Here is a 144,179-nt window from a genome sequence, read left to right as displayed (position 1 = left end):
GGGCCTGCGTCAATGATTCAAAGCCTTTACAAGTATGCGAAACTGCCAGGATTAAGCTCTTCAGGAAGCTTTCCCAGTCCGAGGATAAAAATTCAATCAATCAATCAACAGTTTGTTAAATTACCGTAACTACAAACAAGTAGGCCTACTCCTACTGGTACCACACCAAGTAGGCTAACACAAAAAATGGTTTAATTGCTTTTCGTGATGAGCTACCGTAACGCATCAAGAGTGTTTCCCTCAAGACCATCAACAGTTTTAATAACCCTCCAAGGTCGATCAACGTAGAAACTATCTTTTTTGTCTTTTTTTTTACTCATATAAATTGTTAAAAAAAAATTCACTAGCCTTTTTTTTTCTCATCTTTCTGCATTTGTAAAAACTTTATTAAGGTGTTGCAACCATATGCCATAACTGATTGTCCTGCTTTGGCATCATGCACCGTGTAGTGTATAGCGTCCGTGCACCGTATAGCGTCCGTTTTTTGTCGCTTCTACCTTTTTCTAGACCCCTGCTATGTTTGACATATATTGTTTTTTGTTGTGACGGTCAGAAATAAAAACAAACTGAACTGATGTCCACTGCATTTTCATGAAAACCTGGAATACTTAAGTTGCCAGGATTACCAGATATTAAAGCCTAAACATGCATATTTTTGAAAATTGGCATCTTTAATTCTTTATACCAAATTGGTAACCCTGTCTGACCGAAGGCCTCCAAAAACGCTGCTCCTCAATGAAATAACTACTAATTAGGTAAAAATCTGAAACATGATACAATTTTTGCATGAAAAGTTATAATATATTTAAAAAAAAAGTAGCCCAATTGGGCGCCAGCCAAAAAAGCGCGCCCAACGCGAATTTTTGGCGCCTGGAGAAATCAAAAGTAGCCCAATCGGGCGTAAAAGCGCCCAATCTGGCAACCCTATGGCTAATTCTTACCGTAGGCGTAATATTCACATCACACGTCCACCAACGAGATGTGTTATATCTCGTTGCGTCCACTCGAGCATGACGGATACTTTTCTTTCACCTCTTTTAAAACAAGATTAAAACCTCTTTCACCTCTAGAAAAACAATAATACAAATTAGATTTGTAATTGCGTATATAACTTGATAACTTATTCGGAAGGATATCAGTTCGATACTGCCTGAAAGCGCTATTTTTTTAAAACCAAATTCTAATTCAAAGCCAGAGAGTTGAACTTTATTTGAACTTTTTTTTAAAAGTCGGTTGCAAGATTTTTGCTCTCCAAGTCGAAGTCTTAAAACTGGATCTTTGCAAATTTATGACTTGGAGATAAACTAAATTTAAGGAAATACAAAAAATTACGATTTCGTCTTCTTCAAAAATTTAAAATTTGCAAAGGAATCACATAGTTGAGTTTCGAAAAAATGTGGAAAAAAAGAGAAGAGATCGTAATTTTTGCTTGCTTCTTGAAATTTTGTGTTTAAGCCTACGTTATCTTAAATATACTTTTTTGGTGCGTAGGCTAAGTTGAAGCGCGGGAACGTTTTAACGTTTTTTTCTCTTGTATTTTAAATGGCAAAATCGTCATTTTCGTAAGGTGGCAATTGACTGGTAGACCACCATATGGTCGTCTCGTTGTCTCCCTGTCGGCATGGGAACTTGTGTAACTTTTGCATTGTGTACTTTTGTAACATTGTAACTTTTGCATTGCGTTGCATTGTATAGCCAGTGGCTCCGAGAGGGGGGGAAGTCGGGCCAGTTTCCCCCCTGGGCCCTAGCAAAACATTGTAAAGGAAAAACGAGTAGTTTTTTGTTTTTGAACTTTTGAGGGGGGCCCATTTTTAGTACTAAAGTAAAGATTTCCCAACTAAATAATCAACAAATTCTTAAATGAAGTGCGTAGTTCCAAGTATTTCTCAATCATTGTAGGCTAAATGTCACTCTCGATGCTTCTCATCAAGAACAAATCATTTTCGTGTTAAGGTAGGCGATGTTGAACAGCTTCAAGACGTAAAATCTGAAGCTGAAATGATTTCTGTAGCTATCACTGAAAGGTTTCGATTGTATTGATAGTTTCAACTTGAAAACTGGTGCTGTTTTAGCTAAGCGGGAACTACTTTTGCTTGACAACTGAAACTTAACTTCAAAATCTGCGTTGGCCAGGCATAGGATGTTGTATCCAACATAAGTTATCTGGGAAAGTTAAGGGTATCAGTCCAAGCACGATTAAAGAAAGTAGGCTAAATCCTGTATACATTTTGTTTATGGTTCATCATCATCATCAGTCATCATCTCCGCCTGCAGCAGATTGCGCATCAACATGAGTTATTTGCTTCTAAAAGTGGCGATTTTGAGCCAGCTCGCCCATTGTCGCCAAGTTGAGTCCGGTCCATTGGATGTTGTCTTGCCATCGTTTTGGTTGTCTGCCACGTTTTCTTTTTCCTTTTACGTTTCCTTCTGTGCAAACTTTGCTGCTTCCGAATTGTGATCTTTTAGTGTGGCCGAACAGTTTAAAAATGTTTGATTTTATTTTTGCTGCAATTGGATGTAATTTTGTCATACGGTAGTTAAAAGATCTTCTGTTTTTGTGTGGTCAAGTAGCCTTTTGTTGGTCATGCTTCTCATGGTGTGATTTTGGAAGGTAGTTAGTTTTTTCTTTATTTGAGTTTTTTGTTTATGGATGTTGTTGCTTAGGCTAAATCTAGTTGGAATTCATAATGTTGCCTACAGACAGCGTTGTTCAAATGTCTTATCATTTTTGGAGTAATTGATTATCTGTAAGCTTGTGGCATCTTTAAAGTTATAGCCCAGTCAGAGGAAAAATTCTGAAAAATCTAAAGAAAGCTGTCCTATCATCTTGCAAAGAAAATTGACTTCGAGAGGGTAATCAAGGCGTGGTGCAGTCAAACCCAATGCTTTACATTACCCTTTTGAAATTGAAGTTCTAAAGACGTTTCTTAAATGCATCAAGTTGGAACCAACAAGAGCTTGATCGGAAGCTGAGTCAATGCTGAAGTAGCCTACAACTAGCAGTTTTAAATTTGTGACTGCTTTGCATTATGTGGATTACGGTCTTAAACAAGATTCACTGATGAATTTAATGAAATTAAAGGAAGATGTAATCTAAGTAAGAGAAAGCTGAAAAGAGTAGGCTAGGCCTACTACTCGCAAGCTTAAGTTGCAGTGGCAATTATAAATTTAAAAGAAAAGGATTTTCTTTTCCTGAGGACAGAACGCTTTTATAACTCTACTTAACTAGCTGAATCATTGGATGGAAATGTATTCTACCGTACATTGCAAAGGATTCGATAGTTGTTGGAATTGACAAATGTATCAACAAACTCAAACTTATCGTCGATGAGTTTGAAGTTCCATGAAAATTTCATCGTATGTCTGCTGTGCAGTTGCGGGCATGTGGACAAATTTAAACCATTTGTAGGCTACAACAATGACATTTTTCAAGACATTTTGGATGAGTTGGTACTTTTGACAGAAAGCCACACAGCAAACTTCAGTTGCAAACCAGAACGAACCACCCCATAATCTCTACACAAGGAATCATTGATTGCAACTTTCGAAAGGTTTTTCCAAATAGGCTACAGGTAGTTTTGCTATGATTTTTTTGTGTTCCGATAGCTAGCCTACCTCCAACGGTTGCGCTTTGAGAACATGGTTTTAGCAATTACTGAAATTTGTAAAGAATTGTTTGCGCTCCAGTAGGCCTATGACTCAAAACCGATTGAAAAGCCTAACTAATAACTACATGTTGTGCATCATTTCAGACGTCGCAAAATTTTATCATTTGATGCTATGATCCGTAATTTTGCATTGCAAAAAGTCCAGAAAGGGTTGAATTAAATCAAGGATGTCCAAAGTCCGGCCGGCGCGCCAACTCCGGCCCACGAGACGTTTTTGTATGGCCCGCGCCTGTTGTTGTACAATGTGTTATTTTTGGCCTGCAGACACACAAAAATCATATAAATTCAACTTGCAGTGTTCCGAAAAATTATTGTGGCTGTTGGCCTGCGAACACTTATTATCAAATCTGGCTCGCATTGGAAAAAGTTCGGACACTCCTGAATTAAATGCTTGGTTGAACTATTTTCGTTGCCCGTAGGCCTATTGTGTGCTTACAAAGCTTTCTAGACAAAATAGTTTGCCTCAATGGCATTTTTGCTGCAAGTGTAATCCAGTGATTATTGATGATTTTTACATTGAACGAAGTTCTTTTCATGCTGAGGAAAGTGGGCTAATTTCAGCTTAACACGAACATGCAACGCAAGATACAAATTAGTTGTATATTTGCTAAAAAAATATTATGGGGCCCATTTTTCATATTGTTTCCCGACCAGTGCTGACTTCTCTTGGAGGCCCTGTATAGCCAGAGATGTAGGCTACGTATACGCCGCACACTTGCGGCGTAGAATTTTTGTTTGCGCTAACGCTTGCGGCCACATTTTTTTTTGGAGAGTTGTCGCTTGAGGCTACGCCATAAAGTTTTCGCAGTTTTTTAGCGCATAGCGTCAACGCATACTTTTTAATATCTTAGTTGTTGTTTGCATTTTTTTTTATCAAACTTTCCAAATTTTGAATAAGTTGAAAGAATATTTTCGATAGGCAAAGACATAACTTATTGAAACCAAAACGCAGCAAAATGCCAGATTAACACTTTCAGATGCTTGTGTTTCTTCGTGGAAATTCAATTACATTTGCATTTGCAGCAGTGGCCGAGTGGTTAGCACGCTGGGCTCGCAGTCGAGAGCCTGCATGTTCGACTCCAGCCACCCGCACTGGCTGTTGTTTCTCTGGGCAAGAAACTTTACGATAATTGCCTCTACCCAGTGATCGATTTCGAGTAATGGGTAGTACCAAATTTAAGTCATAAGTAGAGTAGACAACCGGAAACAGACATTGCAGTCGGCTGCAGCGTGGGTCAGGTGTACGTCGGAAGGCGTACACCGATGCATAGCGCTCAAGTCCGCTTTCCCGCAATGCAGGATAAAGATAATAAAACAAACAAAAACAAACAAACAATATAAAACTTGTTTGTTTCGAGTAGTTTATACCGTGTGAATGTTTGGCACCTAGCAAACAAAATGAGTTTACGCTAGTGTATGCGCTGACGCCGCCAACTTTTTTTACAAGTTACGTTGACGCATACGGCGTATGGTTTTCCGAACGTTTGCGTTTACGCTGACGGCGTCAATATTATTTGTATGCGCGTACATCACTGGGGATAGCATATTAGGGGAAAGGTGTGTATTTTGAACCCCTTAAAGAAAAATAAGCACAACTCAGCCAACTTCCGGTCAATGTGTATTATTTTTCACCCAGATACAGTCTAGGTAGGCTACTTGCAAACCAGTGTAGAAAATATAAACCATGTACAATAAAAAAATACAGAATAATTAAGCAATAAAAAATGTTCAAAAATGGTCCAAATTACACATATGGTGTGTATTTTGGACCATTGGGGTGTGTATTTTGGATCATTGGAGTAGGCCTATGTAATTTTAACCGAAGTTGCTTGAGGTCTTCGCAATGAAGTTTCTGGATGGCGGTTCAAAAATCCCCTCAGCCAATCTTTTCCAGCCAGACTCTTTTCACTGTTGAAGCTGGTATTTATACTATTGGCAGACGCAACGCAGGGGCGCCGGAACGGTTTTTAACTGGGGGGCAGGATTATAAAAAAAGGGCACTTATGTTGCTGAAAGGCCAATTTTTTTAAGATAAGATATAGCAATAATGCTCATCATCGAGTAATGATACAAGTGTCCGGTATACAAAGAACAATGGCACGGGAGGGCGTCATGTTATGTTATGATGATGTAGGCTAATTAGTAGGGCGATTTTTTTGTCACTAAAGTTACTTTTTTTTAGTTGTGCCAATTAACAAAAAAAATGTGGAACCAAAATTTCATGGTTGTGGGGTCAATATTTAAAAAGTTATAAAGTTACCAAAAGTCACTTTTTGTGCTTTTTGGTTACTTTTCATTTGTTAGGTGTAGTCCAGTGTAGTCCAAGAACATCGTGAATCTGGGGTAGTAAAAGGATAGACCCTCGGCCCCTGTTACGGCCAATCTCTGTACAAATCAAACGTCATATAAAACCGTTCAAGTCTACTGAATATTACGTCATGGAAGTTGCTAGAAAATGTGCCAAAATTGCACCATCGTTCATAGACTTGTGTCAAACTTGTTTGGACTTGTTTGGGCCTGTTTAAACAGGAAATATTACATCAGCTTTAAACACCTGTTGGAATGACTTCATAATTGTCTTTCATTTATTGCGTCACAGTTACTTTCTACGTGAATTTGAGATATTGATATCTATTCTGGTCATTCGTAAAATGATTGTTTGAAAGTTGGCCGCACATTTAACTGTTGGCTTAGTGCTTGCTAGCTGGACAAAAGTTCCGTCTTTTATCCAAGTAATCTGTTCTGTAGTGACAGTTTTCAGTGGTGTACGCGTTGCACCCCCTCGTTTTTGGTAGCCGTGGGCTAATTTTTACAGAAATACACTGTTTGAAAAGAAGTTCAAGTGTGTGTTTCTTCGGTCATTATATGCAGACGAAAGGATCCGGGAACTTTAAGTTACAATTTTCCCACGAAGAAATTATGGTTTACCGCTGTGACCATAAAAAATAAAAGACGAAGTTGGTTAGTTGGTAGGCTAAGAAGCACTTAGAAGCAAAGAAATAATAAAAGAAGATCTTATTGGTTGGTAGTCTAAAGAAGTAAAGAAAAGTAAAGACATTTCTTCTCAGTTTGGTACAGAAGAAAAATAACTTTGACATTTATTGGCAAGAAAGAAGATTAAAGGCAATCCATCTGTGCTTGAAGATTCAAGTGGAAGAATCCAAGCAAGTTTTGTGGACGTTTGGACTTCACATACTCGTACAGCTACGGTATCGTGCATTTAAATTCTTTTTTGTATTTTTTACGGTCTTTGCAGTTAAGTTTTTTATAACTACTGTAATTTGTGTGTTTGTGTAACTTAATTTTTTAATTGTTAAATTTAGCCCTAACATTTAATATGTCTACACTCGGTGGCGACAGGGACTCGACCGCCGTCGACTCGACTGAGTTTAAGCCTGATGATGTTCTTTGCGGTCGGGCAGGCCATTCTGGGGAGGGACCCATTAACGATGAGGCTAAGTCAGTTCGAGAGGCCCGGCATCTTAGACGGGATATTTTGACTCAAATTGGGAAACTTTCTGTAGCCCTAGGTTCTTTGAGTGATAAGCAGGAACTGTTAATTTTTAGATCTAAGTTATCTACTTTAGAAGAGGAATTACGGCATTTCCATGCTCTTTTGAGTAAAATTGTTAACTCTGCAATCTTGGCAGAACTTCGTGATAGGGTAGATCCCGAATTTAACTCGTTAAAAAATAACTTCGAACAAAAAGAAAGTGAGTTGTCAGATAGGTTGGATGCTGACATACATCCTGAGGATAGCGCCTCAAATGTAAGCACTAGGATGTCTGAGAGCTCGTCACGGATAGTTGCACAAATTAACCTACAGTTAAGACGAGAGGAGCTCCAGATCCAAGCTGAGGCCGAAGCAAGAGCTGCTGAGGCCATCGCAAGAGCTGAAGCCATACGAGCAGAGGCTGCCGCAAGAGCTGAGGCCATACGAGCTGAGGCCATACGAGCTGAGGCCATACGAGCTGAGGCTGCCGCGAGAGCTGAGGCCGACGCGAGAGCTGCTGAGGCCGAAGCGAGAGCTGCTGAGGCCGCCGCGAGAGCCGAAGCTAGAGCTGCTGAGTTCGCACTCAAAGACGCTCAGTTGAGGGCCGAACAACGTAAAGAGGTAGTTTTAGCTGAATGTCGTTCTGAGTTGGGCTCCCGGCGTAGCTCTAGGAAGGGCTCTTCTAGGCATTCCAGAAGTGAACATCAATCACAGTTTAATTTACCTAACCTTTTCCACACGCCTGTTCAATCCGTAAGTGGACCTGTACAATCCACATGTTTTCCAGCTGTTTCAGGAGGTCTCGGGGCCGCGGCTAAGGATCTTCCGAAGGCTGTAGAGCCAAGGTCTGCAAATTACAACCGAACTCCTCCCCCAGAGCGTACAGGTCACGGGGCCGCCATTAGCAGTAATGCTTTGCCCCCTTCACAGTTTTCAGCGCCGCTAGTTTTTGATCGCCCAGCTACACGTAATTTGGGTGGTTGTGAGAGGCGTATCGTGTCTCCTGATTTTAACGTATGTGAGGATCGTGATCGGGCTGTGCATGTGACTGAGCCCACTCAGCCCATTAAGGGATATAGCTTGTCTTCTCCCGCTAAATCGAGTTCTCAACAGCAGGATTGCTTTTTTGAATACCAAAATAGTAGGACGTTCTTCGATAAGGCGGCCTTGATTGGTTACGATGGTAATAATATGCCATTTGTCTTCTTTAAAAATCGTGTTATGGCCTTGATGGCAGCTTCGCCCTTTAAGGGAACTCGTTTGACTTTGTTGCAAGCAGCTTGTGTTAGAACAGCTGCACAAACGATTGCTAATTTGGTTTCTGACACTCCTGGCTTGTCAGAGGAAGACAGGATAGAAATGTCGTTAGCTCGCTTGTCCCAACGTTTTGGAGTTCGTGGAGGTCTTTTCGCAGAACCAGAAATTAGAAAGTATCGCTATGGTAGCAAATTGACTTCTATCTCTTCCAGTGATTTGAAAGAGTTTAAAGATGAATTGTCGCAGTGTTTGCTTTACGCGAAAGCTTATGGTCAGCGTGATAAATTAGAAGGACGTTTTGTTTTGGATTTGGCTAAGCGACTCCCGTTTGACGCTAAGCAGCGTTATCTTGACTTTTTAGGTGATCAGTATGGTAGCACTGAGGAACCTACCTTTCAGAGTTTGTTTGATTTTGTAGTACGGGAGGAAACGCGCAAGTCGACTGATTTTAGCATTATGCTAATGGGCGATTCTGGTGAGTCGCAGCATTTTAAAAAGTTTGGCAAAGGAAAATTGCCTTCATGTCCGGTTAGGCAGACGTCGGTAAAACCCCATGATAATGTGATTTCAGGGAGTTCGCAGTACTCGACTGCTGTTGGCGCACCGCGCGGTGGTGAGGCTAGACGAAAAGACCTGCCGGCATGTATTTGTTGTTCATCACGTGGTCAAGTTGAATATCATTTTTTGTCTAATTGTAAAGAATTTTTGCGCTTGACACCTAAAGATCGGAGAGATGTCATTGTGAAAGCTGGCAAATGCTTGAATTGTTTGCGCCAGCATATGGTTAGAGACTGTAATCATGCAAACAACTGTCGTAAGTGTGGACCTACCAACGATAGGAAACACTATTTTCTTCTGCATGATTTTTATGTGACGTCACGTGATTCTCTGGATTTGGTCGGTAAAGATGAGGCTGGTGCCAGAGTTCCTGTGCGTAATGTTAAGATTGGAAATGTTAAAGCAGCCTTTAACCGCGTTACTGCTGCTCGTGTTTTGAATCCAATGACTGGCAAATCGAAGTTGGTGTATTGTCAGCATGATCCTGGTTCGCAGTTGACCTTTGTTTCGAGTGACTTGGTGTGCGAACTTGGTCTTAAACCGTATGATAAAGCGTCGTTTAAAATGGATACTCTGGCTGGTCAGAAACCTACTTGTGCTGAACTTGTTAAACGCAACATTCAGTCGTTAGAGACGAATGAACTGTTTTGTGATATAACCTCGGTGGTTAACCCAGCTTGGGCTGACGATGTTAAAACTTTACCCCATAAACAAGATTTAAGTGGTTTCCGTCATTTTCATGACGTGAATATGTTTCATTTGAATGATTGTAGTACTGTAGATGTACTGATTGGCAACGACAACGCTTATTTGATGTGGGCAAAAGAAGAGCGTGTTGGTGACAATCGTAGTGAACCGCATGCTTTGCTCACTCCTCTCGGTTGGTTGGCTTGTGGTGGTAAGTCACCCTTAGTTGAAAGCGTTGCTAAAGTGTGCAGAGTGCAGACGTCTTCAGAGTCGGATGTCATCTCTGGCTTTCAGCGTAAAATTGAGTCTCGTGATATGGAAATAGCAGACCTGAATAAAGTCATTCAGGATTTGACTTTGCAAAATGAAACCTGTGAATTGTCTCGCAATGATATTTTGGCTAGAGAACTTGTCGAACCGAATATTGAGTTGAAAGATGGTCGATTTGAGATACCTGTTCCGTTGAAGGAAGATATTGATCTACCTAACAATTTTGTGTTGGCGTCAGATAGAGCTGCTGCTTTAAGAAAGAAAGCTTTAAAACAACCTGAACTTCGTGATTTCCTTACTGACACCATGAAAGATCTTAAATCTAATGGCTATATTGAGCGTACTGGTGAAGCAGGAAATGTCAAGGGATTTGAATGGTATTTACCATACTTTGTGACGTCACAATTAAAAAAGCGCATTGTTTACGATGGCAAGTCTGAATTTCGAGGAACTTGTGTTAATGATGTAATGTTTTCGGGTCCTGACTTGTTAAACCCTCTGGTAGATGTCTTGGCTAGATTTCGGCTTGGTAGATTTGGTCTCATGGCTGATGTGACTAAATGCTTCTTTCAAATAAAGTTACCTGAGTCGCAAAGGGATTTGTTTCGTATATTGTGGTTTGAAGATGATGACCTCGAAAATGGTAGGATGGTACCATTTCGTTTTTGTGTACACCCTTGGGGAATAAAGAGTAGCCCGTATATCGCTTGCTTGGCTATAAAGAAAATGATCGAGCAGAATCCCAGCAGTGCTGGTGAATTGACTCTCTGCAATATTGCAAATAATATGTACATGGATGATTTTATATTTTCGGCTGATAGCTTAGAGGAAGCTCAGCAAATCACTCATGAATCAATTGCTTTGTTTGATAGCCGTGGGTTTAAACTTGTTAAGTGGAGTGCTAACAAGGAGGCTATGATTGTCTTGTCAAATTTGGATAATGAGATGCTTTCACCTTTGATTCGTGACATTGACTTTCAGACTGAAAATATGACTTTGCCATCAGCGAAGACATTGGGTTGTGTGTGGCAAACCGAGTCTGACGAGATGCGTATCGCATGTTCCTTAAAGCCCTTAGCTAAACACACGCGCCGAAGTATGCTCAGTCAGCTTGGACAAAATTTTGATCCGCTAGGCTTTGGAGCGCCATTTTTTCTAAAAGCACGCCTTATACTTCAGCAATTGGCGATAGACAAGTTTGATTGGGACACCGAGGTCCCTGATAGCTTTGTTAAAGAGTGGGAGTCGTGGCTTCGCTCTTTGGACCTGCTTAAGGATTTTTCGTTACCGAGATGGTATTTTGCAAACTCTGGTGTGTGCAGTCCTGATGATATTGTTTCATATCAATTGCATGGGTTTAGTGATGCTTCGAATCAAGCTTTCTCTTCTGTTGTTTACTTACGTAGACTGGTTAACAGAGTTCCGAGTGTGTCTTTCGTTCTGGGTAAATCTACCATTGTTGTAAAAAATCAGTTTTCTTGGCCGATAGCTAGGAAAGAGCTTGTTGCCGCTTTAAATACAGCAAGACTCGTGAAGCAGGCCTACGAGGCATTGAAGATGCCCGACTGCAGTAAGTATTTTTGGTGTGATTCTCGGACTGTGTTGCAGTGGGTTAAGAACCCTGATTTACGTTTGAATAAGTTTATTACGCGTCGAGTTGAGCATATTTTATTGTTGTCTGGAGCCCAGGATTGGCGTTTTTGCCCTACCGATATGAACCCAGCTGATGTTGGCACAAGGCCAAATCTTATTACAAAGAAAGAGTTTCGAGAGTTGTGGTTAAATGGTTCTAGTCTTCTCTATCAGTGTGAAGAAATTCCATCTGTAGAAAACCCCACTCCAGTACCTGTCCATAGCCTATATCTTCGTGACGAAGAGGGGTCGCTTGACGTTGGACAGGGTGGTCTTCACAGATTGATCGAGGCCGCACCTTCTTTGTATGTTATGAAAAAGAGAATCGCTTATTTGGTTGCTTTTGTTGAATTTTTGTGCTGTAAAACGAAAAAGCGTAGCTTTATGAAGCCAAAACTGGACGCCTCTTATCTTAATAGAGCCTTAGACTTAACTGTGAAGTTTGTTCAGAAAAGCGTGTATGGCGATGTGTTACATTTAATGACCAAACGATCGCCGGATGCACTTGAGGAAGTGATAAAGCGGGGTAGTGTTGGCGCTTCGCAACGTGAGAAGAAACGCTTGAAAGAATTGCGTTCACTTAAAAAGTACAGACCTTGTGTAGATGATGCTGGTGTAATCCGCATTGAAGGGCGCTTAAGTAATTCTCCCGAGATTTCTCTAGAAGCAAAGCATCCGATTGTTTTGCCTTCGAAGCACCCCTTCACTAGGCTTGTTGTACTGTCGCATCATAATCGAAATGCGCACTGTGGAGTACAGCACACTTTGTTGTCTACGCGACAGAAGTTTTGGATCGCTAATGGTAATGCTTCCGTGAAGAGGTATCTTAATGATTGTGGTGTATGTGCGATTGAGAAAGCTCGGCCTATAAGGCAGCTCATGTCTGATTTACCTTTGTCTCGCACAACTGCCCATAGGAAACCCTTTTTTGATTGTGGCTTGGACTATCTTGGACCATTGACCTTTGTTGAAGGTAGGAGTCACAAAAAAGCTTGGGGACTCTTATTCACATGTATGGCATCTCGCGCTATTCATGTTGAGCTGGTTACGTCATTGTCGCTGAGTGATTTTTTACTTGCCTTTACAAGGTTTACAGATTTACGTGGGCAGGTTAATGCTATCTATTCCGATAATGGAAGTACCTTTCAGGCAGCATCTAAGAAGTTACCCGAGTTGATAGAATCAGCTGAATTTCACAACGCCCTGAGACAGAGAGAGATAAACTGGGAATTTATACCTCCGTATGCTCCGGCGCAAGGTGGCGCCTGGGAGGCAATGGTTAAACAATTTAAAATTGCATTTTTTCACATTTTGGACTCTTCAATACGTAAGCCCAGTTTTATTGAACTGCTTACGTACACAGGTAGTGCCGTTCGGATCGTGAACGAACGCCCTTTGGTACCTTTGAGTGACGACCCTAGGGATTTTACTGTCATCACCCCTGCCTCACTTTTGACCCCATACTTAGACCCATACTGTGCTGTTGGGCAACCACATGATCGTGACCAATTAAGAAGGGATTATCGGTTCAATTTGTCACTTTCTCAGCAGTTTTGGAGTAAATGGATCGATTTTTACTTGCCAGGTCTTCAGGGCCGGAAAAAATGGCTAAAAATGGCCGAGAATTTGGAGCCTGGTCAACTTGTAGTGGTAGGTTCTCTCCAAGACATTGGTAAACGTGGGAAGTATCAACTTGGGAGGGTGCATGAGGTAGTTCCACAAATTAGGAAAGGGAAGCCTGTGGTTCGTAGAGCCAAAGTTGCCGTCTGCAACTATGATGAGAGTACGGGGAAAGTAAAAGTAGACTACGTGTTGAGGGATATTTCGTGCCTCGCCCCCGTAAAGAACACCTAAGTGTTAGGGTTTGAGCCTGGTTTTGTCTGCGGTGGCCGATACTTGTCTGAGCCCGGAACAGTCGGTTATTATCGCAACTATTGTATATAGCGTCATTTAGCGTGTACCTATGGTACCAATTTCATGTATCGTCGTGTTTATTCTTATTGCTGTTCATTCTTTGCATGCCCTTTGTATTTGCGTATTAACTTAAACGTGAGTGATTCAAAAAATTTGTGTATCGTGTGTTTTATTCATTGGCTCACGATTGTCCTTCAATTCTTTTTTAGTTATGCCATGTTAGACTGCCATAACTAGGGGCCGCTATGTTACGGCCAATCTCTGTACAAATCAAACGTCATATAAAACCGTTCAAGTCTACTGAATATTACGTCATGGAAGTTGCTAGAAAATGTGCCAAAATTGCACCATCGTTCATAGACTTGTGTCAAACTTGTTTGGACTTGTTTGGGCCTGTTTAAACAGGAAATATTACATCAGCTTTAAACACCTGTTGGAATGACTTCATAATTGTCTTTCATTTATTGCGTCACAGTTACTTTCTACGTGAATTTGAGATATTGATATCTATTCTGGTCATTCGTAAAATGATTGTTTGAAAGTTGGCCGCACATTTAACTGTTGGCTTAGTGCTTGCTAGCTGGACAAAAGTTCCGTCTTTTATCCAAGTAATCTGTTCTGTAGTGACAGTTTTCAGTGGTGTACGCGTTGCACCCCCTCGTTTTTGGTAGCCGTGGGCTAATTTTTACAGAAATACACTGTTTGAAAAGAAGTTCAAGTGTGTGTTTCTTCGGTCATTATATGCAGACGAAAGGATCCGGGAACTTTAAGTTACAATTTTCCCACGAAGAAATTATGGTTTACCGCTGTGACCAGCCCCAGAGGCTCACACGACGATGATGATTTGTTAGGTCACTTTATTTTGCATACTTTTTTGCCTAATTCCCCTATTTATTTATCTTTTCTTGCTACTGGAGAGATGAATTTACATTCTATGTCAAGACTTTTAATATATCTTCTACTATGGTACGGATTTTAGGTTTGCACGAACCCATGCTTGTTTGTATCGCGTGTAACCTATTCCCAAAAACTCGTAAATGTGAAGTAATTTTTATCGATGAAACAAATTGTGCTACCGGTACTGTAGCTTATATTTAACCACTTGTTTTCTCTGTAACAGCTAAAGTGTTTGATCGACAGAAACTTCCTGCCAGAGAATATAAAGCATTACATAAGTTATGTGTAATTTGAATGTGTAATTATGATTTGAGTACAAATTGAAACTAATTTAGATGTTTTTTATGTTGAATTGCTGCCATTTTTTCGCTTTCTAGTTTTTGTTGAATAAAGTTACTTTTTGGTTACTTTTTCGCAAAATTAAAGTCCCTTTTTTGAGTTTCTTAGGTTACAAAAAAATCGCCCTACTAATTAGTAATTACCTAGTGTAATACAGAATTTTGTGTCGTGAATATTATTTTGAGGCGGAAATGAAAGATTATAATTAGGCTAAAAGCTAATAGCTGAAATTGTTATATCGTATTGCAAAATGTGCAGTAGCTTACATGACCTGCAAAGGGCACCATTGCCCCCCCTGCGCCCCCATCCACAGAAAAATTGAGGGCAGGGGGGCATCCGCCCCCCTGCCCCCCCGCTTCCGGCGCCCCTGACGCAACGTCATATGCAAGCTTTCTTAAGCAGGGTTGTTGGTATTTTACCCGACCCAAGAAAACCCGGGTGTTTTTTTTTTCAAAAAACCCACTTAAAACAACCCAAAAAAAACAAAAAAAAAACCAGAGCATCATATTTGTCCAATTTTTATCAGAAAATTGAAAAAATGAATCAAAGTACTACCAGGTAGGCTATATACTTAAAACAAACTTCAAATTAGGACTTAAGGATGTGATTGTGAAGGAAATTTCCAAGGATAAATTGAAAACACAGTGGATATTTCTGTACACAAAAATCAAGTAATGCCACTTTGTACCAGTGGCGTACCGTAACCACTTTGACAGGGTGTTCAGTGACGGCAAAGCAACAGCGGGGTGTCTGGGGGGCCTCCCCCAGAAAAATTTTAAAAATAAAATTGAATTTGTTGCGTTCTGAGAGCATTTTCAGCACAAATTCTGAAGATGAACAGAACTGACAAAAATAAATGTTACTTTGATGTCCTTTACAAACATACCTTAGACTGACGTATACTAGGATGCGTTGCGTTACGTCAAGACCCATCCAAATGTCTGCGACAAACCGCACGTCACCGCAGACAAGACGCACGCAGTCTAAGCGCTCCAATACACTCGCGTGGAATGTATCGAGCGATGCGATTTGTCGCAGTAAAAACGCATGTAGTCTAAACGCAGCTTTAGCCACTAGCCAATTTTTTTATTATCAGTACCGGTACTGTATCATTTTGTTCATTGACTTCACATTTTAATATATATATTATATACCGTACCGGTGGTACACCCAAGACGAAACGAACATAGGCAATAATTAATGTGAGACAAACAAGGAGACACAGAAAGCGACTTTGAGTCAGCTGGCACCTGCTACATAATTAAGGTGTTTCAGCAATAAGGTACAATACCAGCAACATACAAGCACTCTAATTACAAAACGATTAGATGTGTTGTTTTAGAATGCTGCATCAATGATATTGGCTGTTGCCATAAGCTTTGTTGCAGATTCAGACAAGCTAGTCCTAATTTACTGGCACTTTGTGCATTAAAAACATTTTATCTTATCTTGTTTCTAACTCTGATCACCTCAAACTCTAATCCAACAAGCTAAAACTTGCTATTGCCTGGGATTTTCTCAATGACGCGCCAAGGTGTTCAGATCAGCGAGTGAACAGCCTGGCTGAACTAAAACCATTGCTGTTTTCGCTGCCTTGTGACGTCATTTTTCTTAATTGTTTATTTTAAATAGCACTCGCCAAGCTGTCAGTGCACGGTAGCCACTTTAACAAGTCGAAATTCTGCCACTGCGAATGACTACAATGCAACCGCCAACCAATCAGAACATGTTATAAGAGGCTACCGTCCAATTGTGACCCTTCTAGCACTCATCCCGAGAGTTAACGCTTATTTTGAACTTTATATGGTAATTACAGAAGAAAAAGAGCAATAGCAGTGGTGGGAATCGAACCCGCGTCAATGAAATGACTACTTTCTAGCCCTAACCCTAACCCCTAAGCCAACCAGCTGACAAAAAATCCATCACTTAATTTGCTTTCTATCATCTTCTTTTCGCCATTTTTTACGTCACTTAAACCAACGAGATATAACACAATGAGTGGAAACTCACTCTTCTCTTAGTGTTTCTCTTTTATCTCTCTCGTTTCTCTACGTCGTTCGTTTCATGGTTCACTGCTTGCACATGGAAGGCTACAGACTGCGACCGTACGGGTGTACGGCGTGCTAAGAATGCACTAAAGCAAGGCTAAAGTGACGGCGAATACCACGAAGCAATTGGACTGTTCCGACCATAGTATTATTGTTAGGTGTTTGAAAGTTTATTTTCGTTACCGCTTGTCTTTTCAGATTATTGTGTGAAATTTTGAAGTAGGTTAATCAGGATGTTACAGGTCAATAAGCAGGGTAAATACATAGGCTCTTGCTAACAACAATATTAAATTAGTATAGGGTAGCAAAGGTCTACGAAATACGATACAAAACGACTGACTGTAGGCTATATGGTTATCAAAGTTTATCTTATCCAGCTATAAACAACCAACAGGGCTAGAAGAAGTTTGGCTTTTTATAACGGTGCAATGGAAAACAGTTCTGATAATTTAACCGTCGAGTATCTTGTGGAAATAATCGAAGATGAAGAATTTTAAAGTATTCCCATGTCAACGAGCGCGTCTACAGTGCAACGTGAATTTGGGTAAGAAAGCGTTTCAAAGGACCTCGCACCTCTAATTAAATTGTGCAGTTGTGTGTTGAAAGCTGAATAAAATTGTTTGGATATATTATCCGGTATTTTTGCAGATGTCACTTATGTCCGAAAACTTACAAAACCCACGGGGGATTGCGTTTTCATGTCAAGTCAAAGCACGCTGGAAACACATGTAATTACACCAGAAAAGGTATGGTACTACAGTTCCGCATATTACCTGCCTGTAGACCGGCAAGACAACTTTATAGCCTGAATCGTCCATTTACACATTGTTTCTACGTCTGGCGACGACGGATCAACGTTAAAATCTGACTGCAGTCAGCCACTTGTGTGTAACAATTGCTGTGGTAGGCATATCTAGTCTGCCAAATTAAAACATATCGCAAATATTGCATCTATTCAACACCTCATGGAACGTCATTTTTCATAAGGTACTTTTCATGGAGTAGCCGCTTTTAGCAAGCGCCGAATTAGTGTTGTGGGCAATACCAGTGATTTTACATCAAGGCTACTGTGCAACAAACTTTACTCAGTCGAATTTTGTTAGGGCTGCACTAGAGTTTAATTTTAGGCTTCTGACAATAACATAATGTTAAATAATAGGTTGAAAATAGCCTAACATGTGGATAGCACCTTACCCATGGTACAAAACTATATTACTAATTAGCCAAGCACCTTAGGCGGTGAGATAGCTCAGTGGTAGAGCTCAACGCACATAAAATCGAAGGAACATCCCATCTAAAACTCTTGTGATGTCCGTTTAAACTACTGCGCAAGTGTCTGTAGTGAAGCGTGACGGCCGACACGTAAAACGGAGCAAAAAGAGGAGTTTCCACTCATTGTGTTATATCTCGTTGCTTAAACCGTAGCTTATGATTGATTGGCGGTTTCATTTTAGTCAAGTTTAGTGGCAGAATTTCGACTTGTTAAAGTGGCTACCTCAGTGCACGGTAAGCACTTTAATAGCAAAGTTTCAGTAATTGTCAAGAAAACCTGGAGCCAATCAGAAGCTACGTTGTCTGTGACGTAAGAACGCAAAAAACGACAAAATTTCAGCACCCTGTCGAGAGGTATGCAAATACAGACATATTGTCTACTATCAACGGTGAAACTGCGCATGATATTGTGGTTGCAGACTGTTTTTAACTAATGTAGGATGTTAGTTACAGTTAGTTTGATCTACAAATTTCTGAGGCTTAGGTTAGCATGACTACAAGGAGTTAAAAGAAGATGTGAGTTTTCAAATTACTAAGGATTTGATTAGTTTATAGTTTGAAGTAGTGGTCTTTAAAGTTCAGAAGTTTCAATGTACCAAGTATATAGGCTACAGCAGCTTAATAATTGAAGGGTTTAATTACTAAATATTTGTGGAAGCTTTAAGCTGAAGTAGGCTTGAAATTAGTACCGTAATTGGCAGATGCTACTTAGCCAGCATCATTTCCAAAAACATTGATTGATCGACTAATTCAGTTGACAGTTATTTAAAAAAAAGTCTATAAAGTTGTTTTATTTAGTGATACAACAAAACGGTGATAGGTTTCAATCTGTGATACTCAAAATAGCCACTCCCAAAAATAATTTATAAACAAAGAGCATAATTATTAGCAAGACAAATTTGAGTACCGGTAAGTATGTAGGTTCAGTAATTTAAAGCAACAATGTCACAAAGGTTAAGTCCTGAGATTTAACTTAAAACTAGTTAGGCTGAAGGAAGATACAGCAGAATCAGATACCGTAACTTGTTCCATATTTGGAGAACCTGGTTTGTGACATATAATCTTAATTGGTTATGTTATTGACTGGAAATTTGAATCAAACCCCACTGGGAAATGTTTTCCTAGCAGCCTCCACCCTCTACACAGTTATAAACAGTATTTAGGCCACAGCCACCAGTGCTTCCACTTTGAAGGATTTTATCCCGAAATCGGGATTTTTCAACGCTTCGAAGGATAAAAAAAGGAAATGAAGATAGGAAGGATTTTTTAAGGATTTTTAACAACTTTACAAGGAAATTTGTCTTAAAAAGGGAATTGTTGTTTTTAGCAATTTTAAAGTAAATTTTATTAATATTTCCTTTCAAAAGTTCTAAAAACGACTGGAATAGCGATGATCAGCTGGTTTCCGTCGTCACTGGACATCCGGAACATCTGGGTCAAGCTCAACAGAATCCGAACCGGAGTCGGTCGCTTCCATGCCAACATGCACAAGTGAGGTCTGGCTCCCTCATCGGCCTGCGAATGCGGCGCGGAGGAACAGACTGCTGACCATGTCTTTCTCAAATGTCCCATCTACAAGGCACCAAATGGAACGCATGGTATAGCAACGCTGGACGAAGCTACACTCACCTGGCTCTCCACCACCTGCCCTGAAATTTGATCTAGTCTCAAACGAAAGAAGAAGAAGGCAGCCGTTTTGTAGCAAGAATTTACATCGACAAGAATTGAAAGGTAAAAACGATGCAAAATTATACATTTTTGCTACCTGGGTAGTCTTGGCCTGGTTTTATCCTCTGCTGAGAGTAAAAAAGAAACACAAATGATAAATATTGGAGAAATTGAGTCTCCTTCACAACTTAAGAATCGAACAACGCAAATCTGCTGAAAGAAAACGTTTTGTTTGAGTGAAAGAATCACTGTAAGCAAACAATGTCAAAAGGTGCACGCATGAAGTCATGGGAGTGTGAGGTATCAAAAATTTGAACAGGTTATTTTTCTACTTCAATGTGATGTTAGTTACTACTTTAAAAAATCTATATATCTGGTTCTGCAGAAAATCCGCAGCAAAGGCCTTTTTTTACATGTTTAGTATTGGCCACAGCATCGGCCAAATTTTGCCGATACCGATACTCAAAAAATAGCCGATATCACCGATACCGATATATCGGTACATCTCTACAAAAGGGTATAGCCTATGCACTTGTATGTAAAAATTTACCATTGTATGAGTTCCTTCTTGTGTATTTGTAGAATCAAATATAGACATCACTACCTTGGCAACTGACAGACATCCTCAGATAACCAAAATCATGAAAGAGGAATATCCGCAGATATCACAGATATCGCAGTATGATATTTGGCACATGGCTAAGAGTATGTCTAAACATCTCAGCAAGGCAACCAAAAGAGCAGAATGTCATGATCTCAGTCCCAGTCTGCACATGGCAGTGGCAATTTAGAAGGGGACGAGTTTTCCAATTGAAAAGAAAGCAAGCAGCAAGATGTTAGAATATCATGAAAGTAAAGAACATCGACAACCGATGGAAATTTTCTTTTTTTCTGGATTTCTTGGGGTGTTCAGTGAACACCCTGAATATATGCCACTGCTTTGTACTACACTAAAACTCATTTATGCAAGAAGGCCTCATAGTTAAACAGCCCTAGTGCATTATTTCATTGAGTTATGCCAGCATGTACTGTGAGTGAGAGGCACTTCATTGGTAAAAAGTAGTATTTGAGGTGAAATAAGCATGAATCTACCTTTTTTGCATCTTTTTTAAATAAAACCCAAAAAAACCCGGGTTTTTTAAAAAAAAATCATGCGGGTTGGGCCTTTTTAAAAAAACCCGGGTTTTTCTCAACCCTGTTCTTAAGTCTATGGCCTTAAACCATAAAATCTTGACTCCATTTCCAAAACATGTTTGACCAGTAAGTTGATTTTCAATATTTTCGGGAAGATCAAGTTGTCGACCAATGGTTTTCTGACTCTTGTGTAGCATATATATTGGTAGCTTATAATTGACATGTCTTAACAATGTAGCTTTGGGAATTTTGAGCTGACGCGATGTTGCATAGGTGAGATGACTAGTCCAAATTGCACACAGTAATGCACTGTTAAAAATTACCAACTATGACCTCCATACTTGGTTACAAGTCTTGTAATTGAGCACAACATCTCCTTATAGGTTAAAGATAATACCAACATCATATCAGACTCAAACGTCATGGCAATGACATCTGAGCGCTAAGCAACCAACTTCCCAAAATAACATAAGCATACCCAAAACCACAAATTCCAATCTCCCAACCACGTTTCTAAACCAAATGAGCTGAGTTTTTCACATCCGGGCTATTGTTATTTTTTCTTTCAAGCTGTTCCAAAATATTGACAAAACGATTTTTATTTTTTTGAGTTAAGGGACTATTCCAAATTACAGTACACACTGGTCCAAGTTACACCACTTTCCCCTACTTGCATAGGCTATTTCAAATAGCAATAGCCTATATTTAGGCTAGTTGTGTTCCTGTTGCTGACAGATATACCATTGATTGAAGAGAGAAAAACTTTTTATTTCGTCTGTTGCGAGAAAAGCACGGTACAATTACACACGATATGAATAAAGTAGGTGGACGTCGAATTGTCCTGTGTATCCGCCCATACCTAGGTACATGTAACAGCTACAGCAACATCCCGAGTAGCCTACAAGCAAAGTGGGCTAGTGGAGATGATCTGAGAATGGTGCCTTAGTTTTCTGCGAGTATGAGTTTATTGCAAAGAAAACAAACAAACTTCCAGATCGAAAGCGTTGTAGCCAAATAATGCCTTGATTACAAATAGAACGAATTGAACTGATTCGGAACATAAAAACTAAACTATAACCAAACTGACACGGTGACTTCCAAGAAAAGAATCCGTGGTGAACTGGCGCACCACCCAATTGACTGACAAAAACCATATAGCCTACTGACTTTTGTTCACTAGACGGTTAATTTAAGGGAAGCTCAGTGTGATTAGAATGCTCCAAGCAATGCAGCATGTGGCAGATGCACAACGCTAAAAAGACGTAGCCTACCGTAGTCTAGCCTATGTGTAAACTATCAAACTGCCGATTGCAAGAGAACGCACAATTAGCCTACTGTTAGCGTTTCAAGTTCCTAATATAACGGCACAAGTTCTTAAAGAAACGCCCAAATTCCAGTCAGCGTTTTAAATTCCTAACAAACACAGGTTTCACAACGACAATAAGACGCAAGGAAACATAGCAAAAGCCGCAGGCGCTACATTAGCCTACTTGATATTCGCGGGCACTGACATAACGAGGCAATTAAATTGTGCAATATTCTGAAAGAATCATTGTAAGCAACACGTAGGCTAATCGTTTTATAGTGGAAGATCTAAACTTGTTCCACAAATAGAAAGAGCTGGTGAGCATTTAGAAAAATGAGATTTGCATTGTTTGCAGCACAGTATTGAGAGCGTATCTGCTTTGAAATATCATCTTCAGTGACGACCGGTGAGGGAAAGCAAGGAAAGCAGTGCTTACCTGAGCGAAAACTATGCAAAATATAATGACTGAATTCTAGGTTTAACTTCTAATTATTTTTATCAAGTCTATTTTAACTTGAAAATTACTGTGTTCGTGACTAGAATTACTCGTAACGCTTGTGAGTAGTCTAAGTCCTCACCAAACCGCATGTCTTGCCTATAAATGCCAATTAACGCAAACGCTTTTGTCAGAAACCATCACTGAAGCTCCAGGGAAATCAACTTTCAAAGTTGCTTTCCCAGGTTCAAAAATGTCAAAAAACGCCTTCGTTTTATCCAATCCTCAATCGTTTTGCAAAACGTCACCAGCTGCTTAACCAATCAGATGTGTTATGGTTATGGTATGGTTAGTTGTGCTTTCCCAGTGACGTCATGCGTATCCCATAGCGGCTGCTTTTGGTTTCAGACGAAAGGAATACAACCTCTACGCATGAGTGATTTGCGCGCTTGTAACTATAGGCTACTGAGTACGCTGAAAATAAAGCTGGTTCTCTTACCAAAAAAAACATAGATTCTACAATAAAACATGCAATTCCAAAGGGTACATTAACCAACCAGTAGGCTACTAAAACAGCACAAGTGTTTTTTAAATTCTTTTGGGTCAATAGACTGACATCACAAGTTCAGAGCAAATTTACTTGTGTTCTTCAAGAATGGACTAGCTTAATTTATAGGCTAATTATTTGTTCTTTACTAGTGCACCAGTCAATGCATGTCTTAAATGCTTACAGATGACATTGACAATCAGTTTTTGTGCTCAGTCTAAAAACGCAGCCAACATTCTAGACTAGTCCCAGTTTGATTGATTGATTAAATCTTTATCCTCGGACTGGGAAAGTCCGAAGATTTTGTTTTGGAAATGCTCTCAGAGCGCACCAAATTGGAAGAGTTTTTCAAAATTTTCTGGATGAGGCACCCCAGACCCCCCGCTGGAAGTGTTGCCTTCGGCAACACGCCTTCGGGCTTCGCCCGACGGTTACGCCCTTCGTGCCTACTACCTTGCTGCAGCATATTTCCAAGTTGCTTTCCCAATGGTTTAAGCCACCGAACGTCACTGATCATCTTCATCTGTGAACTCTCAATTAATACACCCAGGTATTTTACAGAGTCTGTGAACACAATTTCAGATTTAGCTGCATGTAAGTTACCAGAGGACCACGTGAAAGATAAAAGTTTTTGGGGGAGAATAACATACGGTACCAAATGACTTTTTAGAATTGAAAGTAATTTCATGTTCAACAGCATACTTAGTTGTGGCAAACATCTAACAAATTTTGTAAGCCACACAAACTAGGCGAGATGCAGCAAATGTCATCAGCAAACATAATATCAAGAGTTGCCGACATAGCAACCAACTTTTGTTTTATTCAGCTCATAAGAAAGCTGATAGCTAGTTCCGCCCCGATAGCTCAGTTGGTTAGCGCGTCACTTCTGGAACGAAGAAGCTTTAAGATCAAGCGGCGCTGGTTCGATTCTCGGGGTGTGCGCTTGAGCAACGCACGTTAAGAACTGCTCTCCATTCAGCGGCATCTAATGGATGGAATAATTCCCCGGCAACAAGACTTCAACAATCGGAAACTTCACTCTGTCAATCTCGGTGACAGGCCTGCGTCATTGATTTAAAGCCTCCACAAGTATGCGAAACTGCCAGGATCAAGCTCCGCAAGAAGCTTTTTCCGTCCGAGGATAAAGATTCAATCAATCAATATAGGCCACGGCAAAAAGATAGGGGTTACAAATGTAGTGTTCTTGTAAAAAGTGTGCTTTTTTGCACCTACTGTTCTGCATTTTATGCTTCTCCCCTTTGGTGTAATTATTCAGTATCAGCTATTAATCGTCTGAAAGTTGCAAAAAACAACTCGTTCAGAATTCTGTTCAAATTGCCTAAAATTTGCAGCATTAGTCACATCCAAGTAAACCACAACGTGAACACTTTTTATGCCCTGCTACGGAAGAGCATTGCTAGCTTTGTAGATCGGTGTTGCAGCTCTTCTAACTCCTATATCAAAGCGTTAATGACCTCTGAGTGTTTCGCTCGTTCAATGTATTTACAACATTATAACCGTACAATGCTTGTTGTTTGATTTTCAATTATTTTATTTGTATGTGTGTGCTGGCGTGTTTCTATGGACCTCTATCTTCTGGTCTGAACCAAATAAATAAATAAATAACACCCCACCTTGTCTGACTCCATTGGACACAATAAAGGATTGGGACAGGGGACCTCCCTACCTCACTTGCATGGTTTGTTTACTATATCAGTATTCCAATAAGCGAACAAAATACATAGGCACGTTACGTGTGATAACGTTTTAAACAATAAATGATGATTGGCTTTGTAAAAGGCTTTTGAAGCATCCAAAAGACAGAATATACGGGAGCGTCTGTCATGACTGATACAAGAGGACACTGCTTTGTTTTAATAAAAAAACATTTACGTCAGCAGGGCCTCCGAGAGAGATCAGGACTAGTCGAAAAACAATACGTAAAACGGGCCCCAAAATTTTTTTTCATTAAAATAAAAGCGACAAATTTGTTATCATGCGTTGCATCATATGTTTTAAGCTGAACTTGGCCTACTTTTCTCAGCGTGAAATTAAACTCCTTTTAAGTTTAGATTTTAGCAACGTATCAACAGGAAAAAAACTTCTTTCAATACGAAAATCAACAAAAATCGCTCGACTACACTTGCAGCAAAATTGCTCAGGTTGTTCACTATTTTGTCAAGAAAAAATTGTAGTTTGCACATCTCATATGCGGTGCCTTTGGCACATTCTACCAGTGTTTAAAAATGTCGTAGCCTACTGCTCCATATCCGACACTGATTTTGGTGACTGGGCAATTCTTGACCGGGTGATCGACGCCCCATCATGGGGCGCCGGAACGACTGTTTACTGGGAGGGGGGCAGGGTTATGAAAAAAAGGCGTTTTTGTAGCTGAAAGGCCATTTTTTAAGTTTTAAGATACAGCGATAATGCTCATCTATCAGCTCATTATCAAGTAATGATATAATAAGTGTCCGGTATATAAAGAACAATGGCACGGAAGGGCATCATGCTATGTTATAATGATGTAACCTACTGTGATACAGACTTTGGTGTCGTGAGTATTATTTTGAGGCAATAATGAAAGATTACAATTACTGAATTAGGCTAAATAAAGCGAATAGCAGAAACTGCTAAATTGCAAAATGTGCGATAGCTTACATGACTTTAAAAGGGAACCATTGCCCCCTCTGCCCCCCACCTGCAGAAAAATTGAGGGCAGGGGGGCATCCGCTTCCAGCGGTATCCCATGTATAATGGATTCGCAGTGTGGGTGTAGCGGACGCTGTAGTCAACACGCACGCTCATATACAGCCGTCAGAGAGGCGGCGACATTCCTGGGCATAACTGGCGAGGAATGACCGGGACACGAAGTCGTCTTCTCTACTGCCTTGTGTTGTTTATCGACTGAACTTCACTGAGTAACGCTTGATCACAAGTAGAGTTCTTCACGACTGCGTTGTTTATTAACTTGACTTCTAACTTCCGAAGAACAGAATCCAAACACACCAAAAATGAAAACACCGATCGACTAATAACTCCACCACCAAAACTTAGTTCAGCATACTGTCGTTCTACATTACATAACTTAATTACAAAAGAAAGAACTTTAACTTCGGAATTGAAGAACTTCGTTTTCACTTTCATTTACATTTGCATCTTGATTACAAATAGAATTTTACATATTACATCAGGAATCATAGTTTCAGTTTCTTAAAAAGAACTCTGGTTTTGATTGGAAAGGCGCAGCCACAAGCATTGCAAACTCTACACGCGACCATTATAACGCAACACAACGGTATGATATGTATCTACCTATCTACGTGATAGGTATCTACGTGTCGATGAAGTAGGCCTACAGTAGGAGTGCGATTCAGGCATAATGCGAAATTTGATTACAAGACTGCATTCCGAGAGCACGCGGTACTTGTTAATTGGAAGAGAAGGTTCCAGAATCCGACTTGACGTCAGTGAAGTGAAGCGCGTTACGTCAGAGAAAATGCTCTCTAGCGCCACATGGGCATCCAGGACTGCTGAAAGACGTCCTAGATGAGAAGGTGTTATGTGTAGCGGGTGTGGTGTAGTCCAAACCATCCACTCATAACCTAGCAGTCGGTGTGGCGACGACACACCTAGCTCTGGACATAATGATAGACTAGCAAGGGATGATCGAAGCACGAGATCTTTAAGCTTCATATACGAGGTACGTTTATCTCAGTAGTATCAAAGCACAACTTCAGGTAGAAAAGCAAAGTATTGCACCTTTTTTCTGTTTTCGCGGTGATTTCTGTTCAATGTGTGTTTGAAATTTGCAGCAGGGTTATTCTCTCTTCTGTCATTTAAACTTTATTCGTATTTGTGGGGGCATCTTGTCTTGAGATCACCGGATGCTTTTTTGGGGGCAACTTCGATTTGGATAACAGTCTGGCTATGTGTTTGGTATAGCCTGCTATTTTGTCAAGAATGTAGCCTACTGTAGCTTACCGGATATGAAGCTATACTGAATCAAACTTGATTGATTTTTCATGACAATTAGCGGTTTAGTTTTCAAAGCGCTCTGCTTGCTGCCATATAGTTTGCTTGCTGCCATATAGTTTGCTTGCTGCCATATAGTTTGCTTGCTGCCATATAGTGTTAGGTCGTTATTTCTCAGAGTGTTTGATTGATTGTTCACGTTTTCGCACAAATAGAATGATTCAAGAGCGATGTAGTGCAACTATGTTGCTTACGAGGATGCCTATTCACTGTTAGTCAGGGATGGAGGAACCATTTTAAAAGTAGGTGGGCCCAGAGGCGCAGCAATCAAAGTCAATCCAACATCTGGGGGGCTTCGCCCCACAGACCCCTCATAACATTGTTGCATTCCTAATATTTGAAATAAACACCAGGAGTCGGCAACCTACGGCCCGCCAAGAAAAATCATCCGACCCGCCGCTCCTTTACAAATTATAATAACATGTGGCTAGGCCAGTGGTTTGTTACAGTATAATCGAATGGAAGAACAAGTAGGCTACTTTTCATTAATCATTTTAGTGGGCCCACGTCTTTGATTTGCAGAGTTTCTGTTTTTTTATAAACAAAGAACTCAACATAAAGCGCCAATATGATACAAAACATATTATTTTTTCCAAGTTAATGGGTCAAACAAGGAACGGCAAAGTTTAATCTACTCAAAAATAGCTTTAAAACAGCAAATTTCTCTGTTACAAAGGAAAGGAAAACCAATGAATCAGAAAATTCTTTTGCTAGCTGCAAGGCAGCACAATAAATAGCAAAAGACAAGAAATCGTATTGTGATGGAGAATTTGGGAAAAGGTGTAAGATGGATGTTATTGAAAACTAGGGACATGTCCAGAGAAAAAAAACTACTTTTCAGATATAGGCCTAAGTCTTTCAACAAGAACCGTAACTCGACGCAAAGAAGAGATATCGTAGAACGTAACATCTAGCAAAAAGTTATTGTATATCTACAGTTCTTCGCAATGGCAATAGATGAGAGCACAGACACGACAGATAAGCCTACAGCTGAGCTGGCAGTAATTTGTGCGTGCAGTAAACAAAGATTTTGATGTTTAAGAATTTGTTCAGCTGATTCCCGTCAAGGTTCAAGGATATTACTAGCCGATATTTTGAAGGTATTAGGCTAAGGCAACGCCTTGAAATCATGTCTCTGAATCTATCAAAACTGGAATTAATAGGCTACGGCCCGCCAAGACCATGTAAAGTTTGGCTTTGGCCCGCTGTTAGAAAAAGGTTGCCGACCCCTGGTTTACACATTGCGTTTTCATAATTGCCTTTCGTGCCAACAGGCAAAATTTTCTATTTTTGGGCCGGATTTAGTAAAAAAAATTTACAAAGTTGTTGAATTGCTCTATAGCGCTGTACAAAATGTGGCGATGTACACACAAATAAAAAGGCAACAATACACACACAATTATATATCACCTGGGAGTAGTAATCTGCAGCATTATACAGTACGTGCATATGTAATGATATCACTGTTCTAACCATAGAGAGCATATAGAATAATTATATTGATAGATTGCTCAACCAGTCACACTCACACGTGCTGCACACCAATAATAGACTCAACAAAAAAGTTTGAAGATTGGATTTCATTATTGAGCTATCAAAGATGATCAAACTACTGTGTATCAAATGAGTGAAGACCTTTTTTTGGAATTTCCTCTCTAATTTGCCGTTTTCGCTACCTTTTCAAAAAAATTTGGCTTTCAAAAGTGGGGTAGGTGGGCCCAGGCCCACGTGGTTCCTCCATCCCTGCTGTTAGTGTTTTTGACTTCTTATTCTCAAGCAACCATCCTAACAGTAGCGTTGGATCAATAGCCTACGGATTGAATTATTTCAGTTTAAGAAACGTAATCGAACGCAACTTTTGGTAAGTTATTTTACAATTGATATGTCTCAATAACAGAAATCAAAGAAGCCTTCATATAGCCTAAATTGGAATCAAGAAAAATTTAGGCCTGGGGAATAGCTAGGTATAGACAAATTAAGAAAGGAATTTAATTGAGGTCATTTCAGTTTTAAAATCAATAAGAAACTCGCAGAGAAGGGACAATTTAAAGAAACCTTAATTTAGCCTAGCCAGTATCTACCAGTGAATTCGGCAGCCATTTTGTTATTTGCATTTTCTGAGTTGGATCGCTCATAGACAACCACTTTTATTATTGAACTTTGAAAACAAAGCAAAGAGAAGTCACAAGAAATGTTTTAATTAAATGAAACCGTCATTTTTGTAACTCGCGATTACTTTTTTAAATATTCACTGCCACCATGTGACGAAAATACATAATCCATGTTAGTTTCGATTAGTTAAGTCAAGGTATGTCTGACTTCAAGTAATGCACCAATTGTCAAATTTTACTTAAATAAAAACATTCCTACCACCGTACTCCCAGTCTCTACATTTTTGGCGATAAATGTCACACGAGTTTCGCCTGGGTAAGCGACATGTGGCAGTAGACCTCAAACTTTAGTTGCACCAAACCTGAACATTCCAGTTGCCCACCTTTTTGAGTGAGCAATTCCTTACTTTTACCATTCCCAACTTCTGACTCCAATGTTGCATCGCATTATTGTACTGTAGACGCAGACTGGCCAAACATGGTTGTCGAAGCAAAGCAACATTTCCGCATGGATTGGACTAGAAAGTTGTGATCAAAATTAAATTTATTCGAACTATTTGAAGTTCTGACAAGTCCTGGTTCAAGAATGTTTAAAAAATACTTTAGAAGTGGTTTGCAGTTTGCCCCACACCAAACTAGCATGGAATTCTTCTAAACAATTCATTACTTCCCAAAGTTAAAAACTTATCCCATCGCAGATACGCGTTGTTCTCTTGTGCTTTACAAAGTGGACAGTGTCAACGCAGCCCGAGCACGTCATTATCTTGAATCTACAATCACCGTTGGGCATCGGTACTTAACTCGCTAATGGCAGCCTATTAAAAAAAATATTGAATAACTCCAGCGGTAACCTACTCTTCAAATTTTATCAAAAAGCGAAATTTCAAGCGTTTTCACATTTTTGTTGTGATAACTCAAGTTTCAGCAGCATTTGTTACATCTTTTCAAGCCATTTGTTTGTTTTCAACATGTTTAAACAGAATATTAAAAAAATGTTAATTCTGATCAATGCTAACTTTCCTAAGTGCCAGATTTGAATATTTAATTCCAAAACAAAATGCAAGATCTCGCATTAAAAAATCTAACGTTGTCGAAAATAAACGATATTATGAATGTAAAAGTAATTTGGTACCGGTAGCCTACTTGTGATTCAAAATAGTTTTACACCCGGCACAAGTGCTCAAAAACTAAGTTGGCAGTTACTTCCCACCTTTAAAAATCGGCCTATTGCCTTAAAGTTATGAAAAAGGTAGTGTTGATTCTGGGTGTTTTCCACTGGGTTCAAATATCTTTTTTTAGATATCAGATTGCTTTTGGATTTTTACAAAACGGCCAAAGTGGTATTATCGCAGAACATCAGCCCCTTAATAAGAAAAATGTATTTGTAATTGTAAGCATTAGCGTTTGTGATTAATTTTTTATTTCTGATCCGTAAAGCATCTCGCCGATTTTTCGCAAGCACAAAAAATTAAATATCACAGACCAGATAAACTATAAAACTAGGCTAGGATTTACAACAAACCAATAACCTACACAGTTCTGGTTTGTAAGTAGCTTCCTGCCACATTTTTGAAATGCGAAACAATGCTAGAGGCGCCAAGGATAATGTACACTTTATTTCAGGCATTCATAGAATCTTAAAAAGGAGAAATACGAAAGTCAATGAAATGTTTGCACGATTTCAACCCGAAAATCATAAGCTGCGCAGCAAATGCCCGGCTCCAAAGCGTGTCTGGCAACAATGAACTGCATGCGAGTAATTATGCAGGTACGTTGCCGTTGTCCTCCAGTAAAGGCGACGAAAGAAGGACGGCAGTGTGGTTCTTGGTGGGCTGACAAGGTGCAAACCAATAGAGCACCACTTTCATCCTGTCACCAATGAAGTCAACTGCTCAGATAAGCGGACAGGTTATTCCTTAAACAACCGACCAATTAAAAGTGTAACACAGTAGAGACCATTTCCGATCCAAAACGTGCAATCAACTGGCAACTATACAAAAATAAATACTTAAGGAGGGGCGTGTTAAAACAAATGCAACAACATTATATTAAAATCATGACGACACAATGGGGCCGGGTTTGATGAACGCAGTCCGTTTGTTTTAGTTATAACTGAACTGGTCCAGCGTTTTGTTCGACGCCGACTTGTGATAATTAAATTCACTCCAAAAGAAGTAACATTGGGTGGTCGCCATAACGCGCCTTTGCCAAAAAACGAAAAATAAGGTACAAAATGGCAATAATGTTGCGTTCCGATAGAGTCCGGGCAGCATCACGACTAAGCAGAAATTTATTACAAAACACGAGAGCCTCGACGGTGGCTGTCGCATTACATTAATGAAAAGTTGCTCGTGTCAAGGACCTGCATAAATTATAAAAGCAATCATATAATTCATTTCGAATTTACTTGAACAAAACACTGGTTTATACGCGATGATGAAAGAGCAGCCTACTCATTGTCGGGAGTAAATTTTTCTAAGCTGTCTGTCGTCATTATGCCTTGAGTAGGCGCCATTTGATTGGAGTTGTTCGTGTAAGTCATGCCATGGATTTGATTTGACATGTTACCCATCGTTCTTGAAAAGTTCCCGCTCATCATAGCACCCTGACTGAACTGTTGATCAATCCCTCCGGAGGCCATGTTGCCATGCATCATGGCGCCATTAGGATTGACCATTTGTACCTGGCCAGACAGGGTAGTCTGCCGTGCATTGTTGCTGATGTTTGAATGAGGAGAAATCTGTGGGACACGAGTCTGAGAAGGCGGCCTTGTTTGATTAACAGATTGATGAATGTTTCCTTGTAAATTGACGTTGGTCATTTGTTGCGGATTATTCATTCTTTGTCCAATCATACTCTGCTGATTTGTCATACCGGGTTGGGACATCATCGATGTTTGGCCAATGTTAATACCACTCTGCCCCATTTGCGACTGGATTATCTGACCGCCCATATTAGGGTTGTGCATTCTTTGCCCCATCTGTAACACACACACACGACGCTCTTAACTGAAAGTTTGAACAATAAAGCAAGAAGTTAGTCACAGCTTCGAGACGATTTACCCTTAAAACTACAACGTAGCATTCATACAACAAAATAGATTTAGAACTGAGGCTTCATGGCCATACAGCTGTCAAAGTATACCACGGTAAAACTGTGATCTTGCGAAAGTTTATCTCAAGTTCAATCAGAAATCCAATCTCTCTCAACGCTAGAACGAGCGTGCAGAGCAGCGAATTGTGAACCAACAAGACAATATCGTTCATCACATAGATGTGAGGTTGGATTTAAGATCACATGTGAAAGTATCAGCGCTTCACTATAAGTGGATCACGCACTTCATTGCCGTGGGTCACCTGCATTCGTTGGATTTGCTGTTGCTGATGAAGCTTTAACTGCTGAGACATGGCAGGGTTAGTGGTAATGGCGTTTGACATCATTCGCTGATTTGCAATCGCCTGTAACACATAACGTTATCAACAGCGAGTGTATTAATTAATCAGAGATAGAGGGTTTGACATTATATTGAAATACTTGCTGCACTTTTAAAAGGCAATATTTTTAATAAGGTGTAGGACTGTAGGTGTTCTCTCAACTTTCTGTTCGCCGAGCAATGAAACCATGGTCTTTCTTACACACCGATAGAGGGTTACGTTTTCTGACGTGTCGCTCCACAATGCAGCACAAATGCTCAATAGCATTCATATCTGGACACTGTGATGGCCATTCAATATGTTCATCATCATTGTTTCGTGATGATGAATGATAATGGCATAGCGACCTATACACAGGCCATACCAACCTGCAAGCTATAAACTTAACTGGAGGCCGATCTGCTACGTTTGATCACAACCAAACTCGCTAGTACAAATTGATAGCTTGAATAGTAGTTGAAACATAATTATAGCGGATAGCCTTTGTGTATAATTAGGGATAGCTTACTACATACATACAAATATTAGAATAGGTTTTGGCACATGCTAAAAATCCGAACAGGGAAAAGGTTGTCATGTTTTTAACATGAAGCAGGGAAATTTGCTGACTTGAGTTTGAGTTCAAAGTTGAGTTTTCAGTTCAGTTCAAACTTGAGTTCAAAATTAAAATGACCTCTGGTCATTATTACAGGTTTGCACATTAACAAGGAGGACATAGGTATTAGGTAGCTTGGGTCATTTGATGAAGGTAAGCTCCCAGAAAGTTCTGGAGAAGTAGATCACGCAATCCAACTAATAAAGGCACAATATATACGATGATGAACTTTTAACCGTTGTGTTCCCTAACCCACTTTCAGTATTTAGTTTTCTGGAGCCATGTAAATAAGTTAATTCAAATGCTTGAAAAAATTAAATTATCCCAATTATGTTGTCCGATCTGTGCATACTGTAGCGCTTTCAAAGCTTCAAATCAAATGTTTTTAGCACGTATAATGGCGATCTACAGCGATTTATCGCAACATTGGCCGATGCTCAATCTCACGGCAACAAGAGGTCAGCATTTTCTGCACTACCTGGCTGTAAGGTGGAGCAGGCTGAAACTGTTGTTGCTGCTGATACTGCCGCATTTGTCGAATACTGTTCATCTGTTGGGCGGGCTGCATCTGCAACAAAGTGGTACTATAAGCATCGCTTACCAGACAAGTACATTATGTGAGATTAGACCTGCTCAAAAATAGAAAAAATTCAAAATTTTTACCCTCTCGCGTTGTTTCCGATGATTTTGACCTTGAGAAATCCGAAAAATGACGACCATTTTGATCTCAAATAATGAGATACCCTTCAAATGAACATTTCCATTTTTGCCAAAATCACCTACTTTTGACCTGTTAAGCCATGACGGTGGAAGATTTTATTTCAACTGAAAACACTTTCATCCAATGCCTTACTGATAGCTTTCAAGTGAAAATCAACTTTTGGATATTTGGCATCATTTTGAGAAATGTGGGGGGATAAGAAGCAGCATCTTTCTCGCAGATTGAATGTAAGGTTGTGCAAAGTGTGTGTAAAAAGCGTGGTGTGTTATGGAAGTGAAGGTTGGGTGATGAAGAGGACAGATATTAGGAGAAAGCAAATAACAAAATGATGTCTTGAGAGAGTGGACTAAAGTTGAGAATACTGAAGAGCACTTGAAAGATGATATGGACAAAAGAAACCTGAAAATTGAAGATGTCAACAATAGAGAGAGATGGAGGAGTCGCTGCAGTCAACTGGTCGACCATGATGTTTTGGGATAAAGACCAGGCTTCTTTAAAGCATAATGGATGATGACAATGAAGAAGCAGCACTTAGCGTCAGTAGTGGTAAAAATACATTTTGATAATTTCAGGCAACCTATTTATTTTAAGTTTCTCAATGGGTCTAATCTGACAGAAAAATACCTCAGATTTAGTTTTGACGATGACGTCAAGGTGGCGTCATATTAAAATTTTAAACCTGCGCTATAATGATCTTTAAAGGGCAAGAGATTAGCTCATTACTCTGTAAGACAAAGCTGTGGTGCAAATGTTGCCATTGGCAATAATTACTCTTGGGATTGCCAATAAAATTGTTTCTGAACTAGTTGACGGCCTGCATTCTGTAACATAGTCATCTCAACGGTTATCAGTCAAATCTTATTCATATTCACTCACGAAAAATCCAACGCCCTCATCTTCAATCATGTTACCGTCTACCAAGCAGACAAGTTCGAAGTAGAAACATTGTGTAACATTGCATACCATTGTTTTTGTATTTTAGTAATTGTTTTGTTTTAATGTTCAGCTGTAAATTATTTTCTGAGCTCTATTTTTATGCGGGAAATTTAGTCTGTTTTGAAAAACGGTAGTATCAATATTAAAGCAACAGTTTTTCTTTCAGAGTGAGTGTTCTCTCTTATTTGGCAGTTCAATTGTTTTCACTCTTGCAATTAGATGGGGATAGGAAGTAAAAACATTGCAATGTAGTCTACTAACTTTGCTGTGTTGTCTTACAGAATAATGAGCTGATCTCTTGCCCTTTAATAGATTATAGCGCAAGTTTAAAATTTCAGAATGATGTCATCATGACTTTTATGACGTCACATTGACGACTTGACGTCATCGTCAAAAATAAATGTGAGGTCTCTTTCTGTCAGACTAAACTTATTGAAAAATTTCAAAAGATGTGTAATTGTGTATAGGTTGCCTGAAATAATCAAAATGCCTTTCACCAGTAGTGGCGCTAAGTGCTGCTTCTTAATCTTCTCATTACCCCCACACTTCTCAAAATGATGGTAAATATTCAAAAGTTGATTTTGACCTGTGAGCTATCAGTAAGGCATTGGATGAAAGTGTTTTCAGTTGAAATAAAGACTTCCATCGTCATGGCTTAACAGGTCAAAAGTAGTGTAGTGTCTGTGTATTTACATAATCTGTATTGGAAACCCGAAACGTGCTAGTATATAAATGACTCGTGTCTCGCTGTTTGGATTCTTTGTTCCGCCACGCAAATACAAGTGCTATGACAAGTAAGTTAAATCTGAACTATCAAGTTGTGTAAAGCAGGCTAGGCGGACACAACAATTCTGGCGACGAGGATGGGATTCGAACCCATGCGTGGATTTAACTTGCTATTGATTTAATGGGACCTCTGCCTTCTGGTGATTATGTTTTTGTTGTGATCGATTATTTTAGTCGCTACTTTGAAATTGATGTTATGAAAACAGTTACTAGTGAAAAAGTGATTGGAAGTTTAAAGAAAATGTTTGCAACGCATGGTTTACCTTGTTCAATAACTTCTGATAATGGTCCGCAATTTATTAGCAACGAATTTCATTCGTTTTTGAGCGAACGTGGAATATTACATCGTAGAGTGACTCCATTGTGGCCTCAAGCCAACGGAGAAGTTGAAATTCAAAATCGCTCATTGCTTAAACGCATTAAAATTGCACAAGCTGAAGGTAAAAACTGGAAAAATGAATTGTATTCGTATTTACTTATGTATCGCTCTACACCACACTCAACGACTGGAGTTAGTCCAGCCGAATTGTTGTTCAAACGAAAATTGCGTACTAAGTTACCATGCATTGATCGTTAATCTGTTCGTGACAGAGATTCAGAAATGAAGGAAAAGGGAAAGTTATATGCTGATCTTAGACGTGGTGCAGTTCAAGCTGATATTAAACCTGGTGACACTGTACTATTGAAACAACATGGCCGTGATAAACTTTCTACTACCTTTCGTAAAGATCCGTTTATTGTCACAGAGAAGCATGGAAATTGTGTGATTGTTGAAAATGATGATGCAAAGTATAAAAGAAACGTAACCCATGTTAAGAAATTTCATGATTCAAACAATGACCTAACCACTGATGTGTCTTCGAGACATAATGTCTCGACTGAGGCTTTCTCTGATTCAACTGATGTAATACCTGAACAAAATGTTTCGCCTGATAACCTTACTGATGCTGTTATTCTAACCAGGCCGCATCGCAACATCAAACCACCGCAACGGTTTCAAGACTTTGTTATGTAATTTACTGTGTTGTGTTTAACCAGAACTGTTATGTTTAATTCTTGATCTGTTGACTACATTTCGAAATAGTGTTTGATTCTGAAAAGGAAAGAGATGTAGTGTCTGTGTATTTACATAATCTGTATTGGAAACCCGAAACGTGCTAGTATATAAATGACTCGTGTCTCGCTGTTTGGATTCTTTGTTCCGCCACGCAAATACAAGTGCTATGACAAGTAAGTTACAGTAAATCTGAACTATCAAGTTGTGTAAAGCAGGCTAGGCGGACACAACAAGTAGGTGAACAAGTCAAAAATGGCTAATTTTGGCAAAAATGGAAATGTTAAGGCCTCTTGAGGCAGGGTATCCCATCATCTGAGAGCAAATGATTCGTCATTTTCGGATTTCTCAAGGTCAAAATCATGAGAAAGAATGCAAGAGGCTAAAAATTTGAAATTTTTCTATTTTTGAACAGGTCTAATGTGAGTTACACAATCTACGAAATATACTGTAGAGTTTTAGGTTGTACGTCAACGATCAATAAATAGCAAACGTGTATGGAATTCCTCAGCGTTGAACTGACAAGACAACAGCTTTGATTCAACGGTGAAAAATTGACAAGGTTGTTGCAGTCAGTGTATAGAGACCAAACCACATTCATTGCGCCGACATTGATGGTTTTAGGTGACACATTTTTGATACATGGCATTATTATGCATTACTGTTGAAAGTTTACCTTTCTTCGACGAAAGAACTACTAAAGTGAGTGGAGGTGTGTAAAACAATGACGTGGCAAAAGTCCGTAAGAAAATTCAATTTTTACCTCTTCAAATTGAGAACGCTGGTTAACAAAGCTTTTGACGACCAGAAGCCACATACGCATAGATTTAACTATAATTTAGTCAAACACGACTGCCTCCACCTGAAACCCAAGTCCTAAGGATAACCAGGAAAAACGATTTAGATCATTTATTCTACTGGCATAAAAAACAAATCTATTTATAATTACTTCATCATCAAACGCTAAAGTTGAGAGTTTCAAAATGCGAGAACAACGCTGCAACCATGCGAAGATTGTGGCTACCTGATGGATTGGCTGCACGGTCATGGAGGTTTGCTGCTGATTCATCGGGGTCATTGGGATCGATTGATTGATTTGATTTTGCTGCATTCCTCGTGACATTGTATTCGTCATGATGCCAGCACCACCTCCACTTCCCTGCAAGAAGTTCAACGCTTTGCATCAGCGTGGGAATAGATGTAACTTCGAATGGCCAAAGAGCTAAGAGCTCAGAATGTTGGAGATTAAATTTTCGAGAAAAGGACGCACTTTCGGTAGCACTTAGCGGTGGACAGCAACAAATCGGACAATTTCAAAATCTTGATTAAAATGCCATAGCAAAAGGCTCAGTTATGCACATAGCATGCCGGAGAACGACTCAAATCGTTGTTGTTGTTTTTTTTTCAACTGCGGCCCTGCACGGTGCACGTGCATTGCCAAACGACTTTATACTTGCATTATTTTCAAGCGTAATGCCTCAGACGGCATATTGTAAGTGCAATCATTGATGCCATAGTGTAATCATTGATGCCAAAGATTGCCAAAACTTGGAATAATTAAAAACACAGGTACATGATACAGCTAAAAAAAAATCAAATATGCAATAGACGAACCTGAACCATATTCTGTTGTCGTAGTTGCTGCTGCTGTTGCCTGTTCTGCTTGATTACGTGTGCCGCCAAATGAGGATTCTTGTTTACCATGTTCATTATTTTATCACTTGACGTCGGAATTGGTACTGCCATTTGCTGAGGAGTGCTCGACGAGGCGTTTATTATTCTGCCAGGATTTGACAAACTGCTTTGTCCACCAAAGTTCGGATTATTTATAGTTCTTTGTGTTTGATCATTCCACTGCATATTGCCAGGATTTATCATCCCTGCACGCTGTGGAATGGGTCCAGTGGGGGCTCTTTGAAAAGAACTAGGCTGTCCTGGCATACCAGGACGCACGCCAGTAGTGGCTTGCGCGCGTGCAACCTGCTCAGCGTGTTTCGCAGCAATCACTGCACGAGCAGGTGGGGATTGATAGTGTTGAGCTGGACGAACGGCAGACTGAGAGGGGCTAACCAAACCTATCTGGCCATGCTGTTGTGCTTGCTGCTGTTGCATTGGCACTTGTGCTGTATGCTGCATGCCACCGGAGTGATTTAACATGTTTATAGAACCAACCGGACGTAGTTGCTGTTGTTGATTTATTGGTTGTTGCGGCATTCCCTTGCCAGCATGAGGCGACATCATGATATTGCCAATGCGTTTTCCACTGGATGACCCTGCATTGGGGGTACCTGGACCACCAGGCGTCCCAGGTCCAATAATGTGGTTTGACATAGGCGTGGAAGGTTGTTCTTGAGGAGTAGCAGGTTGCACTGGAGTTGCAGGGGCACCAGGCGTGTTGGGACCACTTTGCCCTACGGTATTTGACATGTTTTCCATGTTAGCCATACGTCTCCTCATAAGCAGAGACTGCTGACGTCGATGATGTTTTTCTTGTTGTTTTAACTTGCTCTTCAAGGTGAAACAAAATGGCACTTGACATTTCGCTTCCTAAACAAAAAAATAATCTGAAGGTCTCAAACTACGTAAAGGTGAAAGGTCTATCAACAAATAAAGTCAGAGACTCAAAGTAACAAAGGTTCAAGACTACTAGTTACAATATACGATACACTTGCACGCTTACAAAAATGGACAGAAAATGTTGTGTTCATTGTCACACTTACAATATATATTTGTGGCAGTGAAGAAAGAAATCAAATCATTAAACCGACACTGTCTTGGTGAAATTAGATTCGTAGATATAAACTGCTGACCATTCCTAAGTGCTCCTTTATAAGGCACCATGTCGGCTGCATAGCCGAGTGGTGAGAGCCGTGGAACGGCAATCGAAAGGGTGCTGGTTCGACACCGCTCAAGAGCATGCGGCTGTGTCTCTGGCAGGACACTTAAAGGCATGCCTGAAGGTGGACACGAAGATTGACTTCCTTGCCTTCCCGTCCACTTCATCTAAATCTTCAACCACCAGGTGTAAGCCTGGATACGACAAACAAGGCACCGCAGAGGATATACTATTGGTTTGAATCTTTATCTTCGGACTGATAAAGCCTTGATAGGTTATTCCTGATAGTTTCCCATACTTATAGAGGCTTTCGACGCAGGCCCGGTTACAGAGATTGATAGAGTGAAGTTTCCGATTGTTGAAATGATGTCGCCGGAAATTATTCCATCCAGTAGATGCCGCTGAATAGAGAGCAGTCTTGAAAATGCGTTGCTCAAGCGCACACCCCGAGTATCGAACTAACGCCGCGTGATCTTGAGTCAGGCGCTTAACCACTAAACTAACGGGGCGGACTTAATTATACTATTGTAGTCCAGGGCAAAGCTGCGAAGAGTCGAGTTATATCACCTAACCTAAAAATTTAAAAACTCACAATAAAGTTAAAATAGCGTAAAACTGTATATGACGTAACTACGAAAGGACATACCTGACAAAACTTGGCGTGATACAAACACAAAGCGATGACCTGTTTGCAGATAGGACATTCTCCGTTTGCCTTCCGCTTGCAATTCCTGGCATGTGCCACAACCTTTCAGGAAACACAGTGTTAAAACGAGTCAAGAAAAAAAAAAAACTTTTGTCATTAATGTAAAACAATACCTTCTTCATCTTAATACAGGCGGGTAAGCTGCAGTTTGCATTCTTGCACTGGCATGCGTGCACAAGCGAATTGATGTAACGCTGGACTGATCTTCGTCGGTTCGCTGACACATTGCCGCCGGCAGCTACTCCTGGTGGGTCCACGTCCAACCCAAGACCCATCTGTTCCATCTTGTGTTCATGGCCAACTTGATGGTAGCACTGGTTGCATAGATCGTAGTCCTAAAATGTCGATACGTTGAAACACAGCTGCTCAAGAGTACGAGACAGTAGAGTTATAAAACATCGCTTACCTCACAAACAGTGCAGTGGTATCTAGTCTCGACGCTGTTTCGACAGTTGTTGCATGTATAGACAAACTTGTCCTGACCTTGCATGTGCAGTTCAACGAGCATAGCCATTGTCGACCACTGCATTAAGACACATTGTTTGAGTCGCTGCACCAACAACAAAGCTGCTATTGTTTGCACAAGAAATTGCAAAAGCAAGTATAGTATACCTTAGTTCGCCTTAGCGAAGAAAACTCGAAATGCTTTTCACGAGCGAGTGTAAGAAAAGAATCCCGCCCGTCCATCAAGTCGCACGGCATTAGTGGATCGGGATCGGCTATTGAACCAAGTTTGCTGATCGTTTCAGCAGCTTGCAAACGGATGACAAAAAACACCTGAAGAAATTTCAACAGCACGTCAAGTAAGGGTTTATTACAGTCCGGAAGGGAATATATTGACCACAGGATACAGTTAAGCACTTTGCCTCGTCCGCAACAACCACCAAAAATACCAATTTTACCAAACAGTAACTTGTAGAAAAATAAGCAGCACTGAAACTACACACAAAAATTCTGAACCTTGTCTTACTTGAGTTTTCAATGAGTTGAGTAACTTTTGACAAGATCAACGGCTACTCAAATGAATGAGCGAAACAAACTTCAAAAAAGCACATCTTCGATGTATACGACGTACCTCTTTGTGCTTCTCCATAATTTGATAAAGCTTATCAGAAAGATCGTTCGCAACTTGAGGAAGCTTCTTTTTGGCACTGCGCTGCGATGCTTTCTTACTATTAACTTTTTTACTTTTTTGCTTTGTCTTGCCGTTCTTTGCATTGGCGGGGCCCTGCGTTAATTCAGATTGTAGCGGGGTGAACTTGAGTAAGCTGGCATGCCGAGCAGCCTGTGGTGAAAACAGGCATTGTGTGCTCATAAACGACTTTTAACACAATAAACCACTTTCAAAAAATTGTTAATACAGCCAGAAACTTATATCCGTTGATGCATGCAAGCCTAATTTGCTGAAGGTAGGTGTAGTTATACCCATTACTTTAACAGTTATAAGCAGGGCTGTGGAGTCGGAGGGATTTTGGCGTATCCGGAGTAAGAGTCACAAAAAGAAGCCGACTCCAAGTTGATACAAACGATAAACAAAACAATACAATTTTTGTTAGCATATTATTTCCTTATTCTCTGTTTTGCGCTCTTGATTTTTTTCCAGGAAATACAGGATGAACAGAAAGTCCTTGGACTTTTTTCATTTTATAACATATTGAATGTCACTTCTCCGCTTTTTAATATGCTAAATATTTTGCTAAACTCTCTAATATTTAGGTCTAATTGTAAGCATGGATTATAAGGTCTAAAATAAGCCAGAGAGAAGCCATCATTGAGCTCCATCGCGCGGGGGAAAACAACTCTGATATCATTAAGCTCTTAAAAGTTGCCAAATCCACCGTTTACCGTGTTGTGAATAGATTTAATTTAAGGAACTTAGTACATCTGAAGAACGTCCTAGAAGTGGTAGACCTCGCACTGCTCGAACAAAGAAAGTGGTTGAGGCTGTCCAAGAAAGGGTGAGGAGAAACCCAAACAGATCCATTCGTCAAATGGCCAAAGACATGAATGCGAGCAACACCTCAATGAGAACCATTGTGGAAAAGGATCTTTAGTTGTCTTCTTAAAAAATAAGAAAACGACAGTTCCTTACACGTCTCCAAAAGCAAAAGAGACTTGAAAGAGCACCGATTCTTCTCAGAGAACTGAAAACAGGCATGGCAGAGATCATTTTTCAGACGAAAAACTCTTCACAATTGAAGCTCAGTTCAATAATCAGAATGATAGAATTTATGCAAAGTCTTCAGCAAATATTATAGATTCTGTAAGAACAGTTTACCGCCGTCAAAAATCGTCTTCTGTCATGGTGTGGGCCGCCATCTCCAAAGCTTGAAAGTTTCCTCTGATTTTCGTGGAACAAAGGGTTAAAATCAATTCAGATCGCTACATCAACGATATTTTGGTTGCAGCTCTGGAGATGAAAAACACTACAAAGATCAGCCTTCACATTCCAACAAGATGGTGCACCATCCCTCACAACAAAGACTCAGAACTGGTGCTCACGTCAACTTCCAAGATTCTGGAGCAAGGAAATGTGGCCTCCCTCATTGCCTGATTTAAATTCCATCATGAACTTTTGTGTGTGGTCGTTATTGAAGGCAAAAGCCTGTTTCGTTACTCACCCAAGTGTTGCTGCTCTGAAGCAATCACTCCGGCGGGAATGGGCCAAAATACCCCAGGATGAGCTACGTGCCTCGGTCGAAAATTTCCGATAAAGAATTGAGAGTTACACATATTTTCAATGTGGCCACTAGCCAGTGGCCACATTGAAAATAAATTCAGAAATTTATTCCTAGTATTGTAAGCTCTCATTGTGGTATCTTTTTGATAAAATTTCATTTATTTTCTACAATAAATCCTTTACAAGTTGGTACAAGGACATTCTGTTCACCCTGTAGAAGTGTTTTGTTCTAGTCAGATTTTATGGAAGTTGCCTTCAATTTCGATCATAACTTAAGTAAAATTAAATTTAAAAAAAAAACAGAAAACGAAAAAGAGCAAAAATTTAGAAAAATCTGACAACACTGAAGCCGGAGTCGGCCGATTGTAAACAGAGGAGCCGAAATCGTACATTTTTTTCCCCGACTTCACAGCGCTGGCAAAAATTTGTGCAGCGTCGCAAGCATTGCCATACTGATGAGCCAGCCTCCTGGGATAAACACATGTCTAATGCTGTCGATTCTTGCTACACTCGGGTGACGAGAAAGATCACAAAACATTTTACATTCTGCATTTACATTTAAGTGAGAAATACAACATTTGTACCTCGTCAGCGGCGGCTTGTTCGTTTATTTCGGCCTGTTTCCGATCTTCTTCTTCCTGCTCAAGTTCCTTTATGCTCTCTTCGAGCACGTTAGGCCAAAAATCCCCCTCGAAGTACGGAAGCTCTCTTGCCGACTGGAGTCTGTCATCTTTCGCTTGTTTGAATATGTCATTATATTCCAAGACGACTTGATCAACCTGTAAGAAACATATTTGATATTTTAGCATTCGTCAGTGCAATAACTTATCATAAATACTTTTATTTCGAAATGAAAATCTACAAATTCAAGCTGTGTCATTTAAAGTACGAACAACGTACTATCGCTTTGTCCAGCATTTTGCGATACCAATCTTGTAACCGTTTCGGTTTTGGAATCTTTTGTTCCACGGGATGGCAATGGAACACATAATCATCACCTTCGCTCGGCGGACATGCCCATATGTGAGCGAATTCATAGCTGTAAACAACACGATAATTTATCGCACCCAATTAACCACAAATGTATTTTTAAGTTTGGGTAGAATTTACTTTTTTAACTATAAACAAACAATGTTCACCACAATATGTGACATTATAACAAACAAAATAAATTAAAATAGCTAACATTTTCGATTATTGATATAGTCCTTTTTAAGCCTTTAAATTAAAAGATAAACAAATAAAAAACAAGTTTACATGTACAAGAAATATTAAAGAAACATGCAATATAACAAAAAGTGGTCTTATCTATGCATTGAAAAACTTCAATTTGTTTGTTGCGTCGAAAGGTATTCAGTTTTCCATCAAACTTTGAAATGATTGCGCAGCATCAAACACTTGACCGGTAATCTTTTCAAAGATTGATGAAAAACTAAATACCTTTCGAAGCAACAAACAAATTGAAGTATCTCAATGATGCAACAATCAGTTAGAATCCGTCTTCTTGACAAATGCTCCTATTGGTAATTAAATAAGCGTTAAGCAATTTGTTTGATTAAACCAGAAAAAAGTAGCATCGGATATTGTCTCAACTTTTTGGCTCATAACATTCAAACCATATCTGCCGCCACTTCCATACAAAAACTAAATTTGAATGGACAATGGTCTCATTATTTTTTTTGAAGGACACAGCAATTGTCCAGATCTCATTTATCCTAACATGCAAGCACAAGATGTCACGAGTAATAATGTTCACGCTACCCAAGATTCTTGCAGTATTCGAAGTATCCAATTAAAATCTCGTGGTAGACAGCGGTGCGAAGATGACGAGGTCGGAAAAAATGAACGGAATCGAGATAGGAAAGATAAACCCTCCGAGTGTTAGGTTGGGGAGCATCAGAACCATATTCCTGCATGTAATATGATCGTTAAAATAACATTAAACTAAGCAATGCATAGCCGAGTGGTGAGAGCCGTGGAACGGCAATCGAAAGGGCGCTGGTTCGACACCGCTCAAGAGCATGCGGTTGTGCTTTGGCAGGACACTTAAAGGCATGCCTGAAGGTGGACACGAAGATTGACTTCCTTGCCTTCCCGTCCACTTAATCTAAATCTTCAACCACCAGGTGTAAGCCTGGATACGACGACAACTAAGCAATAACCACAAGACTTGATCAACAACAACTGGCACCTGAACATGAACACCAAAGAAGCAGATATCAACGCCGTCATGTTCTTCAAACGCGAAAAACGCCTTCGCTTTGTATGGAAAGCTTTCAGGAATTTCTTTGGATTCAACGAATCTACAAACAAAAGATATTTTTGTGATTGTCAGCATTGAACTGCACGTGAGCACAGCTTATCAAAACCAACTCATTTAAAACGATAAGACCAGCGGTCATTTTTGACCGCAAAACGATTTTGTTGTTTCTCTTTATCACGTTGATCATGCAAATTCACTTTTGTCGGTCGCTCAATGTGTTTTCCTAACTTTGCTAGATGTAACAAGAAATGAAAACGTTAACTTGATACAATTTTTACAACGGGCTCACTGAAGGACTATACCTAGGAAGACCAAGCTGTCTAAAATTGATTGCTACATACTTTTCCACGACAGTTTGTTTTTCGATGTCAGACAACCAGATGTTATCAAAGCAATATATGATGAGAAAATTGCTAATTTTTTATCCAATAAAAACTTTTCTTTTCCATTGATTTAACATTCATAGACGTTGATTCAATAAAGTGACAAAAGCCGTAATTTGTGTTGTTTATTTTCTTTCTTGTAAAAACATAGATCTGTTGAAGGGGCACATCATAGTTAATTTTTTGAAATGCATTAGTTTGGACGAAGCTTACCTTGACCGGGATTTTCACGATCTGCCCTGAATTTTGAACAATCTATCTCATACAAAAGATCAAAAGTGTGCAAAAAGCAGCAGGGTACATTTATTGTTTAGGGTTAGTTCAACAATTCGGCAAATGCAAAACTGCTGCAATTGTCATGCAATATTTATTGTACATGGTGGTGGCTTCAATGACTCTGATAATGAAGATGAAGACATTACAATATTGGACCAGTGATACAGACTTTATCTGAAAGCTTGGACTCATCGGGTAGCGTCAGTGCTGATACCGATTGTCAAACAATGATGACGAGCGCAACCATCAAACCTATAGTGGGATATATTTCCTACCAGACAATATACCGTAAACGATGACAGGGAGCGGTAGCAGATGACCAACACTAGCCCCCTAGATCGTGATGAATGGAGACTGAGGATGTGCCTTGCCAGACCCCGTCCTACCCTGATTCTAGGAAATGAGACGTAAAACAGTAAGACAAACGTCCCTTGGAAACACATCAGCAATAGCACAGTCAGAGGTAACGTTCCAAAACAGCTTTTCGTTAATTTGAAGTCCTGGTAAACCAAATAACCAATAAAAACCACAATTTCCAGCACTGCAATGAAGCTAAGAAAGCATCAAAGTTGATGCAGCAGTGATGGACCAGCCATTATATTTATCAAAGATGTAGCAGACATCAATTTATGGAATGCAATTCTAATGTTGCATAAAACAAAGCAGTTCAAACTGGTCTCCGTGCTGAGTTTCATGTTCCACAGAGACCATAAAAAAGTTCCCAGAAACAGTCAAAAAGACGGAAGTGAGAGTTGGTGTTTTAGTTTAGATCAAATGGCCCACTATCATAAGAGCATCGATAATACAGTACAGAATTTTATACATGCATGCTGTAGTAGACAGTGTACACTGGCTGTTCAGAAGCGACATATACATTTCAAGAAGAGAGTGCTTACTGGGACATGCTCTGGTTATTGAGTCAGGCTTGACCTTGATATTCATCAAATGCATATTAAAAAACATTAAAAACGCTGTGACAGATGCAGCAAAACAAGTTAGCCTGGCCTGTCGTTACATGTTGCAAATCCAAAACATACTTCATCGAAAATGATTTTTGCCACTTATACTTTTTATCAGTTAGAAATAATTGACTACTGAAACAAATGGCTGAAAAATATACCTGTATGATATATATTTTAATTGCTAAAAATCCCTTGCTAACAAGTCTCCACAAACGTCATTAATCTAATTGCAATGAATAAACCGCAGCATTTAACGATCTAAAATCTTTGTTTTAGAAATGAACGTTCGTCAATCGGTTGTGATATTTGGATTTTTAATACCAACCATTTTTTCTAAAATGTGCTTCGTACATATAAGTTATGCTGAACCACATACAGAGGTAATTTTCAGTGCATTGGCTATCAGGTTAGGATACTTTCCCTCTGAAAGTCGACTTTTAAAGTCAAGTAGATAATCACATTGAAATGCTTGTGTCAGTTCCACATCTGACTACTAATCTAGCAGCTCCAGCTGAAAATTATTGGGGCAGTGGCCGAGTCTATTGCTATAGTCACATTAGACAACTTCAGTGACTTAACAACGATTTTTTTTGTAAAATGCACTGGTGCCACGCTACAGGGGTAGATTATTCTTTTCACGCCATCTGATAACGAGTCCATGAAGACCTTGACTCTTTCCTAACATGGAAAGACATTCCTCTGTTGTAACTTAATACATCTTTGACGGGTTCAAATGTGCTTCTAAAAGACTTCAACGAAATTCAGGAAACTGAGGCTTATCTACTCCTTTTGTTGTGTCGTGAATGGAACGCAAAGTGATAAATGCCACGTAAATGAGTCTGGAAGCAATCCCCTGATAAACACAACTAATTGCTCTGTATCAGTACTGTAGTGAGGAGATACGTCATTATAACGCATTTTATTTGCGAGCACGTAAATTATGTGACAACCATGTACTCAGTAAATATTGTACTGTAGTCTCGCCATTTTGGACAGTTCTTCTAGTAGAATATTTTTTGGTGGATCGATGAGGCCGCAGGAAAAATAGTTGAGAATCACTGACCTAGACCAAAACTGTTTGTTTCATCAATGTTAATAGGACAATTGACAAAACTTCTTACTTTGATTTCATTCCCGTTTTGACTTCAACAGCCTTTTCCCCGCTGTATACGCATCTGATATGGACATAGCCTGCTTCGTTGTTGGTGTCATGCCGCTTGAGATAGTTGTTAACTCGCTGCTCGACGTGTTCGCTCAGCTTGTTATGAGGCAACTTGCTGGCCATGAACCGATTGGGCTTTCTTTGGGTACCACGACTTCGATGACAACTATCACAGACGAATCTACAAAGTATGAAGTAAATTATTAGTAACTCTTCATGAATTAGAATGTAAGAGGAGTTATAAAAGATTACTCACCCTTCTGGCCATATCTGTGGGTTGTGGAGGACGCAGATCGTATGCAGTCTTCGACCACATTCATCGCACTGAACAAAAGGTTCTGGGTCGAGAATGTCATTTTTCTTCTTTTCAAAAAGATTTTTAGGTATCGTGCTGAAATATTTCAAGCATATAATTAATCACAGAAGTGCACCATAATTCATGTAACATCGGGTAGCTAAGGTAGCTACAAACGCGGCATGTGGATGAATGAGAACTTACTTAGAACCTTGGCCAGGTTCATCGCTCAATGGAACCTTGTCACCCTGTATCTCATTGAAGCACTTCTCACAGAAATCATATCTATCCGACAGAAGTCCGTATTTCGGCGAGCTGGAAGATAAAAGTAAATTGGTAACTAATGAAACGATACGAGATAACAAAATAGTGTCAGTTAGATCAAAAAGGAGATTGTGGAGCACAAATGCGAAACTAACATTCCTTGAACTCGCAAACTCATGAGCTGCAATTACCACACCAAAATATTTCTAAAAACAAAACATTTAGTTTTTAACCAGCAAGTTTTAATATTGGGATTAAGAACTGCGCAAGTTCAAAGCTTGCTGCGGGTGGCACTTGGCTAATATTCTCAAAACAAACCTACCACGAGTAGTTCAATCGTTTTTTATGTTTTCCTGATTGACAGCTAAGCAAAAAAAAAGAAGCTTAATGTACAACTTAGACTCCTTTGCGTTGCACAATGCACAATCTAGCATTTGCAATTTGGGTTTCACGATTCGGTCAGGATAGATTCAATATTATTATGCGAGTCAGGGTGAACATAACTCCTTTCGAACTAGCGGTACCTTAATATTACACTGGACTCATACATCATGCTCTTTCCAACCTTTTGCACCCAATCGCAATTTCTAAAATCGGTTAAAGGTATACTATAGAGTGCAGCACATTTATCGAGTGGTCAATAAAAAGCGGATGTGAAAATAGTGCACCTGTTTTGATATTCGTAGTAGACTGCTCCAGTGGAAATAGTACAAAGCGTCTTCCCGTAGCAGCACAACGTCATCGGCATAAATTCAAGCTAAATACAAGATAGGAATCAGCAAACTACGTGTAGGCGATCAGGTACTAAAAAGTAAAGTATAGACAGATAAAACCAAGCAACCACCGGCATTTAACATCATACTTTAAAGTGAACATAAGCTAAAAACTACGAACGTTTTCGGCCATACACAGTTAACCTTTTTCAAGTAACGAAAAATAACTGATTTTACATCTACATTGGACACCTACATAGTTTATGTTCAGTTTAATGTATTATGTTAAATGCCGTGTGGTGGCTTGGTTTTATCTGTCTACGATTGAAGAAAGTCACCTCTCTACCAAAATTGTATTAAAAAGTAAAGTGACAACCAGGGTTTTTTTTAAGGTTTGGTTTGGGTGACCGCTAAGTAGTTTTAAGAGACCGCAAGTGTTTCATTTAAATACCAAAAAATAGCCATAACTACATACAATCAACGCAACATAAAATGAATTATTCGACAAGGCACAGCTTAAATGATTGTGACAGCGACCAAACAGCCTGCCCAACACGGCCGCCAAACAAGTTTGCTGCACAATCAAACAACGTGTGCTTGTTGGTAGGCACTTTAACAAGCAGATTTCTAATAATCCACGCGCGTATCCAATCCAACCACGAACCAATGAGATGCTACGTTATCTGCTATTGTGACCAGCATTCAGCCAGAGAATTAATAATTACTTTGAACTTTGTTTGGTAATTACAGAAGAAAAAAGAGCTATAGCAGAGGTGGGAATCAAACCCACGTCATTGTAATGACTACTACCGCCCTAACCCAATGCGCCAAGCCAACCGATGGCAAAGCGATGATTTAATTTAGCTAGAATTTGCGTTTTTCCTTTATTCTTCCTAAACGCAATCTTGATGACGTCATGAAAAGCGTAGCTTCTGATTGGTTCGTGCTGGATTGGATATCTGCATGTTAAAGTGCCTACCGTGCTTGTTGGCTTCTGCTTGTCATGTTTCCACACGTAAAAACTGATCATTATGCGCCATAAATCAGAAATAAACATTGACGAGTATCGAAGGTGCACTTCTTTTGTGAATAACTCTTTGATTCAGCTGTTAGCTGTACCTCCACTTATTATTTTTTCCGGACGTGAACTATTGATCGTAGGCTATATTCGTATTATCGACAAGACATAGCGAGAAACAACCATTACTTTTCTACTGTAGTTGCAAGTCCAAATTTTGGGAAACCGCTGGAGAAATTTGGGGGACCGTTTCGGTCCCCCAAAACACCTTAAAAAAAACACTGGTGACAACAAAATCATTTATCGGGTTACCTTCCTGCCACAGCAATAACCCAACTCCTGCATCACTGGATCAATTTCTACTTCAAAGATTTCCTTCAGTCTTGTGCAATATTTATAAACACGCGAAGTCTTTCTGTTATACAGCCAGGCATTCGAAAACATGAGCCAGATGTCATTGACAAACTCCCAAGGTTCCCGATAAACGCCAGATTCCAAATTTTTTCGAATCAATGACAGGTCCATAGGCTTCTTCACAATGTCGTAATAATCCTGTCATCAATAATATTCATGTTAACCCGTTTATCAATAAACTTTTCCAACGACCACTTTCTTATATTGTCTCAAAAAGTTACAAATGCTTAGTCCAAAAGGTACTATAGCTTACAATAACCAATGGCAACCTTTATACACAGGTCATGCCGACGTGCAGCTTCAAATTTGTCTGGATGCCGGTCTGCTAGTAGTCAAAACCGTTCGTACAAGTTCATAGTTTGAGTACTAGTTAATAAATATAGTGTTTGTGTATGTTTTGAGCTACTATTGTGCTATTGTTACCATACAAATAATGTACTAGGTTTTAGCACTTGTGTTGGAAGTCCAAAAAGCGTCTGGCAACACTGGTAATCGGGAAAGATTTGTCATTTTTAACGTAATGTTAGGAGTGTTGCAGTAATTTGAGATGCAGTGATCACATTCTGGCAATTTGGATTCTCAAAACTATTATTTCAAAGGAATATAAAGTAAACTTAGCTTAAGAGTTTAAAATCGAAATTACACCCGCCTCCAGCTTGCATGTTGTCAAGGCCTGTGAGTATAGATCGCTATGTAAAAAGTTAATAACCTATCCCATATACTTATATACAGTATATATGACAATTTATGACATGACAATGTATAAGCTTGAAATTTGACTTGACAGATCTGCTACGCTTGATAGTAGTCCAAACAACAATCTACTCATTAACAACATCCACTCATTAACAGCGTTGGCAGAGCTTTATGCCTTATTTAAACATGGACGGGCAATCGGGCATGCACAATTGCACATGTCTTGAAACAAACCAATATTCGTAGTGAAACAGTTCGTACAAAGCGGAACGATTTCTTACCGGGATATTCAAGCGATCGGCATCAACCGGGTAACGGAATGGTTCAGCATCCGGTTCTTGCTCAAACAGCTTATTGACCACTGGCATGAGCATGTCTCGTAATTCAGATGCAAGAAATTCTAAAAATTTGGCGATTTGTTTTTAAAGAACATAAATAGAGGAAATGATGCAACGTTTTTATTCTGATATGGATTACAAATTTCGTACACAAAAATCTTCATAACCAATATTAACTAAAAGGTTGTGCTTAAACAAACCTCCACATAGATATTTATTGAGGCGAGATGAAATGGCTCGTCTATGAACCTCAAAACTGCACCAAAATTGGTAGAATACAGGTTTTAAAAATCAAAAAACTGCTAATTTCTTCATTGTTTCTTGGTGCTTACAACCTAATAAGCAGGGTTGCCATCAACATGGACCCCAAAATAAGAACAACCGAAAAACCAAATTAGTATATGAAACGTAACAAATGTTTTTGAACAAATCTTTGCATTTATACGAGCCATGACATATCACATGCCACGTTTTTTCCAGAAACAATCTGTTCCAGCAACTCTTTGTTCGCAGAAAATATCTGCATCTTGTTTTTTTGCACATTTTGCACAAAGAGTTTGATCCAGGGAATCAATTTCTCCTTCAACATTTTCAAATAAACATGTTAATTAACTTTTCCTCGAGGGAAGTTTTTTCAGTGGTTGAAGTTATCCCACCCCAAACCATCACAGAGACTGGTGTCTGTTTCTGGAACATCAGCCTTTCATTCAGTGGGATATCTTCTTTATTCGTTGCATAATAGGGTGGGCTGAAAAACACTTATTTTTGAATTTCAAAAAAAAAGGTGTTCTAAAAAGCTGCCAAATCGACCTAGAAATCATTTCCCAAAATTTTGGGGGGTGGCCCCCTCAATCGGCCGTGCCACCAGGCCCAAAAGGTCAAATTGCCATATCTCGAAAATTACTTGGGCTGGAAGGGTCAAACAAAGTTTAAAAGAAGCAAAAACATAAAGTTTCTATCAGTTCCAAGAGAACTTTTTAGTATAGTTGCACTACAAATTGAAATATTTAGAAAAAACACATATTTTACTAAAGCGAGTGGTTTAAGTCTTGGAAAAATTGTAGAAATTTTCACTTTGGTGACGCATTCGGTCTGGAATGTAGCAAAAACATGTATATATATAACATTCAAAGTAAATCACTAGTAATAGTATCCAAAAGACCTTAACAGCCTGTTTCATCCTATGATGGGATTCAGAAGGTTCTTATTCAAGAACTATCTGAAGATCCCATCACAGGGTGAAACTGGTTGTTACGGTTTTTGGTACCGGTACTAGTAATTGTATTTGATTATATTTCTCTGCTTGGCCATGTGTTTGGTATTGAGCACTCTTTTTGTAGAGTTAATAGTTCAGTTTTTGTATATATATATATAACATTCAATGGTTTTACTTGACATGTAATGTATATAATATTTTGCAAAGCATGCAAAAACAACATAGAATTTAAAGCAGTTATTTTCTCCTATAATGTGTTACAAGTACAAAGTCATCAATTATACAATTAATCTAACATTGCCTTTTCAGTTTCATACTTGCAAAGTCGAGTGATTTGACATGATTATTGATCCATAATCAATGTTATCATCAAATTATGAGTAATGGGCAGAGGTGGGCAGTAGCGCGCTACTTTTGTAGCGGCGCTACTTTTTTGGTAAAAGTAGCGGTAGCGGCGATACTTTTTAGTTGGAGTAGCGGCTACAGTAGCGGCGCTTTTTTTGTTCCAAAGTAGCGGTAGCAGGAGAGGCGCTACTTTTTTTCAGTCGCACTCCCGCTACCCGCTACTTTTTAATTTAATTTAAATTGAAAAAAATGCTTGTTTTTTTTGCAATACTGGCGTGGTCAAGCAGCTATATAATCGGCTTGGTTGCAAAGTTTCGGTCTTTTCTAGCTGACGTCAACTTCTTCGGCGAATATCTCCGTGTGATGAAGCCTATCTGCCAGGCTTTAGACATTCTCCAGGGCGAGACCAAGGCATATTACGGATGTCTTGCTTCCAACCATCACAATTTGCGGGAAGAAGTTGACCGAGATCAGTGATCTTGTGACCTGTGAGGAGTTGAAAGTGAAAGTCCTTGAAGGGGTGAAGAAATGATTCAACAAGTGCTTCAACAACATGAAATGCGTTATGGCATCATGTCTTCATCCCTCCTTCAAGACGTCGTGGCTACAATTTCTGCACTACGTTTCCACGGATGATGCTGACGCACTGCGAGAAAAAGTCAAGACAGATGTAATTCGACTGTTGCGGGAGACATTAAGCCAGGTTGGTACCGAGAAGAGTGACACCAACACCAGTCATGACTCCGAGTCTCCGAGGATGTATTTTTTGGAGTGTTTGCGCTATCCCGTGAAACGTCGGTGCAGAAGGAAGCAACAATTGTGGACGCCTTTTTTTCGGACAAGAGCAAGTCCTTGAGCTTTTCGAATACCGAGTTAAAACACCTGTTCATTAAATACAACACCCCCATTCCTTCCAGTGCTGCGGTGGAGAGACTTTTCTCTGTTGGAAAAGATGTGCTTAAGCGAAAGCGGGCAGGACTTAATGACTCTTATTTTGAAATGCTCGTGTTTTTGAAAGATGCGTAACAATAAATTTCCCTTAGAATGTGTTTTCTATAACGACGCTAAATGACAGCGTAAACGAATGATAACATCCGTTTTCAAGGTCATTTTTGCGTCACTAGGGACTTGAGTGTTTCCTAGTGTCATTTTAGACAAAAGTAGCGGAAGAAGTAGCGGTAGCGCGCGCTACTTTGGCCCGAGTAGCGGTAGCGCGCTAATTTTGTAAATTGGTAGCGGTAGCGCGCGCTACTTTGGCCCAAATAGCGGTAGCGCGCTACTTTAAAAGTAGCGGGTGCCCACCTCTGGTAATGGGGAACAACTATATCAACTATAATATATACTTTCTACAACTAGTGAGCAAATTGGACACAAATTAGCAAGAAAACATAGCATAATATACATTTCTGTTTTTCTCTGAAATTGGTAGGTGCATTTATGATAGCCGTCAATAATTTATGGGGCACATTGACTACTTAATTGCATGCATCCCAACTCATAGGTCTATAGTATGTTGTATGAACCGCATTTAACTGCACCTTGCATCAGCACATTTCAATCCTGCATCACATATCTATTATATATAATAGATAAATATTATTTAATCTGTTGTTAACTTACACGGTGAATTGTTTTTTTGTCAAACGTTTTCATCAGTTTTTGTGAAGGGATTCTTTGTCGTATCATCCCATCCCTTTTTTCAAATGTTGCAACTGAACTGGATGCTTGGGATACAAGTTTAACATGTCTTTCCACAGTTTGGTTATGGCAAGGATGTTCAAGTTGCAATGGACTTTGTCTGATTTGTTCAATTTCACTATCATTGAGATGTCTTTGTTAGAGGAGGTTCTTGCAGGCCAGGAAAATCCAGGTTCACCATTTTATGAAATGCCTTTGCTTTCACATTGATCTTCGGAATCAAAAACTTACGAACTGAACTTGTTGCCCTCTGGTTCTGCCTGTCTTAATCTTCTAGTTCCAGAAACCCTCCTCCAAAGTTGTGGTTGCCTAATTTGAATTCAGGGATCCTTCCACGCAGGGACAACACTTTGTTTACAGCTTGCCTGCGGATACTTTCATCCTCGTGTCCAAGCATCCCCAAAATAACTTGTTCAGGATGTGCAAAAAATCCATTTCTAATACAACTTCAAAGGCAATATCAACAATTTTTTGTTTGGGAATTTTATGATCCTTTGTAGCATATATATTATAGAAGTTTTCTGATCCATGTGTAATTTTGTGATTTTGCTTTATTTCAAACCATGATGGAAAATATATCAGCATGCAAAATTTTGCTAGCAACACCAAATTGGTTGAGGGATTTTCTGTTGCTGTATAAAAACGTAGGATGCGACAAGCCAGAGTTAGCCACGAGTGCACAATTGCACCAACCTCGATGAGCTTCAAGTCTATGTCAACGGATCCAACCATCACTGCTAAACAAATTTTGTAAGCGTAATTTTGATCTGCACTGGGATCGTAAATAACATCGTTAGGCAAAAACGAAAAGTTTTGGTTGAGAATAGAAGAAAAACTGACCACAAGCCAATCGGAAACACAAGAGTCAATGGCTTTTCCAGTAGGCCCAGTAAAACTATCCGGACTATTGGTAATGCTATCGAGAGTAGCAAAGACATGGCGCAGAGGGAGTTCATTTGCATGTAAAAGGCACACTAACCACTGCAAAGGTCTCTTAAGAAGTACTTCCAGGCATCTTATGTATCCAGAATGGGGTCCAGTCATAGTAGGAGTCATAGGCGCCTAAGCCGTGGGGGCAGGCCCGTAAATAAGGGGGGCGCAGGGGGGGCGAAGCCTCCCTGCAATAATGTTGGCCCCCCCTGGAGAAAATGATGCTAATTAGCTCTGTTGGCTAACTTTTCAGTTTTATACCCAATTTTCTTGTGTTTTTTAATTGTAAACATTGTGTGTCTAAAGGTGTGGTGGTAGGCACTTTAACATGCAGATTCCAAATCCAACCACAATCAGAAGCTACGCTGTTCATGACGTCATCAAGGTTGCGTTTAGAAAGAACAAAGGAAAAGCGCAAATTCTAGCTAAATTAAGTCATCGCTTTGCCATCGGTTGACTTGAAGCAGAGGGTTAGGGCGGTGGTAGTCATTTCATTGACGTGGGAATGCTGGAATGGCCACAATTGGACAGACAACGTAGCATCTGATTGGTTCGTGGTTGATTGGATATCTGCATGTTAGTGCCTATACCTGGTGTGGTCGAATGTTATGTTAAACAGACATTTATTCTCGACATTTATTGCTGGTAAGATCCGGAGTAGGCCTTTACCAGTTTCCAACTGAGTTAAGCAGTGTGATAGCCGATCAGTCTCCAGAATACTATGCAGTTGACTGCCACTAAGCTTTATTAAAGTACCGGACAACCACCTTGGCATTTGCGTTCTAGGTAGGCCTATGCTTCTCCTACTTGCAGTTCGAAACTCAGATTGGCAGACGACTCATGGTTTTATACATCTGTACGTGCCCTTTCAAGAAAAAAAGAAAACTTCTTAGATCGTGAATCGCTCATTCCACTATATACGAAACTGAAGATAGATATTCCACCAGAGGTGGAATTGCAAGTCGCAAAACAGTTCCTACATGACCAAGTTAGAAGAACACCAAGATTCCAATATAGTAGCCTACAACGACTGGCATTCCTGAATGTATATAAGCTTACCGCTACTGCGGCATCATTCGGGTCCAGTAGTGCGATTTGTGAGAGTGGCTTCTCGGTCTTATCTCGGATAGACAAGCCTACACGCAGGTCTATGTTCCAGGCGAACTTGGTTCTGTTGGCGTTTGAAAGGGATATGACCGAGACAATAGACCTGGACGTTTTCGTTAATAGATTCAGTGAAGTCCATCCACGTCTTCTGTTAACGTAGGGCCTAACCTATCTATGGCGAGGATACATTTCACTGATGGTGTGAAATAGATTCTCACTAATTATTAAAGGATTGATCTTGAAGAGATGATTGCATGTTCATTCTGCACTAGAAAAAATGAGGTGCATTGTACAATTATTTACAAAACGATGAGTGACTGGTGCAGCGCAGGCAGCCCTATTTGATCATAGTTCAATGCCTATTTTCTATGTATTGTATAATGTATAGGCCTAGTATATTTTGTGTGATTTATGCAGCGCATTAGAGGAAAATGTAAATAAACTAAAACCTGACTAAAACGAACTCAAAGTTCATGAAAGGCAATGGGTTATGGGTTAACTAACAAAAGAATCAACTACAAAATCATAAATTTATATGCCAATTTTTATCCATTTTATCACTAGTTGATGGTCGGATGTTTTAAAAATGATTTTGCTTCTCAATTTCTATGCTGTCGTCATTACAACTGTTTAGGCTACAGCATGTAATTCACTCTATAATGCCAGTTCACGCTGCTGTTTCTATGCTAATGTAAACGCTGTAATACGAATACTGTACAAACGGCGTTTTCGTACATGATACGAAAGGTAAAAGTTAGGCCCCCTCTAGAATACTTATTGCCCCCCCTAGTGGTCCAAGCTAGTTACGGGCCTGCGTGGGGGCCAGGCCCCCACGCATATTTCTGCGTGGGAGCAACTTTTTATGCTGCATTGATAGATAAAACAATAGATGAACTAGCGATCGGCAGCAGGAAAACATTTTTAAATGCAAACCGCAACAGCTTCGCGATAAATAATTACTAGAACGAGTAGCGATGCTACAATCCCACCCCAGACAAAAAAATCTACCATTTTGCGTCGATTCAATGTCATCAAATGTTGAATGCACCCAAAAACAACATAATTTGCTACGTTGACGCAGCGTGCGTTTAGCTTAATGGAATGCGCTTGCAAACAGACTCGATGTCGCTTTCGAAAGTCGAAACCTCTGCAGAGAATTGTCGCGGCAGTGAATCGCTTGCTGTGAAAATCAACTTGACGTCTCGGCTGGAGGTAACCACTAACTAACGTAACAAGGGCTGGTACAAACCGCATTGCGCACACATGGCATAATCAACACAACAACGGACTCGCGGCAAACTGCATGGCGCACACACGACCGTTGCCATAAAAACCCGATCAAAGGCGGGAAATGGGCGCATTTTTTGTTTCATCTGCAACACGAAAACGGGCGTATCACAGCGAATTGAAACTTGAAAGCAGGTCAGCCATAAGTTGCCATATTGTAGTGAAAAGGGAGCAATGTCAAGTCGAAAACTTAATCAAACGTCTCTCCGTAACTATTTTTCAAGGGCTGTTTACGGATACGGATGTCAAAAACTTTTAAATTTATTCAAGGTGACGTGCTGTTCGCTGTTGGATTGATGTAAACATGAATGATTTTACTTTCAACAGGTATATTTTCAAGCGTATAATCAAGTTAGTACTTTCATTCCATTTACAGTATACCTTTTAGTAAACCTTTTCGTCTCTTGTTTCATGCTAATAAATCTAGTTCGTTGCTAAACTTTATGTTGTGCTTAGCTTAAAGAGTCGCAGTCCATCAACCGCTAGCCAACGCAGACGCATAGCATGTGTTTTGGTCGAGTTTTGTTGATAATATTTAACGGTAGATCGAACGTAGCGATAACCCCGAGTGTGGCAATAAAAGCAATCCAAGTGTGACGGCATAATTACGTCATCCATCTGCGTGACGTTTCGCTGAATTTACGTTGCTGCTGATGAAACACGCTTTCGCCCCCACGGCCAAAAAAATAGTTAGGCGCCTATGGTAGGAGTGCCATCTGTTCCGACCATTGCAAGTTTTGTTTTCAATGTAGTGCCTTCCGTAGCTTCATATACACAATTTGCAATAGATTTTCCTTTTCCATTTTCAGGTGAGAAATGTGTTAAGTAAAACCAGCCTGGTTCACCAACAACTACATAATGTTCTTCCAAGACAATGACTTGATAGTGCCTGCCATTATCTGCTTCAAGAAGTGAGAGTGTGGCATCCTTTCTGCCATCGATGTACACCCCATTGAGTTCAAAGAACTTTTCCTCATTATTTCGTATTTTTGCTCTGAATCATCACAGGAATCAATTCCGCAGTACTGATATACTTAATAATTTACAGTTTGAGTGATTTTGCCCACTCAGTTTAGCATAAAAAGCGTTTTTTTTAAATAACATAATTTGTAGTGCAACTATGATGAAAACATCTCTTAGGACAGATAGAAACTTTGTGTTTCTGCTTCATTTGAGCTTTGTTTGATTCTTCCAACCCAAGTAGTTTTCGAGATATGGCGATTTGACCTTTTTTGACCTTTTGGGCTAGGTGGCACGGCCGATTGAGGGGGCCACCCCCCAAAATTTTGGGAAATGATTTCTAGGTCGATTTGGCAGCTTTTTAGAACATCTTTTTTTTGAAATTTAAAAATAAGTGTTTACGGTCAATCTGATGATTATGCACAGTCTGGACAGTGAAGCAATTTTCGTCAGTCCAAAGAACTGGTGGCTGCGTGCAGTCAAGAGCACAACAGACTAAGGCGTTCGGTGAAGGCAAAGGGAGGATATATTGAAAATTAAGACTGCATTTTGTTTATTTATACTTTTCTTTATATGTGTAAATTTTTTCCTGTTTGGATGTACTGCAATTTCAATAAATATTTGCCTACACTTGGTGTGATCAACCTGTATATACGTTATACAATGTGTTTTAAACCGCTTAAAAAAATGCAGAAATAGTCAGACTCAATTTAAAAGATGGTGTTTTCCACTCAATTATTTGACTGGAAAGTTTGTAAGTACTAAAACACACCTTTGCTCGGCTTTGGAACTTTGGGTGCGACTTGAGGCTTTGGTTTTGCCGGGACCATGGCTACTTCACTTTTGGGTTCCATTTTCACTGCTCCACTACTGCTGGTGGAGATGGCAACTGGGAAGTTATCATCCGATGTTTCCATCTGTGGCACAAAAGCCAAAAGTTAACAATATGGATATTTCAAATTAAGCAAGCAAGAAAAACGCTTTAGCGCTTCCGCAATCTGCAAATACTGATATCAGCGATTCGTTCTTTGAGCACTTAGATAAGTTACAAAGAAGTAAAACTGTAAATAACACTGGTCTACATATTTCAACTTTTTTTTTCAGGTTTGGGTTTTGACAACTGATTTTGGCTAACTTTGGGGCGCTGAATCCGAAAATGAACTCAGATTTTCTCTATCACATCAAGTTTTCTTTCTATCGTTGCCATTATTAATGAAATTGACCAATTTTTACCCTTTTTAGTGCAGTAAAATGTCAAATATAATTATTTTCTGACAGCTATAAACTTTCAAACATAGAGATATTTTTACACTAAATTCATAAATTGGTTCAGATTTCCTTTAAAATAAAAAAAATTCCTGTTATGGTAATAATCGTAATAGGACATAGTGGAGATTGGTAGCGTTGAGTTTTCCATGCTGGCTTGAACTCCCTGTCTTGGCTTCTCAGGCGTTATCTGTGGGTCAGCTGCTATCTCTGTGCAGCAGGGTTACCAGATGTAAATTTGGCAAGGAGCCAACTGCACGTTCAAAAAGGGCCAAAAAAGAGCCAACTTTTTAAACAAGGGCCCAATTTCGTTTATTGCAACAATATAGAAGGGCTTCTTCTAGAAATGGGATTACCACAGTATGACGCAGACGAATGGAGACTTTTCATTGATAGCTCCAAACGAAGTTTGAATTGTGTTCTACTTCACAATGGTAACGTGTACGCCTGTACGGTTCTATTCCGATAGGACATTCGGTGACAATGAAAGAAGAGTATCAGAACATCAAAACCGTTCTTGAAAAGTTAAAGTACCATGAGCATGGTTGGCTCATCTGTGTAGATTTAAAAATGGTGAACTTTTTGCTGGGGCGACAAAGTGGCTACACCAAATACCCATGTTTCCTATGCTACTGGGACAGCAGGGCCAAGGATCAGCACTGGAACAAAGAAGAGTGGCCTCCAAGGCTCACCTTGACACCTGGAAGCAAAAATATCATACGTGATCGGTTAGTTGATATCAAAAAGATCCTCTTGCCTCCTCTTCACATCAAATTTGGTCTCATGAAACAATATGTAAAAGCTTTCGATCATGAAGGAGAGTGTTTTAAGTATATATGTTATGCTTTTCCTGGTCTCAGTGAAGAGAAAAAAAGAGCTGGGATTTTCAATGGACCACAAATCAAAATTGTTAAAGGATGAAAATTTTGTAAAATCAATGTTGCCATTCGAGGCTAGAGCTTGGAATGCTTTCGGTGCTGTTGTGAGAAATTTTTTGGGAAACAGAAAAGCAGAAAATTATAAAGATCTTTTAAGGGAGCTACTGCTTAGTTTTGAAGATTTGGGATGCAGGATGAGCATCAAAGTTCACTATTTGAAAAGCCATGCGGATGAGTTTCCAGAAAACCTTGAGAAAGTTAGTGAAGAACAGGGTGAACGTTTCCACCAGGATATTAAAATTATGCAGGAACGTTATCAAGGTCGGTGGGATTGTCATGAAGCCGACTATTGTTGTAGTTTTAAAAGAGGAATTCCAGATGCTGCTCATAAAAGAAAGTCCCTCAAAAGAGCCTTTTTAAGCTTATAAGTGAAGAGTTCATATTTATGAAAGCTCTTTTTTTGACTGTTTCTGAACTCGCCCTGCCCAAGTCCCTTTGAGTCAATCTTGATTTTGGCACTTTGCTATTTCTGTGTGTGTCTTCAGAATTTCTGCACTCCATTGGAATGTCTATGTGCATTGTGCATATTGTGTGAACTGTAGGCTATAATTCAGAAAATACCTTGTCACTGTCCTATCGACATGTTCGTCAGCATAATGTAGCGTTTGATGTTATTATGGTTGCTCTTTTGCATGCCTATTTTTTATTCCAAGGCATGAAATTTTAATAAAGACAACGCAAATTTGTGTGAATATAATATAGAATGCTTGTTTGTTAATTAAAGCTAGATTATTGCAGGTAAAACAGTGTTTATTGCATCAGAATTCCTTGTTTTGACAACAGAGGGGGGCAAAAATTGATTTTTTTTCAAAAATTAGGGATATTTCATATCTCAAAAACGTGATGTGGTAGAGAAAATCTGAGTTTATTTTCGGATTCAGCGCCCCAAAATTAGCTAAAATGGGTTGTCAAAACCCAAACCTGAAATTTTGTGTAGACCAGTGTAATCAGATAATTTTATGTGGATTTTAGAACATGAAATTAAATACCTTTACTGGTTTACTCATGGCAACTGATGTTTGGCAAGGAGATTTGGGTTGAAAAGAAGCCATGCCATCATCAGTCTCACTTTTCACCTGCGCTCCAAAGAACAACAATTAAGTGCTTGATTGTATTTTGCATCTTATTAAATAAGCCAAGAATATGCTTCCCGAGCCCTGGTTCACAACACAAAAGTGGGTCCTGGCGTTTCATTCCAATGGGTCACCACATTGCACAAACCATCTTCACAGATATATTGCTTAATAAAGCTGAACGCGCTGCAAAAATAACTAGTCCAACTACCAAACTGTAACCACAAGCTTGCTCTACCAACATCTCCACTTGCATGTTGAAGAGTAAGATTGAGTTTTGTTTCGGTGCTATAGTTGTGTGTGCAAAAACTGGTTTAGTTTAATTGCCCAAAATGGTTAGTCAATGTCTAAACATTAATCTATGCTTAATATTTGTCTGTGATTAGCCATCACTGCACAATGATAACATTTCAACTTAAAAACAACTAATCGTACCTGTATATCGTTTTGTCAAATCCGAAACAATTCAAGCAATATCATGAAGTACACTTTTAAAACAACTGCACATGAACAAACCTTTATTGTTGTGGGGCCATGCAAGGCGGTTCCCACATCAGAAGACATTTTACGATTAACAAAAGCAGCAGGATCATTGGATGATGGAGCAGACGATGTGGTCGCTGTTGGAAAAGGAATAACTTCAGACTTTACTGATGTCAGTCCAGTAGAAGACGCAATGCTAGTGAGGATTGATGTGTCGGTTGTGCTTTGCATTGAAGTGGCTGATGCCCCAACTTTATTTAATTGATGAGATTGCATTTGTTGAGTAAGGGGGTCAGGAGAAAACATCCCCATGGTTGCACTTAGAGTAGAGTTAGCAGCGTCCGGCTGAGCTTGCTGAACATAACCGTCACCAGCTCCCCCATGCTGTTTGTTTGGGTCGTTTTGAAGCTGCTGCTGGAGCAAGGAACTATTTTGTTGAAGTGACTGTAACCCTCCTGCGCCTTGGATCGATGTAAGGTCACTGGAATTGGTAAACTGCATGTTGCCTTGTTGATTGCTTAGATGGTCGACCATGTAACCACCTTGCTGACCTTGATTCACAAAGTTTTGGTTCGCCAACATGCCATGCATTGGCTGAAACAAAAAAAAACTGTGTTAAAGCAATTTGATTTGAGGTAAATCAATAAATATGAGACACGAGTTTAGTGTAGACGCGCTACCTGCTGATTCATTGCACTATTAGATACTTGGTTTGAAGATGACATTGTGGGACGAATTCCCATCGACGGTGCATTCCCTTTGATTTCTTTTTGAGCCATTGCAAACTGCATACAACACAAGCCAAATCAATTTATTAATACTTAAAAAAACGCTAAATCGTATGTTATTGGTATCTGCGCTAAATTTATTACTTGCCTTATGCATGGTATCACTTGCCGTTCCATTCATAGCTACGGCGCTTCCTTGGGACTGCATATTAACGTTTGAGTTAATCGCTCCTGGGACTTGATTAGGATTGTTCAGTATTCGGGGTAAATTCATGCTTCCAGGGGCTTTGGTTGTAAACGAATATTGCTGGGAAGACTGTTGCTGGGTAGCTGTGTACAAACCAGGGCCGTTTATAGCTGCAACAAAGCATTTGTTGCAGAAAACTTTCATATCAAAAATGCAACGCAAATGCTGACTTGTTTTATTATCAACGATTCAAAGTTGTTTAACACGCAAAAGAACATATTACCAACATCATACCTGACGCTAGACAACATACTTACGTATAGGTGCTTGTGCTTGAGCGGTTTGAAGGGTCTTTTTTTGACGTTTTTCCTCTAGTTCTTTGTTAATCTTGTATATTTTTTCTGCTAGCAAATGGTAATATTCCTCCTGTAAACAAAGAGTGATTTCACTATTTGATACCCATAATTACAAAGTCAGGAAAACAACTTGATTTGAATCTGTCTATCTAATTTTAGAGCTTGTAAAAGTGAGTATCAATCTTCTCTATAAGCAGCACCGCGGACTGCTCTGTATCTTCCACTTATATCCATTTCTCGCTACTAACTACGAATCTGGTTGGTTTCAGGTCCGGGCGAGTTTACGCCTGCCACGGATTCCACTAGTTCGAGGAACAGTAGACTAGCTCAGCAGACAGTTTGGCTGGATGCTAGTGGCTAGGCACTTACCACAAGTAATCAAGATTAACTCTGTGCTGCAACCGTGCATTTGTTCACTCGTGCATGCAATGTGAAGACGAAAATTAAAGGGGACCTGAAAATGGTGCAGTCATTGATGATGTAGTCTGCGGTCTGTTCCTCGGCACCACATTTACAGGAGGAGGATGAGATCATTCCCAATTGGTGTATTGTTGAGCGGAAAAGTCCAACGCCCGCACGAAGACGCTGGAGGCACGCCCACGCCTGTCTTTGTAGTGTCAGGCTAATGAGCGCTTGTCGGCGTCGATAACGAACGAATAAAATCTGGTAATACTGGATTTACATTTACAGTCCGCTCAATTAGCCGCAGAGATGTCTTGTCCATCAGGTTTGTTGATCAGAAGCTGAGCGGCTGGTATGAATGGGTGTTTTGATTTCAGTTGACGGGGTGCTCGTTTGAAGAAGCAAAGACCTTAAAGTGAAAAAGATAGATGGGCTCCAAAGCCCGTCGACTGAGAGACAAAGTGGCTTTTTTGTGACGAAGCTCAGCAGATTGGATGCCAGCAAGAATGGGAAAATTGCCCAATGGTGTGGGACACAGGCATCTGGTCACTGTGTGCAGAGCACTGTTTATGGCAGTGTCGATGCTATGGCAGTTGCACTGCACAGTACTCTGCTGAAGAGCAGACAAGGGTTAAGGCTGCTATAAGCAAAGTGTCAGCCCTCGTTTCATAGCCGCAGCCTGCCAGGTGCTTGAGTAGCACAGCACGAGGTGTCAGTTTCCTGCACAGTGACACCAAATAGACGCGGTATGTGAGCGATCCGTCTAATGTCACGCCAAGATATTTTGGTTTAGGGCAGGACAAAGATTTTCTATTGTTCTGGACATGTAGCTCACGATCAGCTTCCCGATTGTGTAGATGGAAAGCTGCTGCCACAGTTTTGGTTTCGCCGAGTTTCAGTCGCCAATTCTGGAGATGGCTCAATGTGTCTTCTTTCCTTGATCTCACTACTTGAGTAAGTCTGCATGGGCTTTAGACAAACACAATACTCAACCACACACCACCAAGAAATGCATGCAACACCTGAATAAAAAGGTTTTCAACACTTCTTCATTCATACCAGCTAAGTCAATAACTGTTTTCAGATAGGGGGAGGAAAAATTATTCTCAGATTTTTCTTTCTAAATGGTTACACTGCATAGAAAGTGCTAACTAATAGTTAGGAGATTTTTGCCCATTTAGGAGATCACATGACCTTTCGGGGCATTTAGCCACCTGGGTGGCTGCCACCTAAGTGACAGACAATCAAAATCACTTTGAAAGTTGTTTTAGGCTTAAACGCCACTTTTAAAACATATTTTGGTTTTTGATTTGAAAAAAAAAAAAACTTTTCCCTCCACCCTACCAAACGAGTCCAAAAGGGTCTTTCGCAGCATGGTGCAATGATGCTCCACTCACTATCCTTAATAGACAGACAGAAGCAAAGGTAAAAGTATTGCCTACCCGAGAATTGGCTTGTTCGTACATTGTTCCTTCGACTTTACGAGCAAACTGCAAAAGTTTAACCATCCTCGAATCCGCAACTGAAATTTTTTCCGGAGTAGAAAATATACTTTGCACTCTGCGAAAATATAGTTTTAAAATTTAATATACAAAAATTTATATTGTCTAGTCTTAATATTTTTTTTAATAGAAATCTGGTTTTGTTCAATTGGTGTAAAACTTCTTTATTTGTCTTCTTTGTAAGCCATGAAATACGTTACATTCTACGGAAGCACTACATCTAAAAAGCATTAATTTTTTCAGCTATTTTTGTTAAGATATTCCAAGTTTCAGAGTTGTATTGAAAAACAGCATAAACATAACATTGTAAAAATTTAAACTTTGCCTTAAATTAAATGAGATATTTTTGTTACAAAGAATTGGTTTCATTTCTGGTAGCTTGCTTTTGCTTGGGCTGTTGTTATGTTGAGTTCTGTTTTGTCTCTTGCACTCCAATTCACCATAATACCAAGGTCCAAGGTATTTAAATCTCATAGTTCTTTAATATGACTATTGTTAGGAACTAGAAAGGTTTGTAGATTCATAAGGAATGATTATGGGTACTTTTGGTGGTGCAAAATAATTACTTGTTAACTACACATTCTTATCAGCCTTAATACGTCTCCATGTGCAACCCATTTAAAGGTTAAAAAGCAACATGGCATTGCACATTGCCAACGGAAGTTTATTGCTTGACAAAATGATACTTACAGTTTTTGAACAAGGTAATTTCGCAACTCCTCTCTGACGTCGCTATGCCACTCATGGGTTATTTTTGGTTGAACCATGTTAGTTGCAGAGCTGCATACAAAAAATTTAAAATAAGTAAAATTTCTTGTTTAGGTGATGGTAAAATCATTAGATCCTTTGAAGATTAAAATTTGCAAATTGCAAAAGCAAAACGTCCAACTTTGACCATAAAACTGTATTCATAGATTTCGTTTTATTGTAGTAGCTCACGTAGTTTCAGGCCGAATTTTTTTCAATCTACAACTACCCAAGATGAACGCTGAATTGATTTTGCAAAGTTGCCATTTTGGTGTTAATTCATATCTACACCAAACTTTATCACAAGTTTAGAGTAACTTTATTCAATAATCATTGTCACCAAGGTGGTATATAACACTGGTCTACAAATTTCAACTTTTTTTTTCAGGTTTGGGTTTTGACAACTGATTTTGGGGCGCTGAATCCGAAAATGAACTCAGATTTTCTCTATCACATCAAGTTTTCTTTCTATCGTTGCCATTATTTTATGAAATTGATCAATTTTCACCCTTTTTAGTGCAGTAAATTGTCAAATATACTTATTTTCTGACAGCTATAAACTTTCAAACATAGAGATATTTTTACACTAAATTCATAAATTGGTTCAGATTTCCTCTAAAATAAAAAAAATTCCTGTTATGATAACACTGGTCTACACGATTTTTGCTCTGTGAACTTTGAAAACTGATTTAGAGTAATTTTGGGGTGCTGAATCCGAATATGACCTCAGATTTATGCTATCACGTCAGGTTTGTGAGATATGATAACAGCATATTGTTACTTTTGTCAAAAGTGGAAGATTTGACGTTGCGTTTATTGCACATACACATTGTGCAAGATCCAGAAATCCAGGCCATGTGGTGCATAAGTAGCTGAAATACACCTACCAATTATAATTTTGATATCAATTTGTTTTCTAAGCAACATTATTAACAAGGCAGTAATAACAAGCTAAAAGGGAGGCTATAAGTGTAACTGACCCCCTCCCCCCGTCAATGTTTTGCATGAAACCACAAAGATTTAAGCAAGCCTATGGCAATGCTTGTTCAGTAACCATATTTAGGCTGTTTTGGCCTGTCTAACACTAACCTTTCGTTACAGCACTGCATATGTTGGTGGTAAACGCAACGCCAAATCTTCCACTTTTGACGAAAGTAGCAATTTGTTGTTATCATATTTCACAAACCTGACGTGATAGGATAAATCTGAGGTCAGATTCGGATTCAGCACCCAAAAATTACTCTAAATCAGTCTTCAAAGTTCATGGAGCAAAAAAAAATTCTTTTTTTGTAGACCAGTGTAATCGTAATAGGACATAGTGGAGATTGGTAGCGTTGAGTTTTTCCATGCTGGCTTGAACTCCCTGTTATGGCTTCTCAGGCGTTATCTGTGGGTCAGCTGTTATCTCTGTGCAAACACGTGCTGCCTTTGAACTCCCTGTTATGGCTTCTCAGGCGTTATCTGTGGGTCAGCTGTTATCTCTGTGCAAACACGTGCACAGTGTGCAGATGGAATATCGTAGGAAGACAGCTGGTGGGAGTAGATTTGACTTAGTAATAAATTCTTACTTAGTAAGGAAGATTTATTTAGAAGTTTTATAAAGCACATGTACATTGTACAGACCAACATCAGAGTTCAAGCTGAAAAGTGGTTTGTAGAAGGAAAAGGTATTCTCATATTTTATAAGTTTGAGTTCAAGTCGGTTAGAGTTTTCGGTACAGTGGTGTTTCTGTGGAAAAACTTGCTCTTAGAAAACTACTTACAAAGAAAGGTTATATTTGATCTCAAGCTATGTCTGCTTCCAGCAAAAGAAGAAAATGTTGTAATGATTCGGATATATTTTGTTACATTTGTGGATGCTTCATGTTGAAGTCTCAACAATGCAATATTACCACGTTTGTAAAAAGGGCATATCTTGCTTACTTTAAAGTCAAGTTGGGGGACCAGGACAAAAGCTGGGCTCCTCATAAAGTGTGCAAAACCTGCGTTGAATGTCTGAGAAGTTGGTCGCAAGGAAAAGGTTCACAAATGAAATTTGGAATACCCATGATTTGGCGACAGCAACGAAATCATGTTGACGATTGTTATTTTTGTCTTGTTAGTGTGAATCGTTTGAAATATCCAAATCTGGATTCGGCATTGCGGCCAGTTCCTCACAGTGATGAAAAGCCACTGCCAGTATTTACATCACTTCCAGAACTACACGAAGAGGCCATTTCTTCTTCAGAAGCATCGTTTAGTGAAGGAGAAAGTGAATTTTTTCAACCAGCACCCGAGGTTCTGTCAGACAAGCCTTCCAAGTTTAATCAGATGGAATTAAATAATTTAGTGAGAGATTTGTATTTGCCTAAGCAATCTGCGGAGTTATTGGCATCAAGGCTACAGGAAAGGAAACTTCTCAAAGCTGGTACAAGCGTGACATTTCATCGCAAACAAGAAGAAAAACTGCTTCCATACGTTGCTTCCCACAATGATTTCGTTTATTGCAACAATATACAAGGGCTTCTTCCAGAAATGGGATTACCACAGTATGATGCAGAGTGCAGACGAATGGAGACTTTTCATTGATAGCTCCAAACGAGGTTTGAAGTGCGTTCTACTTCACAATGGTAACGTGTACGGTTCTATTCCGATAGGACATTCGGTGACAATGAAAGAAGAGTATCAGAACATCAAAACCGTTCTTGAAAAGTTAAAGTACCATGAGCATGGTTGGCTCATCTGTGTAGATTTAAAAATGGTGAACTTTTTGCTGGGGCAACAAAGTGGCTACACCAAATACCCATGTTTCCTATGCTACTGGGACAGCAGGGCCAAGGATCAGCACTGGAACAAAGAAGAGTGGCCTCCAAGGCTCACCTTGACACATGGAGACAAAAATATCATACGTGATCAGTTAGTTGATATCAAAAAGATCCTCTTGCCTCCTCTTCACATCAAACTTGGTCTCATGAAACAATATGTAAAAGCTTTGGATCATGAAAGAGAGTGTTTTAAGTATATATGTTATGCTTTTAGTTTTCCTGGTCTCAGTGAAGAGAAAAAAAGAGCTGGGATTTTCAATGGACCACAAATCAGGCAATTGTTAAAGGATGAAAATTTTGTAAAATCAATGTTGCCATTCGAGGCTAGAGCTTGGAATGCTTTCAGTGCTGTTGTGAGAAATTTTTTGGAAAACAGAAAAGTAGAAAATTATAAAGATCTCTTAAGGGAGCTACTGCTTAGTTTTGAAGATTTGGGATGCAGAATGAGCATCAAAGTTCACTATTTGAAGAGCTATGCGGATGAGTTTCCAGAAAACCTTGGGAAAGTTAGTGAAGAACACGGTGAACGTTTCCACCAGGATATTAAAATTATGGAGGAACGTTATCAAGGTCGGTGGGATTGTCATATGATGGCCGACTATTGCTGGAGTTTTAAAAGAGAAATTCCAGATGCTGCTCATAAAAGAAAGTCCCTCAAAAGAGCACTTTTAAGCTTATAAGTGAAGAGTTCATATTTTATGAAAGCTCTTTTTTTGACTGTTTCTGAACTCGCCCTGCCCAAGTCCCTTTGAGTCAATCTTTATTTTGGCACTTTGCTATTTCTGTGTGTGTCTTCAGAATTTCTGCACTCCATTGGAATGTCTATGGGCATATTGTGTGAACTGTAGGCTATAATTCAGATAATACCTTGTCACTGTCCTATCGACATGTTCGTCAGCATAATGTAGCGTTTGATCCTGGGTTTTTTTTTTCGGTCATTGACCGATTTTTTAGCAAAATGTCTGCAAAAAATATAGTCAATTCGGTCAAAATAACCGAAAAAATAAGTAGTCAATTGACTATATATGACCAAAAATGCACGAAATAAATAAAAGATGACTGAATTTTTTCAAGTCATTTCGGACCAATGGCCGAAAAGTCTCAGCGAAAAAAAAACCCAGATGTTATTATGGTTGCTCTTTTGCATGCCTATTTTTTATTCCAAGGCATGAAATTTTAATAAAGACAACGCAAATTTGTGTGAATATAATATAGAATGCTTGTTTGCTAATTAAAGCTAGATTATTGCAGGTAAAACAGTGTTTATTGCATCAGAATTACTTGTTTTGACAACAGAGGGGGCAAAAATTGCTTTTTTTCAAAAATTAGGGATATTTTGTATCTCAAAAACGTGATGTGATAGAGAAAATCTGAGTTCATTTTCGGATTCAGCGCCCCAAAATTAGCTAAAATGAGTTGTCAAAACCCAAACCTGAAATTTTGTGTAGACCAGTGTAATAAATAAAGTAAACAATATCACACCAAATCAGAAGAATCGGTTTATTTAAATACAAAATTAATCTTGTATGTGTGTCCGCCAGTGTGTCAGTGTTATTGATATGTAAGTTTAAAAGGTAAATAGCTTGTAAAAGTAAGTGTAGGCTGGCTAATTCCTACTAACTCAGCGATATTACAAAATTAGAAAAAGTCTGCCAGTGTGTCAGTGTTATTGATGTACATTGTACAAAGTGTACAACGTAACCAGACGTGCACACGAGCTGGAGTCTCAGGTTTTGGGCGGAGTCAGAGTGGTGTGGGAATCTCAAACTCTTGGAAAAACTGTAGCCATAGCCTGATTTTGATACTTTTAGTGTGCAAATGTTTACGCTGTTGTCGTCGGCTCCAACTCGTGTCTGAGCATTGGTTTTGCCTTCAAGTGGTTGCATGTCACGTTTAAGGCCCAGTCTATGGTGAAATGAAAGTGGGAAAAAGTTACATTGTATGGAGGATGGGAAACGTGGTTAAATTAGCTTTTCCTTTCTCATATATCGTTTGTTCTAAGCCTTTTTCCTTCCTGTTTTTTGTTTTCGAAATATTTCGTGCTGGCCTCGGTTTTCTTTTTCCAGATTGATCTGGTCACTGGCAAGTTGTTTCCACGATTCCCGATCAATGTTAGCTTGGTTTAGGAAGACTTTCAGCTGATCTTTATATCACGTTTTTGATCTTTCAGGTTTTTTTCCTTGTTCTCCACAAAGCATTATTCAAGGAAGCCTCATTGGGTCTATCCGGCAGTCCACCATCCACATGACATGTCCTGTCTAGCGGAGGCGGTGTTGCAGTATGATGGCTTCTACATACAGTATACTGAGCAACCTAGCATGATCAAGGATTGCATCATTGCAACGGTCCTCCCAACGAGTGGCTTGCATTTGCCTCAGTTTCCTCTGCTGGAAGTTTTCAAGACGTTTGATGTCATGACGGTATAATGCCCACGTTTCACAAATTCACAAGCATAGAGAAGGGGGAGAGAATGACTGCCCAGAAGACGGTTATAAGCAAATTCTTCGTAAACAGTTGTTCGTAAAACAATTCTTCGTAAAGCATTTCTCCGTATACATCAAATCTCAATTGCATGCACGAAGAAATGCTTTGGAAACAATTGTTTTACAAAGAATTAATTTTGCGAAAATTATTTACGAAGAACTGTTTACAAAGAAAACGTCGGACACCCCAGAACGCCATAGTTTTATGCGTATAGATATAACATGGTTGTTAAAAACATGTTGGTTAAGTCTTCCATAGCAACAATTTAAGCTGTACTTGTTACAAATAATTTGTTTTTGCAATAAGTGTTTTTATGGGTTTTCGGTCTGTCCTTGAAGTAGATTTTTCCGTTCCGCATTTTGTAAAAATGCAGATAAAATTAAGTACAAATTATGCCACGATTCTGTGTTTCAGCATAAAAATATTACTAATACTAGGCTACATTCCTATTTTTAACAGATATTGATTGTGGTTGCTTGCTGATGCTTAGTGCTGACATGATGTGTAGTTAATAAAAGTAAAGAATGATGAGTGATGTCAGTCGTGAAGATAGACTACTATAGTTTTCTTTTCCAAGCAGTAGTTGTTTCGTTTCAAAATATGCTTTTCTTTTCATGTCAGGCATAGGGAAAGTGTAAGTTATGGTTATAAAAATTTGGATTGTGATTTGCCCTCACAGTGGAATCAATATCCCAGAAATATTTGAAGCGTGGAGTTTGGAGTCATGGACGTTGGAGTGGAGCAGGAATTCATAGGGAAAGTGTAAGTTATGGTTATAAAAATTTGGATTGTGATTTGCCCTCACAGTGGAATCAATATCCCAGAAATATTTGAAGCGTGGAGTTTGGAGTCATGGACGTTGGAGTGGAGCAGGAATTCAGAAAACCTGACTCTGTACACCTCTCGTCCTCTGGTAGCAGCACAAAATGAAATAAATTTAATAAATTTTCATGCAATGTTCAGTCCCCAATGTTTATGATCAAAAAACGCTGCTCATGCCTCTCTTCTCATTAAATATAAGTTCATCAAATCATCTCCACAACTTTCAATACAAATAAAGCTGCACAAACCAGTTTCCTTGGGCTGTTTGGATACTATTTCCAGGTGTTTGGGAGCTTCCAAGAGTGTCTGAATAACAAAATGTCAACAGAAAGTTATAGCAATAACTATAATATATCAGACTCAAATGATGTACAAAAAGCAAAGACCACTAAAAATACGGTTGTAAAAACTTCATTAGCATTTCACTAAATGCTAAACATCGTTGAGAACAGCTGTCAAGTGTCAACCACTTTACTAAATTCTTACAAAAATCACCTGGTTTCCACATATTGTTCAGACCAAGGACTTCCTGGACTTTGTCTTTATCTAGAGGGATAGATTTCTCTGAGTCTCCTGTGCCCTGATCTACCAATCTCATTCCAGACATAGCTGTAGTGCTTCCTGTTGTTATTGATTTGTTCGTATTGATATCTGAGGAAAATACTTTTTCTCATCAAAAGCACACTTTAAAACTTCATTGCTGCTATATTTTGAACAATTAGACAAAAACCAAGATTATCAAAAATATTAAGTAAACTTTCATAATTACTTGTGGCTGCAGAAGGGGCTGTTGCAGAATTCATTAGCGTTGCTTTAGGAGCAGTGGAGCTGCTTGAAGCCATTACTGAGTTAATTGGTGCGTGTTTCAAAGGAAAGCAAACCGAACAGTCATCTCTTTTACATTGTTTCCAGTGAGCAATAATTTGCCGAGAAGATGCACAATGGGGAACTGTTGAAAGAAAGGAGTAAAACTTAGTTTTTTTCTCAGTTTTTCCACTAGTGCATAGCAGAAACACGCAGATAAAATCGTTAACATTTCACCATCCAAAACGCCATTTATTACTTATCTTCAATTCTCGAAAACTTTTTAACACTTAAACTTACTTCAACTCTTCTACAATAGCCGGGTAGAGGCTCAATCGCCCTAGAAACAGGCTTTTGCGTATTTTTATTATCGGTCGCTATGATCTAAAAATTTCCAGCTCAAAATCTGTTTACAATGTTTGATTCAACGATGGCACACAGTTTAAAACGTCCTGTGCGGACTCTATAAAACGTCAATTACATTTACAAAAGTTGTATTTTGTAATTATTGTAGTTATAGTTTTTTTTAAAATTAGCTATAATAAAGCTTATGGTATTTCATCCAAGGCAATGCATGCAGAATAAACATGGATATAAACAATATTATGATAATATTACCAAAGAGCAAATTTAAGTCGATGTAACCTTAACAACATGTTTACCTTAACATGAAACCTTCCGAAGATGTACCCTTGGGGTGAAGCAAAGTACTAGTACTCACTATGGTTAGTTTGATACAACTAAAACACCCACTTTTATTACAATAGTATGTAATGCAGTGCGTTTGTTTCAAATTCTAACCAATATTAAATATAAATCAAGGAAATTATTTAGTTTTACAATATGTTTCAGAAAGCTTTTTGCTGCATTTAATCTCACTTTGACATTGCTTTCCTTCAGTGCATGCATTCATATGCTGGAGGACATTCTTCATTGTGTGGCAATGAGGGACAGCACAAGAACTCGGCTCCCCATTTGTCTAAAATCAACATTTAATGTTCAGACTACACTGGTTAAAACAACTTTATATGCCAAAGAATTTTCACTGATTAAGGCATAGAGGAATGTTTAAGATGTTGACTATGAAACTGAAGACGATACAAGCTTGATCAAATTGGCTCTAGTTTTAGAGAAGTTAAATGTTTGGTTCACAATAACCAGAAATTGCGATTATTTACATGATCACGAACAGCTAATTTAAAATCATTAACTATTTCATCAAAAAAAGCTCAAATGAAGATACTAAACACATGTTCAGCAAAGTTTGAAAACCAGACTTCTTATATTTTCAATCCAATTGAATACTTCAGCACACAATCTTAAAATATATAGTAGGGTGGTTTGAAAAAAATTTTTTTTCCAAATAAAAAATATGGGGTCTGCATACAGGCCAAATGACCCAAAACGGCTTTTAAAAGCATTTTTTGGGGGTAGCTGTCAATATTGGCAGCGCTACCGCCATCTGGTGGCCACGAGCGAGCAAAAATTCTCAAATACGCCATAACTTTTGATACACACATGCTAGAAGGTTGGTTTTGGTGTCTATAGATGCAGAATACACATGTTTATATCTGCTCTAAGAGACATGTTTTCTCTAAAACACTTGTAAATTGAGTTATTAGCAAAAAATGATTTTGACGAATTTTACTGCTCAATCATTTGTAAGTGGAATTTACTATGTACTGTAGTGTAAGGCCCTGGTATGCTGGTATAATGTTGCATGTGTAGGAAATGTAATATATATATACATTAGGGTGTTGCGTTTTTCAAAAAAATTTTGAATCTCTTTTTGGAAGTATGATTTTCTGACCGGAAATGGCGTGAAACGACACCAAAAAATTTTTTTTCGAAAAATTTTAAGGTTTAGGTGTCCCACACTCACCCCGAAAATTTTGCGTTTTGCCGCAAATGAACATATTTTCAAACGCAAGCAATTTCTACATTTTACATCATAACTGCACCATGTTGGGTATCATTTTGATCAGAATTTTATGGAAAACATCACTAAACTATCAAAAGTTAATTTTCTGCAAGAATGTAAAAATTGAAAATTTGGCCTGGTGTAATATTTTGACAAAAATCCATTCGAAAAAGGTGGAAAAATTGGAAAATTAGACACAAAAATGTTTTGAAACATACGGTATACACAATACTACAATAGTCTTATCAGTTAAATGCCAAGCAGTGTCAAAACTAAGTGCCAAAGATCATTTGGCTTGTCAATCATCCTTGAAAATCACCATCTCATCCAAAACTTTGAAGCTATCCAACTCTTGTATCATGGGCCAATCTAATTGATGTTTGCTGGTGGTCACAGCGGTAAACCATAATCTCTTCGTGGGAAAATTTTAACATAAAGTTCCCGAATCCGTTCGTCTGTATATAATGACCGAAGAAACACACACTTGAACTTCTTTTCAATAAGTGTATTTCTGTAAAATTAGCCCGCGGCTATCGAAATGACTGGTGCAACGCCTTACACCTCTAAAAAACTGTCACTACGATACAGATTACTTGGATAAAAGACGGAGAATTTGTCCAGCTAGCAAGCACCAAATAAACCAGTTAAATGTGCGACCGACTTCCAACAAACAACTTCGAGAATGAATCAGAAAAATTTGTGATAACTCAAAGGCACAATGTTTAAACCGGTTTCAACAGGTTTGACACGAGTCTTACGGACGATGGTGCAATTTTGGCTCATGTTTTAGGAATTTCCATGACGTAATATTCAGTAGACCCGAATGGTTTCTACATGACGTTTGACCAGGCGAACAACCGTCTGGAACAGCTGGTACACCTTCTCTTTTTCTTTGAAGTGTCAAAACTGTGTCGTCGTCATTGTGTGAGCGTCTGGGGCCGAGGGTCTATCCTTTTACCACCCCAGATTCACGATGTTCCCAGACTACACTGGAAGGCTGCTAGAGAGCAGCCAGTCTTTGGTTTCATCATCCATGACACGCAGACCTTCCACTCCGTTAGGTGGCTTGAAGATGGAGCAGTCATTGATGATGTGGTCTGCGGTCTGTTCCTCGGCACCACATTCACAGGAGGAGGAAGAGGCCATTCCCCATTGGTGCATGGTTGAGCGGAAAAGCTCGACGCCCGTACGGAGACGCTTAAGGTGCACCCATGCCTGTCTTGGTAGTGTTAGACCGATGGGGTGTGTGTCGGCATCGGGGATGAACGAATAGAGTCCGGTGGCGGTTGACTTCCATTCAGAACTCCATTTATGGTCCGCCCAAGCAGCCGCAGAGATGTCTTGTACATCAGCTTCGTTGATAAGAAGTTGAGCGGCTGGCACGAATGGGTGTCTTGATTTCAGTCGACGGGGGTGCTCGTTTGGGAGAGCATAGATCTTGTGGTGGAGAAGGTGGTTAGGCTCCAGTGCCCGTCGACCGAGAGACAGAGTGGCTTCTTCGCGACGAAGCTCAGTGGGTTGGATGCCAGCGAGAATGGGGAGATTGTCCAATGGTGTGGGACGCAAGCATCCGGTCACTGTGCGCAGGGCGCTGTTTATGGCAGTGAGCACTGCAGCACCAAACAGGTGCACAGTACTCTGCTGAAGAGTAGACAAGGGCTAGGGCTGCTAATTAGGGTGTTGCGTTTTTCAAAAAATTTTTGAATCTCTTTTTGGAAGTATGATTTTCTGACCGGAAATGGCGTGAAACGACACCAGAAGAAAAAAATTTTGAAAAATTATATGTTTTAGGTGTCCCACACGCTCACCCCGAAAATTTTGCGTTTTGCCGCAAATGAACATATTTTCAAACGCAAGCAATTTCTACATTTTACATCATAACGGCACCATGTTGGGTATCATTTTGATCAGAATTTTATGGAGAACATCACTAAACTATCAAAAGTTAATTTTCTGTAAGAATGTAAAAATTGAAAATTTGGCCTGGCGTAATATTTTGACAAAAATCCATTCGAAAAAGGTGGAAAAATTGGAAAATTAGACACAAAATGTTTTGAAACATACGGTATACACAATACTACAATAGTCTTATCAGTTAAATGCCAAACAGTGTCAAAACTAAGTGTCAAAGATCATTGGGCTTGTCAATCATCCTTGAAAATCACCATCTCATCCAAAACTTTGAAGCTATCCAACTCTTGTATCATGGGCCAATCTAATTGATGTTTGCTGGTACACCTTCTCTTTTTCTTTGAAGTGTCAAAACTGTGTCGTCGTCATCGTGTGAGCGTCTGGGGCCGAGGGTCTATCCTTTTACCACCCCAGATTCACGATGTTCCCAGACTACACTGGAAGGCTGCTAGAGAGCAGCCAGTCTTTGGTTTCATCATCCATGACACGCAGACCTTCCACTCCATTAGGTGGCTTGAAGATGGAGCAGTCATTGATGATGTGGTCTGCGGTCTGTTCCTCAGCACCACGTTCACAGGAGGAGGAAGAGGCCATTCCCCATTGATGCATGGTTGAGTGGAGAAGCCTGACGCCCGTACGGAGACGGTTGAGGCGCACCCATGCCTGTCTTGATAGTGTTAGACCGATGGGGCGTGTGTCGGCGTCGGGGATGAACGAATAGAGTCTGGTGGCGGTTGACTTCCATTCAGAACTCTATTTATGGTCCGCCCAAGCAGCCGCAGAGGTCTTGTACATCAGCTTTGTTGATAAGAAGTTGAGCGGCTGGCACGAATGGGTGTCTTGATTTCAGTCGACGGGGGTGCTCGTTTGGGAGAGCAGAAATCTTGTAGTGGAGAAAGTGGTTAGGCTCCAGTGCCCGTCGACCGAGGGACAGAGTGGCTTCTTCGCGACGAAGCTCAGTGGGTTGGATGCCAGCGAGAATGGGGAGATTGTCCAATGGTGTGGGACGCAGGCATCCGGTCACTGTGCGCAGGGCGCTGTTTATGGCAGTGAGCATTGCGGCACTAAACAGGTGCACTCTGCTGAAGAGTAGACAAGGGCTAAGGCTGCTATACGCAAAGTGTCAGCCCTCGCCCCCCAGCTAGAGCCTGCCAGGCGCTTGAGTAGCGCAACGTGGGATGTGAGTTTCTTGCGCAGTGAAACCAAATGGTGGCGGTATGTGAGAGATCTGTCCAGTGTCACCCCAAGATATCTTGGTTCGGGGCAGAAGGACAGAGATTTTCCGTTGTTCTGGACGTGTAGCTCACGATCAGCTTCCCGATTATGGAGGTGGAAAGCTGCTGCCACAGTTTTGGTTTCGCTGAATTTCAGTCGCCAGTTCTGGAGATAGGCTGAGAGAGTTTTCATGTCCTGGCTCAAGGTGTCTTCTAGATTTTCCCACAACTTTGTGGAGTTCAGAATTGCCAGGTCGTCCGCATAAGCATATTTTGCGGAGACCGTAGTTGGCAGGTCGTGGCTGTAGATGTTGAAAAGAAGTGGAGCCAGGACCGATCCCTGCTGTGGGACGCGGTTTTTCAGGCAAGGTTTGTTTGCTCTCCTTGTTTGTCACTAGGCCAGCCTAATGATTGGGTGAATGGGTGTCCTTTAAAAACAACCAGATGGTGAATGAGAGGCTGATTGGCAACATCACCAGATGTTTGAATAACCGAAAGGTTGAAGACAGAAACGATGCAATGTCAGACGACAAAATAAAAGAAACTGATGACAAAATACGAGCTTATGTCACATTGACACTTCAAAGAAAAAGAGGTGTACCAGCAAATATCAATTAGATTGGCCCATGATACAAGAGTTGGATAGCTTCAAAGTTTTGGATAAGATGGTGATTTTCAAGGATGATTGACAACCCCAATGAGCTTTGACCCTTAGTTTTGACACTGTTTGGCATTTAACTGATAAGACTATCGTAGTAACCGTATGTTTCAAAACATTTTGTGTCTAATTTTCCAATTTTTCCACCTTTTTCGAATGGATTTTTGTCAAAATATTACACCAGGCCAAATTTTCAATTTTTACATTCTTGCAGAAAATTAACTTTTGATAGTTTAGTGATGTTCTCCATAAAATTCTGATCAAAATGATACCCAACATGGTGTGGTTATGATGTAAAATGTAGAAATTGCATGCGTTTGAAAATATGTTCATTTGCGGCAAAACGCAAAATTTTCGGGGTGAGTGTGGGACACCTAAACCTTAAAATTTTTCAAAAAAAAATTTTTTGGTGTCGTTTCACGCCATTTCCGGTCAGAAAATCATATTTTCAACATAGGTTGTAAAATTTGCAACACCCTAATATACATGTTGACTAGTGTTGAGTTTTATATAATGAATTACAACTTTTTCAATTCAACATTCTTTTTGCAATCAGTGTTAACTTATATTTAATCATAAACCCAATAGCCTACTATTCATTTGGCAATTAATGGCATTTTAAATTTCAATCAAATTCAAATTATTTAAATCAATGACATTTTAGATTCTCACAACATAGTTTACAAATTTACTGTGATAGCAATATTCTTAACATTAGCTTTCCAAGTTACCAAAAGCAATTTACTATTAATTATTTAATTTACATCAATTATGTTGTTCATGTTCATATTATCATTCATAATCAAATTATTCATTACTTTCATCAGCAGGAAAATTGTTGTTCGTGTCATATCTTTTCATTAGTTTTCTTGATTCAGTTTTTGACCAATCATTTCATCACGTCGACCAAAACCCCAAAGGGGCCCAAACAGATGCACTTGCCTCAGTAACAACTTGAATATGACTTTCCACGGCTTGGTTATAATATAACAAGGATGATTCATACGAAAGGGTGTTCTCCTAACGTCATCAATGTCGCTATTAGATAAGCTTCTTAGAATGGGTGGTTCTGTCAGCTCCAACACATTCATGTTTACTGGTTTTTAGTAACATTTTGCACTAACGTTTAACTTGGGAATCATGAACTTCCTGACAGTAGCTGTAGAAGCAGGCGTGTCTGTTTGTTCATTCTCTTCACTATCTGATTGCTCCAATGCCCCACCATCAAAGTTGTCTGAATCAAAGATTACGGCTGATGCTGTATTACCATGCAAAGCATGTATTTTATTGAGGGCTATTCTTTTGGTATCTTCATCTCCAAGCATACCAATTAATTTATTTTCAGGGTTCGCGAAGAAAGCATTTCGTTGCAGAGTTATCAGAGCAATCTTCTGTACTTTTGAGTTTGAAAAGGTCATTATTCTTCTAATCATGTTGTAGAAATTCTTGGCATTGTCAGATATCAAATGTTTGTGTTTAATTACAAACCAAGAGGGGAAATAAACCTTTATGCAAAATTCTACAATAATGACAACCTTTTGAGATGGCGTTGATACAGAAACATAAAACCTTAAGATCCTACACGCCAAAGTTAGCCATCTTGAGTGACACAGCCCATCGACTTCTAATAATGCAAGATCTGCATCCACATCGCCAAGAAGTGCCGCCCAACATATTCTGTACGAATAATACTGATCACAACTGAGATCATCCACAATAGCATTTGGTAATTCTGGAAAATTAACACTAGAGATTGCTATGGGATGGCACTATATTCCAATCTGAAACATAACCAGATAAGTATTTCCCAATATTTCCAGAAAAGGAATCAGGCCGCTTGGTTTCCATCAATTTCCATAAAAACATGAGGCAAAGGAAGCTCATTGCAATGGAGCAAACAAATGGCCTACCTATTAATTGTTCTAAGCAGTCAATTGCCCTTCGATGGGCTCCTGACTCCCGTCATGGATGCTGTGCCATCGCTACCTATCACACAAAGATGATCCAAGAGAACAGTTCCTTCCAATTCATCATGAAGCACTTTTGCAATACTGATGCCCTTTCTATCTTCAGGAATTACATGAGACAAGTAGAACTCACCAGGTTCCCCTACTATTTCATAATGCTCTTCAAGCACAGAATTGCGATAATATTTGCTGTTAATTTGGGTAACACTTACAGTTGAATCGTTCCTTCCATCTACATATATTTCATCGACTTTTGAATACAACTCATCATCGTTCTTACTCATTTCTTCTCTGTATTTAGCTCGTTTTCTTCGCAACTTGCAACGGTCTATAACAGGGCTACTCAACTGGCAGACCGTGGTCCGAATCCGGACCTTCTGGGTGTTGAAGGTGGAATTTGGGCTTCTGGAAGAATAACCTCATTGCCACATTTTAGGGCCTCTTTAAACAGATTTCCATTATGGAAAAGCAATTTTTTGTGATTACCCAAGGGTCTTCGCCCCCAGACCCCCCAACACTTTGCCATCTTCTCTGATGTGCGATCCCCACAGCTACACTACAAAGAAACACAATACATTTTTTATTTCTTTGTTTGTGTCAGACAAAAATCCAAGTCGTGTTACATACTACCTGAAAAGTATTTCGGTGCTCGTAGGCTACTGGTTGTTTAATTTTCGTGGTTGCATATGAAATATTCACCGGACCCCAAAAATATTCAACTTGTCAAAATGGACCTTTACTAACATTAGTTGAGTAGCCCTGGTCTATAACAAACGTGGTTTCTTCATTTGTTATAATAACATGGTCTTTCAGAGTGACGGTTGCTATTACAGAGGCAGCTAAAATAAAAGTTATACTTTTTCATTAAATTTTAATCCAAAAATCAGTTTTTTGCAAGTAACTTAATTTATAAGAATTTTACAGAAAACATGTCTCTTAGAGCAGATATAAACATGTGTATTCTGCATCTATAGACACCAAAACCAACCCTTTAGCATGTGTGCATCAAAAGTTATGGTGTATTTGAGAATTTTTGCTTGCTCGTGGCCACCAGGTGGCAGTAGCGCTGCCAATATTAACAGCTACCCCCAAAAAATGTTTTTAAAAGCCGTTTTGGGTCATTTGGTCTGTATACAGACCCTATGTTTTTTGATTTGGAAAAAAATTTTTTTTTCACTCCACCCTAATATATAGTGATCTTATGAAACATTTCATCCAAAGCAAATTCAAACTATTTGAAACCATATAGAAGTTACGACCGGCATATGTGTGTTGTTACGTTGCAGTGGTGACTGGTGACACACCAGCTGGAGTGTTACCACTACCCTTAGGGGAGGCTATACATTAGGGTGTTGCACATTTTATATAACGTCATTTAAGATTTTAATTTATTATGGCATCATAAAGATATGGGACATGGCCATTGGTTCCAAATACCCCATCTTCACATATTATGGAAACTTCTTAAGGGGACACCTCTAATGAAATCCCAATATTCGCTGATGGCTGAGAAGCTTGCCTCAGATAAGCTAACTATTGTGGGAGCCCCCACCCCACATACCATATATTCCTGAAAAGGGCATGAAAAGACACATCTGAATATGCAAGTCTCATGAAATAAAAGTTTAATTTGATGCAATGAGCTTCCTTCAAACACAGATAATATTTCAATAATTATTTTTTGACATGCTAATACAAAATACTGTTTCTCACTACCAGCACCATACAGCAACAAGAAATGTTATGAAATGCTAGATCTACCTTATATGCAAATACCTATGAGAGCTTTTTTCTCTAAAATGTCACTCCTAAAAAAAACAATTTTTTTGAAAGTTACTTGTGTGCGAAAATATTTATACACATTTTTTTCAATAAAATGGTCAAGAAATAAAATTAAAAAAAAAGCTCTCATAGGTTGATGCAATACCATTGTACCAGCATGCATTCCAATTTTTAGCCAATTCGGACAAGAAATAAACAAATGAGTTAACATTTACTGCAAAAAAATGTCATTTTGAGTAAAACGCGTTTAAAGTTATGGTTTGCAAATACAAGGCAAATTGTGCATTTTCAGCTAGGCTATTGTTACTACTGCCTTTAAAATGCTAGGATACAGGAAATTTGTAACTGCTGAAGCATGACCAAAACAACAGCTACAAATATATAAAACCAGAAAGGGCTTTTCTGTTGCTACTATTAGTATATTTTCAGCATATCACATCATCGTTCTGGCATATTTTAGACTTTTGGGTCGCGTGGTAGCTCCACTAGTTCTAAAATTTAACAGGAAATAAATTGGAATTGTGGAGAAACTTCCATATATTCAAAATCCTGATGAAATTCTCTATCTTTTCAATCCAAAATATAATTTTCTTCAAAAATTTTTTTTTCATTAGAGGTTTCCCCTTGACAAAATTGGTGTAAAAATGTGAAGAGACTGTTTCTAATGACCACTTCTATATTTAACCCGAAAGGTGTATCAACAGCAGAAAAAACTTTTTCAGGAAAACTATTTAATTTTAAATAACACTGGTACACAGGATTTTTGAGGACTTGATGTTAGGAATCAATTTGGGAATTTTCGGGGGCCGCTCATTCAAAAAATGCATCAGATTTTGCCCATCTGGTCAGAATTAGCCTCGATATTCTATATTACTGTATGTCTAGAATTGTATAGTAAAGTAACGCTTTTTGCCCATGATAACCATATTAATGAACAATTTTTTACAAACAAGGCAAAGTCTCTCACACACCGACGAGAAATATGCAGAGAAATGTTTCGCAAAAAAGGCTGAGCGTCGACCAATGAAAATTTGAAGACTAGCTTACACTATTTGGAAAGCAGTGCATTTACATACAACTGCAGTGAACTGCACATATTTTCAAGGCTTTGTTTACGTTGTTCTTGCCTGAGTGAACGCGAGATTAATTAACAAATTTTTAAAAAGACGAATTTTACAGTTTAGTTGCTGGACGTGTGAATTTGGCTGCCGGAAAGAAGCTCTGGTAGGCCATGTTTGGTCGTTGGAAAAATAAAGGAACTTAGAGGCCTGAAGAGTGAAGACTCTCAGAATAAACTAGCTTTGGAAATATGAAAAATTGTTGTTCTATTTCACAGCATGCCTTGTTTCCATGCACTGTAACCCATATCTGCACCTTGGAAACACATAGAGTAGGGGCACAAGATCTTGCAAAAAAAATATTGAACAAAACAACATCAATCAAATACCATCAATAACGTAAGTTAATTCTGCATTGATAAATTGTGAAAAAAACAGAAAATAATTCTGTGGTAAATTTGTAACTTATTTAACTCGTGCTATAGAGCACTGCGCTGCTTGTAGGTTTACGCTCAATCAGTGCTCCGCATTTGTGCCTTCAGCGCTTTGCCTTCCTTTCTTAGTTCTACAACGCTAGCGTTCTATTGTGTATTTGTCAGTCCTTGTAACTGTTGTTTTAGCTAGCTTAACTTAATTCTAGAGCGGCTGCCAGATTAGTTTGTAAGTTATTTAGTTTTGTATTATTATCTATATCTTTCTTATTTTCAGAACTGTGTTATGGATGTGTCAATTCTAAGTTTAATAAAGCCTAACTAATGCATGGTATTCTTGAGCCTGTTATGGTCAGTTCAATTTATTAAACTTAGACTCAAGAATGGATAGGCACATCCCTCGACCAAAAGACCTCAGCGTCGACCCGAATTCTATTGAGGCATCTAGAGCAGTGGTTCCCAATGCATGGGTCGCGACCCAAAGTTGGGTCGCCTGATTATTTTTTTGGGTCGTTTGTTTTTCAGGCATAGGCTATTGTATCTTGGGCGAAAAAATAACAATGAAAAAATTTAAAACGTGAAGAGATTGATCACAAAACTGGAAAATGTAAACACTAGTCATGAAGAGTTTCATGCCGAGACATCGGGAAGCTTTGTAGCATGTTCGATTGTTCGTAATGCAAGAACTTTGAACAGTTTTTGTTTTTATTATTGTTATTACTATTCAATGCAAACCCTCTATTAAATGTGAACCCAACAAAAATTTCAGTCTCAAGCATAAATTAACCTACCCAAATTACGGGATATACATTGCAAAGCGCACTATATGTCTCGAGCACTATGTAGGACAAACCATGACAAAGGTTTTCACACATTGGCCCACACATAGTCTGGTGTGGTAAAACGCATCAAAGGCAAAGCCCCAAGTGCTGTATGGAATCCTTGCTTTCTCCACAAAGAGACCCTGCTGCAAAAAAGCTGTCTCAAGAGCTGCACGAAATGTTGCAATTGTTGCATGATGTTGTGAAGTGTGTAAACTTCATCAAAGCAAAGCCACTAAATCGGCGTTTGTCTTCGTCTTTGTGCACTGACATGGATTGTGATTATCAAGCATTGCTGCTGCACACGGAAGTGCGATGATTGTCACGAGGTCGTGTCCTAAAGCGAGTTTGTGATTTGCGGGAAGAGATTGCTATCTTCTTGAGGCAACAGAACTGAGTGTGATTAGCGGAGAAGTTTTTTCAAGAAGATTTCAACGCAAAAGTTGCTTACCTTGCCGATATATTTGACTGTCTGAATTCTCTAAATTTATCTATGCAAGTTTTACGGTGATTGATCACGCCGCAGAAGTTTCTGCTTACCATAAAAAACTCATAGCCTACTCTGGAAAAGTTATGTCACCGGTCAGAGATGAATATTGAGTACGCTACGACATGTTTCCTTAGCTAACGCAATGTATATTTGTGGCAAGGAAATTAAACAAACCATAATTTGGACAACTGGAACAGTTTGTGCACTAGCCTACTATGGAGAATCTCTAAAACCTAAGCCAAAAGGATTGGATAATTGATCTGTTTGTTGGAAAAGATCTGCCTCAACTTCCCATCCATGTTGCAGAACAGTTTATGGACATAACGACAGAAGCAGCTAATCGTATTTTATTTGCGTCCTTCAAAGACAAATACCCCAAAGATTCTGCAAACACCTACTTTTGGGCTTCCACGTACAAAGTGTATCCCACAGTTTCAAAATTAGTGATTCTAAAACTGATTCCATTTGCAACAACTTGGCTTTGTGAGAGTGGATTTAGCGCCATGTGTGCATTGAAAACCTAGCAGCGAAATCGACTGAAAGTTAAGCCGACATGCTGCTATGCCTAAGCAAAATAACACCGATTTCAAAAACTCACTGTCAGCAAGCGAGCACAGCTATCTCATTAGTCATTAGTGATTTGACAAACATATTATTTTCGGAAAAAGTTACTGCTTTTGTAGTGCTGTTTGTTTGGAACGCAATCTTGTACCCTATGGCTTTTAAAATATTACGACAACTTGCTTGGTTGCAAGATTTTACCAAACTGAATTTTTTTTTAAATGGGTCGCCTTAAAAACGTGTTGGGAACCACTGATCTAGAGCATTCAAGTACTGGCTTCAAACAGTAGTAGATTATATCGCTAACTTTAGACGAGCTTCGAACTGAACATTCACCTGCAATCCTGCACTTAACAAAGCCAGAATTATTCAAAGTTTTCTCTCACCAGAAGTTTATCCTCATGTGGAAGAAGCTGTAGAATATGATACTATCGTTACTACACTTGAAGAGTTATATACCAAAAAGAACAATGTGTACGCTAGGCATCTTTTAGTCAGCCGTCATCAAGCTTCTTCTGAGAATGTATTGGACTATTACAGAGCTCTAACCTTGTTGGCAAACGAACATTCATTTCAAAACGTTTCTGCTGCAACGTACCAAGATGAGCTAACCCGAGATGCTTTTATCAATGGTCTCACTTCTCCTTCTATCAGGCAGCGTCTTCTAGAATACGACGCTATTAATCTTCAACGTGCTGTAGAACTGGCCGACAGTTTGGAGAAGGCAAAAATTCAGTCTAACTCGATGGGCAAGAACATCTCTATTCCTTTGATTGCTGCTACTCAACCCACAACGTCGTCACTGAATGTTGATGCACAATGCTTTCGAAACCATGAAGAAACAAGTTTTTTGGCAATATCTACCAGGTTTGAAATTGAGAGAGCTCGTTTTGGCGCTAAACTGTGCTATTTTTGTGGTAAATCTTTTCACAGAAAAGACTTATGCCCAGCTCGAACTGTGGAAAACGAGGCCATTTTGCGAAATAATCGGTCAATGACCGATAAATGATCGAAAAAAAAACCCAGCTTGGGCATCCAGGTTATTGCAGACTGTTCCACTTTATACGAACAAGAAACCTTCCATACACGAGTGAAGAAGCCAAGCTTATATGTCGTCAATGTCAAGTATGCACTGAACTGAAGGCTCGGTTACATCATCCAGATCCTGGTACTCTCATCAAAGCCACACAGGCATGGGAACACCTTGCTATGGACTTTAAAGGCCCAGTGAAGGGTCCACGACCATATCTGCTTGTGATTGTTGATGATTTAGCCGATACCCATTTGTATTTCCCTTGCAAATCAATGATGTCAGAAACAGTGATCAATCACTTGGCATCTCTATTTTGCTTGTTCGGTTTTCCCTCGTACATTCACAGTGATCGAGGAACATCCTTTATCAGCCAAGAGGTTAAGCAGTACTTGACCACACGCGACATAGCCACTAGCTACTCGTCGCCTTATCACCCACAAGGAAATGGACAGGTAGAGAAAACTAATCAAACGATATAGAAGACTATGAAATTACTTCTTCGCTGTGATGACATTCCAGAAGAACAATGGGAACAAGTTCTACCTCTCGCTCTACATTCCGATAGATCATTACTATGCACTGCCACTAATCAAACTCCGCACGAAAGGTTCTTCTTGTTTCCTCGGCGAGCTATGTATGGTACTTCAATGCCTACATGGCTTCTAGATAAGGGTACGGTTCTTTTACGTAAATTTGTACGCAACAAAAGTGACCCTACTTGCAACCCTGTAACTCTGCTGTCCGCAAACCCCACATATGCTCGCATTCAGTATCCAGATGGCAAAGAAAGTACAGTCTCCATGTCTGACTTGGTTCCGTTTCCGACTATAGAGTCACCACCAGCTGCAAATAACGTGTCCTTATCTCCAATAAATAAAAACTGTGAAGATAATGTTCAAGAACAAGGTCCTGTTACAAACTCTTTGACACTGGGACAAAACTTAAATACTGATCAGCCTAGTGTTGGGCGATATTGAAAAAAACAAAACGATACGATATTTGAAAAAATACTTGATATTTCGATACTTTTCGATATTTTTGTTCTAATTAAGAAAAGAGTTTTTCAGTTTTCGAAATTAGTGTCGGCAATTGCCGATGCAGATGCATGAATGGCGGCGGCGCATTAGCGTCGGCAATAAAAATGCCGAGGCCACACGAGCGCTTGTAAGGTTAGGGTTAGACATTCCTCCCAGTCAGTGCCGGATTAAGGGGGCAGACTGGGCTGAAGCCCAGGGCCCCCACTTTTGGGGGCCCCCACCTCAAAGAAAAAAATCTACTAATTTTTTTAGTTGCACAGCTGGAGATTACTGCTTTAATTCGTATCTCAAACAAGCAAGGGCGGCTCACCCATATGTGCTGCGGTGCTGCAGCACCCCTGCCCAGCCCCAGTTATTCAATTTTTCTTCGTTTTTTTTTAACAAAAAACATATTTATTTGATACTTTCATATCCGAAAATGGTACGGATTACGGGTCAAAGTTATGATAATGCTGCCAATTTAAGTGGCAAGTATAACGGTCTTTAAGCTTTTCTGCGCGAGAAATGTAGTGTAGCTCATTATGTCCCTTGCACAGCACATTCATTTAATTTAATCGGTAGCCTAAATGTCCTGTAGGCTAGAAACATGCCGTTCTGCCGTTGAGCTTTTTGAATTGTTGCAAAGCCTTTATTCATGGCTCGTCTCGTCTACTCATCGTTGGCAAGTCCATCGAAAATTCCTAGATGGTTAGCCTGTTTTGAAGACATTATGCTCCCCAAAAGGCCATGCCCCCCCAAATTTTCAAAGTTTGGATTCCGAAGTTGAGCCCTTTGTTGAAAATATAATAAAATTTGTAAAAATTTATATCGTTTTCCAAGACATCTGGCTACTAACACCCCCAAGGACTTGTTTTAGACACACAGAAAGACACCAATAAATTTTGCAAATCGTAAATCGCGCAAAATTTACGTGATTTACATTTCTTTGAACTAATTTGTGGAAGCAATTTCAGAATGGCTTACTTTGTTGGGTTTTTGCGTAGTTATTGAGTTTTTGTGTAGCTGAGTTTTTAGTCACCAGCCTACCGGTACCGTTGACCTACCAGAAGAAGCGATCCAGGAAAACCTAGACGTTCTGCCAGACAAAGGAGACCACCTAACAGATATGGTGAATGGACTGCTTAATGAACTGCATTTTTTAACATGCGTGTGGACATTTTAAAATTGGGACTGTTAATGTGTGAAAATTCTTAAACACAAAACGTTCACAAACGCTATGATAACAACTTTATCAAGAGAATTCTTTTGTATGCTCTGTTGTTAATTAAATGATTATTTAATTTATTAATCGATTAATTATGTTCAAACTGCATCTGTTCTCACAAAATTTGGCAGGGTAGAATGTGGCAAATTTGTAACTTATTTAACTCGTGCTATAGAGCACTGCGCTGCTTGTAGGTTTACACTCAATCAGTGCTCCGCGTTTGTGCCTTCAGCGCTTTGCCTTCCTTTCTTAGTTCTACAACGCTAGTGTTCTATAGTGTATTTGTCAGTCCTTATAACTGCTAGTTTTAGCTAGCTTAACTTAATTCTTGAGCGGCTACCAGATTAGTTTGTAAGTTATTTAGTTTTATATTATTATCTTTCTTATTTTCAGAACTGTGTTATGGATGTGTCAATTCTAAGTTTAATAAAGCCTAATTAACGCATGTTATTCTTGAGCTTGTTATGGTCAGTTCAAATTCACTTACTAACATCTTAATCTATAAACTCACCTGTATTATACACTTCAGCTTTAACACTTAATCTCGCTAAAATAGTTGTTTAAAACAATTTCTAACAGCAATAAACTTACCTCAGACTTTAAACATTTGTGGGCATGAAGAAGCAGAAACAACTGATGCTGAATTAATCGCCGTTTTTCCGGGTCAACAGCAGCACTACCAGCACCAGCTGATGCAGGCATTCGGTTCATGATCTGGCTGCCAATTTGTTGCACTCCCACTCCAGGCTGCAAAAACAATTAGCAAGACAACATTTTTAAACACTACAGCACAATTTCAGTTACATCATTAGATTTTCGTTTAAAATAATATACAGTACGGTACATTGCTACTTAAGTACTTATGTTACACCAATATATATAAAATATACCGTAGCTGTCTCTGCCTCCCTAATAATATCCTCAAACCTCATTATGTCTAGTGATAGAATACCTCCGCTTTTGCCACTTTTCTCAACTGCGCCTCCAGTGATAGTGACTCAAGCCTGGAGCCGAAGGTGTGAATGCAAGCATGACTGACTGACTGTGTGTGGCTGTGGTTAAGTTTATGACTTTAAAAAAATCTAAATAATCTTATGCATCACTGTGGTAGGCCTACTGCAGTAATGCAAAAGAATATACAGCTACACATGTTGGTTGTAATATTGGTCTTAAAAGTATTTAATACCTATGGAAGACTGAATATGAGAAAATCAAACAAAAATCTTCAATATTTTGAGAATGATGTACCAACTGGCATGGTACCAAATGAGATTTTGGCATGGCAGCAATGTAACTCTCAAGACGCAAATTCAGACACTTTTACAAAAAATGCACTATCTCCAACAATTACAAGGTGGTTTCTGTCAACTTCTTGAGTCTTGTGGAAGGTTACAGGTCCCTAAAGTTACCCTGGATTGTAATGTACTCTCTGGACCCCCTGTCAACAACCGCTTGGTGGAAACATTGTGTATTATAAAGTAGGCTATATATTTCCGAAACCTGGAAGCTCTGGCCAGAGTTGCCATTATTTAGCTGGAACATCATGCCTTCCGCATCTGGTCAAAATGTTGCCTCTGGTGCACCATTATTTATCTCAACTAAGTCAGCAAGAAGCCTATCTTGTAGAAACAAGCTAGCTTACAATGTGAAAATCCACTGTGAATCAAGATAGCCCATTTACACAAGAAATCAAGGCTTGCTTGGATGCTAAATGGAGCAGCACTGTCATTTTTTCACTTATTGGAAATCACTAAACAAAATGTAGAGCCTCTCAGCTCTCTCTGCTATATTGAAAAAAGTAGCACAGCTACTCCAACAAAAATGTAGCAGTCCTACCGCTACGAAAAAAGCAGCAGCGCCGCAAAACTAGCATGCTACTGCCCACCTCTGCATTAAGGTGGAGTGAAAATAACTTTTTCGCGAAATTCAAAAACATAGCCTCCTAAAAAGTTGCTTTTGTTCAAGAAAAACACATTTGTGAAAAAATAAAAATAAAAAAAATAATGTCTTGATGAAGCTCAATCCACAAATCAAGGATGGCCGACAACTTTGCTTGAAAATACAGTAAATTCACCATAACTTTGCCAATACTTGCCCTATTTTCATCATATTTCAACAAGCTTTCCTCGTTCATGTCATAAAACACTACAAATACATATGATGACAGCGTGAGAAAATTATGACATCACCAAATCCAATATGGCCGCCAAATTTAGTTTTTCACATTTCCTATCCATGTTACACACTTCTTTTTCGATTTGCTCCAACGTTTGACAGAACATGGTTATGCTGTCCATACGCGCCGACTTCCGGGGGGGGGGGGACGGGGGGCGGCGCCCCCGTAAACTTATGGTTGAGGGGCAACAAACATGGTTAGGCCTTATTACAAGTGGTGTTTCAAAGATAAAACACTTTGCGAAAGAGATTTAGATCATTTAAACGGAATTTAAGAATGCCGAAAGCGAAAAATAGCCTACGTTGCTCTTGACCGCAAACAGCAGCTGATCGCATGGCTTTCTCATACGGTATGGAAATTTCAAAGTAGATGGTAGAGTGACTTACGCTGCTGGAATAGTCACGTAACTACTCACTGCAATATTAAGTAAACCAGCTAAATTAGAAGCGCTATTTTCAACGAGGTCTTCCCGCTGTGAGATCAATTATGATTCAACAGAACGCAATGTGTAATTAAATCGAAAACCGATAAAAGAAAAGGTGTTTAATGGTCTTGGTCGCAGATGTTGCCTGCATTAACGACGTCTCTTACCACTATTGTCACCGAGCTAACCTGACGTCATTGTTTTATGTGGCCGCTAAGGTTTGACATCGACTTCAACGATCATCGCATGTTACGTAATAAGAACAATTATATCCTACACGCAAAAATAAAAAAATCGATCTCTTAAAACAGCTCTTTCTGTTTTGTCTGGTGAGCTTAGCATATTCCTCAACAAGTGCATAAAGTTTAGAATTGACAAGAAATCATTAAATTTGAAAATTAAGTTCGAATCACTGCAAATAAACGTATTCAAAACTTTTACTTAGGACGACGCCATTTCAAACTCCGTAATCTACATTGGCAATGATTTTGCGGCAGTAAAAATGCGTTTATTTTGAAAACTGCCGAGCTGGAGACAATAGCTTGTCCCGTGTATAAGTTGAACCTGTCTTTTTGAGGTGACAGTCACTTGCAAACATCTCGACCTATACTCGAGTATATAAAAGACTGAGGTAATACTCATATAAAAGACTGTAAAGACTTTCGATAAAAAACAGAAAACACTTCGCCGTTGTTAGCGCTTTGAAGGTAATTAGCAAAACGAGCGAAACGATGTTAATAAAACCGATAGCGGGTTTCCAGTCTGCTTGAAATCATGATTTTTTGCATTTTATTTCGATAACTTCACTGTCTTGGTCGTTGTTATTCACTCGCATGAAAAGGAAATGAATCGGCTTGTTTTCCAACTGTTCCAATTATGAGCTAACAATATCAAAATTTTTACGACAAGGCGTACTACATGCGTAAAACTAATCGTTTCAAGCAGCGGTTCTAATAAATTCGGTTGGCGACCTAGGTTTCAATATAAACAAGACAGTAAGCTTAATCAAAGACTATTTTAATGGAGTAAAACAGCGGTATGTTTATGACGTCATCACCTTTCTCGCCCCCCCAAGGTTTTTTGAAAAGTCGGCGCCTATGATGCTGTCTTCTGTCGTGGGTACGATTGTTCCTCTTGATAATAGTAAATACAGATGGAAGCTTTATTTAGTATAGTATTCATCTAGAAATTAAAAATACCTTTAATAATTGCAACAGAGTAGGATAGGACGTTTACCGTTAAGCCGGTACCGTAGAATTAATGTTTCCAGGTCACGCCACGTGGAGGCAGTCCTACATGCAGGGGCGCAACTAGGGGGGCTGTCTAGTCGGCATGACAGCCCCCTTTAAGATTTGCAACTTCAAGAAGAGGGACGACTAACTAGACTGAGACTTACGTACTACTTAACATGTGTCCGTTCAAGCTACGTCCTATGCATACCAAACTTGTTTCACGCTCAAGTCGCATCAACCGCAATACAAAATATTAACAGACCGTCACTTATTCACGCAATATGATGTCATAAAAACAAAATGGCTTGGGAAACCGGCTCAGCTTTACGCTTACAACGGCATGAAAAAGAAGCTTTGCAAAGCCATCATTTTAACAAGTTCTCATTCTCAGGTTCAATCGTTTTCTTCTGCTTGCCTTTGTTCTCTCAAAACAACACACGCGCGCACACACACGTAAGGGACCTCTGTTAATCACATGCAGAAATGGATTGGCATGCACGATGCACGTGACTTGCAGGCGTTTTGTGGACGCGGAGCATTTTTTCAATTTTTATTTTTTTCCTTTCTCCGTATTATTTCCGAATCCAATTACCCGATAAAAAGCGGTTTTTAGATTCGATTCTGGATGGATTCGAATCTTAAGGATTTGAAATTCTACTTTGGGCATCCCTACTTAGGATGCAACCTTATTAACCCACAAAACGAAACTGCAGCTGGCTTTAGGCTAGTCTGATTTGTAATCTTCGTATGGTCGCAACTTCACACATTCTTAAACCAATTTTATAATTTTGGTATCAAAAAGACGGCAATTAAATTTTCTTTACAATCTTGACGTGTATCCAGGCCCTAAGCTTGCGTGGACTACTTTTTAAAATGTGGGCTTGGAGAGCAAACAATTTGCTGCCTACTTTCGAAAGCGCGGGAAACTTTTTTGAGAGAGTAGCAAGCGCGGACAGAGCGAAAACGGTCGCTTCGCACGTCACAGAATTGGATCATTGCGCTGTCAAATTACACTAGACTAATATTCTAACAATCTAACTGTGATATACCAACTTCTACAAATAATTGTTAGTTTTCTCTCTCGTTGCCGACCCCCTTTGATTTTTTCTAGTTGCGCCGCTGCCTACATGTGACTGTTTTAGGGGACAAACCGGGAATGGAATACATTTGTCACCCAAGGGCATTCTGGGAAGTCCAAGGGATATGAATTTCATCCTAGAATGACCTGTTCAATGTAACCTCAACTGAAATTCTAAACTTTGAAATCAGCCTTGCTGTCAAACTTTGGCATTTTGCGCCTGCTCTCTAATCGAGCCCTGATGAAACTATCTCTGTTATCTTCTCCACAAACGGAGCCTGAAGCCTCTGTCACAAGCTTAACATGGCATTCCACAGCCTGGTTATGACAGGGGAAACTTTCAACTGTGAGAGGACTCATCGTGAATGGATTTGTTTTGATCATATTAATCAAATCTTCATTGCTAAGGTTCTTGGTGTGGGGAGGTTCAGTGATATCTTCGGTCTGTCAGTCAATTATTTCTATATAATTCCTAGCGTGACGGTTCAAGGTTGGCACTCTAAAAACTCGCACTGTACTGCTGCTCTTGCGTTCTCTGGACTTCAGTATTCGCCTGAGAGCCAGTTCTCTGATACTGATGTTGTCGTCTGCCAACATTACCAGCAGAACGTTTTCAGGGTGCGCAAAAAAGGCATTTCTCTGGATAGCATTCATAACAACTTCCTTAAGCTCATCCTCAAGGTATCTGGCCTTGTCTACCATGTTGTAGACATGTTTTGCTTCATCTGTGCACAAAGATGCCTTTTTAATAGAGAACCACATCGGTGCATAGCCTACACTTTCAAAATAAAGGTGACAACAGTCTTCAATTCTATGGAGGGTGCTTCTGTTGAAATATACAACCGCAATATGCGATTTGCTAAAGTCAGCCATCTTGCTTGATTAATTGTACCAGGGCATTTGAGTGAAAGGTCCAAGGAGCAACAACCTTTGCTAATAGCCAGACAGATTGCAAACAGATACTTCTGATCGGTGCTAGAGTCTTTGGGTTGCAGCATGTGCTCTAAATCCTAAGGTATTTTGTCAAAATTTACCAGTGGTTGACGGTCACAGGTATGAACGGCTTTGCCGATTGGTCCTGCAAATCCATGGGGGCCAGTAGTTGGACCATCTACCTTCTGAAAAAGATACCTGAGAGGAATCTCATTTGCATGCAACAGGCAGATATACCACTGTAATGGTCTACCTAGTGACTCCTCAATTAATCGAATGACTCTCTTCTTTACACCAGTATTGATGACTGTTCCATCAATACCAATTACATTGAGTGCATTTGTATCTACCCCCCTTTTTTCTAAATAATCTAACAACTTTGAAGCTATCTCAGCCCCTGTCCCGGTACTTGCACAAACATGCCCGAAGTAAGATGATCCTGGTTCTGCTATAATTGTTATGTGTTCCTCTGATATTATTTTACGGTGAAATTTGCCATCAATATCTTTTGCATAAACATTGTCTTATCTTTTCGGCCATCAAAATATAAACCTGTAATCTTTGTGCTGGCTTCACCTGACAAAGCTGTGCGTTTCTTCATCCTTTCCCTGCAAACTTTGCTTCTGTCGATCACCAAGGAGTTGCCGCCTTGAACATCAGCAAGAACAGAACTCGCTATGGCTGCTGCTGGCCTATCTGAGACTCCATATTTGTCACAAATGGTTGCCATTGTTTGCAAAGATTTGGGGAAGACCTTTCTCTTCTTTGGACAGGAAGCATCTATAATGTACCACTATCGTTAGGACATTCTGTGTCACTGTTACTGTCACTATGATAAGCCGGAGATGATGCAGACGACTGAGTTGCACAATTTCTTGGGGTCATTTCACAATACTTTAACAATGTTCTCCTTTTGTTTCTTTTTTCTAGCTTTTGTATTTCTGCTTTATCAATACTACCAATAATCATTTGCCTGACATTTCTTTGATCTATCAGAAATTCCTTTTCGACATTAGGCAATTTACACCCTTTTTCACACTTGCAGTTATACAAGTTAGCACACTTGCAAGCCGAAACGTCAAATAGATGGTCAGTTTCTCCTTGAACTTGCAAAGTTTTTCTTTGCAACTATCTTTGTCTTTATCTCGCTTATAGTTCTTCAGAATAAGCCTGTATTCCTTGTAGATTGAGTCCATCATTTGCTCCATCCTAAGATACGTCACAATAGGGATTGATGCCTTGTGCCACAATTCTGCTACCTTGTTTAGTACTACTCCTGATATTTCTTTATGTGGGCGGTTCGTCCTCAATTCATTCTTCATTCTCTGCTGAGTGAAATTGTAGAATTTTATTATATCTTGATACGTCGGAAGCATATTCTCTGTCACCTCAGCTGATGCACCAAGGATAACACAGAATGCATTTTATACTGCCATATTATCTCTGAAGTGATAAAAAAAAAGTTGATTATTGTACTGTATAAATAATATATGCATTTAATATTATGCAATATAAAAATAGTATTTATATATGCATTTCGTCTAAAATGAAGGGAGAACTACAGTCATGTCCAACTGTCCATATTAATAGACTCAAGCAGGAAAAAGCTATATAACTATAAAAAAATGAAAGAAATAGCAGAAATGGAAAAAATGCAAAAAAAACATAATTTGGCAGCCATATTGGATTTAGTGACGTCATAATTTGCTCACGCTGTCATCATATGTATTTCTAGTGTTTTATGACATGAACGAGGAAAGCTTGTTGAAATATGATGAAAATTGGGCAAGTCTTGGCAAAGTTTCTGGGCAGCCGATTGTAGCATCGAATAGACAGCGATAGACACGTGTTTCGCCCATGAGGCTGGGCTCATCAGTATCGCACCGTATTCTTGCCACTTGGGTAATGCCACTTGCCACTTGATTATCCAAGTGGCAAGAATACGGTGCGATACTGATGAGCCCAGCCTCATGGGCGAAACACATGTCTATCGCTGTCTATTCGATGCTACAATCGGCTGCCCAGAAACTTATCGTTTATTGGAGACCGTCTTAATGGCTAGCGTGGAAGCTACACCGTTATGGTTAGCGAAGCGTTACTGCTGCTCGCTGTACTAGCGAGTGATCAGCCTTGTGCTGATGGCCGGGAAGAACACCCCTTCTTCATATTGGCAAAGTTATGGTGAATTTACTGTATTTTCAAGCAAAGTTGGCGGCCATCTTTGATTTGTGGATTGAGCTTCTTCAAAGCATTATTTTTTTTATTTTCTTTTTTTACAAATGTGTTTTTCATGAACAAAAGCAACTTTTTAGGGGGCTATGTTTTTGAATTTCGCAAAAAAGTTATTTTCACTCCACCCTACTCTGCATATATACATAAATCTGTAGACAGTGGAACACCGTCTTTGCTATAATATGTATACCGGTATGGTATATTACGCAGTTATATTGTATATTATATGTGAATACCTTCTGATGATTCCACAAAGGGTGTTTGTTACTTTCATGATAGTGATTTCATTTACTTGGTGGCTCTCCTTAGCATTGATCAGTCTTTTGTGGTAATAATACCATTTATGGTATATGACATGTAGATGTAATACACAGATGAATTAAGTGTTGCTTACTTGCATATTACTGTTCTGCATTGGACGTTGTTGAATTAAAATTTGGTTGTTTGAATTTGGTTGTGCTTGAGGCATGCCTATGTTGGTCACACTGGGTTGTCCCGAAATCTGCAACAGCAATGTATAAGACACAGATGACAGGCAATTTACTTTGATTAATTAACATTACTCAAAAAAAACAACCTCATTTAAAATAACTTCAAAACTTGTTTTTCAAGTCAATGGCGTGTCAAGCCATAATCTGTGCCAGAACCAATGTGTTCAAGCAACTCCTTGTTAGTGAAAACTACTTTGTGTAACTCAAAGTAACTCAGGTCTAGATTTACCTTTACTTCTAGAGGGGATTTGACTGTTATTTCACTAAATCTGTTCACTAATTGTTGAGAATAAGGACTCAAGTCAAAAACAAGGATATTTCTTAGGAATAAGAACAATTTTTTTTTTTACGACATTGCTCTTAAAAAAAAAATCTTAGAAATAAGGATGGTATGGCTATCCTGCATATAATTATAATTGAAGTCATTGTAAACAAAATTAGAACACAACAAATCCAGATCATACAACTGAATTCAGGGTCACTAACATGTAGGCCTCTACAATACATGCAGGTCGCAATGTGTACCAGGTACGTGCCCACGCTGTGATGTCAGGTAATTAAGTGCTTTTGTTTAAACAACAACATACGACTTATATAGGTTGTTATGGTTTGTATTAAACAATAAATAACACACATGTCTATTTGTAAGCTGAAACAAGTTCAAAAGTAGCCTAAAAGTTGAAAGTTAATACAAATTATTAAAGTCAAAGACAAAATTGTTAGCTAGAAATCATACATACACATTTTGTATAATTTTGTTTAAAATGAAATTGAAACCAACCACAATACAACCCATGAATGATGATATCGTCAAAGGAAAGTCGACCCTGGATGCACTTTTTCGATGAGTACCACGGTTCTTTACAACATTTTGCTTTGGTTGTGGATAGTGTTAGTTTTTAGTTCATGTTACTTTATCTTACACAAATGCAACACAGAGAAACATGAGTACAAGCTGTATATACTAGATCAGTGTTTCTCAACCTTTTTCGGCCCAAAGCTCCCTTTCTAAACTGGCGAAATTTTACCGCCCCCAAACAAAAACGATTATTTTCGAAAAGCAAATATACATTTGCGAGCATGAAAACAGTATAGGTAGTAGTGGTTACGTCATAATGAAACTCACCAGATTTTGTGATATACTGAAAAATTACTGAATTAAAATTTTAAATAGATAGCGTTTGTAAACAAAATGGTTGGTCAATCAAATACGACGATGGTGTACGATAAGAGAAATTCTTTGGCTATTGTGCGAGCATGTAATGTAGATTATCCAAACAATGATGTGACGAAATCGTTACGCTGGTCGGTAGATAGGTTAAACCAGAATGCCCCCTAATAATCAAAACGCCCCTTTAAGCCGAGGTAATCATACCGCCCACCTTAAACCGAGGTAATCATACCGCCCACCTTAAGCCGAGGTAATCATACTGCCCTTCCTGCAAAACCAAAACGCCTCCCCCCCGGGGCGGTACCGCCCCCGTTGAGAACCACTGTACTAGATGGAAGAACGGCAGCAAAACAGAGACGTAAAAACATGCAAAAGTAAGTGAAATTTGTTCTCCCCACTTAATCGGACCAGTTTGGCTTGGTCTTGATGTGCTTCAATTTAAGTGATGTTGACTCAATAACAAAATACTAACCATATTGTTTTGATTAGACGGCGTGGCCACTATCTGTTGCATTCCACCAAATTGCTGGGAAGGCATTGATTTGTTCTGAGCATAGACCATCTGCCTCTGCTGCTGCTGCGACTGCTCAAATCGGTTTGCATTGTTATCCATCATTCCTTGGAGCTGCACTGACTGACCCTGAGATCTTATCATCACATTGTTGTTGTTAAACACGTTGAAGTGTCCGTTGCTTGCTGCATTATCATTGTTCAATGGAACCTGCATGCGTATGTTCCCTTGACGAGAAAACGCCATAGATACCTACAAAAGAAAATAACAAAGTGATTAACTAAAATGACAAATGATGACAATCATTGATTGGTGTACTGAATTTAATAACACCTCGCACTTTGTATGCCTGAATTGCAAAAGATTAAACTCTTTACCATGACTCACTCAGCCGGAAAAGCATAAATGGCTGTGTAGATATACTGGTAAAACCAAAATATTCTTAAAATATAGCAGTTCTATGATTTTGTTTTGAGTCCGAGGTGTTTTGAGGAGGTAATAAATTCAAATTAAGTGTTACATTTTTACCCTAGCCTACTCATTTTCGTGGGATAACAAGAACTTGTTTTGAAATTTAAGTCATAGTTTTTTTCCACCAATGCATTAGATTGAGTAATGGACGTAACTCGAGGTCTGTCTTGGGATGGGAAAATAGAAATATGGTGATTGATTGTTACAAACTGATAAATGCTGAATGCAACACAATTTTTGCAACTGTCATTATTTTTTCTGATAACACTTCAAAAATCTGACATAATACTGTAGAAGAAATCTTATCTCACATTAGAATGTAGCAATCAATTCAATAAGATGTTAAACTAGGTAAGGTATATACTCAACTTTCTTATTGAATAGTACCAACCATAACGATCTATAAACACAGGCCTTGACAAGGTGCGAACTGGAGGCCTGATTGAAGGCCGATGTAATTTTGATTTTGAATTCTAAGCTAACGTTACTGTGCTTTATATTTCCTTTAAAATGATAGTTTTGAGAATCCAATTTGCCAAAGTGTGATCACTGATTCTCAAATCACTGCAAAACTCCTAATTTTACATTAAAAAAATGACAACTTTTTCTCAATTACCTGCGTTGCCAGACGCTTTTTAGATTTTTAACACAACTGTTAAAATCTAGTCCGTTATTTGAATGGTAACAATAAAACAAAAGTAACTCAAAACCGCACAAAATATACCGGTACCGTTAAACAGTACAACTTTGCCCAGGCTGACAACATCGCCCAAAATTTGTGGGGTCTGCTACTATTCGGCTAGTCCGATTCAGCTTGTCCGATTCCGCTAGTTTCCTATTCGGCTACAGTCCGATTCAGCTAGTTCCCTATTCGGCTACAGTTTTGAATTGTATTTTGTATTTTATTCCACAATATCGTTTCTTTTGCATTCCGACAAAGAATTTAAATAAATTGAAATGAAATTTAGCGCAAAATGTTTAAACTATTAAATTGAAATGTTTGCTCACATAAATCGACATGTATCCTACGTCATCGTCTGTATACAAACTTAGATTCTTCTGTTTATTTAGAGAATTTTGTATTTTATTCCACAATATCATTTCTTTTGCATTCTTGCATGTTATCCAGTGTTTACCTTTGAGTGCCTTCCTAGACGGCAAAATCCGTCGTTTTTACATTGATTCAACGCAGACGTTGAATCAATGTAAAAATGACGAATTTTGTTGTCTGGGTTCGTTCAAACTAAGTGTTTACATCAAAACAACATTTTTCATGATTAACAATAGAGGTTAGTGACTAATGAGATAGTCTCAGCGAAAACGTGTCAACAAAAAAAAGACAGTTGCCAAATAGCGTTTGACATAAAAGATGAAGTTAAAACCTAAGTGGCAATTTAGAATAAACCTGGGTTTCGGCGTTACATGACCTGGATTTCCTTTGGTTACTTCCTTCGTTAGACTCTCAGTTGAAGTTACTTTATCATGGCAGAAAATACTGTAGCCGAATAGGGAAGTAGCCGAATCGGACCGTAGCCAAATAGAGAACTAGTCGAATAGTAGCAGACCCTACAAACCTACACATCAATACTGTGAACTCCGCTAGAGTTTGTGGGTACAACATATACATATGCACAGTTACACACTTTATTTTAATGCATGCAAATTACCATTACATAAAAGCAAAATGCTGGTTGTTTTTCTAACTCAACTTTTTTTCTTGTATCTACACTGGAGCCATACAACTTAACTAACTAGTAACCACTTTAAAGTACGAGTATAATGCATTGATAAATGAATTTCATAATCTTATTGTATCAAAGAAAATCAATGTATTTGTTACCTTTGATCCACTAGCATTCGGATTTGGGATTCTGGTGATATTTCCTTGCATGTTGCCAACATTGGCGAGACTTGAGGACATTCTTTGTACAACATTCATGCTGGACATTACTTGCATTTGGGAACGGACAGGTCCGTTTGAAATTCCTTGTGATTGTTGAACTAGATTTGGTAAAGATTGATTGCTGTTGTTGGCTAAATTAGTTTGCTGGGAAGTTACTAAGTTTCTGTTAAAGGTACCAGTTCCAGGCAAGCAAGTATGAACCAATGGTGAACTTGCAGCAGACAAAGCCAGTGAAGATTGAACACGGGGGGATGGGGTTGTGCGCATACTGCCAGGACGTGACATTGCTGCAGCCGAATTCACAGGTGATTTGATGTTGTTGATGATGTTTCCTGAATTTGGACTCTGCAATGGCATTGAAGCAGGGCTTGGCTGAGATATCTGCCTGGGAGGATGAGGGCTATTAGTGCCCGCATTTCCAGGTGAAGGTGTGCTTCCAGCATATTTAGGAGAATTGCGGCCAGATTGCAAAAGTTGAGTGAGCTGTTTGTTGTGAGGAATAGGTGGCTGTGATGTTATTGGAGCAGGAGCAGGCATGATCGAGTTACTACCACTACCACTGCTTGGTGGAGCATGCTGTGACTGCACATTACTACTGGACGTTTTCCCCGCAGTTGGTCCATTTACGATTCCCGTTTGCAATGCTGAACCATCAAGCAATTCTTCAGGAAGTTCATTTTCCAAATTAAAGATATCTGTTTCAAAATAACAAAATGTTACATTCATAAGTATGTTAGGTTGTCCTAATGTCCGTCCAATTGTGACCATTTCAGCATTCAGCCAGAGTTGCTTTTTTTGTTAATTACACAACAAACAAGAGCAATAGCAGTGGTGGGAAGTTGCATTTTTCCTTTGTTCCGAGAAACGCAACCTTGATGATATCATGAACAGCGTAGCTTCTGATTGGGTGATGGTTCGTGGTTCAATGGGATATCAGTATGTTAAAATGCCTACCGCCCTTAGGTTGCACATTACTTGTCGAATAGGTTTTGTACGACTACACAAATGACTTGGTTTACATTTTACATCTTATTATGATAGCCTATTTGGAGAGTTTGCACAAACCCTTCATTAATTTTTCAGAAACCCCAATTATGATGTAATGTTTCTTCCCTTATACCCCAGTCCTCAATCACGATGGCCTTTCATTACTAAAATCTACTATCATGACAAAAGATTGAGTTGGGATTGGATTCTTGAATCTTCAAGTGCCAAGGACTTCCAAATCCGTCCATTGTCACTCATAATGACGTAATATTGCCCCTTTGGCACCTAATGTTGCCCATTTGAAGTTCCCATTGCTGCTCTATAAATTTCCAAAGTTGGTTAGTTTTGTGGCGTATTTTGGAATTTACTTATTGTAAGCGCCAAACTTGAACACAACTAATTTTGAATTTTGGGAATTTTTTAGTTTTATACTAATTTGTCACTGTGTCAGTCGCGGTGGTGCCACGGCTTGTGTTTTAGCACAAGATCTTGTGGTTTTACTTTTGATCTTGTGGCCTTGTGCTTTAAGTTTCACCTTATTTGTATAAAATTATTAAAAAAAGCTTTGAATTGGTATAATATGCCAATTCAAAGCTTTTTTGAAAAGTTTTATGCAAATAAGGTAAAACTTAGCATTTGATATAATTACTTGCAAATTCCAAAATTGCTTCTTTTTTTAACACCAAAGTATCGGCCAAAATACCGGTATCGGCCTAAAAAAGGGATATCGATATCGGTACATCTCTAAGCAAAACATTTTGTTTTCGGTTATTTTTACGTGATAAAACCCATTTTTGTCCACAAAAACCCCATGCGGACTGGATTTTATTAAAAAACTTGGGTTTTTTACAGCCCTGACTGACTATTGACTATAGTTACCGTATTTTATATACCATAAAGTGCATCCGATTATAAGGCACATTGTCAATAAATTGCTTGGATTAGTTTTTTGTTCATACATAAGGCACACCGGCTTATAAGGCGCATGATCAATTTATGAAGAAAAAAAAGGATTTAAATTGCGCCTTATGGTTCATAAGTAATACGGTAATTGGCATGGAGTATTAAGTAAGCATTTCTTAAGCCTCGTAAAAGTTTGGGAAAATTAAAAATATTGAAATGCCGTGCCGGCATGCCACCTTTAAATACTATTTATTTTACTCAAAACTTTTTGTACAATGTTTTTTTGTCAAAAATAATCACTTGAGATGGTATCTCGACAGACTTTTGAAAGTGATTTTTTTGCATCACCCTAATATTTTAACACATGCGATTATTTAAATAGAACTTGTTCAGTATGTAAGTGTGTTCAACCAAGAAATAGAAAGAGCAAGTGTTAGATGTGTGGGAGAAAGCCTACTACCATTACGAAAAATGAAAACCTATAAATATTATGAACATCGGTCTCAGTCTGTTGGTTACTTGAAAAGGACTAACATGAGTATGGCCGCAAAGTTTGCATTTTTTAAGTTTATTTTCATGATATTATAATATAATAATTATATTATAATGTTACATACCGTCTGGTTGTTATGTTTTATTTGTCTATAAAATTGAGCATATATAATTAATTATACAATCAAGAAAACATGAAAGATGCTTCCAGGCCTCAAAATTCGTTTTTGTTGACGACGGACATTCGGACAATTGTGTCCGATCTGAGCAACTATCTTGGCGGACAAATTAAGGCTCACGGCGGACACACGAGTTTTAGCATTGATCGTCATGCTTAATCACTTTATTTTGATAATTCTCCGCTATTTGAGAACTATAGCTACGGTTGAGAAGGCTTTTCAAATTTCAGCAAAGTCACTCTGCAAGGCTTTCATCAGACCAACGACGTACGCTTGAAGAATCAAAGCACCGTGTAGCTGCTTAATACGCCACACAACTGATTACTTTCCATCGAACGAGGTCCTGTGGCTTCTTGCGTCGCAATGCTCTGGGCACGAATCAAAAAACTTCTACACTACACTAACTATACTATTTTTTGCTGTGCAAAGTTTCACAGGAATTTTCTTTAGGTTTATTTTTGCGTGTCATGTGAGCGAAAGTGAATTTTCCCTGGGCCTTTTCTATCTTACTGTAATACCAAAACTTAACAAATTTTGCTGCATCTTGCTGTAATAGCCTACTCGTATAATCTAATTTTGTAACCAACCTTGCCTTATCAATATTACTCAGAGATCAAAGCCAGACATTGTGACGTAAAACTTGCACTAAGTTGCGCATGATTAGTGTAAAAGTACTGGTACCCCCATCGATTCATAGCGAAAAATTCACCTTTGTTACGCCGATTCAGTGTCATCAATCGTTGAAGCAAGGTAAAAATCAAAAGTTTTCCTGCTTAAATGGAAACTAAGGGATACAGTATTCACATTTTCTAGATGCGCGAGAAATTATATTTTCGCAACAATTGTTCGTGCTAAGCAATGACGATTTGTATCGCTAGTTTCTGTGTTATTTCTCGGCGGACAAATATGACCGATCTAGATGGAACTTCCCGCGGACATCACATGCTGTGACGGCGAACATGTCTGCCGTGAATTTCGAGGCCTGTGCTTCAAACAACAAATGCAAGCTTTGACCAACATTTACCTGATTTCTTTTGTCTTTTCGATGGTGGTGATCCATCTGCCATTGCTAAAACAACAAAAAAATTGAAAACTGTTCAGTGTTCACTGTTCACACAGTTAAATCAGAGACTATTTAAAACTAAGTAATTTCTACTTAGGATACTTTTCCTTGTGCCAATATTTTTCATTTGTCAAAAATTAATATTTCCATCATGCAAATAGTCTTATTGGCTTCTTCGCAGATTTGCATATTAAAAACCTGCATATCAGAGTGTCGAAAAAGTGAAGTAACAAATACCAACACATGTAAACTGTTAGTATATATACAAAGAAATATAGCTACCCAACACAATTCTTGCCATTAAAGACTACAAAAATGAAACATCTCTAGGTGCAGTTTTTAAAAGTTTGATAATTGCATATAGAGTAGAACAATATGTATCAAATAGATATGCACCAGCCCCTGCTCAGTGCTTATGGGTAACAACACTACGATTGTTGTACCGGTAGCTCTTCTTTCCAGACATAATTGAACTAAAACAAGAACTTTGGAATTATGGTACTGCTATTTTGCATTCATCAAATGCTGGCATTTGCACAACAATCTAACCTCTTAGTGTTATTTATTAAATAAGAATCGATTTCGCTATAGTAATAGCATCTTCAGCTAGCACATGTAAAAACGAAAATTTGAAAATACGTAAAACGAACAAATAAAGCAAACTCCGATATTATCAACATGCATAAAATTCTATTCTAAATAGATGGTTACATAAAATTAAAATCAAAACCTGCAAGCCTAAATTTTAAACTGGTGTTCTGCCACGATTTTCAACACTATACTGGTACAAAATTCAAGAACACATGAACATTATCATCCATCAAGTAATCCAAATTATGATATAAATATATTAATTTGTCTATTTGACATACATCAATTGTACAATATATAATTATACATATGCTATTTTACAACTAACATTAATGTATAATAAAGAAGTTCAATAAAAATCAATAAATCTGGCCGAAGCCGTCAAATTAATCATACGGTACCTCACAAAATACTTTTAGCTTAAAGCAACCCAAAATCGGAATCCACAGAAGGTAATAGACATTTGATGATGGTAATCAAGCATGATAAACTTTTAACATTACATTTGTTTATATACACTGAAAACCACAATAAAATTTGTACAACCTAAAAATACAAGTTTTTCAGCATTATGTACAAGTACCGTATAGTCATTCCCCTAACCGCAAATTTTTGGTAAAATAACCCGAAACACGAATTTCAAAATAAACAGGCTAATATTTGTTCAAACTCAAAAACTGAAATGGCACAGGCAAGAAGATTGCTATCCCTATTTCTGCACTAAAAATTAGACCAAAACCGCTTTTCAGATTTCAGCAAATGTTTGACCTAGTCCCAAAACCCTGTCCCTAATAAAATTGAAAACTTTCTGACCGTCTGCACTAACTTTGCTGTTAAATCTCTTCTGGTGAACCTAGAATGACCATTGAAACATCAATAAAATCGAAAAAGAATACTTTACCACCATGCAGCAAATAAAAGTTCAAAACAGCAACCGCTAGATGGCGATAGTTGATGTCATGTTTCGAGCAATTTCGCTACTGCGTAAGAGCGGCCATGCTTTTACTATACCCGTTTTGATCGGGTCATGAAAAAGGTAAGGAAGTGTAATGAAGAGTAGCCTTTGCCTAGGATGCAGATTGCAGATATAATTCAGATATATGCATTAGAGAATGTAGAAGCTTATTTAAACATGTAATTATACAGGCTAGTGTGGGGGTGTCCAGAGCCGGAGGCAAATTTACAAATGTCCATCAATCAATGGTTTATTTGTCAATAACAGGAACATAGTACATGTTTGAAATATGCAAAATGTCCCGGATCATTTAAATCCGGACATCTCCATTTTCCCAGCATGTGACGTATATAATATTTGTTGCATCCATGCTGCCTCTTAACTTTTTCGGAACCACCGAGGTCGAGACGTTTAATCTAAATAACCAGACATTTTTCACAAAAATCTTTTGTATTTACGCCGTAATAACATCTCATATGAACGACGTAGATGCACAATCTTGACATGAAATGAAAGCATACATTTTTAGCTACCCGAAGATGCAAAGCTTTGCCATAAAATTAAAAACATTCAATGTACAATTAGCAACTTTCCAAACTAAAAAAATTAAAAATTGGCAGAAAAGTATACTTCAAAATAATCTTTGCTACCCAAGCATGATGCAATAATATGAAAATATATATACTTTAATACAATGCGAAAACAATTCTGCAATCTGCATATGAGAAAAATTTTACTTCGTTTCTGCGCGCAATGCTTTAGGAGATACAGCAGAATGAATATGGACAAATTTGGAAAATTTTAAGCAAAAAAGTTTAGGTAATTTACAGTCTTTTTGATCAAAAAATTTTGCATTGTTTTGCCTGAAACACCTTTTTACCTTGGACGTATGGATACGACCTTGGTCATCATGGCAAAAATTCCAAGACGTGTATATACGTCCGTGGCTGCGAAAGAGTTAAAGGCAACAAATGGCAATGCACTAACTATGCTGCCATAGTACGTCTCGAATAAAGATTCAATCAATCAATTGATGAGTAATGTCATCACTGCTATTGTGTTCTCAAGTCTTTAAAATGTTTGGATTGATATTTTTTCAATAAAAAATTAAGAATTAGGAAAATTGCGGATCCGCGGTAATTTATACATATTTTCCTATAGATCAACATCGTTTTCGGGATCCATTACGCCAAGGTTTGTTTTTTTTTTTCGGATGAAACTATGTGAAAATAATCAGTAGGTATGTAGGAGCTAACCATGTCAAATGGAAGCAAATTTATTTCAAAATAAAGTGCAATTGAAAGATTTGTTGTATCGACGAATTTCCCCAATTGCGCATTTACGCATTAAGGATTTTTCCCCTTCCACGAAAATCCTGCTCCCAATTCACGATCTTCTTCCGTATTTCCGAAGTCGATGGAGTTTTCGCCTGAAATAAATTGTTTTGTAAGGTAGACGCAAGTAGCTAGAAGTGGATTACCACCAAAAAAAATATCTTCAGAATTAAAGAGTGGGTGATGAAAAATATTTCGTGTTTTAGAAAAAAAATTCGTGGTTAGGGGAATGACCATGTAAGATATAATGGGTGCAAAACTTTATCAGTTTAAATCTCAACCAAAACTTTTTAAAATGTTAACCTGTCCTATATATATAGAAAAAAACAAAAAACAGACAAATAGTCTACATACAGGCGATTGTGGGATCACTCGGCAATCGGCACGCAACAACTAAGCAAGTGCTTTAACTCAGCAAGTACATTTCAGCTACTGCCAAGCCAGCAAATGAGGTTTACATGCTTGTAAAACTCATTTTGCTGACATGTGACATTCTAAGTTTAGGTTCGCTCAGTTGTTACTAGCTCACAAGCTCAGTTTCATAATTTACTGTATATACTTGAGTATAGGTAAAGATTTTCAAGGAAGTTTTCATCTAAAAAAGCAGGGGTCGACCAAACACGAGACAAGATTTTTTTTATCCATTAGGGTTCCTTTGCGTGACTTCTTATCACTCACTTTCGGTTGGTGACAGCAGTTGCCAAAATGATCAAACAAAATAATAAACTGCATGAGCAAAAAAGCGCCACCCAAATCTCTAACACCTGTTGATTGCAGAAATCAGTCAAAACATGTTTTGTGTTGATTCAACGACTGTAAACAAGCGTGTCCAGTGGAACAAGCAAAAAGTGTAATTCGCCATGTGAGCGTTCCATAATATTATAAAAGCTCGAAGGATGCTGCCTTGAAAGAAAGATCAAAGCCACTGAATTAACAAAACTAGGCCAGCAAAATGTGCGATAAAGACTGCCATGACATTTTTGTCCTGGCAACAAGATGTTACTAGTTATATGTGTATTAAATAAAAATTGATATCGAAAAGATGTTTAAATAGTCTTGGTTGCAGACTAGGGTGATTCAAAAAAATGTTTTTTTGGAAATTTTTACGGGCCACCCTCTCAAAAGCTTCCATTGTATACAAAAACACCTTGTGTAAAATATTTTTGAAAAATATTAATGTTTAGAGGTGGCCCAAGGACCCCAAAATTTTGAAATTTTTGACGAAACACCGCAGATTTAAAATGGCCATATTTTGAGAACACTTGATGCAAACATATAAGTGTTGGGGTTCATTTTCATCAGCATGGTGAGCACTGTCATTTGGCGCACAGCAACAGTTCAAAACATGCTGTTTTAAAATATCCGATATTTTCAATTTGATCAAATTTCTTGATAATGTGGTTATTTTAGAATTCAACTCTACCAGTATGAGCACATGCTATTTTGCTTCAATGGTGCCGGTACAAGAATTATAATTTAATGACTGGAATGCTCATAATACAACAGCACTTAGGAGCATGATGATAGGAACGGATGTCAATGTTCCTATCACTCTTGGTACAATCAACTTAAAATGAACTAAATGTTGTACAAAACGTCTGGAAATAAAACGTCAATGACTGCTATACTGCTAACCCGCTCTTTTTTTATTTGCATTTACTCTCTGCTGCCACCAGTTCACCACTGTGACATAAGCTCACATGTGGTCTGTTATCACTATCAGTCTTTTTTTACAGCAGGCACTTTAGGTAGCACAGTTAGTGATGGTTACTATAGTTTTGTAAAATATAGCACATTTAAGAATTATCGTACTATTCGCAAGCTGCAGCTTATTTTGTATTTTCATAGATTATTGTGAAATCTTACTCACATAACTTACTTAGTAGTAGTGTGCCGGTATTGTACTTATCATACTGTAAAAATGGCAGTTGCAACTAGAAATCAGAAGAAACTCTACCTTTTGGATTCGTATGTTCCGGAAATTACAGGGTCTAAACTTCCTTCGAACAAACAAGCTTTGGGTCACTTCCTGTATCTTCACGGAGAAGAGAACCACACCATTCGAGAGGCAGCAACACTAACGATCGAAAAGATCTTTGTGTTTTGGATGAAGGCGAGTATTCCCATGAAGCAGAAAAAACATGCTATCACAAAGTTGGAGAAATTCCATTGCAGCTGGAAAAAATTGCTAAAGCACTCAAAGCGGAATTCAGTCACTCATGCAACACAGGAGAAAAACTTTACAGAATGCTTAGATGATCTGTTTGATGTTGCTCATGCCAATGCCTTAAGCATTATGACAAATGATCAAGATAAAATTTTTCTCTTGGCCCAGCGGGAAAAAGGACGTCGTGGATGTATGGGTAGGCTTGATGCAACTTTACTACAAAAGCAAAAGAAGCGTCAAGCTTCTTTGGAGAGAAAAAGCAAGCGACGTCGACTGGCTGATAAAGCAGCTGCTGCAAGTGCTGCATCAATGGCAGTGGCTATTCTTCAAGATAGTAGCAGCTCACCAACTGATGAGTCGATCTCTGATGATGAATACAAACCTGGGCCATCTCATGCTTCTTCGCTGTCACAACAACCACAGAGAAAAGAAATTGTAACACCTACTTTATCAGCAAGCCTTGACCGTGCCAATGTTTCAGATAGAGCTGCTATGTACATAGTCAGTGAAGCTGCGAAAAGCCTTGGGCACAACATTCAAGAGTTTACCTTAAGTTCATCAAGCATAAGGCGCAGCAGGCGTAGCCATCGGGAGCAGTTTGCAACAGAAATCTTGAACAACTTTTCTCCTAATGCACCTTTAACTGTCCATTGGGATGGAAAACTTCTTCCGGATTTAACAGGAAACAAGAATGTTGATCGCCTTCCCATACTAGTGTCTTTTCAAGGAAAAACGCAGCTCCTGTCAGTGCCAAAGCTTCCATCCGGTACAGGCGAGGCTCAAGCTCGAGCAGTTTTTCAAGCGCTTAAAGAATGGAGCATCGAAGAAAATGTTGAGGCACTGTGTTTTGATACCACAAGCTCAAACACTGGTCGAATAAATGGAGCCTGTGTCATTATTGAACAGTTACTGGGTCGAGATCTGTTATATTTGGCATGTCGCCACCACATACTTGAATTGATTGCAGCTGCTGCTTTTAAAAAAGTAATGCCATCATCATCTGCACCAGATATCCAGCTTTTCAAGCGTTTTAAGGAGTCCTGGGAGTTTATTGATCAAGACAAGTTTGAAGATGCCTCCACAGATGAGGTAGCAGCAAGTGGTATCGAGGACGTTAGGGAAGGACTGGTCGAGTTCATTAACACATTGTTGACCACGAAAACACAACCCCGTGATGATTATCGGGAAGTTATGGAATTGGCGTTGCTGTTTCTTGGAGCTCCACCATCTAATAAAATCCGATTTCGTCCCCCCGGGGCTAATCATCATGCACGTTGGATGGCTAAGGTCATCTATACCTTCAAAGTGTGGATGTTCCGCAGTCAGTTTCGTCTGAGTCTCCGTGAGCAGAAAGGACTTCGAGATTTGTGTATTTTCTATTCGTGTGTTTATGTTAAAGCATGCATTAACGCTCCACTTGCTGTGAAAGCTCCTAACAATGATTTGTGTTTGCTGAAACGTTTAAAGGAGTATGCAGCTATCAACAATGCAATATCTGGGGTGACAACTGAGAAGATGGCACGCCATTTATGGTACCTGTCCGAAGAATTGGTAGGTCTTTCACTCTTTGATGATGATGTCATGCCAAACATTAAAGACCAGATGGCAAAAGCAATATTGCAGACTGAGGAAAAAGAGGTTCCACCAAAGAAAGTTAATGTGTCGTTGGAAAACATTTTGGATATGACATTGCCAACATTTGCTAGTTCCAACACGAGGTTGCTGTTTCAAAAACTGAAGATTTCAGATTCCTTTCTTCACCTTCCAGCAACTTAGTGGGAAGAAAACGAAGATTTCCAGATTGCCAGAGCATTCTGCAGGTCATTAGCTGTAACAAATGACCATGCAAAAAGAAGCGTTGCCCTTGTGCAAACCTTTTCTGGGCGCTTAACAAAAGAGGAGGACCAACTACAGTATCTTTTGCAAGTTGTTTTTCAGCACCGCAAGAACTTTCCTTGGCCGCTCAAGAACACCTTAATTGGGCAACAATGAGTGGTTGGTCGCCATGACACCCCTGTTTCAAACAGATAATACCCACCTGGACAATGGACATGGAGGGGGCGACCCAAAATAACCTTGTGTGGATTGTGAAATTAGCTGATTCACTTCGGACATAACTACAGTATTCATCTTTCAAAATATAACCTCACTGTGAAAGATTATATTACTACAAAATTCATACCGAAAATAAATGAAATACAAATTTTGAATTGTTTGACTTTATCAAACAACAGTGCTCACCATGCTGATGAAAATGAACCCCAACACTGATATGTTTGCTTCAAGGGTTTTCAACATACGGCGGTTTTAAATCTGCAATATTTCGTCAAAACGTCAACTTTTCGGGGTCCTTGGGCCACCCCTAAACATTAATATTTTTCAAAAATATTTTACACAAGGTGTTTTTGTATAAAATGGAAGCTTTTGGGAGGGTGGCCCGTAAAAAGTTCCAAAAAAACATTTTTTTGAATCACCCTATTGCAGACATAAATATTACCGCTATGCCGTTCTCAACTTGTACTTACAGTAGGCTATTCAAATTTTTGTGTTGAAAACGTCACACAATTCAACAATGGTTAAACAGGTCACTGTTTATGAGTTACCGGTACTTGTGCATCTGGGTCTGCTACTATTCTGCAAGTTACCTATTCGGAGAGCTTTTTTCAACAAGTTGCCTATTCGGCGATTGTTTGAAAATCCAACAACGCCTTCTGCAAATCCAACGATTGAATATTATTCAATATTTAGACATTGAATAATTACATCTTTCCAAATTTGGCCTAGGCTGTCCCCATTTGTGGTGGCCTAATGATAAAGGTGCAATGTGATGGTAGCTCAACAGCAACGTCAGTCTTTTACAAAAAGTTAGGTAACTTTTTTCCTTAACAGTTGTAGTGCAGCTGTTATTTCTGCAGCACGTGGTGGGCCGGATGAAATCAGTTTACAGGCCGGATGAAATCAGTTTGCGGGCCGGTTCCAGCCTGCGGGCCGTAGTTTGGTGACCTCCTCTGTGTTACTACAATGTAAAAATGAACTGTTAGGCTAACTGGGTTCTTGAAACAAATTTTTGCTGGTCAGGTAACTAGGTTAGGGTACCCAATAATTTCCTTTCCATCCAAGCTGTAAGCCACACATTTGTTGATCCAAACTAATCATTTTAACTATTCAAAAGTACTAACTTATAGACATAAACATGAAGAATGACATAAACATGACAAATTTTAACTTAATAATTGAAACATCTTATTTTTATCTGGACGATTTCAACGTCTAGCTACGTTAAAACGATGTAAAAACGGCAATGATAATTAGGCTACGGTACCATGGATATCTAAAGAAGGGGATACGAAGGCTTTTATTTTCTCTGATAATAGAAGGGTTTTTGTTTATCGTAAAATGACAATTGGCACCGATAGTAGTTTTAATAAATGTTGTTATGATAACTTGCATTGTGCTATGTATTAGCATCAGGCCTGGATATTCACAGCTATGCTCATGGTTGCTTGTTAATTCAACTACCGTACCCAGTCCCATATACTTGCTTTACATCTAGCCTACTGCAAAGGCTTTGTTTAAAAAAACAGCTTACTGGTAACTTTTCAACTGTCTTTGTAAACAAGTTATTCTTTAAATATGCTCTACGTAACATTTGCTAACTGTCTTCTGTAGCTCATTGTACCAGCTGCACTACAAAACTTTCTACAATTTAAAAAAGAACCACATGTTTAAAGCACTACAAACTACCGCCCTGGTAGTGTCATGAGAATAAGGCAATGGCTGTGAACCTTCATATCCCCTTCTCTAGATATCCCTGTACGGTTCCCAATAATTTTCTTTCAAGACTCGCCGAAACGGGCCATTCCGTGTGCATCTGATAACAAACAGTCCATTCTGTTAAATCATAATTGATTTCACGGCAAAAGACTTCATTCATGAAATGCAAATATTATTTATCTGGTTTATTTTTTGTGTAGTCCAGTTTTAATCCGGTCATGTCCCCGTTATCAAGAGTGGCCGGATTCACCTCCATCCTCCAAGTGCCGCAATCTCCTTCACACCCGGCCTCCACATCGATCTGTCTAATGCGTCCTCTCTTGTCAAGCCCACCTTTCTGCTTTCCTCCTCAACTTGCCTTTTCCACGTTTTCTTGGGTCTTCCTTGTTACTTTTTATTGCCATAAATAGTAGTTGGCGACTATTTATCATTAGCCAAGTGTGATGTTTCTGTTTTGTGCTTGTGATTCATCGGCTGTTAGTAACACCGTGTTGGTTGGGGCAGACTAAATGGGTCTACTACTATTCGGAGAATCCGATTCGGAGACAGCCCTTTCCGGAGAATTGTAAAATCACAGTGGCATAGTATATTGAAAGGAATTAGCTTACAATAGAGAAATGAATGATTGGATTGTTGGATTCATTGATGCATTGAATTGTAGTAAAGACCATACCGTATTTACTTGATTGTAAGCCGCGGCTTATAAAGTTTTTTTTTTCCATCATGTTTGCGGCTTAAATTTAAGGGCGGCTTACAATTTTCTTTTTTGTTTTTGCCTTTTTCCTTGTCGACTTTGCCATAGATGTTTTGCCGTACTGCGTTGTCTGATGCCGACAATTGTGAAGTTGTGACGTGCATTTTAAATTGTCACATGCATTTATAACGTGCATTCGAAAGAAAAAAAGAAGTTGTCAGTTTTATTTATGGTACTTAACAGTAAACAGTTTCAGCTTTGCGTGTAAACAGTATTTGCGGCTTACATTAAATTTTTAACACTATCACATGCGGCTTACAATCAAGGGCGGCTTACAATCAAGGGCGGCTTACAATCAAGCGCGACTTACAATCAAGTAAATACGGTATGTAATCTGTATGCATAAGCTATGGCAGTAGTAGTTCCCAAACATTTTTAGCCGTGCAGTCGTTTCGCAACATACACATTCTGGGCTATAGAATCGATATTGCTTCATCCACCTTCTTTGTGTCATGTTTATGTCATTCGTCATGTCATTCATTTTTTAAAGAAGCTATTTGATGATTTTATATGATATTTCAAATCTATCTCATCTAGTGTTTACTTCTGAATGCCTTCAGCCTGTATCTGGTCTTTAGAAGAGAAAATGAAAGAAAAAAAATACGCCATGACCGGTCAAATAGTGTTTTAGATTAAAAGACCGGAGCCGGTCAAATAGCCACTGCCTTATTTAAAGGTTTTAGTTTGGAAGTGCAGGGTTTGACCTTAACTTTTTGTCGCACGTTGGCCAACCGGACTAGTGGCTCACCATTTGCACTAGTCCGCCCCGTTTACTGATAGAAACAAGATTGTCGTGGGAAGCACGAGGCCAATCCAGGAAAAGCCACCTTAAAACGACAATAATAAATGGTGGCAATAACATGGAAATATACAATGGCAATAACAGTAACAACAGTTTATCTAGGCAAGACATTCAATCTATGTTGAGTCTTCAATCGACTTGGGGCTATTCTTCAATTTCTGAATCCGATGATGGGTCATAATCGAAATCTGATGACAGGACAATCATGGGGTCATAATCGGAATTTGATGTATGTTTGTCTGGCCTTTCCTGGTAGTTTTGCATATATACTTGTAGAGGCTTTTCACGCAGGGCCGGTTACCAAGATTGATAGAGTTTAGTTTCCGATTGTTGAAGTCTTGTTGCCTGGGAATTATTCCATTCACTAGGTGCTGCTGAAGGGAGAGCAGTCCTGAAATGCATTGCTCAAGCGCACACCCCGAGAGCCAAACCAGCGCTGCATGATTTTGAGCCGAGCGTGTAACCACTGAGCTAACGGGGCGAGTATAAGTGAAGTCATCGTCTTGCTTGAGTAAACAGGGGAATAAGCTATAACCTCAGAGGCTACGGTATATTTACAACATATGGTGATTGGTGAATATAGCCCTCATCTAAAAAATTTTTTGTTAAATTATTTTTAAGGAAGTGGCTACATTTATGGTGCCGTAAATACAGCCGTTCCATGCCTTTTTTTAATCTTTACGTCGCTTTTACCGGAATGGCCCGTTTCGGCTAGTCCGATTCGGCTAGTTCCCTATTCGGCTACAGTCCGATACGGCTAGTCCGATTCGGCTAGTTCCCTATTCGGCTACAGTTCGATTCGGCTAGTCCGATTCGGCTAGTTCCCTATTCGGCTACAGTCCGATTCGGCTAGTCCGATTCGGCCAGTCCGATTCGGCTAGTTCCTTATTCGGTTACAGTTTTGAATTGTATTTTGTATTTTATTCCACAATATCGTTTGTTTTGCATTCCGTCATGGAAAAATAAATTGAAATGAAATTTAGCGCAAAATGTTTGAACTATTAAATTGAAATGTTTGCTCACATAAAATCGACATGTATCCTACGTCACCGTCTGTTTGCAAACCAAAACTAAAATCGGAAATTTCAACAGCACAGTTTGAATTTTTACATTAAAAATGATAACAGAGAGATGTATGTCCAATTCTTCTGTTTATAGAAAATTTTGTATTTTATTCCACAATATCGTTTCTTTTGCCTTCTTGCATTTTATCCAGTGTTTACCTTTGAATGCCTTGGGTCTGCTACTATTCGGCTAGTCCGATTCGGCTGATCCGATTCGGCTAGTCCGATTCGGCTATTACCCTTTTCGGCTACAGCCCGATTCGGCTAGTCCGATTTGGCTGATCCGATTCGGCTAGTTCCCTATTGGGCTACAGTCTTTATCTGTTAGTTCCCTATTCGGCAATTTTTTGAAAATCCAACGATAATCCTTCTGTAATCCAACATCGTTTCTTTTGCATTCCGACAAAGAAAAACAAATTGAAATGAAATTTAGCGAAAAATGTTTGAACTATTAAATTGAACTGTTTGCTCACATAAAATAGACAACGTCTTCTGTTTATTTAGAGAATGTTGTAATATCGCTTCTTTTATAGTTGAAATCATCGAAGCTTTAGATGAGTGGGGTTTAGACCTAACCATTGAGATCTTAAAACTAAAAAGCGAATTAAATTTATTTTTGAACTATCAATGTTTGCTCAGATAAAATTGACATGTATCATGCGTCGCCGTCTGCATGCAAACTTAGAATATATTAGAATCCTCAACTATTACAAAATTCTAAATCCAACGACACTTTCTGTTTATTTACTGTAGAGAATTTTGTATTTTGATCTCGAAGCTTTAGATGAGTGGAGTTTAGACCTAACCACTGAGATCATAAATCATATTTATGACACCGGTTACATCCCTAGTGATATGGTACGTTCCATATTCATAACTTTACCAAAGAAAACCGGAGCAACAGAATGGTCACTCCACAGAACAATTAGCCTTGTGAATTACGTAACAAACAGCTTACTCCGAATCATGTTGATGAGATTGAGACCAAAACTACAATCGGAAATTTCAACAGCACAGTTTTTATTTGTTCCAGACAAAGGGACCACAAAAGGAATTTTTTACATTAAAAATGATAACAGAGAAATGTATGTCCGGTTCTTCTGTTTATTTAGAGAATTTTGTATTTTAATTCGACAATATGGTATCTTTTGCATTCTTGCATTTTATCCAGTGTTTACCTTTGAGTGCCTTCCCAGACGGCAAAATCTGTCATTTTTACATTCATTCAACGTCTGCAGACGTTGAATCAATGTAAAAATGACGAGTTTTGATGTCTGGGTTCGTTCAAAATATGTGTTTTACATGAAAACAACAGTTTTCATGATTAACAATAGGGGTTAATGAGATAAAGTCTCAGCGAAAACGTGTCAACGAAAAAAAGACAGTTGCCAAATAGCGTTTGCAATAAAAGATGAAGTTAAAACCTAAGTGGCAGTTTAGAGTAAACCTGGGTTTCGGCGTTACATGACCTGAAATTCCTTTGGTTAGTTCCTTCGTTAGACTCTCAGTTGATGTTACTTGATCATGGCAGAGGAATCGATTAGTACGCAGCGCAAAGGTGAGGTTTTTCTACATGATGGCTACATGTTTCAACTAGCTCAATATAGTCCAGACGGGCTTAAGAAATACTGGCGTTGTTCCCGACGTGATGAGAAATGCAAGGCTCGCATCAACACTTGTGTGGCAACAAATCAGGTAATAATGTGTGTTATGATGACTATATTTTGATCATTTGAGAAAATGTGCCAAGAAATGTCAAGTACTTGAATTGTAATAATTGCAACCGTTGTTCACCTGCATTGACGTTGGACCTGGGAATGCACCACGGACTGCCCTACCCTAATAATAACAACTGCTTTGATAGTGACGTTGTGCTATTACTTATTACTAGGGCCATTTTTTTACCTAAAAAATTGAAAAATATGACTTTATTTTTTGAAATATATGATAATATATGACTTTGTTTTAAGCATCAAATTTATGCTAATCTCTAATTAATAACTCGTATGTAAGTTTTTACATGTATTTTGAACAATAACACACTCGAACAACTAACAAAACATTTCTATTTCACTTGAAAATCACTACAAAAATTCAAATGTCTAATGCATCCACTGGCGCCGACTTGCGGGGTGGCCAGCCACGCCACCCCATAACCTCTATGGCATGATGGCAGCCACCCCGTTTAGGTTACATTACTTACTGCAAATAAATGTAATTTGAACGGACGTTTAAATCTTTTTTTGATTATTGGTTTTCGCTTCAAGTCAACGTAAAGCAAGAGGTGAACCAATACAGTATTGCGAAGAAAATGATTGTTTTTGTCACAAGTATGATACTTGCGTAACATCAAGCAAGCTACGTGAAGATTACGCAACACGTGGCTACGATTTGTTTCCTTGTTGTTGGGATCGTTTTATTTGTTACTTTTCATAAGTCATTGTTACATTTGTTAGGTTTACAATGGGATTTATTAATCAATAAAATACGATCTTTCCATTGCCTCTCCCAAAAATCTTTTTTGAAAAATTTTAAACTGCTTAATATCGCTATAAATTATGACAGCTATAAAATACTCGGAAATAAAATTAGCTCCACCCCCTAAATGAATATCTATTTTCAAATTAAAAAAATGCAATTTTCGAATGCTTAGTAAAAATCAAACAAAAACATGCAGTTTGAAAGTTTATAGGTTGCCATATTGTGCTATCTGCCACCCCGTGCAAAAATAAAAGTCGGCGCCTATGTGTAGGCCTACCTACCAAACCAGCTACTTAGTAGTACGAGTCAAAGCTCTGTACTCGAAAAGTACCCTTGACTCTTGAGGTCTCAGCACTGGTTGACTTAGTCGCCGTTAAGCTGAACTATCGTAAGTCCAAATTTTTCAAAATTGCGTTTTTGGTTGATTTGATATCTTTATAAACTACAGTTTATTTTGTTAAAGCATCGTAAGTCCATCTGCTTTAGTTTTGATGATACAGAATGATGAACTATCGCAAATTGGAGTTACGATAGTTTTGCAAAATAATAAAATGGGACTTACGATACTCTGCTCTGAAACTAATTTTACACGTTTCTCGTTAACACTCCCTTTTCTTTTAGGTAATTTTTCTTTCAATTGTTTTTTGCATGTTGATATTCAAGGCTTACTTATATTTCTTTCTATTTCGCATAACAATTTTGCTGTTTTATTGTAACTACATTTCGACAATTTTTTATTGTTAAACTATCGTATGTCCATACTCATTTTTCTAACGTTCAATTTTTGCAAAAAAGAATTATCTTTTTTTCAACAACAAAGCTCCATGAAAGACAATGTATATATAGTTTTCATGTTTTTCCGTTAGAGAACTTTTAGAAAGATCAAACAATGTACAGCAAACACAGCGTGAACTTTAAAATTCAATTTTCTCAAAACTGCATTTTTGGAGTTACGACGGTTCAGCTTATTAGCGACGTAGTGGCCTACTGCAAGTGTTTATAATGTTCAGAGACTGGATTGTGTGTTGCAAAATAATGTGTCAAGATGATGTCACAATGCAAATTAACATCAAACAGCAAGCGCTATTACTAGGCTACAGAAAGTAATAAAAATGTTGCTTCCAATGCTAAGTGAGACTCAGCGTGAGAACTCTCATTGCCTCCCTTCCACAAATTATTATCAAAGTTCAATGTCTACAGGAGCTGTTTGAACTGCATTTACAAAGTTACTCCGGCTCAATCTTTGTATTTTGAAGTAAAAATGAAGTCATATTTTATGATCTAAAACAGAAAATATAACTTTTTATGACTTTATAACTTCTTAAATAGACACCGTAGAAACGTCGTTGTTTCACTGTTATCGGTTTGACAACTTTCTGCATTACCAAAAAAATATGACTTTAATGACTTTTACTGGCCCTACTTATTTCACAGGTAGTGAACACTGGCAAGAATCAGCATTTTTAGAAATGAAGACGATGTTCGATCAAGCTCAAACTTTCAGGAATGTCGTTTTATGATTATTTGCAAGAAAGAAAGTTTGTAGCAATGAAATCGGAGAAAAAGTCCGTTTCGACCCACCCTACTTGTTATGTACCGTATTGATTGTATTGACTTGTTAAACTAGGGATTGGAATTTTGTAATAGTTGAGGATTCGAATATATTCTAAGTTTGCATACAGACGGTGACGCAGGATACATGTCAAGTTTATGTGAGCAACATTTTAATTTAATAGTCCAAAAATAAATTCAATTCGCTTTTTATGTTTCGCTAAATTTCAATTCAATTTATTTTTCTTTGTCGGAATGCAAAAGAAACGATTGATGATGATTATGTGTCTCATCTGATACAGACGTTGGCGATCATGGTCTTCCAATCTTTTCTGTCATTTGCCATTCGTATAAAATCGTTCGTTTTAACTGTTGTGTTTGTGGCCCATTGATTCAATCTGTTTAAATAAGTTAATCTTTGACGGCCACTGCTTCTTTTTCCCATCCCAAATCTCCCTGTATGTAAATATGACCTACAAATTGCATCTGGCGCCTTCTAACTGTTCTTATTATCATATCGTTACTTATTGTCTAGCATTCACATCCGTAGGTTAGAATTGATATTACATATGCTTTCAAAAGTTTAATTTTGGTCTTTGTTGTCATGTTGCGATTCCTGAAGACTACGCTCATTTTACTGAAAGTATCCTTTGCTATAGCGATTCTCTTTTTAATTTCAGTGTCACTTTGCCATCGCAAGTTATAGTGTACCCAAGATATTTCAATTTATCAACTTGTTTCACACCATTGAGTGCAACACACCATTGAATGTATGGTTGCAATTTGGATAAGTTTTCATTTTTGATACGATCATACATTCTGTGTTTGAATTTAACTCTTACCCATTCGTGTACTGTTATTGACAGCACAATTTAATAAGTCCTGTAGATCGTTTGCAGATTCTGCTATCAGGACTGTATCATCATTCATCAGCGTATCTCAAGCTTGTTACATTTTGTACCCCAACCTTTACTCCATTCATATGTTCGATGTCTCTCAAAATCATCTCACTGTAAGCGTTGATAAGATCTGGAGATCGGACACATCTCTCTGTTATCATTTTTAATGTAAAAATTCCTTTTGTGGTCCCTTTGTCTGGAACAAATAAAAATTGTGCTGTTGAAATTTCCGATTGTAGTTTTGGTCTCAATCGCATCAACATGATTTGGAGTAAGCTGTTTGTTACGTAATTCACAAGGCTAATTGTTCTGTGGAGTGAGCATTCTGTTGCTCCGATTTGGTTTGGTAAAGTTATGAATATGGAACGTACCATATCACTAGGGATGTAACCGGTGTCATAAATATGATTTATGATCTCAGTGGTTAGGTCTAAACTCCACTCATCTAAAGCTTCGAGATCAAAATACAAAATTCTCTACAGTAAATAAACAGAAAGCGTCGTTGGATTTAGAATTTTGTAATAGTTGAGGATTCTAATATATTCTAAGTTTGCATGCAGACGGCGACGCATGATACATGTCAATTTCATCTGAGCAAACAGTAATAGTTCAAAAATAAATTTAATTCGCTTTTTAGTTTTAAGATCTCAATGGTTAGGTCAAAACCCCACTCATCTAAAGCTTCGATAATTTCAACTGTAAAAGAAATTTAATTATTCAAACATTTTTCGCTAAGTTTGTCGGAATGCAAAAGAAACGATGTTGGATTTTGTTGGATTACAGAAGGATTATCGTTGGATTTTCAAAAAATTGCCGAATAGGGAACTAACCGCTAAAGACTGTAGCCCAATAGGGAACTAGCCGAATCGGATCAGCCAAATCGGACTAGCCGAATCGGGCTGTAGCCGAAAAGGGTAATAGCCGAATCGGACTAGCCGAATCGGATCAGCCGAATCGGACTAGCCGAAACGGGCCATTCCGGAATGCCTTCCCAGACGGCAAAATCAGTCATTTTTACATTGATTCAATGTCTGCAGACGTTGAATCAATGTAAAAATGACGAATTTTGTTGTCTGGGTTCGTTCGAAATAAGTGTTTTACATCAAAATAACATTTTTCATGATTAACAATAGAGGTTAATGAGATAAAGTCTCAGCGAAAACGTGTCAACGAAAAAAAGACAGTTGCCAAATAGCGTTTGACATAAAAGATGAAGTTAAAACCTAAGTGGCAGTTTAGAATAAACCTGGGTTTCGGCGTTACATGACCTGGAATTTTAGTTTTGGTCTCAATCACATCATCATGATTCAGAGTACGATCTTAGTTAGATGATTCACAAGGCTAATTGTTCTGTGGAGTGAACATTCTGTTGCCTACGGATTTATTTGGTAAAGTTATGAATATGGAACGTACCATATCACTAGGGATGTTTTTGGTGTCATAAATATGATTTAAGATTTCAGTGGTTAGGTCTAAACCCCACTCATCTAAAGCTTCGATAATTTCACCTATAAAAGAAACGATATTGTGGAATAAAATACAAAATACAATTCAAAACTGTAGCCGAATCGGACTGTAGCCGAATAGGGAACTAGCCGAATCGGACTAGCCGAATTGGACTAGCCGAATCGGACTAGCTGAATAGTAGCAGACCCCGCTTTTACTGCGCATGCATGCTGTTGCTGGTAAAACGGGCGTATATAACTTCTAAATTCAACTGTTTTTGCCAAGTGAATCTGTGACTCAATTTTAACTCAAACGTTAGGCTAGCATGTTTGTGGCCGTTCAGTTTAGTTTGTTTTTAGTTCTGACCATCACAACGAAAAAACAGTATATGACAAACATAGTAGAGGTATAGAAAAAGGTAGAAGCGACAAAATACGGAGGTTATAGCGTGTATGATAGCAAAGCAGGACAATCAGTTTAAAATATGGCACGGTCGTAACCGGTCCCATGAATTACCCATAAGTACCCATAAGCACCATAAGTCGCGTCAAATTACCCATAAGCCCCATAAGTCGCGTCGAATTACCCATAAGCACCATAAGTCGCGTCGAATTACCCATAAGCAACGTGGAATTACTTACGCCTTCATGTCAGCGTATATGTAATCTGCAGGTTGCTGCAGCAGACGGAGTGTCACATAAAATAAGGTGTTGCGACTTGCGACCGTGTCATATTTTAAACTGATTATCTTGCTTTGGTATCATGCACGTTATAACGTCCGCGTTTTGTCGCTTCTACCTTTTATAGACCTCTGCTAAGTTTGTCGTATATTGTTTTTTTGTTGTGATGGTCAGAAATAAAAACAAATTAAACTGATAATATTGTGAGCGTTCTCGAAACATTACCGATATAAACCAAATTAAGCAAAGTTTCACAAGCGCTTGCGTGGTTTAGCCAAAGGGGTATTGGCTTTGGTGATACGGGTTTGATTCTCACCCTTGCCATTATTATTTTTTTCTTTAATTATCAAGTTCAAAGCAAGAATTAAGTCTTTGGCTGAGTGCGAGAACGATTACCATGCTGCAGTCACCTGGTTCATAGGGAAAATTGTCCTATATTAAAGTGTTTTATCGGACAAAACACTCCATCTGCTGCAGCAAACTGCAGATTACACATGAGCGGACGGGAAGGCAAGGAAGCCAATCTTCGTGTCCACCTTTAGGCATGCCTTCAAGTGTTCTGCTCTTGAACGGTGTCGAACTATATTTTGGAACGCCGAGCCAGCGCTCCTCACCACTCGGCTATGCAGCCGACTACGGTACTAGGCTACTAGACGGCTATACACTACACTCTACAGGCTTATGGGTAATTCGACGTTACTTCTAGGTAATTCGACGTTACTTCTAGGTAATTCGATGCCACTTATGGTGCTTATGGGTAATTTGACACAACTTATGGGGCTTATGGGTAATTCGACGCGACTTATGGTGCTTATGGGTAATTTGACGCGACTTATGGGGCTTATGGGTAATTTGACGCGACTTACGGGTAATTCGATGCGACTTATGGCGCTTATGGTGTTTATGGGTAATTCATGGGACCCATCGTAACACCTCAAAATTTTATAAATTTAGAATTTTTTTTACTCATTTTAATTGTTAAAAAAAAAAAACTCACTAGCTTTTTTTCTCTTTGTTTTAAATTTATAAAAATTTTGTTAAGGTGTTACGACGACGCTACGGTTACCACCTTGCCATATTTCAAACTGATTGTCCTGCTTTGGTATCATGCACGCTATAACCTCCGCGTTTTGTCGCTTCTACCTTTTTCTAGACCTCTGCTATGTTTGTCATATACTGTTTTTCATTGTGATGGTCAGAACTAAATACGGCCACAAAAATGCATAGCCTCACAATTGAGTCACTTCGGGTTAGAATTTAGTTTAAAAAAAAAAATCACCACTGATGGTATCGAACTCACGGGCAACACTAAAAGGCGAAAATAAGCCGGGCGTGAAATGGCGTATTGTCCGCAGAAGTAGCGATTTAATGCCGATGTACCGTAGCAAACGCGAAAATACGATCTTGGCGTCCATATTGTTTAACATAGCGATAACTTCATCATGAAAGAATGAAATGTTGCAACATGGAAAAAGGCAAAAATGCGATGTTTAACAACAACTCACCACCGAACCTACTTTTATGTTGAAATATCATTGAAAGATATTGTTTAGAAGCAATTGTGAGGTCATTAAACACTTTGACTGTTTTAATTCCACACTTATTGGAGTAAATTTGGAAATATAATGGAATTTATTGAAATAGGAAAAAGACGGAGATGGATTTTTAGCCACAACTCAATACCGAACATTTTCGTATGTTGAAATATCATTGAAAGATATTATTTAGCAGCAATTGTGAGATCATTAAATACTATGACTGGTTTAATTCTAAAGTTATTTCGGCTTATTTCCGTGTTTCCGCATTTCCGCCTTTTAGTGTTGCCCGGAACTCACATCCTTGTGAGTGCGAGCCAGACAAAGATCGCACGCGCCACAGATTCACTTGGCAAAAACAGTTGAATTTAAAAGTTATATATGCACTTTTTTTCATTTGTTCTCTCGTGTTTCGCTTAGAAAGAGAAGGTAAAAAAAAAATATATGCAGCAAGCGTGCAGACACAGCAACAGCGCGTGTGCGCAGTAAAGATTAAAAAAAGGAAGTGGCTACATTTACGGCGTCGTAATTAGCCGTGTAGGCACGGTCGTAACACCTAAAAATTTTATGAATTTAGAATTTTTTTTTACTCATATTAATTGTTAAAGAAAAAAACTCACTAGCCTTTTTTTTTCTCTTTGTTCTCAATTTATAAAAATTTTATTAAAGGTGTGGCGACAGTGCTATATTTTGAACTGATTGTCCTGCTTTGGTATCATGCACGCTAGCCTATAACGTCTGCGTTTTGTCGCTTCTACCTTACTCTGCTATGTTTGTCATATATATATTGTTTTTCAGGGACGTGCAGTCAGGGGAGGCAGTGCCTCACCTGCCAACATCTGGCAAAGCAAAAGTTATATCAAAGAAATGGTTATCACAGAATAAATATTATTTGTTAAAAAGTAGTAAATATTGCACGTTTTTAGGTGCTTTAATTTGTGTGAATTGCTGTAGTCGTGCCACCTTTCCCCTAAATTTTACGTTTCTACACCCAGACTGTGCTTTAATTTTTTCTTTTTCTGTGGCGATATTCGTATCGAGCGTTCACGTGGTCAAAATCGTTGAAATACGCGAGGAGAGGCAACGCCAAGCTGTGCCTAACTTCAGATCAGAAAACTTCCATACACTGCATTATGCGTGCCTTTTTCTTTTGCAAAGTCGCCCAGAAATCATCATGAATGATTTAGCCACGTTTTGAGGAACGCCTCAAATGTGACGTCACAGCCAAGAACCTTTTTAGTCAAGCTGGAATGCACGCATAGTAGACGTGGTATGTGACTTCTTGCAGTATAAAGCAGTGGTTCTCAATCTTTTAACAGTGGGGACCGGCAAAACTTTAAAAAAATGTTTGCGGACCAGCAATCAAAGATCGTAGTGAATAGAATGAATATTTGAAACGTTTTGTTAACCAAAGTTGTCGTTGCGCACTATAATGCAAGGTTTTAGCATATGATTTGTATTCAGGACAAAAATTGAAATAAAACAGCAATCAATTCAACTCAAAGAGAAAAATGTGCCATCCATTTGCATACAAAATCAATGCCAGTGGGAAATTTGCTCCTGTTAAGCTGCCAGTACCCTGTGTGAGGAAAACAAGATATCAAAGAAGTTTCTAAAACACGTAGCTCTGTTTTGGCATCCAAGTGATTTCTTTACTTTGTTATTAAAGCTAGAGATGAAAAAGAATTGTCGTTTCTAAATAGCTAGTTGAAACAATTACCATCAAATCGTTTTGAAAGGTAGGCACGAGTTCGTTTGCAAGACATAATCAGAAGTGTGACAATGATGTTTTTCGAATCTGGACTGCAAAGTAGAAGCACAACATATTGTAATTCAATCAAACTTTCTTTTTCATGAAGATTAAGGTTGCATGTGTTGACATCATCAATGCATGGATTGTTTATTCAAAAGTTTCCATGTCGAGAATCTTCATGCTACGCAAAATGATCGTCAAAATTGTTAGCCAACTCTTTCAAGTGTTGACTCATTATGCTCAGCACCTCTTTTTACTTTTTTCACCACTCCATTTTACCACAATTTTCCACAGCAAATTGGCATTTCGTCATTTGATTCCAAAGCGCTATTTTCCGCATACGGTAGTCTTTGAAAAACAAGATCTTTGCTTTCTCAAATTCCGGTTCTGGCAAATTTCCATTGCAGCTTTGACTTTATCCCGGAACTTCAAATTTATCTAATTTCAAATTTCTACTCCGACTTTAAAATTTTCCAAAATCAAGAACAAAATTCCCCATTTGGTTATGTATTTCTGTGTTTCAAAACTTTTTGAAAACTACACGCAATTTGTCACAAAAACATTATCGACGGCACAGAATTAGGTCATCAAAAAGTTCAGCTTTAATATCAAACAATTTTACGTGGAGATCAGGGCTGCGATTTTTGCCTTTTTCGGTGACGAGGTCACTCGACACGCGCCATCACTATTCGACAAACGCCGTGCCTTACGAAAAAAAAACGAAAAAAAAAGGAAAAAAAAAACTGAGAGAAGACTAAACGTCGTCAGGTCGAGGAACAATCGGTAGGGGGGAGCATCACGTGATGCAATCATAAGAGTGCTGACTTAAGTAAACTTTCTTGCGCCAGGTACTTCAAAGCAAGGTCTAAAAGCGACGCTTCACACGAGAAACTCCCAAGGCGTCAACGCCGCCATTTTGAACACTGCGGGAGAATGCTTTGATCGAAGTTCCAACGCCTGGCATCAAACATTTCACCACACACGTTTTGTGCTATTCGACACAACGGGTTTCTTTTATAGATAAAATAACCGAAGTAGGCTACTTTAATTGTCAACGTGTTTGTAAGTTTGGATTTATGTCTGACTTATGCACTTGTTGTTCCAAGATTGCAGAAATGTTTTGCAATGTGAATAAAGAATAGTAGACAGATAAACACGGTTGCAACTTGACTTCCATCCACTAAAAGGGTTTCTGTGATTACGTAATGGGCGATTTTGCATTTGCATTCACAAAAGCACACAACCCAGCTGGCAAAACCCGTCGTTTTTACATTGATTCAACGTCTGCAGACGTTGAATCGAAAAAACGAGAAGCGAAAAATATACTAGAGTAGTCTATCACGAGTCACGACCGCACTGTTTGATTTGTAGTTGATGTAATAATACCAAAAGTAGCGATACGCACGCTGTTACGTTAAATAACTCAGGGGGAAAGTAAGTTAATTTGGGTTGATTCAACGTTCGAGTCAGCACAAATCTATTTAATTTTCCTGGCGATTTACATTGCGTACCCAGACAGCAAAAATCATCATTTTTACATTGATTCAACGTCTACAGACGTGAAGTCAATGCAAAAATAACGAAATTTTGCTGCCTGCGTAACAATGCCCAAGAAGAAATTTACGTTTGTTTTACATTAATTCGACATCTAGCGAACTTTGAATTATCATAAAATAACGTTAATAACCACGTACCGGTAACAAATTAATATCTCACTGCGAGAAGATTGCCTCGATTTACGTTTACGCTAACATAATTTCGGCACAATTGAGATACTGCGAGCAAACACGAGTCTGTTTGATAAAGAACTAGCTGTCAGAATAGGAATCATAAGACGCTGTATGGGAGGATGAAGCTGTCGCATCGTCACTGGAATACTTGAAGACGCAAAACTGCCCATTCATGAACGCGCAATGCCATATGATCAGAAGCATTATTTTTCTTTTCTGCTGAAGAACCGTTTATCCAATTTTGTACTACTTTTTTAACTTGACCCCATAGCTTTTCTAATTCCGATTTGTTTCCGTCATAAAATTCTTTACAAATTTTGCAAAATACCACACTAGCTTTTCCTTCTGTTTGATAATCTATAGCAGGTAAATTCCACTTTTTAACTGTATCTTCTTTCACGATGATTTATATTCGCAACGACACCGGTAAACAATAAGCATTCGATGGAAGAATAACTTTTGCGTAACAATAAGCCGGTATTTATAAGGTTTTTACAGTTCACAAGAGCATTGTCAGCGCATAAAATAGCTTGCGTGATGCTCTGGGCGACCGCCGTGTGACACGCGATAAAGAAGCGCATAAAATTTCGTTTGATTAAACATTAAAGCATACGGCAATTGTCGCAGCAATCCGAGGTGTGTTGATTTGGCGACGGCAATGTTTTTGCTGTCGTAGATGGAATCACTCAACCAGCGTGCGATTAAAAACTTAAAGTAAGTGACTCTGATACCACACAACTTGTGCGGTAACACGCCGCCAAACGCTTATAATCTGACTCTTGTGACGTCATATTACTATTCGACAAACAAGCGTAGAATTTTTGGTCGTTCGACACGAAAGAAAAAATCGCAGCCCTGGTGGAGATATGTCAGTTTTACAGCTGTGCATGGTTCACAGTGCGATCACAATTTTATAATATGCTAATGACTCCACATTAAAATAAGCTTTGCAAAAAGTAAGATCTTCTGCGGACAGGCAAAAAAAATACACGGACCGGCGTTTGAGAACCACTGGTATAAAGGATTGTTTCTTATAAAATTTAACTAAAATGAAGGAAGATTTAGTATCAAATCTGAGAGATTTTTAAAAACTAAACTTTCAATCCAAAGTTGAAGTCATAAATAATGGAAGACCTGTTCCAAATTTATAAGGTTTGCATCAGACAACTGAACAAAAAACACAATAACTCGCAACTTTCAAAGAGATTGGTAGGCTACTCAAAAAAGAAGTGGTTGTGTGGCTATGCTTTAAAAATCGCCTAGTTTCTGCTTTCCCTGTCTCTTGTTTTCAATATCTAGTGATAACGTTTGGACTAAAGAAGGGTAGGCTATCTACAACAAAGTCACAGATGTTTTAGTCCAAAAGAATAGGCGCATGGATTTTATTTTTAATAAATGTGAAAGCATGCTGCTAACTTTTTTGACTAGTATGATACCGTTTTTGTTGTTAAAAAATTTTATTGTAAAAGTGACTTGAAAAAATTAGTGCCTCACCATCTAGGAACCTCACCGCACGTCACTGTTGTTTTTTTGTTGTGATGGTCACAACTAAAAACTGAACGGCCACAAAAATGAGGTGCAACCTAGTTCGTACCTTGAACTATTCGTACAGTCAGTTTGTACCCTGAAAAGATCGAGAGAAAAAATTAAAAAAGCCGAAGTCGCTGATCGCAGTTTAATAGCACAAAGCCGAAGTCGCTGATCGCAGTTTAATAGCACAAAGCCGAAGTCGCTGATCGGAGTTTCCCCAAACAATTTGAAACAAACTCGAGGGTTAGGGTTAGCGGAAACTGCGGAAAAATGTTGGCGAAAACTACGATCAGCGAGGATTAGGGTTAGAGCATAGATTACTCTATGGTTAGAGTTAGGGTAAGCGGATACTGCGGTTAGTGGAAACTGCAGAAAAATGTTTGAGGAAACTGCGATCAGCGAGGGCTAGAGCATAGATTACTCTATAGTTAGGGTAAAGGTTAGCGGAAGCTGCGGAAAAATGTTTGTGGACACTGCGACTAGCGAGAGTTAGGGTTAGAGCATAGATTACTCTATGGTTAGAGTTAGGGTAAGCGGAAACTGCGATTAGCGGAAACTGCAGAAAAATGTTTGAGGAAACTGCGATCAGCGAGGGTTAGAGCATAGATTACTCTATGGTTAGAATTAGGGTTAGCGGAAACTGCGGAAATTTTGAGCTATTTTTTGGCAGTGGCTATTTGACCGGCGCCGGTCTTTAAATTTGAAACACTATTTGACCGGTCATGACGTCACTATACAGTCACTTTTTTTCTTTTTCTCTTTCAAAGCAAAAGACGAGAAGCGCGCATATAAGTTCTAAATCCAACCATTTTATTCAACTCGGTACGTGGCGCGTGCGATACGTCGCCGGCTCCTACTCTAGAAGGACTGAGTTCGATACTACCCGGAAGCGTTCCTTTTTTATTTATTTTTTTTTAACTAAATTTTGACACGAAGTGCATTTTGGGCAACACTAAAAGGCGGAAATGCGGAAAGCGGAAATAAGCCGGGCGTGAAATGGCGTATTGTCCGCAGAAGTAGCGATTTAATGCCGATGTAGAAAACGCGAAAATACGATCTTGGCGTCCATATTGTTTAACATAGCGATAACTTCATCATGAAAGAATGAAATGTTGCAACATGGAAAAAGGCAAAAATGCGATTTCTAACAACAACTCACCACCGAACCTACTTTTATGTTGAAATATCATTGAAAGATATTGTTTAGAAGCAATTGTGAGGTCATTAAATACTTTGACTGTTTTAATTCCACAGTTATTGGAGTAAATTTCAAAATTTAATGGAATTTATTGAAATAAGAAAAAGGCGGAAATGCGATTTTTAGCCACAACTCAATACCGAACATTTTTTTATGTTGAAATATCATTGAAAGATATTATTTAGAAGCAATTGTGAGATCATTAAATACTATGACTGTTTTAATTCTAAAGTTATTTCGACTTATTTCCGCGCTTCCGCATTTCCGCCTTTTAGTATTGCCCGTGCATTTTTGTAGTCAATTTTTAATTTGAGTTGCCTACAGCCCAATTTTTTATGTCTTTTCAAATGTCAGTAATAAATAAAGTTAGAGTTTTTTTAATTTGCTGGAATTTGAGAATTTCTCTGGGTAATTTTCAGTTTGTGGCCGTGCTAACTACTGATATATAGCCTACTACATAATTTTTCATTCAAGCACGTTTTAAACCTTTCAAGGTTTTGCCACCTGTTCCCGTTCATTAACGTGCTGGTAGGTCTATATCGACTTTCATAGTTAGTATCTTTTTCTTCCCGGACGCGTTAATGACGAAAAATAAAATGATTGATTGATGTGGCCCCGTGTTTGCCGAACGAAGCATTACATTTTTGCTCTTAACAAGTTAGTTATATACAATGCTTCTTTTAAAAAAATGGTAATGGTATGTAAATGTAATGCAACTCAAATTAAAAATTTACAAAATGCACTTCGGGTCAAAATTAATTAAAAAAAAGAAAAAAGAATGCTTCCGAGTAGTATCGAACTCAGTCCCTCTAGAATAGGAGTCGGCGACGTATCGCACGCGCCACGTAACGAGTTGAACACAATAGTCGGATTTAGAACTTATATACATACACGCATCTCGTCTTTTGCTTTGAAAGAGAAAAAGAAAAAAAGTGACTGTATAATGACATAATGACGGTCAAATAGTGTTTCAGATTCAAAGACTGGCGCCGGTCGAATAGCCACTGCCCTATTTTTTCTCTTGATCTTTTCAAGGAAAAAATTTTAAAATGATTGCGGAAACTGTGATAACAACTTCAGCTTTTTTTAATTTTTTTTCTCGATCTTTTCAAGGTACGAACTGACGGTTCGAACTGTTCATGGTACGAACTACGGTACCGGTAGGTTGCATCAACAAAAATGCGTAGCCTGACGATTGAGTCACTTCGGGTTCGAATTTAGTTTAAAAAAAGAAGGCAGTGGCTATTTGACCGGCTCCGGTCTTTGAATCTGAAACACTATTTGACCGGTCATGACGTCACTACATAAGCACTTTTTTCTTTCAAAGCAAAAGACGATAAGCGCGTTAAGTTTTAAATTCAACATGTTTTCTTCAACTGATTTCCGTGGCGCATACGTAACGTCTCGGGCTGCCATTTTAGAGGGAATGAGTTCGATACTATCCGGAAGCGTTCTTTTTTTTTTTTTTTAACTACAAAAGGATACAAACTGATATAAAAAAGTTTTTTCTAGTCTTTATTTTTAACAAATTCCTTTCATTTCTTAGCACAAATTCTCTGAAAAAATCACACCTTCTAATAGGCTGTAAGATTACGTTTCGCTGAAGTCCGAAGTTAAAAATTAAATCCAGTCTCATTGTCGCACAACAATCAGTCAAGTTTCAAATCATCATCTCAACCAAACCTTCAAGACAACTTTCCACTTTCAAAAATTTAGTTAAAAAAAAAAAAAAAAAGAACGCTTCCGAAAAGAATCGAACTCATTCCCTCTAGATTGGCAGCCCGAGACGTTACGTATGCGCCACGGATTCAGTTGAAAACAACGTGTTGAATTTAAAACTTAAGGCGCTTATCGTCTTTTGCTTTGAAGGAGAAAAAGAAAAAAGTGCTTATGTAGTGACGTCATGACCGGTCAAATAGTGTTTCAGATTCAAAGACCGGAGCCGGTCAAATAGCCACTGCCAAAAAAGAAACACCTCTTGGTGGTATCGAACTCATATATCCTTGGGAGCACGAGCCAGATAAAGATCGCACACGCCACAGATTCACTTGGCCAAAGCGGTTGAATTTAGAAGTTATATATGCACTTTTTTTCATTTGTTCATTCGAGAAATAAGAAAAATACGCACCAGCGCGCATGCCCAGTAAAATCAAGGTAAAGATTAAAAAAAAGGCATGGAACGGCTGTATTTACGGCGCCGTAAATGTAGCCACTTCCTTAAAAAAGGCATGAAACGGCTGTATTGAGGCGCCGTAAATGTAGCCACTTCCTATTTTTAATTGCAAAATATTTACAAATTTGTGAAATAAGCGCGATTACATTGATGGTCACAAATGCGCACATGAATTATATATTGGAATGTAATTCAATATTGGAATGGTACTGTAAGGCAAACGCTTTATTGTGCTTGGTTTCATTTGTTTGTGATTCAATAAATTAACATTTCTATCAAAGTCTTGCAAATTAATCATTCTTTTAATCTAAAGTTCTTCTAATTGCATAACTAAAGTACAAGTTTGCTCCAATAATTTTCTAATTAACTTAAAATCTGTGCTTAATCTACCAAAAAAACTCCCAATAGCTCTTATTGGACTTCTATGGTGGTATAAAATAATTCAGTAGAGCTACCTAAGACATTCACTGAACATAGCAATAACTTTTATGCAATAAAATTGCTTACAAAATGATCATGGCAATGAAAATGACATATGCTATGTAAATTTCCTAGGAATTAATAAAAAAAAAAACAATTATTTCACTCTTCTGTTAAGATGGCGGCTGTTGTTACCTAACATCCGGGACATTACTAAGGTTAAAGGTGACAGCTGGAGTAGCTGCGCTACCTTGTGGAAATTTTGCAACGAATTCTGAAATTCGTTTTTCTCTTTCGAGGCAACGTTTTCATAAAATAAGTTCAGTTCAGTTTGTCTTTATTTTTCACCATCAAAACGAAAAACAAAAAATTCAAACCATAGCAGAAGTTTAGAAAAAGACAGAAGCGACACAACGCGAACGTTACACGTGCATGATGCCAAAGCAGGACAATCAGTTTAAAATATGGCACGATTGCAACACCTTAATAAAAATTTTAAAAAATTTAGAAAAAAGAGAAAGACAATAAGCTACAGTAGTGAATTTTTTTTAACAATTTATATGAATATAAAAAAACAAAAAACAAAACAAAAAAACAGTTGCTATGTTGATCGACCTTGGTAGGTTATCAAAAGTGTTGATGGTCTTGAGGGGAATGTTCTTGATGCGTTAGCTTACCACATCAGTAGGGTCATCACATTATTACGACTACAGAAAGATTAACAAAATAAAATGCCGATTAAAAGATAGGCCTATACAAAATTCGATTTTACAATAATAATACAAAGCGTAGCCTACACTCATATTAAAACTTAATGGAATATAAAAGTACATTTAAGCTGCTAGAAAAAAAAAACAATGAATCCAAAAAATGAATGAATACAACGAGTCCAAAAACCGCCTACTGTTGTTCTTTAGCATTTTGCGTACAGCAAATCGGATCAGAAGTAAAGGAAGAGTGTTTAGCAATCAGTGAAATATGCTGTTGTAGCCTATCATCAACTTGTTCACAGACCAATCCAGTATATGAAACCAATACGTTTACGATGTCATCTGAACTAAAACCAATACTAGTCATTCTGGAAATTTTTTAAGCAGCAAGCAAAATGCAACGCTTAAAGAAAAGTGACCCTACTGGTGTATAAATGGTTTTCAGTTCCATAGAGTTTCCAATTCCGTATAGTTATAGATATCCCTGGCTCAACACGTAAAGCAAGGTAGGCAAAGAAAACCCCTGAAAGAAATCCTACCACGGGCAAAGCCATTTCAGAATGCAAGGCACCAGGACTTGCAAGACTAACAAAAACGATACAGTTGGTCACAGCGGTAAACCATAATCTCTTCGTGGGAAAATTGTAAAATAAGATTCCCGGATCCGTTCGTCTGTATGTAATGACCGAAAAAGAAACACTCCTTTGAAACGTCTATTCAAAAAGTGTATTTCTGTAAAATTAGCCCGCGGCTATCGAAAATGGGGTGCAACGCAATACACCACTAAAAACTTGTCACTACAACAAACTACTTAGATAAAAGACGGAAATTTGGTCCAGCTAGCAGCACTAAGCGAAACAGTTAAATTTGCGACTAACTTTCAAGCAACAATTTTACGAATGAGAGAATAAATTTCAATATCTCAAACTCACGTACCGTACGCAGTTATGTGACGCAATAATGAAAGGAATTGTGAAGCAATTCAAACAGGTGTTCAAAGGTGATGATGCAATGTTTCATCAGGTCTTACGAACGATGGTGCAATATTTGGACATTTTCTAGCAATTTCCATGACGTAAGATGCCAGCTAGGTTAAGTAGACCATAACGGTTTTATATGACGTTTGATTTGGTGAACAATTGGCTGGAACATAGCGGCCCTTAGTTATGACAGTCTAACATGGCATAACTAAAAAAGAATTGACGACAATTGTGAGCCAATGAATAAAAACACACGATACACAAATTGTTTGAATCACTCACGTTTAAGTTAATACGCAAATACAAAGGGCATGCAAAGAATGAACAACAATACGAATAATACACTACGATACATGAAATTGGTACCATAGGTACACGCTAAAATGACGCTATATACAATGGTTGCAATAATAACCGACTGTTCTGGGCTCAGACAAGGGTCGGCCACCGCAGACAAAACCAGGCTCAAACCGTAACACTTAGGTGTTCTTTACGGGGGCGAGGCACGAAATATCCCTCAACACGTAGTCTACTTTCACTTTCCCCGTACTCTCATCATAGTTGCAGACGGCAACTTTAGCTCTACGAACCACAGGCTTCCCTTTCCTAATTTGTGGGACCACCTCATGCACCCTCCCAAGTTGATACTTCCCACGTTTACCAATATCTTGGAGAAAACCCACCCCTACAAGTTGACACCAGGCTCCAAATTTTCGGCCATTTTTAGCCATTTTTTTTTCGGCCCTGAAGCCCTGGCAAGTAAAAATCTATCCATTTGCTCCAAAACTGCTGAGAAAGCGACAAATTGAACCGATAATTCCTTCTTAGTTGGTCACGATCATGTGGTTGCCCAACAGCACAGTATGGGTCTAAGTATGGGGTCAAAAGTGAGGCAGGGGTGATGACAGTAAAATCCCTAAAGTCGTCACTCAAAGGTACCAAAGGGCGTTCGTTCACGATCCGAACGGCACTGCCTGTGTACGTAAGCAGTTCAATAAAATTGGGCTTACGAATTGAAGTGTCCAAAATGTGAAAAAAGTACTTAGTCATATCGGCCACGAAACCAAATCTACCAAGCCAAAATCTGGCCAAGAGATCTACCAGAGGGTTTAACAAATCAGGACACAAAAACATTACATCATTAACACAAGTTCCTCGAAATTCAGACTTGCCATCGTAAACAATCCGCTTTTTTAATTGTGACGTCACAAAGTATGGTAAATACCACTCAGAACCCTTTCCATTTCCTGCTTCACCAGCACACTCAATATAGCCATTAGATTTAAGATCCTTCATGGTGTCAGTAAGGAAGTCACGAAGTTCAGGTTGTTTTAAAGCCTTCTTCCTTAAAGCAGCAGCTCTATCTGACGCCAACACAAAATTGTTAGGTAAATCAATATCTTCCTTCAACGGTACAGGTATCTCAAATCGACCATCTTTCAACTTAATATTCGGTTCAACAAGTTCTCTAGCCAAAATGTCATTGCGAGACAATTCACAGGTTTCATTTTGCAAGGTCAAATCCTGAACGACTTTATTCAGGTCTGCTATATCTATATCACGAGACTCAATTTTACGCTGAAAGCCAGAGATGACATCCGACTCTGAACACATTAGCAACGCTTTCATCTAAGGGTGACTTACCACCACAAGCCAACCAACCGAGAGGAGTGAGTAAACCATGCGGTTCACTACGATTTTCACCAACACGCTCTTCTTTAGCCCACATCAAATAAGCGTTGTCGTTGCCAATCAGTACATCTACAGTACTACAATCATTCAAATGAAACATATTCACGTCATAAAAATGACGGAAACCACTTAAATCTTGTTTATGCGGTAAAGTTTTAACATCGTCAGCCCAAGCTGGGTTAACCACCGAAGTTATATCACAAAACAGTTCATCCGTCTCTAACGACTGGATGTTGAGTTTAACAAGGTTAGCACAAGTAGGTTTCTGACCAGCCAGGGTATCCATTCTAAACGACGTTTTATCAAACGGTTTAACGCCAAGTTCGCAGACCAAATCACTCGAAACAAAAGTCAACTGCGAACCAGGATCATGCTGACAATACACCAACTTTGATTTGCCAGTCATTGGATTCAAAACACGAGCAGCAGTAATGCGATAAAGGCTGTTTTAACATTTCAAATCTTAACATTACGCACAGGAACTCTGGCACAAGCATCCTCTTTGCCGACCGAATCCAGAGAATCACGTGACGTCACATAAAAATCATGCAAAAGAAAAAAGTGTTTCCTATCGTTGTTAGGCCCACATTGACGACAGTTATTTGCATGATTACAGTCCCTAACCATATGCTGGCGCAAACAATTCAAGCATTTTCCAGCTTTCACAATAACATCTCTCTGATCTTTAGGTGTCAAGCGCAAAAAATCTTTACAATTAGACAAAAAATGATATTCAACTTGATCCCGTTACGAACAATAAAAACATGCCAGTATGTCACTACGTCTGGTCACACCACCGCGCGGTGCGCCAACAGCAGTCGAATACTGCGAACTCCCTGAAATCACATTATCATGGAGTTTTACCGACGTCTGCCTAACCGGACATGAAGGCAATTTTCCTTTGCCAAACTTTTTAAAATGCTGCGACTCACCAGAATCGCCCATTAGCATAATGCTAAAATCAGTCGACTTACGCGTTTCCTCCCGTACTACAAATTCAAACAAACTCTGAAAAGTAGGCTCATCAGTGCCACCATACTGATCACCTAAAAAGTCAAGATAACGCTGCTTAGCGTCAAACGGGAGTCGCTTAGCCAAATGCAAAACAAAACGTCCTTCTAATTTGTCGCGCTGACCATAAGCTTGCGCGTAAAGCAGACACTGTGACAATTCATCTTTAAACTCTTTCAAATCACTGGAAGAGATCGAAGTCAATTTGCTACCATAGCGATACTTTCTAATTTCCGGTTCGGCGAAAAGACCTCCACGAACTCCAAAACGCTGGGACAAGCGAGCTAACGACATTTCTATCCTGTCTTCCTCTGACAAGCCAGGAGTGTCAGAAACCAAATTAGCAATCGTTTGCGCAGCTGTCCTAACACAAGCTGCTTGTAACAAAGTCAAACGAGTTCCTTTAAAGGGCGAAGCTGCCATTAAGGCCGTAACACGATTTTTAAAGAAGATAAATGGCATATTATTACCATCGTAACCAATCAAGGCCACCTTATCAAAAAACGTCCTACTATTTTGGTACCGGTATTCAAAAAATCAATCTTGTTGTTGAGAACTCGATTTAGCGGGAGAAAACAAGCTATATCCCTTAAGGGGCTGAGTGGGCTCAGTCACATGCACAGCCCGATCACGACCCTCACACACGTTAAAATCAGGAGACGCGATACGCCTCTCACAACCACCCAAATTACGTGTAGCTGGGCGATCAAAAACTAGCGGCGCAGAAAACTGTGAAGGGGGCAAAGCATTACTGCTAATGGCGGCCCCGTGACCTGTAGGCTACGCTCTGGGGAGGAGTAAGGTTATAATTCACAGGCCTTGGCTTTACAGCCTTCGGAAGACCCTTAGCCGCGGCCCCGAGACCTCCTGAAACAGCTGGAAAACGTGTGGATTGCCCTGGTCCACTCACGGACTGAACAGGCGACTGGAAAAGGTTATGTAAATTTAACTGTGATTGATGTTCACTTCTGGAATGCCTAGAAGATCCCTTCTTAGAGCTACGCCGGGAGCCCAACTCTGAACGATATTCAGCTAAAACTACCTCTTTACGTTGTTCAGCCCTCAACTGTGCGTCTTTGAGTGCGAACTCAGCAGCTCTAGCTTCGGCTCTCGCGGCGGCCTCAGCAGCTCTCGCTTCGGCTCTCGCGGCAGCCTCTGCTCGTATGGCGTCAGCTCTCGCCATGGCCTCAGCAGCTCTTGCTTCGGCCTCAGCTTGTATCTGGAGCTCCTCTCGTCTTAGCTGTAGGTTAATTTGTGCAACTATCCGAGACGAACTCTTAGACATCCTAGTGCTTACATTTGAGGCGCTATCCTCAGGATGTATGTCAGCATCCAACATATCTGAGAACGCACTTTTTTTTTGTTCGAAGTTATTTTTTAACGAGTTAAATGCGGGATCTACCCTATCACGAAGTTCTGCCAAAATTGCAGAGTTGAAAATTTTACTCAAAAGAGCATGGAAATGCCGTAATTCCTCTTCTAAAGTAGATAACTTAGATCTAAAAATTAACAATTCTTGCTTATCACTCAAAGAACTTAGGGCTACAGAAAGTTTCCCAATTTGAGTCAAAATATCCCGTCTAAGATGCCGGGCCTCTCGAACTGACTTAGCCTCATCGTTACTGTGTCCCTCCCCAGAATGGCCTGCCCGACCGCAAAGAACATCATCAGGCTTAAACTCAGTCGAGTCGACGGCGGCCGAGTCCCTGTCGCCACCGAATGTAGACATATTAAATGTTGGGGCTAAATTTACCAATTAAAAAACTAAGTTACACAAACACACAAAATTATTACAGTAGTTATAAAAAACTTAACTGCAAAGACCGTAAAAATAAAAAAAAGAATTTAAATGCACAATACCGTAGTTGTAAGGGTATATGAATGAAGTCCAAAAGTTCCACAAAACTTGCTTGGATTCGTCCACTTGAATCTTCAAGCACAGATCGATTGTCTTTAATTTTCTTTTTTCTTGCCAATGAATGTCAATGTTGTTTTTTCTTTAGAACCAACAAAAAAACGCCTTTAATTTTTAACTTGAAGTTCTTCAGTAGGCCTACCAACTGAGAAGAAAAGTCTTTAATTTTCTTTTGCTTCTGTAGACTACCAACCAACAAGATCTTCTTTTATTATTTCTTTGCTTCGATCTGTAGCCTATCAACCAACAACTTCGTCTTTTATTATTTTGTGCTTCTAAGTTCCAACTGACAACAACTCGTCTTTTATTATTTTGTACTTTAAGTGCTTCTTGGCCTACCAACTAACAAGCCACGTCTTTTATTATTTATGGTCACAGCGGTAAACCATAATCCCTTCATGGGAAAATTGTAACATAAGATTCTCGGATCCGTTCGTCTGTATGTAATGACCGAAAAAGAAACACTCCTTTGAAACGTCTATTCAAAAAGTGTATTTCTGTAAAATTAGCCCGCGGCTATCGAAAATGGGGTGCAACGCAATACACCACTAAAAACTTTATTTTTTAGTGGTCCAGCTAGCAGCACTAAGCGAAACAGTTAAATTTGCGACTAACTTTCAAGCAACAATTTTACGAATGAGAGAATAAATTTCAATATCTCAAACTCACGTACCGTACGCAGTTATGTGACGCAATAATGAAAAGAATTGTGAAGCAATTCAAACAGGTGTTCAAAGGTGATGATGCAATGTTTCATCAGGTCTTACGAACGATGGTGCAATATTTGGACATTTTCTAGCAATTTCCATGACGTAAGATGCCAGCTAGGTTAAGTAGACCATAACGGTTTTATATGACGTTTGATTTGGTGAACAATTGGCTGGAACAACAGTAGATATAGGCCTATTAGCATAGAAATATAAACAGCATGGAAATATAAACAATTTGTTGAAGACTTTTTTCTTTTCAAGTCACGTAGATAATAGGCTACTGGTAGTCAGTTAATTGCGTCCCGATTAGCCGTAATCGTAGACGTATATGCAACCCGTAGGCCACCGCAGGAGACGGAGTGCCACATGCACGTAATATTGTAAGCGCTCTTGAAACATCAGACAGAAACTACAGTAAGAGAACGTTTAGTCGTCGTCAGAGCAGCCCAGCGGTAGGCTACAGAGTTAGGGAGGCAGCAACCTCGACGACGTGGGCTCAATTAATTCACCCTCGTCAACACTTTTTCTTTTTTTTAATTTATTAAAGTTCGAAGCAAGAATCAACTCTCTGGCCGAGCACCAGAAGGGTCACAGCGACCTGCAGTTAACTGGTTTACAAGAAAAAAGCCTAATCTTCAAAGCGTCTGTGATCATAACACTCCATCCGCTGCAGTGATCCACGCAGTGATGGGCATTATCGGCGATAATTTACCGGCGATAATTATCGGCGATAAATTTTTATCGCTTATCGTTGTCGCTCAACTATTTTTTCAGTTATCGTTTATCGTTATCGCCAAAAGCAATATTTGATTATCGCCGATAATTAATCGCCGATAAACTTTATTTCGGATCAACACACAAGTGGAAAGACCATGAAAAGTAATATTTTTACTAGCCACCTAGTTAATGAAACTAAAATTGAAACCAGTTCTTCTTCAGTGCCTGAAGTGTGTGTGCACGCGTATCCTAGGGGCACGCGTATCCTAGGGGGGTCCGGAAGCATACCCCCCGGAAATTTTTTGAAAAATTACACTCAAATAATGGATTATAGCGCTTTCTGGAAACACTTTTAGGGTAATATTTGTATAAAATTTATTAGCAGATAAACAGCTATTAACTGATTAAAGGTAGCTCTTACACACGAACGGGCAAAACTGCGGCTAAAATTAGAAAACACCAAAAATTCAGCTACACAATAACTCAATAACTACACAAAAACCCAACAAAGTAAGCCATTCTGAAATGGCTTCCACAAATTAGTTCAAAGAAACGTAAATCGCGTAAATTTTGCGCGATTTACGATTTGCAGAAATTATTGGTGTCTTTCTGTGTGTCTAAAACAAGTCCTTGGAGGTGTTAATAGCCAGATGTCTTGGAAAACGTAATACATTTCTACAAATTTTATTACATTTTCAACAAAAGGCTCAACTTCGGAATCCAAACTTGGAAAATTTGGGGGGCCATGGCCCCTTTTTCCCCCCAGGCTACGCCTATAAATACGAGGCCGCTTTCAAGTAAGCATTGCAGCAGAAAGAGAACTCTGATTGCAGCATCGTGCATTTTACCGCATTTTTCAAGATCAAGACTCTGGAGAGTGGGATTTTATTGTATAGCCTAGGCTTAGATTAGGGGCGTAGCAAGTTAAAATTTGTTTCTGTTTAAAGTTAAAGAAAACTAGCCATGCAGTAAGTATCAAGTAGATAAGCTATGTATGACAGTCGAGAAAAGATGCAAGAACAATACAGTAGGCCTATAGTTCAGTGCTCTCACCAGAGCAAAAAAAGTAGGGAGGGGGGGAACCTGCCCAAAGCGAGAGAGCACCAAAATGTTAACCTATTGAACAAGTCATAAAAAAGCCTGCCACATAATAAACGTCATAATTTTTCGTAGGGCAACAATATTATGAATGCTGAATGGTAATTTTGCAAATCAGAGTTAACAAATAATAAGTTAACTATATTCAACATAATAAGAAATCGGTTTATAAGGAGAGGCCACAGAGACAAAAACGTAACAAATAATAGCCTAGTGAATTTGAATAAAAATT

General features: G+C 38.8%; 1 protein-coding gene across 4 annotated transcripts; it reads right to left on the bottom strand.

Annotated features, from left to right (window-relative positions):
- Nucleotides 1-30,868: 30,868 nt before the first annotated feature.
- On the bottom strand, nucleotides 30,869-108,829 carry LOC145783244 (CREB-binding protein-like). Of its 4 annotated transcripts, none has more exons than XM_082595057.1 (38): nucleotides 107,270-108,829; nucleotides 106,239-106,283; nucleotides 102,591-103,348; nucleotides 100,241-100,531; nucleotides 98,501-98,608; nucleotides 90,623-90,778; nucleotides 74,823-74,922; nucleotides 73,909-74,088; nucleotides 73,635-73,790; nucleotides 73,388-73,445; nucleotides 66,973-67,062; nucleotides 66,223-66,340; nucleotides 64,340-64,448; nucleotides 63,984-64,192; nucleotides 63,788-63,892; nucleotides 63,141-63,701; nucleotides 62,541-62,627; nucleotides 60,120-60,264; nucleotides 51,748-51,866; nucleotides 50,669-50,908; nucleotides 49,294-49,382; nucleotides 48,566-48,676; nucleotides 48,323-48,457; nucleotides 48,026-48,247; nucleotides 45,212-45,323; nucleotides 44,782-44,930; nucleotides 43,921-44,059; nucleotides 43,605-43,799; nucleotides 41,416-41,625; nucleotides 40,953-41,117; nucleotides 40,747-40,863; nucleotides 40,454-40,675; nucleotides 40,281-40,382; nucleotides 38,413-39,345; nucleotides 37,823-37,957; nucleotides 33,780-33,869; nucleotides 32,611-32,730; nucleotides 30,869-32,252 (listed from the first exon to the last, which is right to left on the bottom strand). In XM_082595057.1, the coding sequence occupies exons 2-38, from the start codon at nucleotides 106,279-106,281 to the stop codon at nucleotides 31,722-31,724; spliced, it is 7,410 nt and encodes a 2,469-aa protein (XP_082451183.1). In that variant the 5' UTR covers nucleotides 106,282-106,283; nucleotides 107,270-108,829; the 3' UTR covers nucleotides 30,869-31,721. The 4 variants fall into 4 exon arrangements, with proteins under 4 accessions (XP_082451183.1, XP_082451187.1, XP_082451186.1 ...); XM_082595061.1 differs by having other exon boundaries at nucleotides 41,416-41,568; XM_082595060.1 differs by having other exon boundaries at nucleotides 63,984-64,165.
- Between the last annotated feature and the right edge of the window lie 35,350 nt (nucleotides 108,830-144,179).

Source organism: Aplidium turbinatum, chromosome 14 (genome assembly GCF_918807975.1).
Source record: "Aplidium turbinatum chromosome 14, kaAplTurb1.1, whole genome shotgun sequence".
NCBI lineage: Eukaryota > Metazoa > Chordata > Ascidiacea > Aplousobranchia > Polyclinidae > Aplidium > Aplidium turbinatum.
The sequence above is the reverse complement of the archived record's forward strand: the minus strand, read 5'-3'. Positions and strand labels throughout refer to the sequence as shown.

What these genes read in the sequence shown, in the direction of transcription:
- LOC145783244 (XM_082595057.1), bottom strand. Translation starts at nt 106,281, where the DNA reads ATGGCAGATGGATCACCACCATCGAAAAGACAAAAGAAATCAG. An exon ending in TGCAGAACAGTAATATGCAA is followed by an intron (nt 90,779 to 98,500) that starts GTAAGCAACACT and finishes TTGTTTTTGCAG; the next exon opens with CCTGGAGTGGGAGTGCAACA. An exon ending in CCATGAGTAAACCAGTAAAG is followed by an intron (nt 60,265 to 62,540) that starts GTATTTAATTTC and finishes TTTGTGCCACAG; the next exon opens with ATGGAAACATCGGATGATAA.